Raw genomic sequence first — 131,288 nt, forward strand, 5'->3', positions numbered from 1 at the left:
AGACTAGCTAAAAGTGAAGATGAATCTGAGCAAATTAAAACCTCCTCTTGTCTGGTTTTCTCCACCCACGTTAGTGCTACCGATACTGCCAACATCTCCACTAGCAAAAAACTGGCATTGCCACACCAAACCCAGTCACTCCTGACTCAGGGTTCTGAGCACCATCTGTATAAATCTGTTAAGAATCCCTATCCCTTATCAGATCTATCTTTTTCATCCCTCTTCACCTCAAACATCAACATCAGGCCACACAAGCATCCATGGAGCCACCTCGGAGAGACTACTGATGGATCAATTCTAAGACCAAACACACCAAGTTCCTCAGTGATACTATTGCCCTCCTGACATTTCCCATTCTCCCAGCACTCCTTTGGTAGGAGGAGAATCACTGTGTCCCTGCAAATCTGTAATTAGCCATTAGTCTTAGCTCCAGTGGCGTCTCTCCCATATCCACTTGCAATGCAGGTATGGGTGTGTGGGCAAGGTGGTGGCCCGGAGAGCCCAAGCCCCAGCAGCCACACTGTACACATGTATCTGAACGATATCTAATTTCCTCAGAAGAGACCCACATGCAATACTGCCATAATCCAAAACAGACCTGATCAATGTATTGATTTAATCTTTTCAATTATGCACAATTTGCTCCACAATCCCGAGCACTTCAAAACCAACTTCTTCCTTATTTCCACCCGTTCTACAATTATTTTCCCAGTGGAAGTTTCGGTTTCTTCCACTGAGAATCTACATCATAACCCCATTATTATCCTCTCCATTGTTTTGCATACATTAGATGATAGTGCTATTGGCCTGTAACTAGTGGGATTAGATGGATCCTATTCAGGTTCTCTGACGGGAATCCCACTGACCACTAGTTGGATGTATTATTTTCATCTTACTCCAGCCATGCTATTGATCACTGCTAGTGTGAGGTTCTGTTTTTGAACTGGACCCGAAAGCAGACACAGAGAGGAATGGGTTCGTGAGTGAACAACGAGTCTTTTTAATGAAGCGCAGAGGCAGGCAGGTACCAAGCTGTGCTGGCTGAGACTGAGCCTGTGATCCTGTGAGCTGGAGATGCACCCCTGCTCCATACTCATGTTCAACCCCGCACCAAGTACACCTCTTCTTCTCTTCACAGTTTTTGGCTGTGTGTCCGAACCTTTGGCAGTTAAAGTACCTCAATTGGTTTTGGCACATACATGCTCACTGGAGAACTTACAAAACCCAGAAATATGCTTTAGCCTCTTCCCAAACTCAGTCACGAATGATTCACTTTTTTCCCTCCATCAGTTTTTTCAGGCTTCGTGCATCCACCATCTTTCCTTCCTTGAGAGGCCGTTACTGTCACCTCAGTCCCCTCCTGAAACGCCTCAGATTTCCCCGCTGTGGTTGTCTCGTGGGAGACGACAATGGAGGAGGATATAGGAGGCAGACTCTACACAGATCCTGACCGGGCCAAGAGTCCCTCCAGCAGCTTGCTGCACCTCTCTGCCTGTAACTGGAGGGCCTCCCATTGCTGTCTGCTTGCCACCACCTGCCTCCTTTGCATCGCAGAGAACATCTTCACCATTTTGGCCAATGCAGACATCTATTACTCTATTGGCTGTGTTAAGCCCCACGTTGGGTGCAAAGGGGGGGGGCTCCCAACAGAACCAGACAACAGCCACCATCTGCTCAAAATCCTTTATCATCATAAATTTAAAATAAACAAACATAAATCACCTGGCATATGACCTATTCAGGTGACGTAGCAGCTCAGCTCAGTTCTGTCTCCTCTTCATGTGTCTGTCGGTCCTTTGTGGTAGCTCTCTCTGCTTCCACCAGGGAGAGGTGTTAGCCAACTCCCTCCTTGGTCCAGATGGAGGTCCTCTGCTGAGCCGCCTCCACAGGTCGAAACGGGAAACTGAATTTCTTCTGACATGCACTCTGCTTCCTCCTCCATAATTAAGGCATACAAGTGACCTCTCCCCGATTAGTTATTTGACTGCTTCTCCCTATGTGTCTGTATGATCACATCCCCGTAGAGTATTGTAAGTCTCCACACCATATTTCTCTTCTAACAACACTTTCTGAGATCTCATGGAATGTTTCCATTGACGGCTTCTTGCAAGGATTGAAGGGCAGAGGGTGTTGCACCTTGTTAAGTCCTATGAGACACATTGTAATTTGCGAATATTGGCTACACAAATACAATTTGATTGATCGAATGAAGGATTTCACAAAATGACTTATTTAATGTTTCCTCTGGGACTACACATTTCTAGCACTGTCTTAACCATGTTTGTTGTGCACAAATAACATCAGATTTAACTTTCAGATCAGCTACAAATTCCTAAAATCTTCGTTAATCTTCTTTATACATGGGTTTGTTTCGGTTCCTGTAGCTTGTCTTTGCCATTGTGAATTTTACTCTTCGGTATTTAAAGTTAGAAAGGCGAACTCAGTCCTGAGAAAGATAGAATCTCATTGGCAGAACAAGAGGTGGTGGGGACATGGGTGTGGTTCTGTGTGGATAAATGAAACATTTACCTTGAAATAAAAAAAAGAAAGGTCAGTCATGGCAGATTTCTACAGTAACGTGGAGGCACAATGTATTATAATAAACAATATATACAAATTATATCAGGTCTAAATAAATCATCTATGAGGTTTTTTTTCATCATTTTTTTATTGAAACATATTTAAATTATAAATAGTTTTACATTACATATAATTGCAGCTTTATATATATAGCTGCAACTACACTGATCATTGGGTCTGTAATCCAAAGTGTTACTGATGGCTGAAATCTGTGGGCGCATTAAGAAGTCATGTGAAGGAACTTGGTCATCCTGACCGAAATTACATAATTTTCTTTTAAAAATAGATTCAAATCAATTCAATTACACAAAGTCACAACACACATTATCTCAAGGCACTTAAGGTTGAGACCGTACAAAATTACAGAGTTAACACTACGAGCAAGCACTTTGGCGACTGAGGAGAGAGAGAAAAACTTCCTTTTAAGAAGAAACCTGCAGCAGAACCAGACTTAATGTGGGCGGCCTTCTGCCTCAACAGGTTGGAGTGGTGGGGGAGAGGGGATTGGAAAAGAGTAGTGACAAGCGAGAAAGAGGTGGGAGACCAGGAATAGTTGCGTGACGGTCATATCAGTTTTGATGATCTGTTAAAGGCAAAAAATCTGAAGTTTCAACATTTCCACAGAAAGAAATAATAAAAGGAGGAAGTGAGAAAATCTTGCACAACACTGGATGGAAAATCCCATTTGAGGTTGAGACAGCAGTATATTCTAATGTGGCTGCACCAAGTAAAATCAAATAACAGTTTCTCACAACATCTCATTATTATTATTATTACATCTTGAATTTTTAAACCTAGTTTTAGCTATGTTTATTTTCCATTCCAACCCATCTTTAAATTGCCCCCTCTAACCCGACAAATAGAACTTGTAAACATCTGAATAATTTACAATGTTGTTGATAGGGTTACAGAGGAGAAAAACTCATTTAGTACAGCAGCAGTGCGGTTTTCTTACTTGAAAATTGAAATGTACTGTTACTCTGACCACACACACACACACACACACACACACACACAGTTTGACCCCCAAATTGATGATGTGAGCAGCAAAAAGTAGTTTTCGAGTGGTGGAGGAAGTAAAGTACCAATACTGCACTTTCCTGTGCATATGAAAATGTTACATAACAAAAAGTGTACATAAATGTGTAGTTGTGAAAATGTTCTTTAAGCATTATGCTAAGTGTTAACAGAGTGGACATATTTAAATTAGATTATTATCGTTAGTCTGTTCTGATGTAAAAGCAGGATTTTGTGGTACAGTTGGTTTTGGTGGAGCTAATTTGGAACTATTTAAAAGATTATTGTCATTAAGCTGCAGCAGATTATTTTCTTCATTAATGGAGAGATTGATTTGTTTGTATATGAGAAATGCCTTCCCAACTTTAGCCAGAGCCCCAAGTGGCACCTTAACACTGCACAGGGTCATGAAGGTCAGACCAGAGACTGGTTCTCATTGCATTCTACAGGTTTCCTGTTTTACTCTAATCTTAAAAGGTGCAGTAGCGGCACAGGAACTCAGCTGTCATAGGGGAGGGAGGCTCGATTCCGACATTCGTGTCATGAGTAGATGTAAACAGAGACGACACTGAATGACAGGTCGGGTGTGAACAGGCAGCAGTGGATTACAATACAACATTTAAACATGACTGTGTGTAACTGTGGAATGTGGCCTGTGGCTGTCTTCTTATTGTGGATGTGGACGCTGGATGCTGGCTGTGAAACACAAGATCAAGCAGAGGAAGGTGAGAATGCAGTTGCTTTACATTCAGCATGGAGGAAAAAAAGGGTTTTATTGTAATTGTGTAAAAGTTTAAGATGTTATACAGAAAATAAGATGTCTAGAAAATATGATGGTATTTTAAACTCTGAAGGGGTTGTCACGAAGTGTGCCAGGAAAGCATATGGTGATTTACAGTTGAATAAATTCACTACAAGAGATAGAAGGTATTGTGTATATTTAGGCAATTGTTGTAATTTTCCCCTCAGTTTATCTGGATGAAAAACGAATCTACTGCTCAGGATAACTTAGTGATACAAGTAATGTTTGAAGTCCACAATGGTACAGTCCAAATATGATATTAAATATCAAGAGTGTGATTTCATTCTGTGCAAGTGGCAGTGTTCAAGTGCAGATCCTCTAAGCAAGCAAATGTGTAAGTGGGTAGAAATAACATTTATGGTATGAAAATACAAAGACTTGCATTCAACATTGTTAAAAGTAACTTTAGTATTACCAATAAAAATGTACCCTAAAAACAAGCTGGGTTATTACTATTGATGTATCACCATTGAGCAATTCTTGTTGTAGCTGGGATTTACTGTCTTCAAGTTCTGCTGAGTAGATAAATGTGTAACATTAAGAAATACAATAATGTTTCTGTATGTAGACTTTCAATCATTTTATTGTGGAAGTAAATTTGAACCTGTCAGATAGATTAAAGTAAAGTAAAATATACATTTCCCTCAATTAAAGTATGCTGCCTAAACATTGCACATGACAGTACTTTGTCTTTACTTAGTTTTTTTTTCAACATCTTTTAACTCCTATTATTTATTTTAAAAATTGATCCCTATCAGCTTTTACAAAGCGTGGACATTTTTTGTTTTTGTTAACACTGTCAAAGTGTTGATAATTGTGTTTTAATTTATGTTAATGTTCCTTTTAAGAAAGAGGAAATAACTCTGATGAAGACAAAATGGCACAAAACACTTCTGATTGACACATCTTGGAACCCTCTTCAAATACCAAACCTAGTGCCAGAGACCTGGGATATTTTACAGTGACCTCTCTTTTGACAAATAGTTAAGAAACATCTCATCATGATCAGATCTTCGCCCCCCCAGGACGGATCCTGTGAAGATCATCCATGCTTTAATTATATCCCAACTAGATTTCTGCAACTCATTGTATTTAGGGTTGAGCCTACCTTTCATTGGTTACATGTCAGTTTTGAAATAAATTGAAAAAGATTTGACTAATTAGCTAAAAAGCACTTCATGGTTCAGCCCATGAAAGCCTGTGAAATTCTCTGTTACAAGCGGTCCAACATGATTCAGCAGAATAACAGTGTTGACTTTCTCCCGTTTCTTCTGTTCAGTGGAGATTTTCCACTCTGACAAACTGGCCACACTGAGTTGGACGTCTGAACCACCGTCACACGTAAGATTGATCAAGGGAAATGTTGTGTAACCTTTCACAGAATTATACATTTTAATTTAACTTTTTAGTTTTTTCTCCATTGTTTTAAATTTACAAACTGTATTACAGTGTTTTTGATCTTTGCCTTTGTTCCACATAACTCTCCTATTTTACTGTGTTTACTTTGTTATAAATTACAGTACAAGTTTGTGCTAACTCATTTACCTAATTATTATCATAATCACTAATATAGCATCAAAGCCAGAGATTACAAATATCTTAATAAATAAACAGAACAAACAAATGCAACCTAATTCCTCCATTAGGTAAAGAAACAAACAAACAAGTAAATAAATAAATAACTAGATAAATACGGTAAAGAAAAAACTTCTTCAGAAACAAAACAATGATAATTAAGGGCACAGTTGTGAAATGTAAAAATATATGATATTTCAAACAAGATTATGCCATGGTCTGCTGAAATGGAAATTACCAGCAAGTTGATAAGGGGAAGTCTATAATTTCATTAGGCTGATTTCTATAAATAATAATAATAATAATAACAATTTATGTTATTATTATTATTATTATTATTATTATTATTATTATTATTATTATTATTATTATTATTATTAAATTATTGAAAATGAGGGTACCAGCAGGCTCAGTTTAATTATGGCATGGGTACCCTAGATGATTAAAATCCCTCAATCCTGTGTTAACATTATAATCTATGTATAAAAATTATAGTTATAGTTAAGTTATATTTTGAATATTCCAGTAGTATCTTAGGTTTAATCCAATAAATGTTGCTTTTTATATGCTTCTGTAAGTTTAGTATGTGGCTGTTCACTAATTTTGCTTCTTGTCACCACAGTGGACTGAAATTGCTCTGAAACTTGGCACACAGAGTCCAGTGCCTGTGCTCCAAGCTTGTGGAACAAGAATGACAAGAACTATTTTAAGCCAGCGGATGGAGCGCCAAGAAGCTCACTATCTAATGATGGATATTGCATTTGGTCAAGAAGAGGAGCCACCCGGTCAGCTTGGCCCACTGAGAGTTCATCTCTTTGATACAGACACACCCATCAGAAAGTTTTATAATGGCAACATGGTCCTGGAAATCCAGACCTCTAAGCCTTTCCCTGCAGACACTAAACAAATTTCCAGCTACCTGAAGCGCAGCGTGGCCCTGAGTCTGGGCCCAGTCAGCCGCAAAGGCTTCCAGCTCGCCTTCTCCTACTCGGGGACATGCGTGTTTCTAACGTCAATAAGACTCTACTACAAGATGTGCCCGGACACAGTGGCCAACCTGGCATTGTTCGGTAGAACAGGGGCCGGGTCTGGGCTGCTGGCAGGTTCATGCGTGATGGGAGCAGTGGAGGTTTCTCCACTGGATAGAGAGTGTAATACAGATGGAGTGTGGGGGCCACTGCAGGGGGGGTGTACCTGTGAACCTGGGCATCAAGTCATGGACAGCACCTGTCAAGGTATGGAGACATGGTGATTTGTCAATTTCACATTTCATATTTATGTCACACTTGTATTGAATAAAGCAGCCTTTTTTGAAAGCCAATAAGCATCACATATAGGCTTACATATGAAATAAATCTTAACATCTTACACACATACTTGTAGAGTATGTACATCTTATGTAAAACTAATTTATGATTTATGATATATACATTTTTTTTTAAAAACCATTGGAAAAGTCCGAATTCAGGGTTTAAAGTTGTAACCTTTTAATCTAAATTCTGGCTTTAATTTCAGAGGTGGCTCTAAACATCATCTTTACCAATTTTCATGTTTATTTCTTGTATAGATGAAGAGTAACAAAGCAAATTCAGTTTCTTTTCATGAAAAACAGTGATTATATAATGAATGTCCAGCACACAAACAATGAAGTATATTGTAGAACTGTTTGAGGAGGACTCACTAATGACCAGGAAAAACAGTCCTCTTAGAACAGGAAGGCTCTGTGGAGTGCATATTTCGCAAAGTGTTCATCTCATCCGCTTCACACTTGGCATGTGTATTATATATTGTACAAGAAAGTGCAGTGCTAAGTTTGGTTCAGGTTCAGGAGACCCATATGTCTTATGCAGAAGCATTTTACTCGATGCTCAATGAATCAAGGAGAGCAGCACAAGCAACTCTGTGCAATGCCACAACTCTCATTAATGCTGAAGCAAGAGACTGTGTAATTGAAAGGCAGTTCGGGGGAGACATTATTTCACATCTCTGTCAAACAAGGCCTGACTTCGACTCCTATAAAATGTATATACATGTATTAACCCGTAGAAAACACGTGATAGTTTGAGTTTGGATAGAATTTCCATCACTACTATCATCAAGACCCCTGCACAACTCCAGCATTAAAACTGAGCCCAGTATGGGATCGTGAAGTTAAAAACATTTGGCAACATGATCAATGAATGTCTTATGTTACAACGATCAGTTGTCCCACACACTCATTTCGTCACATTAGGTAATGTACAATTTCTGATGTTAAAGGTTAAAAATAACAAAACAGAACTGAGCAATGAGCATCCCTGGAAAATGTTATTTTTGCCCTGTGTCGAGAGATGAGGTGACAACTACTTGCACAAAAAATTCCCAGCTGACCATCTTGACCAACATAATCTTGACTCTTGTAACCACAACTCAGGACTTTCACTTCCCTTTTCTCATGATCCTCTTCTTTCCCTATTTTTGACATGTTTCCTGTCCATTGCTTTGTTGTAGCTAAAACAATGTGTTAGAGGAACCTGGGCCTAACCTTGTATAGTGGTCCCTGCTTATTGCCATATACCGTATTAGATTATAGGTTTTTGGAGATCTATGAGGAATTAATACTGTATATGTCAGCCAAAATCAGTTTACTAAAATATTAGTCCTACTGGGACCCCAGTTATACAGAGAGCACTAGAGAACCTATAGTAAATAATCATCTTCTTTGGACCATTTGGACAAATGCGTCAGCTTTATCGAACCCTGTCACTATTGCAACACACTCAAAAAAAAAGTTTGTTGAAAGAGATGAATGACTATTCCTATTCCACCAGCATGTAGGATGGGCTCCTACAAACCAGCCAATGACAGTGCAGGATGCCGGCTGTGCCCCGCTAATTCCGGGACACATAGGGAGGGATCGGAGAGATGTGACTGCCTGCAGGGTTTCAGCCGCCTACCAACAGACCCCACAGACCTCAGCTGCACCAGTAAGACACCGAGCAGGTTTACTGGGAATTAACAGGTGTCTTCCTGTAATAACTGTAGTTTATTGGATTACACATTAAAGGCCCTACGTGAATTAAATTGGCCAGCTTCGGCACCCTCAACTGGTCAGAAAAGACTTTTCTCGCTCATCGGATTTTTGTTACATTATTGTTATGTTATCAAGCTCATTTGAAAATGCTACAATCCCTTAAACTTTCAATAAAGGGAAAACATTTTAATGGAAAAGATATTGGAGAATTTGGCTTTGCCACTGTTGTCTATTTCTGATATCACAGATATTGATTGTTTGTGTTTGTATTATAAAAACGGCTCAATACAATTTTTTTGTGTACCTATGTAATTGCACATTTTAATGGATTTTAATCGTAAGCATGTTTTTGCTTGTCTGTTGTGTACGTCACAGAGCCGCCCTCTGCTCCAGTGAACCTAGCAGCCCATCCTCATAATGACTCAGTGCTGACAGTGACATGGGATCCTCCTCTTGACTGGGGAGGCAGACAGGAAGTGACGTATGGCGTTGAGTGTAAGGAGAAAGCAGAGGCTGGTGGTCAGTGGGAGTCATGTGAGGACCGTGTCATTTTCCTGCCAGACTCATCGGGGCTCACCACCACATCGGTCAGCATCACGGGACTAAACCCACAGCGGGACTACAGACTGTCAGTGCAAGCCTGGAATGATATATCCATCCAACAAGGGTCACACCAAGCATCCACGGCCACTGTTAACATTCATAGATGTATGTAAGCCTGACTATGGACACATTCTTTCTTGCTCTGGTATGACCAGTGGGTAACGGTGACTAATATCAGCTGATATCAGCAAATAGATATTGTTGTGTAAGTGCCATGTCTTCATCAGTTCAGTTCTCTACTTGTGCTACTTGTCCTGTAAATGCTGCTCTGTGGCCACAGTGGCCAGGTTCAGCAAATAGGCTTGTTTTAAGTGTTGCCTCACCATACATTTCAGAATTGTTTTTAAAAAACTAAAAAAAAAGGACTTTGTAACAGTTACAAAGAGTAAATGTAACTTATTACTTCCACTTGTGAAAATTAGAATTCAATTGGATTAAGTCCAATTTAAGATACACCGCTTTAATATCTATTTTGGTCTCCACCAACAACCAAGAGGAGTATTAGGCTCATTGTTAAGTTTTACTCAGACCATTAACATCCATCCTGAATGATCTGATCACAATTCGGCTACTCATCTGTCGTCATTTGACCGACACAGTTTCACAATAAAACAAAAATTATTTTTACACTTTTTTGTTATTAACATATATACATTTTTGACCACAATGTGAAAACTGATCACCACTTAATTAAATTCAAATGTGTAAACCCTTACTCACAGCTCCTTCCCGATCTCTTCTCTATCACACACACACACACGCAGATATTGACAACAGACACATCTGTGCAGTCCAACTGGTTAAAAACAACACAATTTGGATTTAGATTGGTGTGAGCTGATGAAGAAAGAGCTGTCCACTTGTGATCTGATCATCAGAGACAAATGCTTTTGCAGGTCTGAGCAGGGCTCGTGATTTAGTGGGCAGTGGGTTCATCAGAGACTGCCGCTGCTTCTGGAAGTGAGACTGATCAGAGTTGCGGTGCTGAACATTGTGGACGATATAAACATAGAAGAAAGATGCTGAAAAGTTCTGCTTAGGGGCCTTGGGCTCTTGCCGAAACATTGTTGATATAAAAATATTGATTAGAGCTGCATTAACATGTTGGGAGCTTCACTGGGTACCATACCAAAACCAATAAGTGCACTATGTTTCTTTCAGGGAAAGTTCCGTCTGTTGTGACCACTGTGAGCCCAGTCTTAAACATCTCAGAAGATGCAATGACAGCAGCTCCTCAGGACCAGAGACCCGTCCCCATATGGCTGACTGTTGGTGCTCTGTTTGGCAGCCTACTGCTCATATCTGTCATCCCCTTAGCTGTTTGCATCCGCCGACAGAACTACACTAAACTCAGGTAAAAGCATCTTCCCTCTTAACTGACTTTTACCTTGGATATTCTGTTGAGATACTATGCTATACTACTAGGGCGGCTGTGGCTGAGGGGTAGAGTGGTCGTTCCTTCAACCAGAAGGTTGGCGGTTTGATCCTCAGTCTTCCCCAGCTGCATGCTGAACTGTCCATGTGTGACAAGGAACAAAACATACTCCTTTAATTTGATGACACTTCTATTTTTAATTATGTGAACATTTTAATTGTCCCACAGATCAGAGCAAGGAATTGAGCTTTTGCCAGTGAGCGTTGGATCTTCCTACCGACATCCACAGGTGGTGGAGGCTGTAGCCCAGCAGGCCGACAGTAAGTATCTGAACGATAATAGATTAAGGCTTCTTCATTTTTTCATTTAATCATTATTGACCCTGAAGAATAGAATGTCTGTTTGATTATTACCACCAAAGAAGTAGTAGCCCCATAGATGCTGTACTAGAGTAACTTTAAGCATTTGGAAATAACTGTGTGAAGAAGAAGCAACAGACTTCAGGTGATGAGTAGATGAATCACAGGTGAGCAGAGGAATTTGGCGGAGGAGGAAGCTGGATTGTATAACTATGACAAATTGAATAAGCCTCAGTTGAAATGTTACAAATAAAGCCTGTGTCAAAAGAGAGAGGATATGCCTTTTTTTTTATTACACCTGAAAAGTTAATGCTTTGATTTTCATTTGAGTTCCAGGGGAGGCAGGGGTGGCCCAGATGTTGGAGGGGTTCAGTGGCAGCCTGCTTGCCAGTCTGAAGGACGTCCTGGTAGAGAGAAACAAGCTGACCATGGGGAAGGAGCTTGGCAAAGGTCAGTAGGATTTCATGTAAAAAAGTGACCAGGCTGATGGAAGGTTGAGGCATTGAGAGTCAAAAACCAGCCAGAGCAGACCAAACCAGAAAACAAATCCGGATGAGAGCAACAGCTGGTTTGCACTATGAAGTTCAACATACCGAGGATATTTCTTCATTATCTGGCTTCGCTGAATCTGACATTCTGGATAACATCCGGCCGTCCTGGATAACCTGTACCAGGAAGCTGCTTATTAACTGTCTCATACCCAGGGTTTATGTGACAGAGGCAGACTTGTTAATTATAGGCAACATTCTCAGAACCAGGATAAGTTCTTAATGAGAAGAAGCAGTGACACATGCCATTGGGGTCAATTTTCAACCAACTGTGACAAAGTGAAATGTGAACTGATGATCATTCAACCACAAGTGTGATTCACACACTTGTGAATCACAAGTGTGTGAATCACAAGTGTGTGATTCACACACTTGTGATTCACACACTTGTGGCTGCAGAGGAGGATGTCAGAGGACATCTAGGCTAAAAATGGTGTGAAAAATGAATGAATGTTGGGGTTAACGGACACTTGGACGATACCACAGGAGCAGTATGGAGGCATTTCTCTGTTTTTTTTTCTGTTGTTTTTTTACGTTTGAAGAATCAGTCACCATTTCCCTCAAAACCCCCTGAAACTCCCAAAGTGTTTTGTGGACTCAAACACTTCACCCTGCCTTCCATCGGCACAGTGGTGAGTAGATAATGAGTGAATTTTCTGGGTGAACTAACCCTTTAACATGGGTCTTCTCAATAGTTCTTACGTTCTGAAACATTAGTGGCGGTGCAAGTTACCTGGGGCCTCTTTTTCAGGTACCGCTCCCATCACTCGATAGTAGAAGGCAGTTGAATCATTACATTGTCTTGTTTGAGATGCAACAGGTGATGTGCACACATGTTTTATTAAAAATCGCTCTAAGAAAGAGGATTAGTGTATGTGACCATCCAGAGACCTCTGTCTCGCTTTCCCTTTGACCCCCCTTTCCTGTGCAGGAATAACTTGTTGCTGATTGGCTGGAACAGTGTTGTGTTGTTCATTGTAGTCCAGCTTTCTTTCTTTTCCCAAACAAAGAGCCAGGGCTGTGTATTTAAACCAGATTTTTTTCCAGCACACACCCCTTGTACAGCTGGCCGCGAGGCGATATTAGCAGAGTATGACAAACAGTGTATTGAATTAATATGGCTTGACCTACCTTTAATAAACTAATGAGACATAGTTGAAACTGACAAGTAACCCCCAAAGGAAGTCAAATGACTACATATAAGACACAGAGGAGCAGTCATTTATAGCACTGCAAAATCTGCAAAATCAAAAATAGAACAGGGCAGATCATAACAATTAGAGTCATAGTGAACAAATCCACGGTGCATGGTGTATGTTCATAGCAACATTAAGTGTGTATTGTTTGACAAAGCAAAAGTTAGAGAGTGAAGTTTGGGATGGTGGGTGTGCATTGAATGCATTCGTCTTTCATACACAACACAAGATTTCCTGTCCTGTCATAGTCAAAGTCCACTCTGAAGTGCAACCACAACGTTAACCTAAACTAAAGCAAGTTTGTGTTGCCTACACCTCCCCATGCTTTGCTTTTGCGGAAACTGTAAATGCCCCTCCTACATTTCAAGCATCTAGGCCAAATTTGAATCAGGCTTTGATTTTGAAACGTGTCAGGAGATGCCATCGAGCAACTTCGCCACACCCATGTTGTCCGTCTTTATACGCGTTCTATGTGCATGTCCACTACAGTGACCCCGATGGTGAACATTTTAAACATCAGAAAGACTGTTTTGTTATAGACTCATCAGCATTGGAACCCTCAAAATAATGAAGGAGTGAACCATTTCTCATGCAGCCTTAGTTTATCTACTAAAATCTACTTTTCCCCGCTGGTGGTGATAAACTGAGCTTTCTTTCCTTTCCTTACAGGGGAGTTTGGTGCAGTTCGTGAAGGGATTTTTACACCAGAGGAAAGCATGGACATCAAGGTGGCTGTGAAGACCATGAGAGGTGTGTACAAAATAAAAGGCCACAGTCTTTATCCAAACTCTACTGTAATTTTCTTGTTTTTTTTGTTACATTTTTCTCTTTCATAAACACAGTTGGAATCCACAGCCAGGAAGACTTGCATGAGTTTTTGAAAGAGGCCGAGATCATGAAGAACTTTGATCATGAAAATGTGGTCAAACTACTCGGTAAGCTAATCACAGCTAATCCTAAAACAGGGTTAAATGTGTGTGCAACTGGACTCTTAAAACATCCAGCCAGCCACACCATGGTTGTCCATATATATATATATGCAGATATACAGAGCACACGCTTGGTTTACTTTGTTGGGTAAATCAATAGCTCATTACATTGGACCATTTTACCGGAAGGTATTTTCTTAAAACTGCTAACCTTGCAACTCAGGTTGATGATTATGCTCAGGTTACATTGTAAATTATTTTAAATCCTAATTCTTAAACACACATTTTCACCATAAATGGATCACTTCACAGCAAACCCAATTTCTGAGCTGGCACTGTGGCCACTTACACTATCATTCAAGTTTTGAAAACTCCAGTAAATCAGATGTTTGTTTGTCACTGATTGTAGAGGCTCAACCCACAGACTCTTGTGAGAGACGTGTGTGTTTTGTCCTGCAGGGGTCACTTTACAGAGGGAGCAGGACACTCCTCTGCCTGTTCCCCTCGTCATACTGCCATACATGAAACATGGAGACCTGCGTCGCTTCCTTATTGCAACACGCTATGGTGATATTGCAATGGTGAGTTTCAGTCAGTACACGCATGTGCAGATGGGGCATATTGTTGCATGTATGTCGGCACATTCACACAAGATACACACAAGAAAACTTTCATATTTTCAATCAATCAATCAATCAAACTTTTATTTGTAAAGCCGATATTCACAAATCACAATTTGTCTCATAGGGCTTAACAAGGTGCGACATCCTCTGACCTTAACAATACCCAACAAAATGCAGAATCACACACAGTGGCATAGCTCCTAAATAAATTCTTTCATTATCTGATCATTCATCAACTATCTAAATCTGTGTAATCCAACGTTTTACAAATGCACCTTAAGTGACACCAAAGTAATTGGTTGTGCTTTAGGGAACTGGAAGATGAGAACCAACCAACCTGTAACCAAGGTTGGGGAAAAAGTGACTTAAGATTTTCATCAAAAACTAGTAAAAAATGTGTCACGTGTCAGAATTAATGCTGATTTCTCAGACAGTAGAGTGTTGAACTCTTTATTTGTGCACACCTCCATTAAAACTACCCACAACATGATGCATATTCACAAATTTAAAATAAACACCCCCTCTTCCAGTTTGTGCCCCATCAGAGTCTCCTGCGCTTCATGATTGATATTGCAGCAGGGATGACCTACCTGAGCTCACAGGGGTTTCTGCACAGGGACTTGGCCGCACGCAACTGCATGTAAGTCCATGAGAGGGAGACACCGAGAGGGGGAAAAAAACATTACAGCAGGAAGGGGTGGCTTGAAATCAAGGCTTCCTTGTTTATCTCTGACTGCGTCTCTGTCTTCAGCTATTGGTATTCAACCATGACTTGTATCCTAAAGGGAAGCTACTCATAGTTTCAGGAACCGTGACTGAGGGCCTCGGGAGATGTGTGTGTGTGTGTGTGTGTGTGTGTGTGTGTGTGTGTGTGTGTGTGTGTGTGTGTGTGTGTGTGTGTGTGTGTGTGTGTGTGTGTGTGTGTGTGTGTGTGTGTGTTGGGAGAAAATTTGATCTCAGTCTAGAGAGTATTGCCTTATCATGCCTTACTTATCATGCAAATGCACTTTTTAATTTGCATGTTTTTTTCACACAAGGCTGGGCGACGATCTCAGGGTGTCTGTGGCTGACTTTGGCATGTCCAAGAAAATCTACAGCAGCAATTATTATCGTCAGAAAGTTGCTCTCCGTGTCCCAATCAAGTGGATGGCCATGGAGAGCCTGTCTGAGTCTGTGTACACCACCAAAAGTGATGTGGTGAGTTCAGCATTCTGTGGAACATAATTGTTTTCAAGTAAATTATAGTAAATTGAAGTAAAGTAATTTAAAAAAACAAGGTCAGACTGTAGCTCACATTCAGCCCCAACAAATAATTAATTCTGCAGACTTAATTTCCCAACATTTTAACACAAGTAAAACGGGGTCCATATTAACATGTCTCCACTTCCTCCCACCGCATCGAAATGATGCCAAAATATATGATCGCTATTGAGCAGCCACTGTCTGCGCAGTAGCGATCAGGGGATGGAGCCGTGGTAGCGAGGCCCCACCAATCGACCAATCCCGAGTCAGTCTCAGCTGTCAATAATGTTTATAATTATCAAAAATTGAATTAAAAACAATCTTACTGGAAAATCAGCACCTGGGTATACATCAATGTGATAAGAACTACCTAAAATGACAGCAACATTTATTTGATATATACTTTGACTTGTTGTTTGGTAATGAATTATATTTTCTTTGTCTGGTTTTAGATTCCCAATTAAACATAGATGATAAGATAACAAATGATCTCATCTTGTTTTGTGCCCTCGTCCCCTCAGTGGTCATTTGGGGTGACCATGTGGGAGATTGTGTCCCGCGGGAGGACTCCTTATCCGGGAGTCCACAACCATGAGCTGCTGGACTTGCTGCTGTCTGGACATAGGCTCAAACCACCTGAGGAGTGTGACCAAAAACTGTGAGTTTCTGTGTCCGAGACAGAATTATTTTGTTTTTGGATTAGCTTCAAAATCTGAACAGAAAGCTGAGGATGCTAGTGGGCAGAGCCACCTAATCAGAGTGTATTCTGAAGATAGGCAACCACTTTAATGTTTTATATAGTGGTACTAAATTTAAATATTCATATATGACATATGTTTACTTTTAGAACATTAAGGACACTCTGAGAAGCAGGACTTGTGAAAAGTCTGTCTTGGATCAGCCTAAAAAAGTGAATCTGTAAACTATTAAAAAAACATGTCTCAGAGCTGATGAGATCTAGCAAGGTAAAACTTGTAAAGAGGCTTTGACATTGCTTGATTTTACAGTAAGCTATTGCTAAAAGGTATTTTACACATACCCCACCCTGACTCCTGCCCCTCCTTGCTCCATCTCACAAACTCAGTTATGACGTCATGTGGAGCTGCTGGGATAAGGAGCCGAATCGGAGGCCTGGCTTCAGGGAACTGGGTGAAACACTGAAAGGTCTTCTGTTGGAGCTGCCCGTCCTGGAGGCCAGCCAGGAGGACAGTTACATCAACCAGGGGCTGGAAGCGGCTGCTGCTGTAGCCGCCTCTCTGGAACCCCAGACAGACTCTGAAGGAAGATGGGAAAATGACTACCAGCCTACACCTATGGGTGCTTCTGCAGCCAGAGATGAGGATGATGAAGAAGAGAGTGGCTACCTCAAGAATATTACTGGTTCAACAGTTATGAGAAGTCACAAAGAGTAATTCTGTGTTAGAATGTTGAGTCGGCATGCCACGTGAGAGAGAGTGTGTGTGTGTGTGTGTGTGTGTGTGTGTGTGTGTGTGTGCGTGAGAGAGAGTGAGTGAAAAAGAGACAGATGTTTTATGTGTGTACTAACCACTCAGGGGCATTTTCAGGCATACAAGGGTGGCAGCCACTGGAATCGAAATTGGCCGCTGTGTGTGCTCTCATACCAAATCTGAAAGTCAAGTGACTCAAAAATATACGTGATTGTCTTTTGCATTTTTTATAATATTTTGTACATCTTCTATCATACAGCTTTACAATGAAATATGTTAAAGTTTCACAGTGAAAAATGATCTGATTAATTGCAATTTTTGAACGATTTTATTATGGATTCTTAAAATCCCAATATTGATCTTTGTATTTTTGCCTTTTCTCAGTAAATATGCACATCTGCACTAAATACGATGTGGCCACTTGTAAGTTGTTAAGTTAGAGCTTCATTGCATGTAAAAGTTCAGCAAAAAATATAAAATCAAGTTTTTCCTGACTCTTGTTGAGGGTTAAGGGCAGAGGATGTCACATCTTGTTGCCCTATGAGACAAATTGTGATTTGTGAATATGGGCTATACAAATAAAATTTGATTCATTGATTGATTGAATTAGCCTTTATCTGAATATTATATATGAAATATTTCCCAGCACTGGCAGCCGCTCTAATTCTTTAAGACACTTTTGTGAACCAGTTTAGTTTGTGGTAACTGTTTCAACTTGACTTTTTTTTTATAATAAACTACAAATCCCAGCACTGCAATAACTGTAGCTTTGTCCATGGGTTTGTTCAATATCATGGTTTGAACATTTAAAATGCTGTGCAAAGGGTGTGGGGAATTTTCATCATGCAACACAAGATGATATGACAAAATACTGGATGTAGTGTAGCCTCAATATGCGACTCAAATAAACGTAAAGTTAGCAGTGACATGTATAAACCCTGGTGTGGTGTTTGAGTCTGTTTCCCTATCAAGATGGATTTCACCTTCACCTGAACACAACCTTACCCCAATGAACAACACATTTATTAGTGCTGTTTTTAAACTCATCATTTATCATGATTATAATTGAGGCCTACAAATTGACTGAGTTGAATCCTTGTCCAGTACGAATCAGGCATTCTCAAAATTAATCAAATGGCCTATTTTCCCAAAGGTCAACGAGAACCACTTTATTCACAAGGTTTACCCAGTGGCAGAATTTCTGAAAAAAGCTGCAATTTTGAGAGGGACCCTTGTATATTTTGTAATGAGACAGACAAAACATCAGAACACATGATTTTCCATGCCCTGTTCCTAAAAAGAATTGGCTAGATATTAAAAAATGGTTATCACTTAAAGCAAATGACAGTCTGACCTTTAACATTTCTCAAATTATTTTTCTATTTTCTATTTTATTATTATTATTTATTATTATTGACATTGTTCTTGTTGTTATTGTATAATAATATATAATTGTCACCACTTTCTAATTTTCTGCAAACTTTGGTAACGATTTGAGCATGTTAAAGCCCTCAAAAAGCCAATTCATTTGCCTGAAAAAAAAAATTCATAATAATAATAATAATCCTTACAATTTCAATAGGGCCTCCCACTGTCTCCTACTGTTCGGTGCTCGGGCCCTAAAATTAATAATTCATCTGTTTCTGACATGGTTAACATGATAATCATTACGGGTAAGTATCATATTCATTGCAGTAAATGGAGAGATCCCAAGCTCTCTTTTGAATGATTTCTAAATGATTTAAAAATGTATAAATATAATTAAGTATATATGCAAATTATTTTTATTTTGATCCACGTCCCCCCTTTTGCATGCCCAGTGTGTCTGTAATTATAATTAAGTATTGAATCATAAATAAGTATTTGCTCCTAGCCACAGAAATGTCCACCTTTCCCATGTTTAACCACATTGTAACAGTCTTTGTCTTTAGATGTTTGCTCTCTGCGACTGATTATGAGTATGAGTATGTTTGTGTGTGTTTTTAAATGAAAGTAAAACCTGACCCCAGCATTAAGCACTGTGGGTGGAATGGGCGGAGGACGGCGCACCGGACACATTGCAAAATCCTAAAACGTCACAAATCCCCGTATTAAAATGAAGTGCGCATGTCCAACACGACCGGGTGTTCGACGCATGTTCTTGAACGCACCACCGTTCCCATTTAGACGGCCGTTCTTACTCGCAGAGACGGACATTGCCCAATGGTTTTCCGACGTTTTTTCCGGGGGCCTGAACGCGCCTCCCGACTTCTCTGTAGTGCCACGTCACCACACGTCACTACCGCACCTGCGCGGCCATCTTGAACCTCTTGTCAGCAGCGGACACAGAAAAGCAGAAAACGGACCTAAATACGCCGAGCTAACGCGACGAAACACGGACATGTCCACTAGAATCGAGGCTGTATGAACGAGCTGAGATCGAATTCAAACTAGGGAGCAGCTGCGGAGACGATACTACAGCCGACTAAGTGCCTCGGAGACCCGGACCTTCAAGTCTTATCTTTTTTTTTTTCGTGCCGGAGTAGGAAGGAAGAGTCGAGTCACCGACTGAAAAACACATCCAGAGTGAAACCATGAATCCCGAATAGTGAGTTTGACATCAGCTGTAAAGCCGCTTCCGCTGTGTTCAGCCCGAACGCATCGTCGCAAGCTCGGCTATCTGCTGTGTAATCGTTCCTTTCACAATTGCTAGGCTAATTGCTATGTGGTTAGACAGTGTTGGCAAACGGGGGAGCTAGCTCGCTCGCGTGAACAGGGCGCGGACAGCTTCTTTAATGTGTCAGTCTCGCGGACGTGTTTTCTCCCCCCCCCCCAGTGAACGTCAGCTGACAGCCTGCTCGTGCTGTGACACGCGACCTTTCACGGGACGAGTGGCCCGGGCGATCCAGTTGTGAAACCGGAGGAACACGCACAGCGACGACATTGTTCCCCGTGTGAAGCCAGGACGGACACGGTTAGCGTTAGCTCGACAGGTCGGGTACACGAAGTAGTGAGGCGACATCTGCGGGACGGCTGACCTGCAGCCTGGATAAACAAGCCTTGTGTTGCTTCATACGACCGTGTCTGTCTGATTTGTCCTCTTTGTACGTACTGTATATACATAATTCAGACCCTAAAATAAATTCACCCCAAATTCTAGCTTCGAGAAATCCATTTACCGTCGAGCAAAGTTGGCTGTATGCCGTTACTTATCCAACAGCGGCGAACATGTCTACCTGTGTGGTTGGTGTCGCATTTTAACATGGTTACCATCCATTTTGGGAAGGGATCCTGTGTAATTTCGCAGACTAAAACGCGACTACAGGCTTCTACTCCGTCGCGGAGCGTGTCGGGGCTAACGTCAGGCGATACGACAGGTGGCAGATGTTTCCCCAGCCCTGAAACGAGAGGACACCCCGCCTGTCACCGAACCCCTCAGTCGGGGCTGAGCAGATCGGGGTTTTCACCGAGCGCCCTGTAGCTCACAGCGGAGGCTTTGCCTTTTTGAATCCACACAGAACCCGGTCAAACTAGCTTAGCTAACATCCCACACCCTTGGCTGACAATCGTTGTTTACCTTTATGTTTACGTACACGGTGTGAACTTCTGCCCGGTTAAAAATGCCTGATTAGTCCCTGTCTTTATCCACTGGATTGTGGTAGACATCCACCAGGTTTTGGTAACACTTTCAAGTAAGGCACACCTTGTCCAAGTTGTAATTCTAATGGTTTTATTATCATTGGCATATCATTTACTTATTCTTTACAAATACAGTTTAGAATTTATCAGGAACACCCTTTGGCTTGTCAAATATAACAGTGTTTGTCCTCCTTCAGCATCACCCTTAAGTCCATCAGGAAGGATCAGTTATCACTTGACCTAAAGAAAATGGCTACCCTTCACCACAGTCTATTTATTAACAACAACTGACATATTTATAAAGCATTTACTAACCATAATTACTTGTACATTTATGATTCAGATGATCATCAAATGTCTGATTAGAAAAAAATCAGCTAGTTCCATATTTTGTACACTATTTTGTTTCTGAAAAGTTTTTGGGAGGCCTCATTTGTTTGTGTTTTAACATTCAAGATCTTCAGCTTTTTTGGTTATAATAGGAAAAGTGTTTGTAGAAAAACCTCACCTGTAAGTTAATTAAGTAATGCTATTACAATGGCCAATGTGAGCCTGTAGGTCTCAATTTAACTGCGTATCTCGTAGTACTCAGTTTAAGAACATATGAGGCAGTGCATTCAGGTGGTCTTTGTGTTGTGTGTTGCAAAAACAATGATAAGCAGTCCTGGTGGCCCCCAGCAATCAAGCCACATCAACACAAGCCGGAGCCATGTTGAAATAAGAACTGGGCTGATTGCAACACTGCTGCTGTTGCTGCATCCAGTGTTGATGACATATTGTCAGTTGATCAAGTGTCAGGCTGTGATACATGGCAGGTCTCAGTTTCCTATGACACAAGAATAGCATGCTCATTGGGTAATTCTCTTTGGCTGTAAGTGCTGCTGTGAATGAAATTCTTGTGAGGTTGTTTTCCTCTCAGTGATTCAGTGTTGTGGCGGCAGGTGCGGGATGTTTTATTTTTGGGAGAGTATTATTAAGTATTATTAACGAGCAACAACCCTCAACATTAAAACCAGTTCATATTCCTGTTGTTTAGGTATCAGTGCTAGTGGTCAGGTATGGGCACTAAAATTAATTGTCTCAAACCCAGCTGTAACCCCAGGCCCTGTTTAACCTGCTTGGCCAGCCTCTATTTGCTCCCACTTGTTTCTAATGCTGCAAAACCTGTTACTTAGTTGTTTTAGAATTGCTGTTTGATAAATAGGGTTGAAACGATGCATCAGCATAATAGATTACATAGATAGATATGCAAATACATTTACAAAAGTGTGTGTTTGTGTGCATCTGTTTTACGTGCAGGAGATGCAGAAGTGAAACTATAGTGGGCAGAGAAAATTAACAAATCGAACTAAAATCTTAACCTTTGTGACGAATAGCAAAGTACACATAAGTTAAATACAATAGTTCCTTCATTCACATATATGCCACAATTTTTTTGATTTTATTTTGTATTTTTGTGTTTCAGGAAGAGGCAAAGCAAAACTTATCAATATTTCAACATATATCAAAAAATCATTAGTTTAATTGGTACGGACTGATGAATGATCATTAGTTGCAACCTTAATGATAATTTAATAAAACACCAAATAAGCATGAAACTCTATTATTGAACTATGAATGGTATTGTCTATTAAGTATATATAGGTCTTGGATAACTAACTTCTCTGGAGCGTTCAACCATAACTGACCACAGCTGTATGCAGCTTATGATGGACACAGGTTGATGCAGTTTAATGCTCCCACCAAAATACCAAAACCAAAAATGATTATATTCTACTTACAAATATTGTGGACCTTTATTTCTCCTCTAAGCCACAGAGCTCCATTGTTCTAAAATCTATGTAAACACCTCAGTGAGCCATACTGCTGCAATGAATGACTTGTTCCTTTATTGTCATGCACACACTGTATTTTATGTTTCTCAAAGATGTTAGTAAAATAGGGTATATTGTGTCAGGAGGGTGGCTTCAAAGTTTGATTCAGTCAGTTTCGGATTGTTTTTTTTAACTGAGACTGAGAGTTTAAAAATGCCCTCCCTGTTCTGACGCGATTTGTTTTTCTTTCAGTGACTATCTGTTCAAGCTCCTGCTGATTGGAGACTCTGGAGTAGGAAAGTCCTGTCTTCTGCTGCGATTTGCAGTAAGTAGTGTTATACTTTAAAAACACGTCCTTCCGTTTCTGTACCAGGTCAAACATTTAGTCTTTCCTCAAACTGCTGTTGAACTGATCCCTTCCTGTTCTCCCTCACCCTTCCTACAGGATGACACCTACACAGAGAGCTACATCAGCACCATTGGAGTGGACTTCAAGATCCGCACCATTGAGCTGGATGGCAAGACCATTAAACTGCAGATTGTGAGCATACACACAACCCACATTATTACCCCAATATGAGCCAGGGTGTAGATCCAAACACATGAGAGACTGAGCGTGCGTGTGTGTGTGCGCGCGTGCGAGTGTGCGCGTGCGAGTGTGCCTGTGCATTCAGACAAAGCTGTAACCGGATCCTGTTTTAGTTAATTGAACAGGCTGTGCTACCTGAAAGAGATATGCAGTAGTTTGTAAGGCAGACGTAGCTTCTCCTTAATACATTCACTAACATAAAAGCACATTGTTCACGGCACACTCATGTTTTTCACTTATTTTATAAGTCAGTCTAAACACCTGGAGATAAATGGAGCATCTGTAGGTGTTTTTTAAATTTAACTACTAGTAACCTGGAGCTCCCTATAGCCTGAAGATCCTTGGTTTGATACAAGGTTCCTCTTGTGTTCCACCTTTATCTACAAATTACAATTTTTTACAGTGTTTGGTGGGCTAGTGATGTAAGGTGACAACAATTGAATGGAGGTTTGATGATATTGTAAATGTACTTTTACATTGGCCCATGGCACAGCTGTGGCCGAACATGGCGTGCAGCATGTAAAACCACTTTGTAGTTTTGTGATCTCTTTGTCATCCTTACAAGTTCCAAATTATTTCTTATTATCCTAGTCTTTTTTTATTGCTTAGAAATATTTGAGTCTATAACCCCTGACCGCAGCTCCCTGGGAACAGCCTCCTCTTCCCACATAGCTGAGACCTGTGGGTTTGTTTATTTCAAAGTATCTGGTGTCATGTTCCTTACACATGCAGGAGTAAAACAGTTACTGTTCCATGTGTTTTACTTTGTCTTGTTGTGATGATGTGGCATCATACCTGCTTGACCAGTCACTAGAGACAACACTGCTGCCAACCACTGAAAGTAACGGGCACTAGGATTCAGTTTGTTCCTGAGCAGTGCTCAAATTTAGGATCTTGTCTTCAAAGAGAGCAGAGACCAGTGTAAACAAAGTGGTGTGTACTGTTATGAAACAACCTACTGAGAATGTCAGCTTTGTGATTGCTGATGTGACTAATTTATTTAGTATAGTAAGTAGCTACATCATTGATTCAGCTTCTGTGTGACACGAACCAGGGCAATTTCATCAGTCCAGTCTGTCCATTTCATGGCTTGTTGTAGCCTCAACTGTTAAACTTCTGAGGACGTCTTTGATGTTGCCTGTCTCTCTCCACTTGGTTTTGCTGGTTTTCTGCAGTGTGCTCGCAAATGCAGTAATGAAACAGGGAATTCCACCACCTTTTTCGTCCATAGCATCTATCATTAACTGTATTTTAACTGTTACGATTCCATTACCACAAAGTAGAATAAAAATGTAGCAATAATGTATGTTAAATGAAGAAAAGCACACGGTAGAGCGGCCGTCCTTTAACCAGAAGGTCAGCGGTTCGATCCCAGTCCTCCCCGTCTGCATGCCCAAGATACTGAATCCCAAATTGCCCTTCATAGAAAAAGTACTGGCCATAGATGCACTATATGAATGTGTGTGTGGATGGGTGAATGGCAATAACCTGTACTAGTCAGCGAGACTAGTAATATACATACAGACCATCTACCATTTTATTTTGATTTACTGAGTCTTAATGCTGCCATTGTAATGGTCGAGGACACCATGGGAGTAAGGACTTGGCAATGGCTCCTGCCTCCTTAAGCATGACTTACTGTGGCTTAGATAGTTTTGACTAAAATAAGCTAATTGAGTTGGGTTGAGCATGCTGTGTAGAGGAATGCTCACGTCACTTCTGAGAAAACTACAAAAGAAGCCACTGTCTGTCACAGGCACAGAAATAGAGTAATAATACAGAATGTGGCATATACCTGCACAGAGATGCAGCCCCACAGTCAACTGCCAAACACTTCAAAGTTTGAGTTTCTTTAATCTTTTTTTTAAATAAATGCTTAAAATAAGAAAATGCAGATCACCCAGTTATGGCCAAATGAACAAAGAAAGGCTGCTAATAAAAACATTGCTAGAGGTGAAGTTAACTGTTCTGTCAGCTTCTGAGTCATCATGGTAAGTTCAGGAGGATGAACAACAGAGACATGTCATGCTCACAATCTGCTGCCCCCAGTTTTCTTAAACACAAGCTTTTGTCATCCACTAATTATTTCTAACCACCTCTATTGTTTCTCTTGTTAAAGTGTTGTCAGTGAAACTCAACCTGTCCACAGATTTTTCACTTTGAAAGCCTAGGAGTGGTTTCGAACGGTTTGAAAGTCTGATCGAGATTGCTGTACACATATTGATCTTAATCCTGAAGAAGGATGCAACAATTTTCACCAGTATAAATGGCAAGAGAAACAAATGTAGAAAAGATGCACAGGTTTTCATGAATTCATATTTTAAATTGAAATTGATTTGAAGTTGTCAGGTTCAGGCTTTTCATACCTGGATCGACTAAGCTACTAATGTTGCTCAAACAACTTAACCATCTGTCTTCATGAATTAAAATGAGATGAACGTAACCTTAAAAATCTTTCTTGAGCTTGCATTGTCAAATATAATCCTTATGTAAATATCCTACTATCCCTGAACTGCTCTTTACTATCAAATTGGCTGACTTTTGATGAACAGACTTCTAACCCCTTCCTCTTTCCCTCTCTTTGTGTCTGTGACAGTGGGACACTGCTGGTCAAGAGAGGTTTCGTACCATCACCTCCAGTTACTACCGTGGAGCCCATGGCATCATAGTCGTGTATGATGTCACAGATCAGGTGAGTCGGTGGTCTGGACTGATTCCTCAGTGAAGGAAAGCAGCCAGATACTTTTTAGCTGGACAGCAGAGGAGCCAGCCCTATAAATGAAATAGTCACTGACTGACTGAAGTTACACCATTGTTTTTCACCATTTTGTTTTGCTCTTTCAAATTGAATTAGGGGGGTGTTTACAGGTATTATTACCAACTTAGTGTCTTTGTGGCTACAGGTACCAGCTTTTCAGGCTCTTTTAGAGAATTTTTTCTTTAAAATGAAAAAAAAAAGCACCTAACAACGCTTGGCGTTTAGCTACTTTGTGTCGAAGAAGTCGCTAGTCCGACCCTGCCAGCTCAAGATCAGGCTTTTCCGCCACAGACATACGTGACTTTTATCAAGGAACTAAAAGTTCCTGCAGACTGTTGTTCGCCTGTGTTTCCACTGTGGTCTAAAGACCAGAGGAGATTAGGCAAATAGCCTGCTGACATATGAACAACTAACAACTCCAACAAACTGTTTCACTCCAGTCTACAAGGTGACAATAATGCAGAAGAATATACAACAATAATGACACTATAGCTGCTGACCAATCAGGCAAAGGTCATGTTTAGCGTCATGTTGATATTGTTGTTCTTATTTGGCAGGAGTCCTATAACAATGTCAAGCAGTGGCTTCAGGAAATCGACCGCTACGCCAGTGAAAATGTCAACAAGCTTCTGGTGGGCAACAAGTGTGACCTGACCACCAAGAAAGTAGTGGACTACACAACAGCCAAGGTACGGCTCCTTTCTCCTAGTTTCATGGGAACAAATTCATTGATGAGGAATTGAAAAAAGCCCTGCCTTATTCAGTTCAATGGTTGTACACATCATTTCCTCTGACGTCTTCTCTCTCTAAAAGTAACTTATTCAACATTATCCGTTCCAACTCAAACAGGATCTCCTCAGTGTCACTCCCCATTGTTTGAAATGCACACACAGGGTCTTAGGAAACCCATGATAATTTCTGCATCTGCCTGCAAGGATTGTTATTATCATTACATATTCATCCGTCCATTTTCTCTTATTTAATGGACTTATCTTTTGGAGTACAAAATGTCAGAGTAGGGGTGTGTAATATGACGATATTAGATCGTGAACGATTAAAATGTCTCTACGATCTACTTTTACAGAGAGATAGTTCGATCGGCTCAGATCTCAATCCGCACGTATGCTTGACTCATCCACCCATCACCAGCCCAAAGGAATTATTTTCTACAATTTAGAGAAACAGACCCACATTCCATTCCCCCCCACCTCTATTGGTGATAATATGGTTACATATTACACTAGCACCCAGGCCACACTGCCTGCGTGCCTGCAGTGGAGCTGCTTCGTGAGATTTCTAGTCTATGATCACTGTATTTCCTCCAATTAAAGCACAGCTTTATACACTAATAAATGCCCAGGACACTGTAATTAATTCACCTTACTTCAAAAATTACACGTTATATTTAAGGGAATGGGTGAATCTGACACGCTGTGTACGGATGCTGCCAGTTTACCTGCTTACATTAATTGAAAAATACAAAATTAGACCAAAAATCCTGCTCTTTATCCCACTAAAATAGGAGCAAAAATGTATATTGATGAGAAAGACACGGATATCTTGCAAATATGGGCTTGTATTGAAGAAAATTTAATAATCTGGACGTCATAATGCAAACAAAAGTCGGGAGGCATGCAACTACCAACACACCAACCCAAACAATACAAATTTGGTCCCCCAAAACCCCAAGTTCTTTTAATGCCCTCAGTACAAAGACTTATATAGTCTGTTTACCTTTGTGTCATAAAGTCTTGTGGCAAAAATCTTGTAATTATTAATTACTAGAGTTTGGCCTTAATGGTTTGTTATTCTTTTTCCTTCTAATGTTTTGTTGTGGTGTTGGTCTGTTTTTTTTTAGTGGGGGGAAATTAGTTTGATTGTAACGTTGAGTAACTTGCAAAATAGTCTTTTAAATCAACATGAAAAATGGAATCATGATAAGATTGTGGATCTTCATCCTGCCTGAAAAAATGTGATATATTTTTGCCATATCTCCCACCTCTATGTCAGAGAAGTGAAAAATACCCATCACAGTTTTCTTCAATGACCTTGTTTTATCTGACCAGTCCGATCACCAAAGATATTTGGTGTTGAGAAGCTGGAACAAGAGCATGTTAGGTGTTTTTATTTATCAATAATTAAAATGGTTATGACTGCATGGTCTGTACACACTTCACTTGTGCACACAGACATCTGATAAAATATGTTTAGAGACGTATGTTGCCGGCACTTCTGTCAGCCAAACAATACAACTCCACAACCAGGTCTGTGATATGAGTGAAAGGTTTGACTGTTAAATGTCTCCTCTTCTTTCCTAACAGGAGTTTGCTGACTCTTTGGCCATCCCCTTCCTGGAGACAAGCGCCAAAAACGCCACCAATGTAGAGCAGGCTTTCATGACCATGGCTGCAGAGATCAAGAAGCGCATGGGCCCCGGAGCCACAGCTGGTAGCGACAAACCCAACTTAAAAATCGAGAGCACTCCCGTCAGGCAGTCTGGAGGGGGCTGCTGCTAAAGGACCCCCACCATCTCCACTTCGACATATCCCTCTCCTCTCCCTCTGTGTTCCCCTGCCATCATCTCAGCCATTCCCACACCCACCATTCCACCCTGTAACCCACACCCAGCCCTCTGACCCCCCTCCTGTCAGCCTGCCTGGAGACACAGGATTGTTGAGGCAAACAACGGACTGGACTGTAAGAGTGTTAAGATCAGAGAACCGATTTAAAGTTTGTGAGGATTAATTCAGACCTGTATGCGCAACAAACAACAGAGAGAAGAAAACAACCAGTGTGTGTGAGGGAGGAACAAAAACAGACACCAGGGAAACTTTTACTTTCTGCCAAGAGGACAGAAAGAAAACAGATATGGGGGAAATTGATATTGATTTATAGTGGAGGCAGTGGAAGATGAAGTTTAGATACCACACACACATACACAAACACACACACACACACAGACACACACTCACATGGCATGGGGTTAAGAAATATAAGCCTTTTTGTCAAATACTTCTCTCCTCAGACTGCGTCTATCTTTGCTGATCTCATCTTATGTGCCCCCCCCCAACCCACAGCCCAAACTTTTGGTTGTTGGAATTATTTACCTGCACGAACACACCACCAGGTGTAGTGTGCTTGCGTCATTCTCTGTAGATGCTCTGTACACAGTAGGAAGTGCTCACTGCTATCAGTGACTCATCATTGTCATTTATTGAGCAGCATTCACCTCATTAGTGTGAATGTGATCAGCGGACGGTCAGTGTAGTCCATGTTGATTGGCCCCAACCATCCAATATACCAGCTGTACAGACATTAGCTGTAGGTAGATGCGCCGGCTTCGTGTACGGGAATGTGCTTGTGTGTGTCTGTGTTCAGCTCCTTCTCTGACTGATTTCGGAGTTCAGCAGGAACTCTGGCTCTTTTTGTTATTTCTTTTCAGCTTCTCAGCCTGTACCTTTTTGTTGTCTCTGTATGTTTATGAAGCAGATACATCTTTTGCTCCAACTCAAGTACTTTCAACTTGCACAGATACGCCTTCTGCTAAGTTTGCGACAGATTTTCATCTATCTGCCATTACTTGTCTTTTCATTGATTTTATATGCAATTACACTTTGTAAAATTTGACTGAGGCCTCTAGTGCCTCTTCACAAAAGAAAGAGGCTCAGTGACATTTTCTGCATTCTCTCAAAAGGAACATAGTGATTTAGTGGCCTGAGTATGAGCCAGAAATGAGATCATACTGCAGGAAGATCTACATGCAAAGACAGCATGACAGAAGCATTAACCAAGGGATTCCTTAACCAAACTCCCTGCTCAACGCTTGTGGTGGAAGAGGAGCTGGAGGCTCAGTTAAATCCTCATGTAAACAGAGCTGGGATGGAGGCAGTTGTTTTGAGAACTTAAATATACTGTTAGTTTTTCTCTTTAGTCTTCACAGTAATAATTTCACTTTAGAATTGAAAGAAATGTAACACTTAGCACAGTGACCTGCTGGAATGACACTAAATATTACAGTCAGAGGGCAGATAGCGTCGGACACAGATGACAAAGTATGATTAAAAAATGGGGGGGGGGTGGGGACTGAGTTCTGACAAACGGAAGCAATTGGCAATATTCTGCATTGATCTTACAATTACTGTTTTATTATTGTTGTCGTTTTATTGTTTTTTATGTTTCCATTGATGCTTCTGAAGGAGACAACTTGTACACTTGGCTTCAAGTCTCATTCAGTACACAACAAAGTATGTTTTAGGATGTGGTCTCATTCATGCTTGTTTGCAGATGAAGCTGGGGTAGAGATGTGGTGTGGGTGTGTCTGTTGGCTAAGAGGGTGGGGGGGTCTTACAGGTCTTACAAAAGCTGCTGTTCCTCCCCTGAGAAGGACCTGTTCGTCAAACATAAATATCCTGACACCCGTCCTTCATGTTTCTGGTTCCTCATCAGTTCAAACCATGCCTGCTCTCACAGCTCCACCTGCCTGAGGAGTTCAACAATGAGCACATTGTTCTGAAGATGACTGATGCCTTTACATTCAGTGCGGTTTAGACGAAATGTCCATAATCTTTATACAGACATGGACACTGCAAATCTTCCCCTCTCCTTCAAATTCTACAAATGTGATTGGGTGTGATCAAGTCAATCTTCTATTTGACTTCTCAAAGTTCATTCTCGATGTCAAGATTATCTGAAGTTTAAGGTCTATTCTCCAGAGAATTCACCTTGGAAAAAGCTAGTAAGTGGACATTGAGTTGGGTGTTTCTGTCCCAGTAAGTGTATTTATTTTTAATGAACATGATGGCAAATCTCTCTGAATAAATGACTAATCAATTTCAAAGCCTCAAATGGAAGATATGATGATTACATGTAAGGCTGGGTATAGACTCTTTTTTGGCACCTATACACAACAAAAAGCCAAACAAGAACTTGACCAAAATAAAATAGTTTAAAAGTGGATAAATTAGTAGAACAACATGATGTCCACTGAATGGCTTCTTAAGTACGAAATGCCATTAAAACAGAGACACCCCCCCTCCCAGTTACAAACCAACAGCTCTACAAAACGTCATGACTTAAAAGTGACCTAAAGCTCTGGAAGAGGATTGTAAGATGACATTGAGTCAAGAGGGTTTTTGTACAACTATCAAAGTTGCAATTTCAATCAAAAATCAGTCAGGATTTTTTTGTCAGAAGTATAAATCAGACTACATTTTGGACGTTTGTCTATTGCTATCAGGCTGTTCACCATGACCGTCAACGGTTGGCATAGTCACGCTGAAATCAGAGACAAGTATGAGGCTGTGTACATGCGTGTGAGCGGCTCCCTGCTTCTCGTAGCCGTGTTAGCTCTGTGGTATTCCCGGGAAACGGGAAGGAATGTGAAAGAGAAAGAGGGGCCTCTGCACTCGAATGAGTCCTTAGCTTTTGTACATGAAACATTATCAGACTGCAACTTTGTGCCCTGTTTTAAAAAAGAACTGTAAAACCGAGGTGGCGATCATGTAGAAAGCTGGTTCCACTTTAGATGATATACATACTGTACTAGAGTAACGTTAAGGCCTTCAAATACCTCACTCTTTTAGTTCTCCTAGCAATCTGTGGTGTGGTTGTACGCAGCAGGGAGATGCACGTTCTGCTCCAGCCCATAGTGTGGTCGTGTGTGTGTGTTGAGGAGAGAAGTTCAGGGACTGACTGGTCTGGTTTTCTGACCGGATATGAACTCCCTCCTCTCCTCCTCCTCCAGCCGACCATGTCACTGCAACCTGACCGATCCCTGAAGATCCCGTCTGATTGGCTTGTCTACTCAAATTAGAGAAACTCACCTGGGCTTTGGTTCCTCTCCTTGTTCTTTTTTTGTAAGTACAACGCCACCTGGGGCTGTGGTGATGCAGCGGAAAAAGTGCAATTCCAGAGGGATCAGTCTTGTCTTGTGAACAATAGCCTTCCATTAGTGATGCCCCGTCACTGACTTGTGTTCCGACGGAAAGCCTCCATACAGGTGTGACCTGTTGAGTGTGTTTTGCCATCTTTTTACACTAATGTCTTTTTAAATTGGAATGCAGTAGTTTGATGTGCAGGAATCTCACATTAAGGGGGAGGGAAGGCAGCATGTGTGTGTCTGTATGTGTGTGTGTGGAACGGGGGCGGGGATGTGTGTAACATTCCCAAGCTGTTTGGACACATGTTGGTATCCCGGCATCATGCCAGTCTCACTTGAGTAGATGCAGAACAAGCAATCCTTTGAAATTTGAAAAAACTCAAGTCACAGACACACACACATACACCAACACACATATACACACACACAAATATATATACATACTGGATAAATTGTGCTTTGATTGACTGATTTCCTTTTTCTTTTTTTAATTTTCTGTCGACATGTCTTGATACTCTACTGATTTTAATGTATTCTATACTGTGTTGTCTAGTCCACGGAAGTATGCAGGGATACTGGGTAGGATGGGATGTCTGCTTTGGGTGGGATTGAACAGATGTAGGGTGTGGCTTTTGCTTATGAATGTGATTCTGATGAAACAATGCTTGACATTATTTTCTTTAGTTCTCTTTTTGTATCCATTTGGGTTTGTTTGTCATTTGCACACTTGTTCGACGCTGTTCAATGGCTTAATAAAGGCACTCTCTAGGTGTTTGTTAATAAAAGGCACTGGGCAGGAGTATGCCCGTCACTCACCTTCTGTCTTTTTTCTGTTCGGCTTGCTCACCTTGGTGCTGTCTCCTGCTGATTTTGATCATGTTTTTTTTCTGTACATATTATAAATATATACACACACATACATATATATAATAAAATGATAAAGACCAACATCAATATGAGAGCTGGTGTGGTATTTTACCTTGACCCTACCTCAAAACAAAGGGAGTTGTGGCGGTTTGAGATGGATTCATCCAACCCTGAATATATCAATGTAGTGATAATTTTCACAAAACCTAATCCCTGTTCTCCCCCTAAATAGAGACCCAACTCCCTTTTGGAGAATTCAAAATCACACATTTCCTAGTTGGGACAGAAACAGAGAACACTTCATGCAAATCAGCATCAAAGTCACTATTACATGTTTCATTGCTTTAACATGTGTGTCTTCATATTTCCTACTAAATAGGAAACAGCTGAACCTGAGAGTAAGAAAGGGGATATTGATAACAACAAAACGAAAAATGTGAATTTTAAAAGATGCTCAGAACACTTAGAGACACTTAATGTCTTCCCACACACAACTTATTTGATACCAATCAATTACACTGACAAAGCTTCTCTTGTCCAGAGCATGAAAAGTACATAACTGCTCGAACACCTAGTAACGGCTCATCGGATCAAAGTAAGAGAAACAAAGTTTTAAAGTTAATGAAAGAAAATCATTTGAAATGAATTACGTTTTCCAGTTGCTAATAATTTGTGCTCGCTGTTAGGATTAAGGCTGTTTTAGTCACTGACAGTCTGAAGTGTGTAAACTACAGCCACCAGTGGACTGAACTGTCAGGACGATACTGCAGCATCCTCTTGCTTGTTTGCTTGCAGGTAGACAACCAACAATATGACTCACAGAGAAATACATACGCACAATGCAACACAAAAAACACACTGATAGAAGATGATGCACCGTTATGGCGGTGGGCGTTATTCTGACACCAGTGAGGCTCAGCACCATCTCTGGCCACAGTGTGGGAGCCAATGAGCTGATACTACTCCGGTGATTAGGAGGGAACGTGTGAAGTTAAAGGAATAGTTCACCCAAATGGCCAAACAACATTCTCCTACTTAAAATGTTGTGTATAATGTTGTCTATGCACAGTTTCAAGTTGGGGTCCTGAGGTTTGATAATACCTGTCGGAGACCTTGTTCACGCGAATAAAATTATTTTTTAACCTAGCACCTCTGTTTGAAAATATCCACACGACCTTTAATTCACAGAAAACAAAAACACAAAAAACACATTCAAGCCTGCCAGGCCAGTAGGTGGCGTTAGAGTCTGTAAGAGCATGTACAGTCATTTTATTTTCCAGGCAGTAAAACCAAAGCAATAGTAGATAATGTTTTATTTGTTTATAGTTATTTAAGTTTCTCCACCTTTATATCTGGATGGATTAGCTCTTTTAGCATATTATATATTGATCTCAGATGCATTGACTGAATGCAATGACATCCCAGTCATTTTCTTAATTGGTGTCAGGGGCATGCACACACAGAGTATGTCCTCTCCATAGGGGTGCACTGTTGTATATTGTCAGGAACGTCCACAGGACACATGTCCCTGCTCAACATACCATCACCGGACACACTATAGATCTGCTCTGCTGCCTGTCAGCCATGTGGCGAACGCCCTTGATTTGTACCCCATCCCTCTCCCTCTGGGCCTTTAAATAACCACACACAGCACTGAGCACATGATCTGTAGCTGCAGGCAGCATTTGCACCTAAAAGACACATCACTGTGTCAAATGGAGATGGTATTAAAGACAAATGAAGACACACTGGATGTTGCATATTGCCAGTTGTCCCAGCTGTGCTTCTGGCACTAGTATGAAAACCTTGTGGCAGCTCACGGTGAGACTACAGCCTCTGTATCCACTATGCATTGAGACCTTTACAGAGCAGAAGAGCACGTTGATCGACATCTGTTGAAAACATGTTTAAAGGTGCAGTTTGTGCAATGTCATGGTGGAGTTCTTGAATCTGGACAAGCCGTCAATCTGTGTTGGTGTTACATTTCCGGAGGTGATGAATAGGTAATGTGTGCAGCCTCTCTGATCACAAAGCTGCCTCTCTCTCTCCCTCTCTCCCGGTGGGGAGGCATGGGGCTGCTGGCGACCTTGAGTTATTTTTAGCACAATGGGGGCACTGCAAACTGGGAGCAAGGCTTAGAGACACTGTGGAGTCTGCAGCGTACTACTGCGTAGCCTGTGTGTAGGCTGCACCTACAGATGGAGGGCTTCTAATAGGCAGAGGCCTCAATGCTCATCCAGCTGAGAGCAAGCCCGCACTTTATGGGGACGGGTAGAGAACAGCCCAGCTGCTGGATTGTTGAGGCCTTGCAGGTAGTGAACCAGGTAGTCGCTCTGGAACATGCTCTCTCCATCTGCATGCAAGCAGCAGCCAAGCAAATGTCTCACAGTTGACCAAGTTGTCTTTTTAGTCACTGTCACAGAGAGGATTGACCGCTGCGGTATTGTTTCAAATAGGAATGACAGTGGACATCTTTGTACAGTATCTCCTTGAAGACATTCATAGTGCTGCGCTTGGTTGGGCACAATAGTTGTGTAAAAAAAGTAAAAAGAGTAAACTGGCCCCTTAATATCAGTGCATCTGTTTCCAATCCACTTCCGGACAGAAACATGTTTGCCTGATTGACACGCACGACTTCAAACTTACATTCTTGGTGAAGATGCGTAGACTAACCTTTGCCTTTTATTCATATTAAATGGTTAAACCGTGATGGGTGTTCACAGTGGACAGTTTGGGTTATCATTTCACCACCATCGTTCATGTTCTCTTCCACATCAGGCCACATTCTCAACCGGGTCTGAATGACCCCCCCTTGATTCCCACTGCGTCAGCGCACTTCCCTCATGATTCACATGAATAAGGAACGAGACCTAAGTTTGACAAACCACTTAAGTTTGTTTCCAAACTCTGTGGCCTTCTTCTTTCTTTCTCCCTGTCTATTTAGTAATGGTGTTGTGCTCCTGATTCTCATTAATTCATTTGGCGAGCTATTTAACAATGTTAGCTGTAGACCTCCTGTAGTCAGCTAGAATTATACTTGACAGCTCATTCAAACCTACTGTAGATCAACACGATGAGCAACCCAGCTGCTTAAACACTGAGGCCCAGCAGCTACTGAAAAGAGAAGAAATGATCACTAAAGACATTTTCATTTCAACACAGTTTATTTACATCTCCTCCATACACCTCTTAGTCCATGTGAAGCCTTGGCATCTACTATTGCAGGTCGCTTTCAGTTCATCATATCAACAGTCCTCTCACTGTACTTGTCATCAGTGCTTTCTCTTTTACCTCATACTTGAAATGTTCAGATTTTTGTTCTAGCACACAGTCTTAACTCTGTCTCACCTCTGTCCAATCCCAACGTCCCTGTCCTCTGAGTGGTTCCCGGGTCGGGGCTTCAGTCGACAGGGCCTTGGAAGATGAGTTTGATGTGGCCCTGCTCCCCTGTCAACCAGGTGCCACAGAAGGGGCAGGCAGCGTGGAAGGCATGGGTGCCATGGGGTAATGGGATCTGGCTCCACCCCACCACTGTCTTTTCTGAGCATACATGGCCACAGGGGCAGAAAGCATGAGTGGGCGGCCCGTTGTCCAGGTACAATCCTCCCTCACAGCCCAGCCACAGTGGCACATAGGGGCCCACTCGCCGGCACATGGGGCACTCCCTCTCCCCAGTGCTGGCCGGCGCCGTGCCCCCGGGGCCGGCTGGGCCCTTCTCCTTGCGGTAGCCCCAGTTGTGGTAGCCATGCACATGGCCACAGTTAACGTAGACCCAGGGCTGCTTTTTGTCAACAATCTCACGCTGGGCCAGGCTGGGAAAGGCCAGGGTGTTGAAGCCCACGGGGCACTGTGGTCGGGCAGCATTTAGCTCCTGGCGAAGGGACTCCAGTTGTTTGAGAGTGGGGGTGTGGCGCAGTCCGGCGGGGGTCCTCCATAGCAGGGTGGCCCCACACAGATCAATCAGTGAACCATCCTGTAAGGTATTGGACTCATTTTCAACCTTAAGAGAAGTACAGAAGAAGTAGATGTGGCAGGGTAGAAACAGAAGGTACATCAATTTTGGTCACTGACATCACTGGTATTATAAAAGAGGGGACACATTGATCCAACGTTTCACTCCAGGTAACAATACAGTAGAGTAGATGCATGCATCCCTTGGTATGATGTGTTGTTAAGGCGCATACTGGTGGGTTTTGTTCAAATAAGAACAAAAGCTACTTTTATTGAACCAGAGATATTGCAGTACAACATTCCCAGATACCTCACACTTTTTATTCCTTATTTTTTGGTCTTTCTGTTGAGGTGAGTGAAGGTATGATATGGTAAATGGACTGCATTCATATGGCACTTCTCTAGCCCTCTAGGCATTTTAGGAGCTCAAACTTTCCTGTGTCTTCTGAGAAACACTAGAGAAGCTGACTTGTTGCAGGGGAAAGACGTTCTTTATTTCTTTTATGATTTACACTTGTGCTGCATGTTTTGCCCCTTATGTACTGTCCTATGTACTCTCTTTATACATATCTCCTACTCCCTGTCTGTTACACTGTTAACATTTTTGGATGCCCATTGCCCACTTACCCCAGGTCATATGTTCATGACAGTCCACTGATGGGAGATCTACCGATTCTTGGACATGACAAATGTAACTACTTTCTGCACGTCTTGTAAAAGCTCTTACACCAACAACAACTTCCTTTCAGTACTCTGTCCTTGTAATGGTATGCGCAAAATGGTACACCGCGTTAAATGTCTAATCTTTTCTGCATACCATCATACCAATGTAATACCGATCTTTGTTCTTCATCCTTATTCTGGTATGTGCAGCTGTGACAAACCAATTTTCACAGAACTCCCTGTGGTCCCAAGCTCTGTGGTCAAGGCAAGGGCAGTGACTTTAACCCTTGTGATCATATTAAAGCAAACATGGGACTCGTTTTCCCATCAAACCTTCTTGCTCTTACCAGTTTTCCTCTCTGCTGGGCAGAGCGCGTCTCTCTCAGGGCAAAGACGTTGCCACACACTGAGATTTCCCTCCAGACGCCTGGAGCCGGCTCAGACACAAACTCCCCTGCTGGGTGCATCACCAGCACCCCATTGGTGGTGAGGCCATCCATCAAGCCATCCGACGTCCTCCATTTGGCTGCCCGCTCCTGAGAGACACCCACACACACACACACACACACACACACAGAGCAGGCAGACGTAAAGGTTAGGGGAGTGATGGGGAGCCAGAGGGATACAGTGGAGGTGGATGCCAGAGGTGGCAGGCGAAAAAAAAACAACAGCCTACGTTGCTTTTGTTCCGCTTCTATATTAAGCTCAGTACAGAGTGACTACTGTACTGACTAACGCAAAGAGGAGCACCCACGCCAAAGAATAATCCCATTCCCCAAGAGAAAGACCAGATGTAATACGAACACAAATTAGCTCATGAGGTAACTACACATTTCTGGCATGCTTAGCCAAAATTTTTATAAAATTGCACCATGCAGCCTAGAGATTTAGATATGAAAACATCTTTTTGAGGTTGTTGCTGCTGAGGAAAGAAAAATCCTTATTTAGACAAGAGCAAATGTTAAGCTGTACTGATCAGCGTATTTGTGTCAGGAATGGTTCAAATGACGATGCGTAATGGGAAAGGGCTCATTACTGTGATGAATCCACCATTATCATAATCTCTACATCTCCTCTAATCTGTACAGAGCTTTTTTAGCACTTTTCGACTTATTGATTTGGTTTTACAAGCTGCGACCCTATTGTTCTAGTCGAGTCTCGCTACTCTTATCGGCTTTGTATCCGGCAGCTGTGGTTTTCAGTGAAAAAGGCTCCGGTAAACCCACTGTGCTCCACCTGACAAGCAGCGAACAGACAGACACAGTCGAACATGGATCATTCATCAGAGTAATGCTAATTTTGCATCTGCTAACATGGAGGGGGCGGGGGTTTATGACCAATACTGCAGCCAACCACCAGGGGGCAATCTCCTCAAGAATTTTTGTCATTTTTGAAAATTGTCAATGACTGTAAATCCTGACAATTTACAGTCATTGTGGTTTAGTGGGACTACAATATAACATTGTCAGCTTTTCATGTGTCATGTTTTACTCTCCACTGTCAACAAATGCAGGCTCGGTTGTGATTTGGAACTGAACTAATTAAATTGACTTGAATGCCTGCTGTGAACAGGCCTATGGAATCAAATACAGAATGGAAATATATCCGGCTACTGTTATTTTAAGGTCTTACTTAATACACACGTGCATAATTTATCTATGGCTCACAACAACTGTCTCATCTGCATCACATCCATCATGGAGTTCAGAGGTGAAGCACAGAGCCTGAATGAGAACTGATCTTTTTGCTCCAATATTTGCTCCAAATCAGTGTAAATGTAGTTTTACTGGCCGGGGCAGTTACACCCCAGTTGCATGTTTGTGTGTTATGTCTGACCTAGTTGTCGGGGGTCCTGATGAATCTTGCATGGGATGAAGTCATGCTGCCAGGAGAATGGAGCTATTCTTGGCCTGCACGTACGTCACATTACCAATGGTGAAATAAGTTTGTTTCATCGTCTCCTTTTGCAGTTAAAGGATTTTGTGCAATGCAACATGTGACTGTGGTCCGATCCAAATCTGAGGTTTCAACTCTAAAATTCTAACCTCACTACTAGAGTCACGCTTTTTTATGGGACTTTCCCCTCCACAGCGGAGCCAGCAGCAATGATGCAATTTATTGCCATGACATATAGACATCATCATGCTACGTTGTTTTTCTGACATGACAAATTTGGTTCAACAAATCAGCTTAAAGGATCATTACACAGTGGTTTAATAAAGATGTCAACATTCAGGTTAGTCAGTATGATATTATCTTAACTGTAACAATGGACAAAACGTATCTTTAAAACACCTGAACTACTGTATTTGGTTTATTACATACAGCAGCATCAATACAGTGTTATAAGCCGTGCTGATATAGAGTGTATGTTATAACATGTATCATGTCTGCTGGTGATGTAACCGCACATGTCTCTGCGGTAACTTTGACGGTAACATGACAACCAGAAGCAGTACCCACATGACACACACATAACACACATGACTACCATCACAACCACATCTCTTCACCACAAACACACTGACACACACACACACTACACACACACACACCACACACAACACACACACACACACACACACACACACACACACACACACACACACACACACACACACACACACACACACACACGGAGCACAAAGCTCCTTCCTCTCCCATGCCAGGTCACATGCACTGACACCCAACATCGCAGCTATGATGTCACCCGTGGGAGGCCCAGTCACGTCCCTGCTGTAGCTCTTACTATGGTTGCTATGGTTACCATGGTAGAGTTAACCAGTAGAAGCCAGTCTCCCAGTGAGGGGGAAAAACACTCACCCCCAGGAAGATGTTCTTGGAGGAGTCGAAGCCGGCAGCATAGATGCGGGCTGTGTAGGGAGCGCTGCGTTCGCACATGATGCGACATGCGTAGCGGGAGATGGTGCTCTGAGCTGACTGTCCTCCACCGCCACCCTCCCCTCCCGCACCACCGCCCTGGCTGCTGCCGCTGCCTGCCGTGTCCGTCACCACGAAGTCGATCATGCTCTCTGTGGACCGGCCAATCTAAGAGGAGAGAGGACCAAGACAAAGAAACACTGATGTCAAACACGAACAGCTCTAAAGAATCCTCACGCAGATACATTAACACTAATGATGAAATAGTCGGTTTCACTTCATTCTAATGACAAACACAGATCCTGTCATTTATCTTTTGTGGTAACAGTCTATGTAGATAGTTTTGGTTGTAATTATTCCAGGTTTTGAGATTTGTGATGGAACCACGTTCCAAAGGGGGTCGGTAAATGATCAACCGCATCTTTAACACTGAATCCTCAAGAGGAACTTAGTGGATTCACCCCTCAGCATAATGAACCATATCCGTAGCTACAGTGAGCCAAATCAGTAAGCTCCTCTCACTGGTGACTCAAAGTGCTATTGACAGTTCAGCTGTGATGTACAGTACTGCAGTCACGGTGTGATTAAAAGCTTACTGAAGGACTGTGACTGCTCTAAAAACATGCCATGATTCGGACAGGAGTGGCTGTTAAAGAGGATTGTACTGGGCTTTTGTAATTTGATCCTAACGTATAAAGTGTTATGCCATTTTCCCCAAAAATATAGAACTTGAGCCTTTGGAAATGTGCCCTGCCAGACAGAGCCTGTGTTTGACGGTGGTCAGAACGACTTGATCTGAAGTCGCTGTTAACCTCCGTAACCTGTTGATGTCAGCATATTACAGACGTTTTTGAAATTCGCCTTACTTCAGGTTCGGCAGAGTTTAGTGAGAGACTGCTGGGCTAGCAGCTGTAATGTGAGGAAAAAGGTTTTCTCTTTTCATTATTTTCAGATCACTGCAGCAGTAAAGCATTATGACTACTTTAACAACTGGGGTTAGCTCCCTGCCAGCTGGATGGCAGAGATTGTCATTTAGGTTATTCACTGACTAACAACATTCAATCATGTTGTGATTCTGTTGTTCTGCTGTGTTCTGCCACCTCAGAAATCATTGTACAACATTATCATTGCCAATAGAATCAAAGGCCAGAATTACAAGAATAAAAGTCAAGAACAAGCAAAAGTCTGAACTTAACTAACATAACTGAACTTAACTATTGAAGCGGTTACACACATTCTTGTGTAAAAGGCTGTTCTCCTCAGAAATAAAGTTTCCCTTCAAATGGAATTGTTATTCCAGTAGTGCTGCTCTCAAAGGAAACTTGTTGGGAATGGGGCAAGGTTGGATAGAAATATGACATGATGTGGTTAGGACTGGAATTTAGCTCGATGATCAATTTCCAATAAAGAAAAAGCCACAACACTTTAATATCACAATCCTGTTGATCACTTCTCATGAACACTGACTATACACAAACATGGACAAAGACTCTGAACTGTAAATGTTAAAGGGCCTCAAAACTGCATTCTGTCAAATGGCCACCAGGGGGCAACTCCACTGGTTTCTACAAGAAGCCGCATTAAAGTCTAATAAATTCATAACCTCAGCAAACCTTTTTCTAATCAGTTTATGGTCTCAAGGTTAATATTGACATTTTGTTGATCTAAAATGTCTTATATTTGCTGAGTTGTACAAAAATACAAGTTTTTCCCTTACATACATCACAATTTGTATCACATAGGTGAATTACAGATGCACGTGGCTAGCTAGTTAGCTATAATTAAGATGAGCTGATAAACAGTCGTTGCTATGCTACGGGTAGCACCGGGTTGTGGGGGGTTTCAGTCAAAGTCCATTAAAAAGGTAAATAAACTAGAATTAATCGAACAGCGTTTGCTTTGTGTTTCACCTTGATTTTTTTTTAACACTGTGAGCAGCACAAATTAAATTTAGCTGGAGGTAGATATATCTCATAACGTGAAAAAGTGAGACCAACACTATCTGCATGGACAGGTACCACCAACGTTAAGAGAGAAAGTATGAGTTTTGTCTGCGGGTGATGACCTGACCCTTTAACACAGTAGTGAGATAACAGACATCGATAGACTGGACTGAAGCCCTGGTGACTCTGTCTCCTGGAGTCTCAGCTTTGTGTGGATCTCCTTGATGATGAGAGAATAAGGTGGTGTGAAAAACAACTGTGCGCTGAGGGCAGGCAAGTCTGACTCATCGTCTCTTGTATATTTTATCTCCTAAGTCTGTTGTCTTCTGTCCTGACAGATATTCTCCTTCCTGGGCTTCCTCTTGTCCCTCACTGCTCTCTGATGACGCTGCATTCTTGAGTAGTCTGACAAATCTGCTTACAGATTACCTCCACAATGAAGATGATATAAATCTCATGCAAGATCTCTGTGTGTACAGAGCTTGTCAGCACTTGGTTATAGCCCATAGCTTAGGCTGTCTAATCTGTGCAGACGTCTCTTTTATAATTGAGGTCTAAGGGGAAAATGCATTAGGGCCACAGGGAATTTCTACCACCTAGGAGAGTGGAGCAGGTGCTGTTTTTACCTTGTGTGTTTGTGTGTTTCTCACACTGCAACATGATCTACCACAAGGAGCAGTTCTCTACTGTGGCGGGTCACGAAGCACAGAGTACTGAGCACTTCAACCAAAAGCCATTTTTAGACATAAACTGGAGAAGTGGGTCTGGACATTCTCTGGAATATGCCACTCACACATGAGCAACGCAGCAGGAGATGCGTTTAGAACAATAGAGATATCTCCAGAGGGTTCAGGTGAGGGATGCAGCAGCCAGAGGCATGGTGGGGTATTAATTCTGCTGCAGAGATCGCATGTTTTTCACATCAACACAGGAATCGGGCCAAATATCAGCAAAAGCTCTCTTGACATCTTCATCTGTGTCTTCTACATGTATGGCACCACCTTTTCCTGGAGAGATATTTGCTTTCTTTTTGTTCTCACATCGGCTCCTAAGGACATTCACCGGAGTTTTTACTAGGGGGCTGGCCGTAGAAACTCCGGTGAATGTCCGAAGAGTCTCACTCGAACATCTTCTCACGTACAGCCCCTCCAGAAGTAAATGAAAGAACGTAAAAGTAAAAGGCAGTTTCAAGGTGTGAGTCTTTCTGCTGTTGTGGTAGTTCATAGGGACCATTTTAAATGATTTCATCCGACAACTTGTCACTTATCTGACTCCGAGTGATATTTATACCATAGGTCACACAGTTAAAATGTTGAGTTGGCATGGCGTGTGTGTGTGTGTGTGTGTGTGTGTGTGTGTGTGTGTGTGTGTGTGTGTGTGCGCGTGCGTACGTGTGTGTGTGTGTGGACACTAACCTGAAACATGTCTGTGTTGGTGTCATGGGTGTACTCCACAATGACAGAGTGGCTCCGTGACAGTGTGTAGGAGATGCTGTGCTGGCTTTTGTTGCTGAGTGCCTGCCAATGGAAAAGACATTATGGCAAGGAGAGCTGAAGGTCTGGCCTCCAGGAAAATGTATCCAGAGGATATTTCCTATTCTGGGGGAACAACCCCCCTCTCACTGACATCATTTATAATTAAAACGTATTATCATGACGGAGTGAAACAAGATATTGTATGACAGCTTTTTACATTACCTAAAAGTAGTCGTACAGAATTATGAATGCAATACTCTCTCTCTTTCTTTATATGACGATGCATGGTTGATCTCAATAAGCTGAACATTGTGTTTCTACTGTTATCAGTTCCAAACGTTAATGGTTCACTACATTATATGACATAATTGTTTGACTTCATAGTGATGTCACAATATCAGAAATGTCAGAAAATAAGATCATGCATAGTTAAAAAATCCACAAGATGTACTTCATAGTAGATCTTCCTTGTGTCCTCGACCAAAGACTAGTAAACAGTTAAGTTTGAATGGCACCCTGCACTAAAGGACCAGTGTTACGACTCCTCACCTTTGACACCAGAGGTGTTGAGACATTGTGGATAACATCCGGTTTGACCCCATTGGCTTTGGGTCTCTTGTAAAGGGCCAGACGACTTCTTCTACGACCCTTGTCTCCATTGGCCAGTGAACCATTGTGCCTGTGAAGCATAGGAATACAATCGACTTAATTTCAACATTCAAAAGTATCATTTTCACTCATCAATAGATTTCACTTACTTGTACTTTGCCATTTGGGTCTCCTAGTTTTTCAAACAACAAATGATACAGCTGTCCTTCTTCAGTGTTTGTTGAGCCACTGGGATCAGTGAGTCATAGCCAAACTGACTTCACCTTATTTCAGTTGCATGTGTAAATTCATTGAATAGCAGCTTCAAAACCTCAACCATAGAAATAAACGTTTGGCACTGATAGCATACAGTATTCTTTACTACAGAAAATCTCCCTAAAATTTGTCTTTGGTAGATGCATGAAGTGCTTTTATTAAACTCTACAACTGTCAATAGTATTTAAAATCTCAATTTACATGTAACACTATGGAATCACTAAGTATTTATTCTGTTGTTGTGGTTTTGGACAGATGAAGTAAAGGTCCGGTACAAATTAAATGAAATGAAGTAAAATGATGTGATGACAGAAAGAAAAGGACATGCAAGTTTTAAATTGGAGCATGACACAGAATAAAAACACCTATTTCCATACTGGTTTCTTTCCTGCCTGAAATAATGGCCCTGTAAAGACCTGGTGTTAACAAGCATCTAGAGTGATCCAATCACAAGTGTACAACTCTCAATTGTCAGTTCACACTTGTAGTGGATCAGAGGACGACTACTAAGCATGCGATCATTCAGTGTGGCCCAGGAAACATTTACTATCGTATTGTGAAAAGAATGTGGCCACATGCGTCCCAGAGCCCCTGTGAATGTGGACTGAGAGATCGGATCTCAAATGTGTCCTCAATGTGTCTAGGGTGAGTCCACCCGTGATTAGAGATACATGTTAATGCCAGGGCTGAACATCCTGTTTGTCAGGCTTGCTAAAATCAACAATACAGTTGGTTTAATACAGTCTTTGGAAACATATTGCTTTGCATATAGTGCATGGAAGTGAGATCCGTTCCCAGATAAAGATGATGTGTGTAGAGACACGTTCTGATGCTAGATGTGAGCCGATGTGCTTAGAGCTGTCCACTTGTGATCACTTCACCTCAGACGCACGATATGCTCATCATCCATTAATGCATGGATCAATAGGTGGAGGAGTGGAAGCATATGTCTGTGTCTCTGCCTGGAATAGAACCACAGCATCCCAGTGGGAGACATATCCTTCTCTGCCACTGTGGCTCAGTGTTCTTTGTGTTGAGTCAAATGAGCCCTTTTCCCTCTGATTAACTGACTTAGATGAATGTAGTCCTTCACCTGACCTGTCCTCACCTTGTCCAAACCAAGGAGGGTTTTTTTGTGATAGTGCAGCTGGTGGAGCCTATGTCACTGAATCCAATCAATTCAATTCAATTCAATTCAATATTATATACACCAAATCACAATGTACATTATCTCAAGGTACTTCAAGTAGTAGAGCGGAGACCTTACAAAATTATGGAGAAACCGAACAGTTTCAACAACACAAGAGAGAGAAAAAACTCCCCGGTTGGGGTGATCTGCTCTGCAAACTAAGTTATTAGGCTGTTGGGCCAAAACCGACCTTGAATATGATCTGTTTGTCTATAGTCACTAGCATTTGCAGACTACTTGGATTTATAATTTTGTAAAGGAATAGATCAGACACTAAAATTAGAATGTGGTTAGCCTAGCTTTCCCTAAAGAGTGAAGCAGGGGTACACACCTGGCTTGCTTCAGTTGCAAGAACAAAAACACCTACCAAACACACTGAGCAGCACATCTGAAGCTCACTGACAAATAGTCAAATCATCTCAATCAGTTCTCTACCAAGGCATGGATGAAAAGATTGATACCAATCTTGGTAGGAATGTGTAGCTGCTGGTATATTACAAATTCAGGTTGTTTTATAATGTGTGCACTTTAAATAAACAGAAAGTAACATTTTAATAAACACTTGAAACTAGCAGGATTGCTACAGCACAGTCATGAGAGTATAGCAGTTGGTAAAGCAGTTGAAAATGCACGCACGCACGCACGCACGCACACACACACACACACTTACACACTCAGGTACTAGAAATGAAGTGGATGTACGAGGACCTATATTTACGGCACCTCAGTAGAATTCAGCGCTACTGAATGCATGCACTCATGAATCACCCCAGAGGTCTTTGGACATGACCTCAAGCAGAACTGTGGAGAACCTACCTGGACCCAAAGTGCATCATTTTACTAAAAAGAAGGAACCCAGGTAGAAACATCTAGACCTGAGGTCCCACAGAAATACAAGGGGACCCTACCCAAACAGATGGAATATAATTTGGACCCAGCTTAATTAGGGTCCTGAGTTGAATCTCTTTAATTATATATTTAACCTTAGATTATAAACTTTATTTAGACAGGCATGTCGTTAAGACCTTTTTCTTATGATGACACTCACTCATTCATATCACAAACACATGGTGAGTTATGAGCAGATATGCAGACGATATACAGCAGCAGACACACAAACAGGAACTCACCCTAAGACGATGAGCTCGCCGTACTTGACGGGCTCCTTGTCCTCAGGGAAGACTCCGTCGTGGGGTTGTGAGCTTGTGCTCAGAGGAGGCGAGGACTGGCTCTTGTTGCAGGATGGGCGCAGCTCCAGAGATGGGGGGGGACACAGCGCCTCTGAGCTGCCCTCCAAAACCATGCCCACCGGCCACAACTGGGGCTCGCTGCTGGGGAGGGGAGGATAGGTGTTAAGCGAAAGAGAGACACATCAAATCTTGTGTTGCAGAGGAAGACGTTTCATTGAAATGTTACAAAATAATATACGATAAGGCAGGATGATAGCTGAAAGAGGTTCTTGGTACGTCATCAGGTATCGTGTGTCTACCGTTATTAAGAGAGTTCCCAGCAAACACTATTCACTAATTATCTGATGAATGGAGCCCACACAATCTAAATTTGCATGTACTTCAGGGCTTAACAACTCCACTTTATAAACACACAGTGGTGAGAGGGAAGGAGGAGAGACTGGAGGCATACTCATAAGGTGAGAATTACCCTTGATTTCTGTCTGAACATATCTTAGGATCACCAAACAGAGCCTTGAAGGTGTTGGCATCAGAGTTTACATTAGCTGATTGCCATCTACTGTTTCGTGCTTTACTTGCTGCCAACGGAGCACTAACGTCCAACCCTAATGTGCTATATTCTTGCTATTGTTGATTTAAATGGAAGCTAATCTGTGCATGTATATCCTGGGGCTTTGTTCTCCAGCAGAATGCTTATCGCTGCCTGGATGGTTTCAGGGTTCCCTCAAAGAGCAGAGCCATGCCGACAAAATGTAACAGCAGAATGATGAATGTGAGGAAAATGGGTTATTAATTGGTGGTGTATATTCACACTTTGCAATTTCATCATTGGATTGTAAACAGGAAAATCTTGCGGAGAAACCCTTACTGCCTGATTAGAGAAGTCCATTTATATCTACTGTGTATTTGTTAATTTTGCACTTTGCAGATTGACTGTTACTTGACCGTTTACTGGCTGACAAAATTCACATAATGCAAATGCCAAAATGAAGCAGTGTAAAAATGTCAGCGTGCAACAGAGATTTCTGTGATGACACTTTCATTTTGTCCCACAGTAAACAAATTGTAAAAAGTATATATAAATATAATAAACCTTCTAGGACCAAAATGTCACATTTCTGAATGATTTACTGAAAAGGCTAACGTCTGGATAGAAAGGTGTCAGGGTTTGAATTAAAATTGTAAACTTATTGGCAAAAATGTATATATTCACTATATTATGATATATTCAGACTGTAAAGTCCTACATTTTTAAGTGAATAGTCAGAAAAAGGTCTGAATAGTCACAAATATACTAAAACAAAAATGGTGTTTGTTTTTGGCATGGACCCAGCATGATCGAATCAGATTAGTATACTTTGTAATTGGATTTAGCAGTAAGTGTTTTTAGTCCAGAATCTTAATTGGTTTTGTTTGAATAGGGGAATGCAGAACACAGCTAAAAGTAACAAAGTGGAGATTTGTTGGCAGGTCAAGGCTGAGAGGAAAGAGGGAAGAGGGAAGAGGGAAGAGGGAAGAGGGAAGAGGGAAGAGGGAAGAGGGAAGAGGGAAGAGGGAGGTCTGGCTGTGAATGGGACTGGATGACTGAGCAGGCAGGAGGCTGAATGAACCTGGAGACCAGTGGACATAGTAATGGAAAGAAGGCCGACAGGCAAATAGGGAAACAAACTTTTCTAGTTTTTACAGAACAGGTTGTTTTTTTTTGCGATTCACCCATTCACACACACATTCATACAGTGCATCTATGGGAAGCACTTTTATTCAATCAGGGGCAATTTGGGGTTCGGTATCTTGCCCAAGGACACTTCAGCGTGCAGACAGGGACGAATGGGGTGGCCCTTCTGGTTAGAGGACGACCGCCCTAACCCCTTGAGGAAATAAAGGTCACTCAAAGAAAACGTCACGTGCCTGTAGAAATAACCAACATCTTTGCATCTCTGGATTGTGTTCCGACAAACTGTCTCATCAATTTGTGACTTCAATCTCAGAGAATTTCTGAGTTTCTCCTTGTAAATAACAGAGTTTTTTCAGGTACATTTGCCCTCTTAACCCCCTGCTGGGCTCAATTCTTCTTTAATGACCCCTAAATTCAGGAGTATTCGGCTGAATGTGTGTTACTACTACAGGGTTGTAGTGATGCTGTCTCTTGTGATAATTGTCATCCTCTTTGTGCAACTGAAGCGCTTCCTGTTTGCTGACCCAGGGCCTTTACTGTACAGCCTTCCCTGTCTTAATCGGATTGGATGAGCAGAGGGGATCACACTTTTTCCACAGATACCTGCATCTAATGAACCTTCTTAATACCTTGTGATGCATGTGCCGTGCCATTTTACTTGTGGTGATGAATTGTACTTCTTGAATGCAGGTGAGTAATATGGAGCCCGGAGAGTATTAGAGACAAAAGAGCGTGTCCTCTTCACAGGCTCTTAGAGTTAACAGCAACCATCATGTGACGACTGCCATATCTGAGATACCAAACAAAGCCCAAGGTGAGTGCCGCCTTTCAAACAATCACCAAACAGAGAGGAGGGAGCAGGTTTACCATCGCTTTCATTTCAACAAGCTCTCTATTGCTATGGTCTTTCAAGGCTTTCAGTTACAACCTCGTCAAATCGCAAATTCACTTAAAATAGAAATTCAGGATACAACAACATGCCCAATGATCAGCATTTAAGAAAGTGGCAGGAGAATATACCGAAATTGAACGCCATGCTGAAAAAAAAAAGATGAGATCATTTCTACCGCTGAGTCACGAGTCATTATATTGGAGTGGATATTTTAACATTCACTTTGCACAAGTCCGACGAAGCTCAATCCCTGTCTCTTCACACAGGTTTCCAAGCCAGTTCTTAACGCTCAAGCCTATTATTAATCAAAAGTGGGCGAGACAACCTACACAGTGGAGAGCTAGAAGTGCGAAAGCATGACAGAGCTCTACAAGCTTTGTTTTCCCTCTGAGCAGATTAGATAATCGCCCTGGGAACGTAAACATAATAATACTGAAAACACTGTCCCAGGTTTAGACGCTCTCCTCCTCCTTCCTGTTTGATTCCTTCTGAAGTCCTTTTAGATCATCATCTACAGAAAAACAACCCATACAGACTTACACTCCCCCTAAAGGGAACCACACGGCCATTAGGAGACCAGATTACATTTTGGCCATCTAAAGAGGCCAGATGAGGAGAATACCTCCTCATAATCAGATGACGGAAGGCGGTAGGCAGATTCAGGCAGCCAGTGGCCATTTCATGACCCCGGCTCGATGTTGCCCTGGCTGGATATTGAGCGGTAGCAGTGATGTAGAGGTGAGGGCCGAATAGACTCGGGGGAGGCTCCATGGACAGAAGCAAATGCGATGAGGGGAGGGTAAGACGAAGGGGAAGGAATGAGAAGTGGAGGCCGGGACTTCCTCTGGACGGCAGACTGCTGTGTTGTTCGTGGGGATCTTTCAGTGCGCTCATATTTTTGTGGGGGGGTATTAGGGCGTATAGCTCACCTGGTAGAGGTGCCGCCCCAACGAGTCAAGGCCTCAACCTGCAGCAACCTGGGTTTGATTCCGACCTGTGGCCATTTTCTGCAGGTCCTTCCCCAGTCTCTCTCTGTCCCCCCTCCACAGCTTGCTCTCCTTCCTATCAATTAAAGGCAATGAAAAGCCCCAAAAAATATACTTAAAAAAAAAAAAAAGATCTAAATATGTCAAATATATCTTCCCAACACAACTGATAGTTAGTCTGTATTGGAAAATTAGGGAACTGACAAACTGAATTTTCTGCTAATACCTATTTGCCATCCAATGCCTGTTCCAATACTTTTTCTTAAATTCAAATTATCGACACTATATCATGCTGAGCTCATTTGGATCATTTTACTTACTGTAACATGAGCCAGGGGTCGCTGTGGATGACATTAATAAAGAAGCTGTAATGAGAATGTTTTAATGAGAATTAGTCACATGCCTGAGGAAATTTGAGCCCAGATTTTGACCTCTGCCTTGAATAAGCACCGCAGGTATGGTGTTGGGTGCATGCCTATTCTGTAGCCTATTGTGCATCTCCCTCGAAATCTACCAAATCATTTGGGCGACGCAGACTGCAACAACTGTAGTTAGTCCACATAGTAGCAGGTCTTCTCCATGACTCTCAGCAGAAGACAACTGACTAAAACTCCTCCTCCTTCTGCCTGAAATCTGTTTCCTTGTGTCAATCCAACAGGAAGGAATAAACCACTCCTAACAAGCTCAGAGTTGGATTGGTGCTACTCTATGGGTTCCTTCCTAGGACCTTAGGAGCTACTCTTTAACATGGGTTCCTTAGTCATGTTTGAGATGTCCTTGCTAGTCCAACTGTAAACAAAGCTACATTCTGGAGTATTAATACGAACTATACTCTTAACTCAAGGTCAGGTTTATATAGCTTTGTACATGGCTTTCATGGCAGATCAATGGCAGACCAACAGCAGCACCAAGTTGATGAAGAAAAGCCAGTGCATTCCAAAGAAATTTACATTCAAACAATTATGTAAGATATCAGTGGATCATCAGGGGTCATCCGAGGTTTGAAAACAGTTGGTCATTTATTGATTGACGGTCCGAATGCTGGGATAGACATATTGTAGCCTACTTTTGTCCAAGTTTTAACATCAGTACCAAATGGGACCACTTTAGTTGGAAATATATCTAGTTCTTGACAAAAAGTAAAAAGGTACAAGAGTGTGTGAAGAGAAGTAAACTACAGCCTCCAAGGTGCATGTCAGTATCAGTACACCCACTCACCTATAGCTTTAGGTTTTGAGATACTACAGGCCTTAGTGTACCTTCAATGTTGAGCTTGTCAAATCGGGTCATTTAGACCATTTGGCCATTTATTAGTAATTTAGATTTTAGATGTGGAAGGGTAAAGGTGCAATTAAGAATTAAATAATAAAAACAGATGGGCTTTTATGTATATAGTGTTGTATATATTGAAATAATGAGACTCTTGTGCATCTAAAATGAAAACCCTTTTGTCAGATTGTAAACTGATTTTGTGTTTTTGAGAACATGTGCATTGGTTGATATAACTCATAGATTATTTGTTTGGTTTAAAATATCACAATAGCACAACAACATAGATGTTAATCTTCCTCGTCTGAACATGTGTTTTTAGAATTTCAAAAATATTTTGTTTGCAATGGATGCACTTTTCCTTTTCTCAGCCTCTCCACTGCAGATGCAAAATTTTCCTGACGAAAATCGATAAAAGCAATAGAGACATGACTGCAAGGGGTGAATGAATGGATGCAGATGGGAAGGGAAGGGAGGAGGTGGAAGTGGGAAGTGGAAGCCAGCGTAGGAGGAGTGAAGGTTTGAAGGGCAAGGAGTGGTGAAGGATGGAAAAAGAAAGGAGAGGCAGGTGTGAGATGCTGCTGGTCTCCTGGAAAAAAAAACCAACAACAACCTGGTCTCTGCTGAGGATGAGGAGAAAAGGGAAATGAAGAAGAGGAGAACGAGGTGGAGGGCGCGTGTGTGTGTGTGTGTGTGTGTGTTTTGGAGACTGTGTCGGCAAAGCGCATGTGCAGAAACGGCGGGCTTTGGCAGAGTGATGGATTGCCTGTTCTGTGCCACGCATTTTCTAATCAAGCCACAGCCACATCCTGGGGGTGGAGAGAGAGAGGGAGAGAGAGAGAGAGAGAAAGTGAGGGGGGGAAACAAAGGAAAGCTGTCTGACAAAGGAAGACAAAGGAAGGAGGGAATAATAGAGAGCACAGATGAGGGGAGTAGTCCTCAGTGGAGTGGTTGGAGGGTCTGTGGTAGAAACGACAGGTGCTGCTGCTGACGGTGCTTCGGCTAAACCCACTCTCACACAAACAGCGTTACACAACACAACACCGCCCTGCAAGCCCTGCAAAGCCCTGCAGAACCAGCCAACCGAAACCACGCAACACACTTTATCACGGTGTTATAATACTGCACTGCTGTTCGCACACACACAGACATGTATCTCCATATAAAACACAAGTAATGTGATGTAACAAAACCTTGCACAACACAATACATGCTGCCTTATCGATACGTCCCAACATAACTACACATAATTCAGGATTATTACCATTTGGCTCTTGTTTGAATTATTTTATTTGTTATTGTTTTGTTGGATACTGTATTGACATTAATTTGTGATCTGGGAATTCAGTGTTATCACCAAAAAGGGGTCAGATATGACAACAAATATGAGCAGACAGGTTGTAACCAAACTTGCAGGTAAGCCAAATGAATTTAAAAGGGGAAAAAAAGCTAAAAAGTAAAACCATCATCATCCAAACTGTCCTTTGTGGACATTGGTCACATAATACACTTTGTGGATCCTAATATTAACATTAGACCTTTTTGAAGCCATAGTTTAGCAATCTAGCAGGCAGGTAGAAACCTGTATACCGAATACTGGTTTATTTTGGGCCCAATGTGTAACATACCATATCCAGATTAAAGGACATGGTGGCACAAACGTTAGATAACAATACACAACGCTACAGAGGAAATATCAGACAACATCGCAAACTTTCTTGAGGTGCTTTCAGACACGCACTGGACTACACAGCTTCTCCATATTTTTTCGCCGGAGGAGGTGCATGTGTGGAGATGTCAACAGAGTGTGTGGTGATATGAGCTGATGATGGTGTCAGGGTGCTGTAACAGAAATCACGTGGTCTCCGCAGCGGAGTTAATACGTCACTTCCTGTCCCTGTCTGCCGCACCCAGCTGCTCCGGATAAACTCCGTCGCCAATTCTCCGGATTTGACCCGGAGATGGTGTCTGAAAACGGCTTTGGATGCCACGTGTGTCTCGTGTTTTCACCGAAGACTAATTCTTGCCATGTCAAACTGTAGAATCTGAACAAGTAACAATCTGGTGTTTTAAAGCATCAGAGAGTTGCTGCAAAGAGACTGTTGCTTAAACAAATGGACACTTTAAAGGATGTCACCTTGGGCTCTGGGACAATGTCATGATTTTGACTTTATTTTGACACTTCATATACTAAACTCCTCGTGATCCTTTCCCCATTAGTAGCATGTATTTCTTAGCCTGCAGACAACATGCAAATGTTACGTCTGTAAAGCTGTATGCATTCTATCAATGGTTTTGATATTGTAGCTCAAAATTCCACCCTCCATCCTGTTCTTATTGGACATTTGTGGTCCCTTTTTCTTTTTCTGGCTTCCCTCTCCCTTCGCTCCCAGCTTTCACGCTCTAACCGCCTACTCAAGAGGAGGGGCAAATGTGTGCGGAGTGTGTGGGGGAGACAGAAAGAGGAAAGAGAGAAGGACAGGAAGAGACAAATATGACAAATATGTCTCTTCCTGAAACAAATGAACAGAGCTAAATATACTACAGCTGACAAATGAACTCTGCAGTGAGTTATGGCCTCATGACAGCACTCACACTATTTCTCCCTTTCAACCTGTTTCCATAAAGATTTCCCACTGTCTTTGCCTGCTTTACTTTTGGTTTCCTGGAACGGACAAAGCTGCTTTTGGTTGGATAATTGTTAGATGGGGTTGATTATCTGATTACCTGTATTATTATTATCAGCATTGATAAGAGCAGGTTTGAAATGATGAAATGGTAAGTCGTAAACAGATTACTCTGAAAGCATCAGCGTGAGCCACAGAGTACGTCTCCTCCACATTATGCAACACCGATATTGTACAAATCCTACAGACATGTTATGAACGCTCGTGTTACCCTCCCCCACTATCAAATCCAGCCTCCACCCTTTCAGCTTCTTTCTCTTTCCCATTTTCTGCTTACAGTTGGTTTCATTAATTTTTGCTTCTTCAAATCACCTATGATGCTTTGCGGTTTTAACTGTGTTTATTTACTGATATTCTAAGGGTAAATCTTCAATACCAGGCCACATTTTGGATGGTTTTTATTTGTTTTGTTCTTTTCGTCAATAATTCAAGGTGTGGGTGTCAACACCACACCTTGAATTAGAGCTTTGCTTGTGGGACTGTGACTGGGGACATTCTCTGTACTGCAACTCACAAGGGTTGTCTAGCAACATCTAGTAAAAACGGAGACTCAAAGATTCAGTGTAGCTGTACCGTTTGTTGTACAATAACATCATGACTTCCTGTTATGGACTTAGTCTCAAGCCTAAACTACCATGCAACTATTACCAGCTCATTTTACCTCACTCTGGCATTGAAAGTTGCCAGAAATTTTATGCTGAAAAAAGCTGAAAAAGTCAATTCTGTCCATCTCTGAATTCTATAACTCTGCTCTCTGATTCTGCTGGATCTCCTTTGGAACATCACTGCATTGAGCTAATTGCTAATCTCAGCATGTTGGCATGCTAACTGATGGGAGTGGTTTAGTATTTGTATTTAGTATTTGGTCAAAATTAACAAAATGCAGAAATTATAATGTAGTACTGTGATTGTAAGCTTCTGTGTCCAGCATGCAAGTTGTGCAAAGCATCATATCATCATCATCCTGTGTTATACCACTTTAGCAGCCTTTCTGTTTGCATCTTTAATCTAACATGCTCAATGCATAAATGAAGTAATCCAGAAGTTTCCCTCCTCGGTGATACACTCTTCAAGCAGGATGTGTGTGTGTGTGTGTGTGTGGCTGCTGTGCTGTGACAGAGTGTGTGTCCTGCACTCCTGTCTGCTCCTAAATAGCCCTGATGTCTGGGATGCAATAAGGCCATACAAAAAGAGGAAAAACTAACTAGGAATGGGAAATGCTCAGATAGAGAGACAGAGACATAGAATGACAAAAAGAAGTCAACAAAGCCGTTTTCAGACATGACCTCAAGAGGATGTCCAGAGAATTTGGTTCTGGAACAGAGATGCACAACAGAGCAGGAGTTTCTCCACTCATTTGCAACAACACAGGACTCTCAGCAGATTTCAGGTGAAGGGGTCCACAGCAGGCAGAGGCAGGAAGTGTTATACGTATTATTTCAGCTGCAAAGATCACATGTTTTTGCATACAGCACATCGACACCAGCGTTGGCCCTTGTCACCGAAAGCTCTCTTGACATCTTTGGCGGTGTCGTCAACGTGTTGTCGCCGCAGAAACATCATTAAAACCCCCACTCACTCGCGGCCCTGCGTAGGATCTCCTACTCCTCCAGACTTTCTGCGGACCAGGGGGCTGGCCGGAGAAACGCCGCAGAAAGTCCACAGGCTCTCACTCTGACATTTGCACTCACACATGTAGAATGTCCACAGGATCTCTGGAGTTCAGTGCATGACTGAAAACGGCTAAAGAGACACAAAAAGCGGACAGAAAAGCCAGCATGACAGCCACACCAACGTACCATCATCATGGATTCCTGGGCATCACTATCTGGGTTTTGATGAGACGTTTTTGTGTTGATATTAAATTCTTTAAAGGGTTGATCAGTAAGATATTTTCTACCCTGTAGCTCAAAGGGATAGGGAAGGGATGTCGAGGGATACCAAGGACTCATCAATCGTTTGTCCGGGGGCTGAGATCAACAACTCAAAGCTCCGCTGTGGGCTTTGTGGCACGCCTTATGGTTACATCATGCGTGTTGCTAAGCAACATATAGTATGACAACAGCTTCTGAGCTTCCTAACAGAGCATCACAGTAGGTCATCCTGATAGCTGGAAATGTGTCTACACTCTTTTTTAACCATGAGATTCAAAAAAAAATATAGAAAATGTGTTTAAAAAACAGCTGATATATAAATTTGACAGGTTTATAGTAGCCAATATAATTTCCATCCAAAAGTCCCCAGATTTCTTGGGGGGTAAAGTAAAATGACAGTGAGCTGGATTGTCAAAACCAAAACCAAATCTATTTTCACCTTATCTGAGTTTCTTTTAACTATCTAGATTAAAGGATATTCACAGTATCTTACAACTTGAGTTTTGTTGCAGATAATTGCACTTGAAGACGTGTGTGTGTACAAATGCATACAAATACAAGTGCGGTAGACTGAAGTTGACCCTGGAAGTCGGTCGGTAAATTATGTTTGCTGTTTATAACAGGCAGTTTTGATAATAGCTGTTTGCCGTAGTTTTCTCTTGATTAAAATAAATTTAAATGGGAGGCAATTGTTTACAACCTGTCTGACTGCTTGTGTTTCTCGAGCCATCATACTAGCAAGTGTCTACACTCGCACTGATCATGAGCACTGACAGCATAAATAATGTTAGTCAGTGTGGTTGTAACTGTAACATCATGTCACATGACCGTTGCTGACAGTGCCCCATTTTGCCTTGCTTGACTAAACAGGAAAAAAATTAGATACTAAAAATGCTGAGTCATTCTAGGTCTAAATGACAACCCCCCCCCCTTCTCGTTCCTTATGCAGATAACAGGTTGCATGTTAACACGGTGCAGGGAAAGGTTTTTACAGTATAACGGTATGTCTTGACAGTTGGTAAACATATGGTATCATCCTACACATGTAAACCCAATGTCTGTGTGGACCATCTTTCCACCAAGTCCACAGGCTCCCAAATGAAACCTGACTGGTGACAAATGCTCCCAGCCTCGAGGTGACTTGACTTCATATTGAGTTGAGTTTCAACCAGAGCTTGAAAGAACCACCTCACAAAATATTACTGACAACTTATTTTTGGAGTTATTTTTAATCTTCCTGTTATTGCAGGCTCGCCACCTCTCAGTTTGACCCCCAGGCTCTGTGAGAGCCTGACAGGTGGGCTGCTGTGTTACCTCATCTCGTTGCCACACAGAAATCACACAACGTCTCTTGGTTAAAGCTGTGGTTTTAGAGATTGTGATGATCATGTATTTGTGTACTGAGAAACCTTAATGCATTGCTTGACAGTGCTCAGTACTAATTAGTTATAGCTCCTACTTCTATTTTATGCAACTTGCAACTATAGCGATATTATTTCTAGAAACAGCTGGATCACAATCATGGCCAGTTTAGCAGTTATATAATGATCCACAATTTTTAGTTCATTTGAAGTAATTGCAACGCTTTTAAATTAGTGGCCGATTGCCACTACTAACAACAATAATACTATGACTGTTCTCTATTATCTATCCAGTTGCTACTGTTGCTAAGGGTAGCTACCTGTTCATTTGATTAGTTGCAATCATTAGTTACTTTTGCATTGTTAAGGACACGGTACTCATGCCTGATCACTTAGATCACTTAGATTAAGTAGAATTAATCCAAGTGATTATTAGATCACTTAGATGAATACTACCGTATTACCGCCCACGTGCTGCGCACACAACATACACACTTTCCCTTAAAAACAGCTGTACTACTTGTATAACATTATTCTATTTCAGAGCTAGCCTCCTGAGGCAAAAACATGCTGCCGCCACAAGTGGGCAGTCATTTCAATATGAATGAAAACTTCTTTATGTAGCATCTTTTCTCTTTGTTTGAGATTCATCCATTTATGTATTTTCAGAATTTCTTGATTACCCCAAGCATATTTTTCTCTGCATTATGTTCTTTAGGGGAAAAAAACTTGTATATTTCATTCATATAGGTTATTTTGTATGTGTACATAGTTCTGGAGGGTCAAGAGAAATTCCCTGCACCCCCCACACCATCTAAACTCCTGGATCAAGTCAGGAAACAGCCGCCTGCACAAGTCCAGATGAGTTAGAATGAAGCTGCTATGAAAAGAAAGAATGCATCAACAACACTATTGAAGTGAGTGGAACAGAACAGGAAGTAATTATTAGAGGAAGGGCTGTTTCATATTCGAAATTATATTTATAAAAATGTTAAGCAGCCTAAAATGATGGTGGGTAACAGACTTCAAAGCACGGCTTCATACTGTGTAGTACTGGTGTTTATGTTCGTACAAGGGACTTCTTTCATACAGGGTAATAATCATATTTGTGGCCATATTCAAATCAAAGCCTATATGTAAAACACACAGTAGCAGCTCCTCTGCAGAACATGTTGTGGAACTGAGAAGCTACATATTTTGCATTGTAAATATAAATTGATATTCATTTGAATATCGTGCGTTGAATAGAAAAAGTTGCACAACTGCCTTTCTTTGTGTGTATTTATTTCTTGTACATTCAGCCTGTAGTGGAAAATTCAACTGACCAGTGTCTAAGGTATTGGAAATCCCCCTGACCAGGTGTCTCACTGCTGTGATACTGTCTACCTGACAGGATGGAACCCTTACTTGGTGGTGTCTCACTGCTATGACCTTGATCAACAGGGTGCATGCCCTTATTTGGTGATGTTTTTCTTCCAACTGCTACAGCGGACGGACAGACACAGATGATCTCATGTCTTTCATGTCTTTTTTCATATTATGTTTTATGAAACGCCTCTTTGTATAAGTTCTGGCTTTTGTGAACTTGCGGCCAGTTCCATTTTGAGCACCCGTGCTTGTTGTGTAACCTCTGCAGAGCTTACTATTATAAAGACTCAAAGGCAACTCCAGTCTGAGAATTTCATTATTTCAAATCTCAAGATGAATTTCCATCACAAGCCTTTCATGAAATGTAATGTAACGGTAGATCTCGGCTTAAGTTTGGAATTAGAAAGTGATCTCGGGCTCGAAAAGGCTGGTGACCACTGCTCTAGAGGAATGAATATGCATCGTTTCAAAAGCAGATCATAATTTAATTAGACTAAAAGGGAACCAAAAACAAAGTCTGTACAAATTTAAATAAGCAACTGAACATTTACTGTTAACTCAGACTGTGCCTAATCAATGAAACCAACCAAAAATGTGTGTTTTATTTACGTGTTTTTGTCAGGAGCCGAAAATAATAAAATTATTACTGATGGGTTTTTTTTGTGGCTCAAATGTAATCACATTATTAGGGACTGTATGATGATAAATTGAATTTAGAGAGACAAAAAAGTGGTGGTAAAATCATACCAATACTGATATGTGATAAAATTGTCCAGCCAATATATGAGTCAGAATCTAATTAGTAATGCTAATATAAATATTATACCAACTACCTTCTGCTACTATCAGTGTTGGTAGTACTGTTACTGTTGCTGGCAATATTACTGCAAAAATCTGTGATATTGCTACTACATTTGGTTTTCTATTATTGATGCTGCACTGCAATGGTAGTATCAATGGCATTCTGCTACAGCAACTACAAATAATAACCCCATTTTCTAAAACAATCACTAATAGCTTCACAGATACAGCATTCAGCTTTTTAAAACAGCACATCAAGATAGACGATAGCTACTAAATGTGCCCTGCGGAGATTTGAAAAGCAGCAACACAGAGAAATGAGAGAAATGCTCACTGACAACAGGTTACCTTTAAAGTTAGCCTTTCATGCCCAAAACACACACTGTAACAGTAGCGCAGGTACAGAGGAGTGAACTCAGCGAACTCAGTGATGTAATACTGTGTTTAAGTCGGCTAACATTGGTCACCCCCCCCCCCTCCGCCCAGTAAAGATGTAGCAACACAAATCCAGTGTGTCGTGAAATAATCATTTCAAATATTTAGTACAAGTAACACAAGACAAGCTCTTTAATCCCAAAGAAATATTTTACGGACTTTACTGAGACTCTGCTTTGACCTGCATCAATTCAAATATGAAATTATTTCTGAGTAAAATTCTAAAATTCTGGGGTTAACAATCTAGAGCACCTCCAAATTGAATATGAAGGCTGCATCATAACACTTAATAGAGAGGTGGGCTACAGGGGATGCATACACTGTTGTCCTACTTACAGGACACATTGTCACCACTGAGGGTCTTTGTGTTTGGGCCCACTGTCATGTCAGTAAGCTCAAAAATATGACTCATTACTCAGCAAACTGTAATACTGTCGGGTGACGAGTAACACCTAAGCACCGCTACTACGCCTGGTGTTTGTGAGCCATTTTGACCGACTCTCCCTCTCAAAGCGCCCCCGAGAACCATCCAGAATCTGGGACCTCACAGGGACATGGATCAGAAGATGCTCACTATCTGCTCCTGGATGATTCCAAACATGGCCTCGTCCTCCTCTTCTCACTCTGCCCCCCGTGTGTGCAGATTGCAGTGGATTGCGTTTTTTTTCCTCCCCAGGGCCATCCCCTCCTCCTCGATTAAAACATGGTGATGGAGTAACCTGATCGGATTTGGCCACATGCGAAGGGATTGGCACGGGAGAGCGGCGATGGTGGAAATTAGTGTCCACACGCAAAATTGACTCTTTCTCCTCCGTCCTGGCAAGTGGACTCGGCGTGTGGTGACATAAACAGCCCATTGGCCATTTGTGGAGCTGCACGCTGCAGGATGGCTTTGTACACAGACACGGGGGGAAACCACCGCACAGACAACGCACACTACATACGGGAGATGTCGGCACGTACACACACACCCTCCTTACGCACACATCCCCCCCCCCCACCACCCCCGACGTACACGCACACAAACAGCAGCAGCAGCAGCAGCAGCAGCAGTGATGTAGAGGTAAATAATAAAAATAAAAAAAGACTCCAAAGCCACTGATGAGAACGCAATCTGCTCACATCACTTTCCAATCAAATTACCTCATAAAGACTCGGGTCAGCTTCAATAAAGGCGAAAACGTGAACGTCCACAGATTCAAAAAGTGACTTTAACCTCCCATCACCTGCCTGGCAGAGCAGTGGATAGGCAGCCCCTTTGTGGATGGAGCTGCTGTCTAAGACATAAGGAACATAAACAGGCCCGTACCCGCTGATGTTTGCCAATGGAGGTCCGGGACCGGCTCGGGTCTGTGCGTAAATCCTCCCCTGGATGGGTTCTGTCCGTCCCCGCAAGGCCTAGGAGGCGTTAGGGCGGAATGTGAGAGTAGAAAAAGATGGAGAAGAGGAGGAGGAGGAGGAGGAGGAAGAAGAAGTGCAGGGCATCTGGAGCAGGAGCATCCTCCGCTCACATTTCATCGGAGACTGAGGCGCGCTCATTCCTCTCGACTATAAGAGCAGACAGGCCTGTGTCACGCCTACCCCGCCCCCTCTCCTTCTCTCTCTCTCTCTCTCTCTCTCTCTCTCTGATGTGAAAAAACAACTCTCGTTAAAAACATCATTTCGCCATCATTCTGTACAAGTGACGTGGTGCAGCAGCGTGCGATCAGAGGCGTTGTCAGCATCTTGAAACACAGCCCAGAAATCTGTGCATTTCACTGGGTAATTGCATCATGTCCAAGTTACAGTGTTTCCCGAATAAAATAAACACAGAGCCACTATGCTCCGAGGTTCTGGACAGCTGTGTGTCGTGTTGCCACATTATTATATTGAAGCTCTGTCAGACTGGTTGTTTTAATACAAATAAGAATGATATCGATGATTGCAATTATTAATGATAGTGGCACAAGTCAATAATAATAGTTTTAACAACAGCCTCAATAATAATAATACAAATACTACTACTACTACTAATAATAATAATAAAGATTTAATCCAAATAAATAAAATGAGGAGAATCTTCACTATTATATTTATTTTCTGCAGCAGGGGTAAAGCCATAGGAAAACATATGATATTGCCCCATGCCCTGTTAATGATTAATCAAACAAGCTCATGTCTGATCTACAGTACTATGATGTCATCCCAATGATATAATACCTACATCATGAAATATCATTCGATCTATAGATTTAGATCATGTCTACAGTCGATAAGACGCAGAGAAGATTTTCGTTTGAACTATGCATGACATCATTCTCTGACTTCTTTGTGACTTCACTTATCATATGGTGTCTTATAGGGAATCCTGTACTCGTTAACTTAAGCTTTAGGTTGTCTCTCTATTATTATTTCTTGAAAATTAAATTTTTCCTGAGCACATTTTGTTTATCTTAACTTTTGACCTTTCAGCTCCTTAAGTTAATCATTTAGAAATAACCTCCCAAGTAATAATCCACCTTTGATGACAATGCAGGCCATGAGTTATTTTGTCTACACACGCACACAAATTGGAGTTAAAACATAATAAAAATAAATTCCAAGTTATGAAATCAATAGCCTGTGGAGACATTGAACTGACATTGAAGTTTGTTTCTATATGCATAAGGATCTGCTTGTATATAGAAACTTGTTTGGATTCTTCAGTCTCAGCACCAGCCCATCACAGGGCTGACATACAAAGATAAGAGCCTCTAAAGTTTTAGATACTATTAGATGGGGTAAATCATTTCTCACTATGTACTACTGTACACAGCTTTTGTTTGTAACCCTAAAAATAAAGCAGCTACATGAAATTCTGTCACAATCCCCTTTATTTACAACGGGATTTTTTTTACTGTGATATTCCCACAGCTGCAAAGACCTAGATCACCATGTTTACCGTGGAGAACTGTGACCAAGACGGTGACATTTACAATGATGACAATTGTTTGGGGGGGCATAGTGAACCTAACAGTTATACTCAGTGAAGTACACAGAGAAGTCCACAAGATGGCAGTGACGGCGCTCACCGCCAGAATATTCGAAGCCGAAGAAGAACAAGGTGGGGGGGGGAAGCAACATCTCATGACGTAGAAATACAGCGCCACAGGAGCTAGTGCTTCAGCTAGCTTCATTAGCTCACGTTTCCTGAGGTTACTGACAGCTCCCCAGCTCATGTTGGCGGGTGTTCTCTGTGGTTAGATGGTTTAAGTCTCCACCGACAGTCGGTATGGCAGCGGAGGAGGGTTTATCACCGACCCTTGTGACAGAGGGAATGAGACACAGCGATGGCGGCTTCGTCGCCCCCGACGGTTTATGCTGGGTGTCGGTGCTGTCCTGTCTGCTGCTCGCCTGCTCGTATGTCGGGAGCTTGTACGTGTGGAGGAGTGACCTGCCGAGGTGAGCCGCAGATAACACAGTGCGCTCTCATCGCACCTTACTGTCCCGACGTGATTCATTGTGATTGTGTCCGCTCCGACTTTTCTTTATTCAAACCAATGTCTGTGTCACTGAATGGGCGAAAGTCTCGCATTTGATTCTGTTAGTTCTGGAAGTGATCACTGGCGGACAGCCCCCTCTGAGCATGTGCTCCTCACAGGTTGTGACAGACGCTGTTAGCGCCGCCCTGTGGCCAGCCAGGGGTTAGCCGCGTCAGACCCTGTGAGCCGGTGCTGCAGCCATGTCCGGACTAACCTGTGCAACCACGTACACGCACGCGCACAGAATCTCTCACACACACACACACACACACACACACACACACAAATCACAATGGTATACATTAGAGGCATGCACTATTATTTTATGTCACCAGTTTTCTTGGATTTGAATTTTCTTAAAGGTACAAACAGAACTGTCGTAGGAGTAACGTAAAATTAGTTTTTCACTAACTATTGTATATTCCATTAGTTTGAAGCAATTATAAATACATATATAAATTAAACATCATAAATATTTTTGACATTATTATATAAATATATGAATGTTCTGCTTTGTGTTGCAAAATAGTTGCCATACATCTTACGCCAGGCATGCACAGAGATGCCTTGCTTAACTTGTCAGGTGTTATTTGTTACAATGCAAGTTATTTTTAAAATCATTAACCTAATGTCGAATTATCAGAAAACAAGCCTGTGCAACATCACTTATTACAGGCACATACGCTTTTGTCCATATCAGGGATAGAGACTCAAAAAATGTTTTCTTTTTTTAGTGACAGTGTAACCAACAGGTGATACAACATTACCAACACTGCAGAGTACTGTCAATGCTGTTAGTCCTGCTCCCAGAGATGATTTATGGACTTCAATCTCCAAACTCGTTTTCAGACATGAACTGCTGGTAAAATCCAGAGAATTTGCTACAGATTTTACCCACAGTTTGCCGTTGACACATGCACAACGCGGCAGGTGGTTCTGCTCACCACAACATCAAATCCTCTGCATTATTTAGCTGAGAGGTGGAGCAGCCGGGGGCAGCAGGCAGAGTCAGGAAGTGACGTATTAATTCCACTGCGGAGATCACATGATCTTCTTACACACCGACAGCTCTTATCCCCACAAACTCTCCAGAGATCTGCGTCAGTGTCTACGTGTATGACACCACTTTTTCACCAGTTTTTAAAAATTATTTGTACTCATTGCCATGGAAATACAGAAAAAAACTAAATTTCAAGAAACTAAAATATCAAACAGCACCACTTTATACCCGGATGATTTCTGGACAAATATCCAAATGTTTTGTTTGTCTAGTCCTGCTCCAGAAATGAAATGATTGCAAACAGATGGATGGACAGGCATGCTTCACATCACTACATCCCCTCACATCACACGCCAGGGGGATGATGCAGAAAGTTTCATGGTTAATCCTTCCTAGATTAACTGTGTGTTTTAGACAGTCACTTGCAGGGTGGAAATCCTCATTTGTTCTGTGATGTTGTGCCACTGTCCATTTCCCCTAAACCTTGTGTGGCTGAATTTTTAACTTAACAAAAAAAATTATAATTCCTCCTGCCCCTAGCAGAAACGAAAACCTGCACCTTTAGAGAGGCTTAAATGTTATTGTTGTTTTTTCAATAACTTAAAATCATAATTTTTTTTATAAATGGGCTTATTTGTTTTTTGTGGAGCAGGAGATTAGTATCACTCTAATGTATGTAGGGTAGATATGAATCTATACCAGCAGCTGGTTAGCATAAACTTAGCATAAAGACTGGAACCAGGGGGGAAAGATTAGCCTTGCTGTGTTACAAAAAACTATTTGTAAAAACGACAACATGTCGCTGTTTTTTAACTTGGAGCAGTTGCCCAGCAACCACCAAAGAATCCAAGAACATGTAGGTCCAGCACGAGAAATAGTTGTTTGGACAGATGGGGAGTAGCTATGCCAAAGTAAGAGTACTCTGATGGAGAATTCTCTGTAGGAGCAAGGAAAACAAGTCCGGGCTGGTTTAAGTCCCTGTCGCTTCTGAGTGGTCGCTGTTCAGCTGTGTCAGCTGCTCTTGTTGTGTCCCCAGTCCACTGTGATCGTGATGAGTGTCTGATGATTGTCTCCACTGCTCCATTCTCAGGGATCACCCTACTGTGATTAAGAGACGCTTCACCAGTGTCCTGATTGTGTCGGGCCTTTCACCTCTCTTTGTGTTGGCATGGAGAGAATTCACAGGCGTCAGGGTGAGTCCACTGGCCATTGTCTTTATATTCAAGTCTAACGCCTGAAGATTAAATCAATATATTCTTAATATCCATATGTACAACAGTACATATGGATATTTGCTCTCCAACACATCAGCTGCTGTATTATCAGACAGAGCCTGGCTTGCTTTATTTATTGGCTGTGTGTGTATTTGTGTTTGTCAGACTGACTCATCGTTATTTGCTCTCATGGGGATCCGGTTTGAAGGCCTCATTCCTGCCATCATACTTCCTCTGCTGCTCACCATGGTAAGAAACACTACTTCCACAATGTTGATGATATATGAAGGTGTTCCAAAAAACGAACCTCCAAACACAAGCAGAGCAGGATCCCCCTATACGCCTACTGCGTGCGTTGTGTAGGGCCTTGCAAATTAAGCAAGGCCCCGCTTCCCCCTCGTATCAAAGCGAAAGTCTCAGTGAGTGTAGGTGTTAGCCACGTGCTCTGCAGTAACTGTGTGCTACTGTGTGCAGATGCTGAGCAGCACCTGCTACTACTTGGTGGTGGATAGCAGGCGATGCATTCAGATCTGTAACTGACTAAACTACAGAAAATATCCTGGATTGCACCATTATTATATTCACTGTACGCAGTGTTTATGTCATCCCGGATTCATTATAGCCCTAAGAACCTAAGCACTATCTTCAAGCATAGCCATTGGATCTCTATTAGGAAGCGCAATTCTTATTTCATCTACTTTCATGTTTTTTATGACAATGGCTAGAGCTAGAGTAATTGCTTGTACTATTAAACTAACAAAAGGCTGTCTGAAGTCTTGTGTCCCTGGCATTGGTATAAGCAAAACAGCTACAACTAATAAAATTGACCATGGATGTGTTAGATTAACAGTATGTGAATGATCGAGCATTGACTGGTCAATAGTATTAGTGGTACCAAGGTGTGGAGGGGCCCCCAAATCAAATTCTACTTAGGGCAAAGAATCTGTCACCATTACCTCAATTGTATTGGATTTACCCCTGAAACTCTGTGTGCTTTGGGCAGGTAGCTTTGAGAGAGGGCCGAAGGGAGGTTTAGCCTACTCTTGCTAGTTTTTCCAGGATCACCAACCCTAGCTTTAATGTCCTCCCTGAGCTGTGCGACACAAACACTGCTGCTGCTCCAACTGTTGCCCTTGTGGATGAATGGACCAAATAAGCGGCCAAACCACTTCCTGTTTTAATTAGATTACCGCAATGTATCCTCTCCATGTCAGCTCATGCACTATCTTTGCCTCACATCTCTCCCTGTGAGTCAGAAATAGATCAGGATAGATGTACAAATACATTTGTTTAGACAAATACATTTGTTTAGACGAATAGATTTGTTTAGACAAATGTATTTGTGTGCATGTATAAAATAATCCTATAAATTAATCCAGAAATCTGTCCATCTCTTGATTCTCTCGATAAGACATTGAGTACTTTGCGCTAATGGTAAAAATGATAAATTCTACATATGATAATAATTATATTATAGTTTGGTTGTTTGATGTCTCAGATGACAAATCCTGTCTAAAGATAGAACCTGTGTGTGTTGCTGCAGGTCCTGTTCTTGGGCCCCCTTATGCAGTTGGCCATGGATTGTCCCTGGAGCTTCATGGATGGGATCAGGGTAGCCTTTGGTGAGATAGCCAGCATGATGTGAATGAATTCAACTAATTTAAGATTTCCACCGCATCTAAAGAACCTATTTCTCAGTCAAAATGTTGCTCCAAGAAACATCTGCTTCAGTGTGAAATATGTCAGTGAACTTTAATTAAGTGCTTTCTTTAGAACAGAGGAAACAACCTGCTGCCGTGTCTCTGTCCTCCTGCAGACCCGTGCTTCTGGACGTTGTGTTTCAATGACATGCGCTGGTTGAGGAATCAGGTGGTTGCCCCGTTGACAGAGGAGCTGGTCTTCAGGGCCTGCATGCTGCCCATGTTGGTGCCGTGTGCTGGCCCCTCTGTGGCTATCTTCACCTGCCCTCTCTTCTTTGGAGTAGGTGAGTGATACAAAACAGCAGAGTTTAATACAGCAGGGCCACATCTTAAAAGACCCTGTATCAACATGGTAAAATATAGATTTGACAAAGCATGAAAAAAATCATTACTTTTATATTAACAATGGATCAAATCACTATGTATACTATATAATGTCACTTTCGTGATGGACCCAACATTTATTTTCTTCTCCTGACTCTGCAGTTCCTCCCAGTTTGAACTCCTTGTTTTGATTTTGACTCTACTGTGGTTCAACTGAGTGAAGAATATTTGAGTCATATTCTTTACGTGAATGCTAATGTCATTCTTCATGAATGCTGATCATGCTCTTTGTCTGCTGGGTGTATACAAGCAACTGTTTGCTAACACATTAGCCATATTAGGTTTGATTTATCGGATGATGTCAAAGTTTTCTACATATTGTGCTGCTAGCAAGTAGCCAAAAAAACAATGCAGCTGTGATCCATACTCGATGTTCACTGTGAACGTCCCAGAATCTGCTGGTTTATTTGCATACAAATGGGAACTAATGAAAACAAGTGGTTCCCTGGAAAATTAGCTTTTTGATTAAAAAATGACTTGTTGTATATTGGTGTATATAATAAACATGGATGATGTGGTCCTTTAAAACAGTACTACCTTTACTTGGGTTACTGTCACATCAGAAAATGGGATGCTAAGAAAGTCATGGAGCTGATTCATCCCGTACCACTACGCGATGAACCAGCTGTGGGTCTAAGTGCTCCTCAGAACACTGTTTACTTGTTCTCAAATTTTAAATCTTTTATTCTGCTCATATGCCAAATCATGTTGCTGCACTTGCTCTCTAATACTGTCGTCCTGCAGCTCACTTCCACCATGTGATCGAGTTGCTGAGGTTCAGACAGGGAACGCTGTCAGGAATCTTCCTCTCTGCAGGTGAGAACTTGTGTTTTAATGGATGCAGCTTGTTCGTTGTGGCTGCGTCACATGGGCTGACTGGGTGATGCAGTAAGTAGGAAGAAGCAGATGAACTGTCCTTTTTGTTTGGTCAACACCAGGGTTCCAGTTTTCCTACACAGCGGTGTTTGGGGCCTACACTGCCTTTATCTTCATCAGAACAGGTGAGGAGCTTTCATTTACATCTGACACAGTAGGTGATTTGTAGGGGAGTGAGGGCGGATGCCATCCAGTTCAAAACAAAAGGCGTTTTCAGACATGTCTTGCAGAGAAACTCGTGAGAATTGGGTCCGGACTTTCTCCGCAGTTTGCCTTTCACACATGCACAATGCAGAGGATGTTCTCTGCTCAGACACGTTCACAACAACAACAAAGTTCAGTGCATGTCTGAAAGCAGCTAAGATGACCAAAAACACAACAACTAAAAATTCTTATGAGGACACATTGTTTTAAGTACAGCATTCATCATGTTAAGTCAGCACTTTGCGGTAAGGCATAAAGTCAAACCCACCTTCCTCCTGTGTGTTTCAGGTCACCTGATTGGCCCGGTCCTCTGCCATTCCTTCTGCAACTACATGGGTTTCCCGGCCGTCAGCACAGCCCTGGAGCACCCCCAACGCATCATCGTCCTCTCCTCCTACCTGCTGGGGGTCCTCCTCTTCCTCTTCTTCCTCTTCCCCTTCACTGACCCCTTCTACTATGGCCTCCCCACACCAGTCTGCACCCTTACCTCCTACCCCAGCTCCCTCTGCCTCTCCTGATCCTTGCCACCCCACCCCCCCACACACACTTGATGAAGCAGTCCAGTGTTTTTTGCCAAGTTAGAGATCAGCTCCGGTCCTGTGGGGGCCGACAGCGCTAGCCATGTGGGCATATTTGTCATGGAGAGGTGAGGAACTCTGTAGCCCTTTGCTGAGGTATATGGACCCTCGATATGTCAACACATTTACATGACATATTTCAGTGAATCAGCTGATCAGCTCACACAGAATGGCTCCGTTTGAGTAGGTGTGATTCATGTTGCTGTGATTGAACCGGAGACTGTTCCGATTCCAAGGACTGTTGTTCTGTGATTGTTGGGCTATGATGCCACCCTGAATTGATTGTAGTGTAGATATATATACGCAGCATTGAAGGACCATTCCTCCTCAGATTCTCTTGCTGGTAAATCTCACCAGTTTGTGATGAAGCATCAGTATGTACCATGATAGTGTACTATTTATCAACTCGATCTGCCTCATCTTTTTTAAAGGATAATTCTGGTTTATTCACATGTTGAATTTATTTCCATGGTTTAAAGTATTGGCTTGTAGAAACAAGAGCTTCAAAGCTGACAAAGTTCTGTGTTTCGGTTCACACTGGGTTATTTTCACATGTATTTTATTTTGTTGCAATTAGCCTGCTGAGCTAATGATCAGTAATGAATTAAGTAAATAAAATGTAGCTTCATGTCTCAGGTTGGGTTTGGGCTTTAAATTTGCCAGTACCAGTCAGGCTTAATTGGATCTAATAGAAGTGGGTGTAGGCTGGGTTTGTTATCAGCTTTGTGCTCCTGTTGAAATAAAGCCAGAATTATCCTTCAGCTCCCTTTTTGAGGAAGACATGGAAATTGTTGCTTTCAGCTGCCGGTTGTTTAAGAAATAGTTGTTCCAGCAAAGACAGTGAGTCACAACAATCACTACACACTCAAAAAACTCTGCACAAAAAGGCTGCACTGCATTCTGGTCTATAGATGCTCATGGGGGATGTTCTGAGTCTTGTTCATCAGCATAATAGTCCCGCTGTAGCTACAGGGGAGCGACAGGGAAGTTGTTGTGGTGCGGAAATAAGAAAAAGACACTATTTGGCAAAATGGTTGGGTTATAAAAAGTAGTTTTTAATGTTCTGTTTTTAACAGTTACATTTCAAATGTTTTTTTTTCTTAATCTGAATTCAAACTCCAAGACGTTGCTGTTGAATTGACCATTGTTTAGTGAAGAGACATATTAACGGTCATTTATATATCTCTGCATGTTTCAGTGCTGGTTGTTGGTGAAGGCAGGTGATGGGATAGTTTATGGTGGGGGGGGTGTAATTGTTGTACTGCGTAAAACATACTCTGTTTAAGTGCACACTTTGAACAACCAAACTTAGGCACCAATCCAAGCAGGCAGTGTTCTCCTGGTGGTCTTTTGTGTGTGTTCTGTTGCTGCCTCATAGTGACGCTAACTAATGCTCACTCTTGGGTTATGTTAGCAGCCCAGTCACACCACCACACAAGTCAGTATTTGCATTCATCCTACTGAGTTCCACTTTGTGAATTCACACTGTTCATCAGCTGAAACCTCTTTGCTGGCACTGAGTAAGGCTGGACTAGCAGTTTATGTCGGATGATATAAATAAATGCATATGTGGATATAATAATGAATGGCACTTATGATGCTTGTTTGGTTGGAACAAACAGTTTAGTGTGGCTCATTTGGGCTGGTACAAAAGCTGCAAGTCAACCATTGGTGCTAATCACTGAAAAGTGTGTATTGTGCTTCTATCCTCCTTGAACTTTGGCCATTCATTAAATCAATGAAGAAGTGTGTGACCAAATGTTTGTCACGGTTGAGACCGAAAGAACCAACAGGTGTGAGAGTGTGTAAAACAACAGTATTAACTGAGGCAGGTCCTGGTTTGTTGATTAAACCTCCTGCTCGTTCATTTTCCATTTTCAAAGGCTGTTTTCGACAGTTGCAGAGCAGACCTACAACCAATCAAAACATAGAAAAGTTTGATGTAGAGCAGCGTGGCAAACATCAACAACAGACATCAAGGTCAGCAGCGCTCCCACTGGTCACTCCCTTGTCAGTTACCAAGTGTTTGGGCCGACCAGCTTCAAAACAGATGGAAATCGGTCCTGAGTGGGAGACCCATCAGCCAGAGTGAGGTTCCTGATTTAACTGGTTTCCAGACTAGGAGAATGCTGCCTTTAATCAAAATTGATTAAAATAATAATTATTTATAAAAAGGACAGGAGTAGTTGTCTCCTCCATTTCCCCGTTTTGAGTATGTCCAACTCATTTAGTTGTGTGCCTGTTTTTGGGGTGACTGGGCACTGACAACTTTAGGTAATATATTTTCAGACATGCTGAGTTTCTGTGTTTGTGTCTTTAAACAGAGTATGTTTTGGTCTTAAAGCTGGATATTCTTTTTGCCTATCAATCTCAAGCGGAGGACCTTTTGAGTTCTCTAAGCCTTGATGACGTATAGCATTTTCTAATTGTTTGTTTTATTACATTCCTTACATCTTTGGAACAGGAGCTTACAGTTTCTAAACCAGTCACTGTTCAAATGTCGTTTTATGATTTCTTAGGCTTTTTTCTTAACCAGTACATCTGTAGATTTACGAGGTGTAATCCTGCCTACTTCTCCAGTTCTCTTTTTGCTTCAGTTATGTATTGCTACCGAGTGAAAAGAATGTAAAACCGTGACTCTGAGGTGTATTTAAATAGAGACAACAATGGTCCAAACACTGCATTGCATGCCGCTGATTTTTTTTTATTTTAAAGAGGCAGGAAAACGCTCATAGCTTTACTAGGAAAAAAAGGACTAGATTGAAATTAAAATCAATACATTTCTGACTAACGGGGAATCCAATGATCTATGACCTGGGTTTTGTTTTAATAGTAATGACCACCATTAGCATCAGTTCAGAAAACATTTGATCACATGTAGCTGCAGCAACACAGCTGATCATACAAACTGTGACTAAATCCACATCGGAGTCCAAATGATCTGACCTTGAAACCTAACCTGGACTTTTGCACTTTGCAACACAAGTTTTGCCATCATTTTCCACTCTAACAGTTTTCATATCTGACTTAGAAGTCAGCTGGCAGAGTCGTCACAGAATTCACATTCATGGTACCACTGTATGTGACACTGTGGCAGCAATCACTCTGTCCAAAAATGCAGTTTGAGTTCCCCTACTGTTACGCTTAGAGCATCCAGGTTCTAAATTAGTGACAAGGAACATTTTTCTAATTAAGAACCATTTAGATTTTTCTAAAACCCAACAAGGACAAGGCTAAATTATTGAACACATTATTTGTCTCTTCTCGAGACAAACAAACACTTTGGGAGAATTATACTTTGTCTGGTTCGAGCAGCTTCACAATGACCTGGAGGCTGAAGGATCCCTATCCCTGGTCCAACATAGGTTCTTGGGAGATATTTGTACCTCCAGTCCACTCCCTGCTCAGGAGGAAGTACTTTCCAACAGATCTTAAGAGCTGGGGCTTGCAGTGCTTAACACCGCTGACCGTTCAGATATGCCAGCATTTTCCACCACATTGTTATGCACTTGGCACTTTTAAAAGCTGTGAAAACCGCAAACACGTTTTGCTTGTACTTTGGGGATTGAGCAGCCCAAGAGATGTGTATATATAGCTTTATATGTTGCCAACATGCTGCATTATCATGCATACATGGTGTGCAAGGCAACCACCATGTTTTTTTATTATCTAAGCTGCTTTGCTGAGAAGCCTTATATTCTTATAGGGCTTTTTAATAGTGCATGCAAATAACAATTTTGCTTTAGGAACTTTTACCCAGAGGAAAGTTTCTGAACATTTCCCACAGTCCTTAATTGTATTCACTTGTTATCTCCCTTTTTTTCCGTTTGTCATTAAATGTCATCAGAACTAACTTTAAAACAAAATGAGACTCCAAAGTAAAAGATGAGCGCTCATTTCACTTTTGTTTTTCTTTGGCAACATTTCAATTTGACCAATTACAGTTGTATGCATTTGGCGCCTGTGCTGTCTTGTGAGGTCTCAGAATGCATCACTGGCTAATTTGATTGAATAGTTTTATTTTTGCTGAGTCGAGTCGGCATTTGTGATCATTTCTCCATCAGAGCAGCCTGATTGACTCATTCCCTTCTCACTCCACTTGTTCACGTTATCTACAGCTTAGCAGCTTGCTCCAAAGTTGGTGGTAGGTGTTGACGGAAAGAAATCTAAACGCAAAAACAACATAAGCTATATTCATACTGTGAAGAAGTTAGCTGCTTGGGTGTTCAGCAATAAATCATCTGTGGGACGTTTTTGCATTCATTTTATGTCTGGAAGCGGTAAAGTAGTAGATTCTCTGGATGAAATGGGGCCATTCATGCATAGTAATTAATCTGGCCAGTTAAATTATTTTTGGCAGGTGATAGTTGAAGTTTACAAACCCGTATGTGAGTTGAGCTGTACCTACCTGAATCAGCCAGCAGAGGCCAGCAGAGTACTTTGTGAAAGGGAGAGAGGCTGTCGACTCCATTCTGTTTATCAGCCAGTCCCTTTACCAGTCATCCGTCACTGGAGAACCACTTCACTTGAACTTATTTTTGAAATATTTTAGGAACCCTGTGGTTCCGACTCACTGAGGCCAGTTTCCTCTTAAACAGATAAATCATTTATTTGAGAGTTTTAGTCCTCCACAATGAACTAAATAACGAAATAGTTCTTGCCCATGTATATTTGAATTCCAACTAATCCAGCAGTTATTGAATGTTAATATGTATGAATTTATTTGTGGTGTGTGTTGGATTTCAAGAGCAGGGGGCGGATTGCTCTAAATTAATCACAGCGAAATTGGAGTGTTCCTTGGATGTAGGTGCTATGGTGGTGTGTATTTTGCGAGTGTGAGGTGTCAGGCTATTTCAGGGTACTCCCCCGAGAACATTCTATTTTTTGAATTAAAACCATGCTTTTTTTTTTGCTTCATTTTGGACCATTTATCATTATAAAAAGAAAATGGACTGTTTGTCACATTACATTGACATTAGCAAGAAGAAAAGCAAAAGAGTCCTGGTCACTGAAGAGCTGTATCCTTAAGTTCTCCTCATAAAGATGTTACTGGGTGATCGCACTGTGCACCATACAAACTAGAAGTGAATGTGAATGAGAAATGTGCCATTCAAACCCATTCTCCCAGTCTGGCTGTACATGGGCTGTTTCTCAGTAGCCACTATCCAGCTAGTGTAGAAATCGGAGTCCTCTCAATGTCAATCCGCTCAAAATCTATTTTTTCTGTCGGTTCACAGTTTCCAGACCTTCTTTCTGAGCTCATCATCTGGGACGGCTGTAATTCTTGACTTTTTCTCCCTGGTGCATTTCTGCAGTAAAGACGTCCGGAGACATTATGGGTTTGGGTTGAAAGATTCCCTGTAGACATGTGAAAGCGTTTGCTAACCTTGCAACATTACGACTACTAACAGCCCATAATTCAACACTATAAAGACTGTAGTTACACTGGTACTCACGTTTTTGTTAAGCCAATTCTAATGAAAATTGACAATTGGACTGGACCTTGGAATTGGCATTAATGTGTTTTTGGGTGATCATATCAAAAATCAGACAGAGCCTGACCACATAACCCCTAACCTGTGATCTGATTGGCCAAACCTTGAACGAGTGTAAAATGCAAGTATGTCATCAATCCACATATTACAACTGCTTGAGTGGAAATGCATATTAAGCGTCGTGGTTCCAAACCATTGAGGTAGCAGCAAGGCAGCTAACTACTGGTGATGGTGTTTAAGATTTCAATTTCCCTGTCATTCTCCTTTTAAGAAGAGGTTTTTATTTTCCCGGTCTCCTTCACTTTCTGAAACGTTCAATGTTCAAGCTTCTCTCCAATCAACTAATCATTTCTTTCTTTAGTGTTTCCTGCCACTATCTTAACCTCAGTCATGTAGAGACCTTTGCAAGATGATCGGGATGGAACACTTACCTTCACTGCTGTGAGAAGAAAACCCTATTTATATTGTTCCCAAACAATATACTCAATAGCCAATAATCACACATCCGTATATTTGCTGTTGTAATAATATGCAGAGAGCAGCATCGACAGAGGCTGCAGAGACTATTTTTGCTAAGCATTTAGCAGCTCCCTTATTTTACTACACAACTCTTGCAGGAATAATCATTTGAAATGTGCATTTTCAGAACTTGTGAATATGAATTGTTGGTCAGCTGGTGAAACTGAACTCCACAGATGTTTGTACTGAACAGTATATTTTGTAACCAGATCTATTTTGGTGACGGAGTGTACAGATATTTGCATGTATTTTACACTCGCTGTGTCACACTTGTACAATCTGAGTTAGAGAACCATGTTTTAGTATGACAATCTTTTACAGAAACTTTGGAATTGCTGCAAAATATCTATTTGTAAATAAATAATGTAATTTTATATGTGTCAGTGCTTTTATTACTGCCTCATTAACGTTATGGTTGTCGTGTTGTATTAACTACTTTTGTATTGTGTTGAATTGACGACTTTTCCTAGCCTTTTCTTTGGCTCTTCATTTGACAATGAACCATTTTTCCTCTACATTTCAATGTAATGTTTATTTTTGTCTGCACTACATTGTAGTGTTATACCATTTCTCTTACAGCAAAAAGTATTTCATAATTTCCTTTTTACTTAGGAGCGACAGAGTAATTCAATTATTGTATCGGAGACTGGACATGGAGTCTTTGGTATTTAAACTCTATCGGGATGTAATCATTTAAAGTGGTTTTCATTTGATGAGCTGCACAGGAAAATCCCCTGAAGGAGTCCAGATACTGGTAGTGAAAGATGGTGGTGAGGGGGGGGATCCCTCTCCCAGGATGGACAGAAGTGCTATAGATGTCACGTGTAGAAGAGCCCATCAAGAAAATACGAATATCTCCAACATTCATGAGAAAAGACAGGGTCTTACATAAATGCAGAGGCGTATCAATGTTTTACATATTTAAAATAAGAGAAAGTCTGACAGAGAGAAAGGAAGCAATAATGGTAGTACATGTGAGCAGGCATATTGTATATCTAAGCAATCTAGTTGTAATCCTAATCCACGATCAGCTGCCACCATGAACCACTATAATGCACAAGGTTTACGAAAAAAAAAGTCATGTCAGTAACATGTAATGATGAGACATTAATGTGATCAAGAGGAAGAGGAGAAATGAGAAGTTCCATTTCTCGTGCGTCCCCCACCAACCTAGGCCTAAAGCAGTATAACTAAGAGTTGCTCCAAGGCAGACCTCAGCCTTGTGAGGAGCTTGATAGCTGAAGGCTCTGGCTCCTGCTCTACTTTTTCGAGACTGTACGGATGAGAAGTAAGCCTGAGCGCAGTGCTCCAGTGGGCTGATATGGTACTATGACCTCTTCATGGTATGATGGTGCCCTATCACCAACGTGAGGAGGAGAATTCTAAATTCTATTCTAAATTGAACAGGAAGCCACACTAACACAGGAGAAATGTGATCTCTTCTCCTGGTTCTTGTCAGCACACGTGCTGCTAGGTAACAAACGGCATGGACTCATTTTTCTGCATCTTTTTGAGACGGGGCCTGCTATATTTTTGCAATGTTACGTATTTTAAATTTGCTTTAAATGTGAATCAAAGGACAAACACGGATCAGAGATAACTCCCCAGTACCGCTGGAGTCAAGGGCGATGCCATCCAGAATAGCTATATTATTATACAACCATAACGCATCCCTGAGGTGTTTAGTATTAGACCTTCTGTTTTGTCAGAGTTTAATAAGAGAAAACTGCAGAATATATATACAAACCCATAGGGGAAACCACTCCAGTGTCAAATCCATGATGAAACTTTTATGGCTGCTGTGGTTATTTGTCAACTAGCACAAGAAACTCCGACCACAAACCGTATATATCAGTACATGCAAAGGTCTTGTGGTTTATAATGTATCTAAAAAAATCTGTTCTTCATTTGATATACAATTTTGCTATTTTAAATGCACTCACTGAGCAGTTGCTTAGAGACACCAGCCAATCGTATTAATTGCAGCCCCATCAATGATGTAACAAGCTTCGAGGTACTTGAGTTTAAAAATTAAAAATGTTCTCTCCCGTACTCTGCGTTCTCATCCACCGAAAACAAATCCTGTGTTTTTAACAGAATTTTCAGAACTCCTGTTTTCCATTGTTCTTAATTATGATAAATAATTATTTTCACTTTCATATTGATAACACCAATCAACAATCCAAAACCCTTTTTAATCTCATAACCTGGTTCAACATGTAAAGAGCCCAACTCTGAATGTAAATACCTTTTCTGTCAAAGACTTCTTGTTATTCAATGCAATTCAGTTGGATTGATACAGTGCCAAATCCCAACAAACATTATCTCAAGGCACCTCACATAGAAAGTTGAAGACCTTTAAAATTATGGAGAAACAGTAAAGCAGTTCCCATATTGAGCAAGCACTTGGGTGACTGTGGAGAGAAAACAACTGCATCATTAACTGGGAGAAACCTGTGGCAGAACCAGACTCAATGTGGGAGGCCAATGGGGAGGAGAGGTGGGTGGGAAAGAGAGAGGGGGAAACAGTTGTAGTTATAATTAAAATAATAACAGTGATATTTGTAGATGCAATGATGTTATGAATGTTGCAGAACCAGTTACAAATAATAATAATAATAATGGTAAATCAGATCATGTGTATAGTGAGGACACAGCGAGACAGTTTGATAAAATTATAAAAGAATATAAATGACCTCACAAATGCCCTTCATGATGTATACCTATCCGCCCCTAAAATCAACAATAACAGTGACCCCCTGGATAAACAATGACATATGGACACTTAAATGAACAACGTGTTTAAAAGATATATATTGTCAACAATTATAACATTATAATAACAATTTGAAGGATGCTCAAAGTCACTCAGTTGATCTCTTCAAACCAGTATAATCCTCACACTTCATCCAGATATTTCAATATATTCAATATTCTGATCAATCCTCCACAAAAACACATCTGCCTTGTCCCCTGGTTAATAGATGCCATCGCACCTCATCTGCTCACTACTCCAAACAGCTTCCTGTCGTCTGGATGTGCGTCTGACCTTTTTAAGATGGCATGTGCTCAGCGCCCAATGAAAAGGCCCACACTGGATCCACATTCACTATCCTTTTACCTGCTTAAAAGGGTCGTTCACCCAAAAATGATAATTGTTTATCTACTCACCACTGTGCCGATGGAGGGGTGGGTGAAGTGTTTGAGTCCACAGAACACTTTTGGAGTTTCAGGGGTAAACAGCATTGCAGCCAAATTTAATACAATTGAGGTAAGTGGTGACTGACTCTTCAAATGTAAAAAGTCAACAGAAAAACAGAGTGTCCGTAAGCCCCGACATTCAAAATCCACTCAATGAGGTCATTTACACCAAGTTTTAAGCCTAAATGTTCTCTGTTGTCTTCCTCCGGAGCCGCATTCACACGTTGATCCCAGCGGACATGGTGCAGAACGTGGTGTCCATCCATAGCCTGACCCCAGAATATAAGAAAGAGTCTGACTCAGTGTGAGATCTGCAGACCCCACTGCAGCTTCTAACCCTGTAAAACCCAAATATTGAAAATAAGGAGAAAAGATATCCACCTGTTGGATATTGTAGGAGGCCACTGATGCAAAAAACTTATTGGGGAAATAAGTTTTTAAACTGTCTGAACAAATATAAAGAACAATTAAGACCTCATTTCCAATGTGATCTGCCTGCAAACCATCACAACAATTCATAATAATCAATATTATTTCAACAATAATTTCACAAAAGTCATATTTCTATGAAATTCAATTAATAAAAACACCAATCAGTGTCATCTATTTCCATTTCAAAATCACTCAAACATCAATAACATCCTGCAAACTGAATAAAGCTCTTAATGCTGGTTGAATTCTGAAATAGCAGGATTAGTGAGCCCTCCCCAGCCTCCATCCCTCCTGAAGACTCCCCTTTGCAGCCTGACTGTGACGATCCCTCCGCACTGAGCTGTGCATTCCTTTCCAGTAAGCTCAGCCCGGCTGGGAGGAATTATCAGTGGCATCATTGGCTGGAAACAGCAGTTTCTGGTTTGGAGCAACCATAACAACTTGGACTATGTGTCACGGCTCGTGTGTCATCCAGGGGGTGGGCGGACTCCGAGGTCGACCCGCTCTATCCCCTGAACCACAGCCTCGCTATCCGAGGAGAAAAACCTGCAGCACACAACTGAATGAAGAGCATACATGCCATGCTCACACCACAGGATATAAGAACACCACTTCTCTGCCATCACTGTACGACCCCATGGTCGTTGTGCTTTGGCCGACCTTTGAACCGCTGTTGCTTGATGTGTCATTTCACCGCTCACCTGGATTTAACCTGTGGCTCACTGTTTGTGGGCCACACTCAGCCACTGGGCCAGTGAGCAATACAATCTGTCAGGTTCATTTGAGCTGGAGAGGCGTTTCTTTGTTGACGAGCACATCTCCTGGTGAGTCCCTGAGTACAGTCAGCTCATGGACACTCTCTGCTGTGGTTACTCACTTTGCTTTGTCAGCACAATCTTTCTTGCGTGACTTTACCAACACCTTCATGTTCTACCTGTTGAGTCTAGCCTTCCAAAACAAACAGAGACATGTCTCAGTGGGTAAATATTACAGTGAGACAGACACTGGGTGGACTGGTTATATTTTACAGTGAGACAGACACTGAGTGGACTGGTTATATTTTACAGTGAGACAAAGACACTGAGTGGACTGGTTATATTTTACAGTGAGACAGACACTGAGTGGACTGGTTGTATTTTACAGTGAGACAGATACTGGGTGGACTGGTTATATTTTACAGTGAGACAAAGACTGAGTGGACTGGTTATATTTTACAGTGAGACAGACACTGGGTGGACTGGTTATATTTTACAGTGAGACAGACACTGGGTGGACTGGTTATATTTTACAGTGAGACAGAGACACTGGGTGGGTGGACTGGTTATATTTTACAGTGAGACAGACACTGGGTGGACTGGTTATATTTTACAGTGAGACAGACACTGGGTGGACTGGTTATATTTTACAGTGAGACAGACACTGGGTGGACTGGTTATATTTTACAGTGAGACACACACTGTTTATATCTAAATACAAAATAACTGAATCACTTTTTACTTTAAAACTCAGCAACATGAGTAACACGTGCAGGATTTCCAAACCTCTGTGTTCACCAGTTTGTTTATCAGTTCAATGTTTTGGTTTGAATGCATGTCTAATAAATGTGCACTGTGTGAGTGTGTGTGTGTGTGTGTGTGTGTGTGTGTGTGTGTGTGTGTGTGTGTGTGTGTGTGTGTGTGTGTGTGTGTGTGTGTGTGTGTGTGTGTGTGTGTGTGTGTGTGTGTTTTGGTTCTCTGCAGTGGCTGCATGATGATGTTGGTGGATGAGTCACCCAGCCTTCACCACGTGACATCATGAATCACTGCACCTCTCCGTGGGCAGAGCTGCAACCATCAACCACTCCACTCCTCCCCCTCCCACAGTCGCCCCCCTGCCTCTGCCCAGCCCTGTGTTACTTTTTCTTCACCCTCTCATCTGCTGTGCTTTCTCTTCTTCCCCATTCTCTTCTCGTTTATTTTTACCCGCAGCCTTTCACTTGATTCTATTTCAGCTCAGCTTGATACTTATTTTAATCCCGTGTCTCTTCCTTACCTCCAGTTCTGCTTGGAAAGCCTCATCAACTAATGCATGTCCCATTTATCATTTCCATCTTTTATCTTTGTGCATCTGTGACACACACACGCGCACGCACACACACGCACAGATAGAGAGAGTTCCCACGTCTGCTCTCAGGTGGAAATGGCGTACTTAATTCGACAGTCCTTCAATCAGCCGGCTCGTTCTCAAACAACCTCAGTGTTTCTCAAACACTGACACAGACCTACATGTGTGGTCACTGGTCTGTGTGGGTGGCTGCACATCCCCGCAGCACTCAGCCCTAACCTCCAATCACCCTGCTGAACACCCCACCTCTGAGCAGCATGGCATTTTCAAAGGCAAGAACAATCCTGCTCTCTGTTCCACCATGCCTTTAGTTACCGTCTGACCAGCCCTCAGCCTACACAGGGATCACAGAGGACTGTCATTCTGAACAATAGATTGGATTTATGTTTCATGATCTATTCACCACGTAGGAGACTGGGTCAGTCGCAATGTACCAGAACATCACTGAGGGAGCTACTCTGATAGTCAATCTAGTGACAGTGAGATTGACAGTGCAGGAACTACTGATGCAAGTTACTAAACAAAAACAGGTCAAATATGGTCACAAGCAGCCGTTTGTGGGTTCATCTAAATTTAAAGCCATGAGCGGCAACTAGCAGTCAAGACTCTCAGCACTCTATATTATTTCATTTTATATTTTGGAACCTTTTTCCTTTAACGTCTGTTGATCTTACATCCTGCACCGCAGTGTTTCCCATCTCCGGGAATTACACCAGCTCTCCCTGGTGTTTACTCCTCCTGCTTCTGCTGCCTTGCCCGGATTTTCACACTTTGAATTTCCATTTCCAATTGGGTTTCCTGCGCTGAGCTTAAAGGGATAGTTCACCGAAAAATGAAAATCCACTCATTATCTCGACTCACCTCTATGCCAATGGAGGGCTGGGTGAAGTGTGTCAAGAGATCAGCCAGAAAGGACGCTAGCTGCGGTTACTGTCGCGAGTTCTCGTGTTCATAAAATCCATTACAGGATGATTGCCTAAAATATGAATGCTCAGTGGTCCCACAGAGTCATTTCACTCACTAGTGTAACATACATATTACAGAGGGGCGACTGTGGCTCAGGAGGTATAAGCTGGTCGTCCACAAACCAAAACGTTGGCGGTTTGATCCCATTCTCCCCGAACATGGGCCATGTGAGTGTCCTTTGGCAAGATACTGAACGGAGTTGCCCCTGACGGTTGTACCGGCAGTGTGTGGGTACTGTGTGATGCAGGAAGTGCTGCACATAGATTCATACATGAATGTGTGAAACAAAACTAGTTATAACACTATATAAATACAGACCATCTACCATTTACTTTGAACCTATACAATAGTAACTTTTAACTAAGGTGAGTTTTCAACAATTTTCCTGTAACACGTCCATGAGCCCCTGAAATAACTGACTCACATACAATCATCTGTATCCACAATGAAGCGTTTTTGGTAATAAAAATAGTTGACTTTATTTCTTTCTTTACGCGCAGCCAAAGTAGTCATTGATATGCGCCTCTAAACATCCAGCAAACGCATGTTTATTACGATGGTTACAACAAGGTACATCTAGAAAGACCATGGACAATACTCGCCGCATACATGACTCAAACATTGATCATACGGTACACCAATGTCATTGTTTCTGTTAGCTTTAAGATTTTTTTAATGCTTTTTTTAATTGATGCTTGTACGAAAAAAGAATTTAAATGCAAGTATAGAGAAACGTGCAGACACTTTACCCCCACATCCCTTTTATCTTCCTTTCTCTTTGTTATTCTGTAAATTCCTCATCAGTCTTATCGAAAAAAACAGCAGGTAAATAAAACCCAAAATGTACAAAAAGCTTTGTTTCTTCAATTCAGTTCACTTTCTTATGTTTGACGAATGACCTTGACTAATTTGTTCACTGCTAGATTGTCGATGCCATGATTCTGTCCAGGCCCTGGCAACACAGATGCTGAGGTTTGCTCGTCACTTAGCAACAGGCGGCCACAAAGGTCAGACAACACCTACAGTCCGAAGAGTAACATTTGCTCCAGCTCCCAGTGACATATTTGAAAAACAGGGAAGAGGGAGAAAAAGAACAGTTTATTGATTACTGATCATCAGTAGCCATTTAAGAAGAGAAAGGAAATCTCAGCAGTACAGTCCTTTTTTTGCACATTTTATAATTGTTAAAACACTGTCGTCCGACCCGAGGCGTGAGATGCATGATTCATGATAATTAACAAACTGCGGCTTGAACAGATTCAGCTGAATATGAGCAAACTGTTCCCATCCTCGGTGGGAATCAGAGATTTGTGTTCATCATCCCATCGGGTTCCCATTTACAGAAGAGGTCGCAGCCTCTCTCCCATGGACGATATCAAGTGGCACAGAAGACAAATAAAGAGCACCATGGGCGGAATGTCACAGTGACATGTAAGGCAGCAGATTTCTGCTCAATTTGGAAACAACTTTCCCACCTACAAGTGTATAAAATGTATCAATGAGGATTATGAAACATTTAGAAAAATGATTAAAAAATAAGATTTAAAAATAGACTCTGGGGGTAATGATGATGATGAATGAAAAACAAATGATGTATAAGTGAGATCACATCAAACTGGTCTTCATTGCGCTGATGGGAGCTTTGGGCTTAAGGGACACTTTGGGCAGGTATCTTTCAACCGTAGAGGGGCGTTGTTTTAAAAAACGAGGTCTCAGGCTTTGGGACTAAGAGCAACAGTCAGGGGTGGAAAGCCACTAACACAATCTTACTTTTTTTCTCATGGGATTTTATTGACAATAGAAAATATAGAATCCGTCTCCCCCTTTAAAATGCATTTGTTTGGTAAAAGAACGGCGTGCCTCCACCTCTGCATTCTCCTCTGTAGGTGTCAACTGTATGGAGTTTGGCCAGGGTTTGGGTGCCATGGCAACAAGGTAATTGAAGTTATGCAAAAGGGTGAGTCATCCGAGCCATTACAGTGGTGTTAGCGTGGCTTCCACTGCCCTTGTATGAAATAAGCTTTTTGGTACATTATATTTCATGATAAAGAGCTTTGGTGGGTATGTGTGACCATGCGTAATGAAAAGGTGCTCCTCTAATGAGGTTTGTTTTGCTGCATTTTTATACAAATAATACAAAATGATATATTTGCATAAAATATATTCATTTTAAAAGACAAGAACAGGGGAGTGACTTTGACATGAGGCCAGTCCCAGTTTATGTGTGATGTTGATTTTATTTCTATACGGTGAATTGGCCAAGGGTTGATATATATAATATGGCCAAAAGTATATGGACACCCACACTAGCATACAATGATATTTTTTAGCTCTCATAGAGATTCCAATGTTGTGTCGACAATTTGTCTGAGCCAAGTTGTGTTTCAACTCAGCGATACCCCCCCCCCCACTCGTAAAATGTCCATGAGGAAATGGTGTCCCAGTTTGGTGAGAAGAACCTGACTGTCCTGCTCGAGATCCCTGACCTCAACCCCATCCAACACCTTTGGGACGGGCCAGACCTCATGACCCCACATCAGTGTTCTCTTCAGCTTTTGTGTCTGAATTGTGGGTCTGGTTTGGGGGCGGAGGCCGTAAGTGTAGCTGATGAATGACCACTGTGTCAGAACCCCTATTTGTTGTGTTTATATATTATATATATAATGTTTGGGGTCCACATACTTTTGGCTCAGTTGTGCATATTCTTTTCTGATGAATTATGGGTTATGAAATCTTTTTAGAATGTTTCCCTGCCTGAGATAATCCCACAAATGTTCTTCTTGTGTGTGTTTACAGTGAAATTCCACCAGCCGTCTTCACAACCTACGATTCATCTGACTCTGAAATAGATATATATATTTTTTTTTTTTAAAGGTACAGATCACAAGATATTTAAGCATCCTCCTTTGTTGGCATATTAAAATGTCCAAATGGAGAAAGTTGTCATGCTGGAAATTTGGATGAGAAGTTCTTGCATGATACAATTCTTTGCCATGTCGTGCTTTCCACCGGACCACGTTCATCCTGGTTCTCCCTCCTTCACACAGGAGGAGAGTAGATGTGTATCTTTCCTTTTCATTTCCCCTCCAAAGTTTCATTTTATCCAGATTACTTCTGGGAAAAAAAAGGTCCTCTGTATTGTCCTTGTCCAAATAACAACCAACCCAAATATTAGAAAGAAAGTTGTTACGTGTGAAAAACAAAACCGAACAATCAGCAACATAAAGAAATACACTCTTTCCTGTTCATCTCTCCTCCTTTCCATTTCCCCTATTCCCGCTCGTGTCCGTGCTTCAGTCCAACATCCGTGGTCTGTTCAGGAGTATCTGCTGTATGTACTTCTCCAGATCGTCACGGCTGCTGCTGTCTGACTGCTTTCCAGCCACATAATAATCGTCTTTCCTCATCACTGCCGGTGCCAGGCCTGAGTAATATGTCTGCTTCTGTTGAGGAGAGATTACTGGCATTCGAGGAGGGGAGCGTGGTTTGGGAATTGGCTGAAATGTGCGTGGGTATAACGGGAGGGGGTAGCTGCTGTAGTAGGGTTGCTGTTGAATTCCTGCGGGTGGGGTTTTCAGCCGAGGTTGGATCCAGCTGTAATAACGACGTCTGGGGGGGAACCTGTTAGCATCATCCGCAGAATTTCCAAGGTAGCTGTTGCGGGTGAGAGCAGGTTTGGGGAGGTAGTAACGGGGCTTGGGTCTGGGGGGAGTTGGATAATAGAAGGGGTAGTAGTCAGGGTAGGGCTTCCTCTGGTAGTAGAATGGGTAAACGAAGGGGTAAGAAGGGTAGCCACTCCAAACAGACTTGGGGGGTTTGTGCCAGAGGTCCTGTTTGACCGACAAAGCCTTCTGAGGTTTGGGCCATGGATTTTGACTGGCTAGCAGAGGGTTTACAGGCTTGCTCCAGCGATCCTGTGATTTTGCGGATGTTTTCTCCTGGAACCAGGTTTTGAGGAGATTAGCAGCGGGGGAGGATAGCTTTGATACAGGCGGGCTATTTTGCTTGGTGGTAATCTGTGACGTTGAGAAGCCGTTGTTGGATGAGAACGAAGACGACAGGGGAGTTAGAGGTTGTTGCCATCGTGACGTGAGCTCAGGTGGCACGTCTTTCTTTTTCTTCTTCTCCACATCACTGATGATGTCCACCACGTCATCGGCAGGAAGGTGTAGCTTGCTGGAAATTTCGATCAGCTTGTCAATAGTCTGAGGATCGATATCGTCCTCCTCGGCCGTTTCCTGTTCTTCGTCAGACCTCTTGTCCTCTGCAGCGTTGGACAGAGATGAACTGTACTTCTTGTTCCCGTTATTCTGTTTGACCATGTAGCGCAGCAGCATGTCTGAGGCGATGTCGGCTAACTTCTCTTCCTCCATCTTGGCTCTCTGTGCCTCTGCTGCCTGCCTCCTCATTTCCTCCTGCTCTGCTTTGGCCCGAACTTCCTCCTCCTCTGGACTCAGCACCTCCTCGTCTTCCTTTTCCTCCTCTGGCTCGTCTTCTTCCATCCCCTCCTGCTCTGCTGGAGGCTGAGACTGTGCGGCATTATTGCCATAGTTACTGTCATCGAAGTCATCCATAAAGTTGCCTCCCTTGAATGTTGGTAGACTTAGGGCTTTCTGCGTCTCCTCCTGCCATTTCAGTTTCTTCTTCGACATGGCAAGGTTGCTACCTTTATTTATTGGTATGATGTAATTTTGGTTACTGTAACCTCGGCTCTCTCTCTGGTTTTGCTCTGAATCCCCATTCCTCTTAGTGGCTGTGTCCAAACTAGGAAACTCCTTCATCATGGTCTCAAGGCTCCTCAGCTCCTCTGGACTGAGCTGCTCCTCCTCCTCATTGTTGCCTTGTTCAGAGCCGGCTGGTCCCTGCTGGGGAGCAGCACCCTTCTCATTCTCCACTTGTCTATCTGGACTTGTGGGCTGCTGTTCCGTTTGGACCTGGACTGTCTGACTTGTGGTACGACTTGTCACCTTTTCAGTCATCCTTTCCTCTTCCTCCTGAGCTTTCTTCCTCTCCTCTTCCTCCTCTCTTTCTTGCTCCCTCCCCTGCGTGGCCATCAGCAGCTCTAACTCCTGTCGTCCATCTCTGTCTCGGTCGGATCCTTCCATCGTTCTCACTTGTCTGTATTCCTCCTCTTTTTTAACCTCCCCTCTCTCGGCTTTGATCTCTTCTTCTATCCCTTCGTGCGCCTCTCCCTCCATCCTTCTCTCTACTTGTGAGTGATTTAGTGCCTCCAGTAAAACCGCTGCAAGTGTTTTGGGATCCACGTCTTTAAAGAGCTCCTCTTCTGCTTCTGCCTCTTCTTTCTTTAATGACCGTCTCTCCTCATCCCGTCTTTCCCCATCTCCTGACACCATCAGCCCAGGAGGAGTATTTCTATATGGGCTATGAATCTCTCCAGGGGTTTTGATAGGATTGGGGCTGGACAGTTGGAGGAAGGAAGCCCCTGTCAGGAGGACCAGGAGGGTAAGGACACTTGAGGCATTACGGTACCCAGTCATGGCCACTCAGAACTGGACCTGCTATGAGTAGCAAGGGCGATCAGAAATGTCTGGAGGAGAGAGAAGACAGAAACAGATCTTCAGTTTCTCAAAAAAGGAATTCCACTCCTCATTAATTAAACAATACAGGAAGTAGTGTGTTTATGTGGAGTGACAGAAAGTAAGGGTGTGGAGGTCAGGGTGGCAGATGAGTGACTAGGATGCCTCACATTCAATTATGAGACTGGAGCTTTAGGTGCCTGTTTTTTCCCCCTTATCTTAACTTTCGGCTGATAAGCACAGATATTGTAGGAAGCAAGGATTCCAAAATGTGGACAGTTCTGGACATAAATGTGATACTTTGATAAGTAAGCAATTTGATTTTGGAATGGGAATGGGATGCCTAAACTAGGCTTTTCCAGACTGACTGTCGTAAATCGTTGCTGTCACTTTGCGGGAAACCGTCCCATCCAAAGAAATTGACAATAGTTTATAGAAAAAGCCAATTTTCTCCCTCATTCTCTCATTGGTTGTTGTAGGTCATAAAGAGGCAGCAATATTAAGATAAGACCAGTTTCATAACCAGTTAAAAAAAAACCTTGCAGGTGCTTTAAATCAAGTGACTGTTCATGCATGCTTCCTCTGTGCATTCATTTTGGATCATAAAAAGGACAAAAATAAATAAACACTACAAAAAACATCATGAATAACACAAAAAAGGTACATTTTGTATTTTGGCAAGGTATTGAGAACGTATTCTGTACTTCTCATAATGGATCACATGGAATCCCAGGTCACTGTTTATGAACTGCAACAATGCTGCATATAGTATTACAAAAACTCCCATGACATGTTTTGTTCCTCTTGTCAAATGTGATATTACACATGTGAAACCACCAATTCCAAATGCTCTATTTGGAATTCCGACGCGCGGTCATTGAGTGCTTGGCCAATGACGATCAAGAAGGCACTAGCATTTGATTGACTGGAAAGCCCTAATGCAGCTGATCAGGTGTGGGCAGAGCAGGGAGAGATGAACACATGCAGGGATGTGTCTCCTCGGGACAAGGAGGCAGCACTGCTGCGACACTGGAATGCCATTTTGCTGATGGAGCTCAGCACCGAGGACAGCTCCTGACGCTGCTGCTTGAATCTTCAATTCATGACGGCAACAAGTGCAGGGATGTTCACTGCTGGGTTAGTTTATATATTTTTTTTAAATATTTGTTTACGGATGAAATGTGTTAAAATTTCCCAGTGGAATTTTGTTTTTTTTTTAATGTAAAAAGAACAGGAAAAGCCAATACCAGGCCAACAGACTGGTTGAGTAGGGCATATTCTGCAGGCGAGGCAAAATGCAGGGGATGTGTGAAGTGCGATGTGCAATACAATGAATTATTAACATACACAGCATCTAATGTGACTGATCGAATGTTCTATGTACAAACTGAATTGGCTGGGTGCATCTGTCACATGTTGCTGCGCATGTGGGCTTCCAGCCTAAGCAGATCACACTACACTTTAAACGAGCAAGGCAGATGAATAATCGGCTCCTGGCGGGGGGGGGCAGGAATCAGCAGAAAGCAGGGGAGTCCCCCTCCCCCTCCTACACAGACAGTGTAATATCCCCCAACCGACAGGGGCGTCAGTATTATGAAGACATTTGGATACGTCAAAGGATCTGTCATCATCTCTGTGGTATCCTAACCTTTTTTTCTGTCAGCATTACTGCACCCTAATGTCACTCATGTACACAGAGCAGTGTCATTTACTTCCTTTTTCACTCAGGTTATTTTTGGCAAAGTGAGTCAACGTAATGAGGGCAGGATGCAACGGTAATTGCGATGATGACGATGATGATGATGATGATGATGATGATGATGATGATGATGATGACAATGACGACGATTTTGGGGGAAGAGGTCTACCTCTGTGGTGACCATAAACCATAAACCATAAACCATAAACAAAGGAATATGACAAGTCAATGAAACAATAGATTCACCCTCCACGTGAGATGCAAATCATGCAACCAAATAATAATTGCGTGACTGTAAACAATTGACTGTAAAAAGCTGTTGAATTGAATTCATGTGATTAATAAAAGATGTCACAAGTCATATCTCATACATCTAAAAGGAATTTGTAATCTCCTGCAGCCCAACAATCAAAGTAAAGGTCCCCTTCTCTGCACGTTTTTTTTTTTATGTGAAAAGAACTCGTGCACGTAAACAAAAAAAATAAATAAACAACACTAGAGATGTTTTAATAATTCTCAGTATTAATAATCAGATTTCCCTCCGAAAAAAGAGAAGTCGCTTCAAGTTGACACTTACTTGCAGTTGCGTGGGAGGATTCCAGGTCCCCCTCCTCGTCACGTCAGCCTCCGATCTGCTACAAGTGCCAGCTCTCACGCTCACAGCCGTTGTTGTTGTCTAATGTTCCGTGTCGTCACTGCTGTTGTTGTTGTTTGTTTGTTGCCGAGTTGCGGTGTCTCTCCTTACGCGTCCCTCCCGAGGATCCCGCGTGTTGCTCGTCTGTCTTCAGGACCACGGGCAGCGGCTGCGGCTCTTTTATACCGCCACCCTCGTGGCTCACGTGATTCATGCGTCAAACGGTCCCCATTGACGTCACCAGGCTGGGTTTCATTCATAAGATTTCTCAGCAAACCCTCACGCACCCACCCTTCTCCCCCCCCCTCTTTGGTGGAGCCAATTAGCTGCAGTGCTGGGGCTGCTGAATGAACACGGGCAACTGAATGAATGTGCATTTCATCTGTTGTCTGTCAGGGGCTGAGAGGAGACCAGGAGCAGCTCCATCAGGGTTCAGCTCTGACAGACCAGTTGTTATCATGAAAACAATACGAGTGTTAATTATGGATGTAAAGATGCAACAATTTATATAATAATAATAATAATAATAATAATAATAATAATAATAATAATAATAATAATAATAATAATAGTTGTTGTTTTCTGAATCCTGCAGCTCTGGAGTCAGATACACCTGCAGAGAGAGAGAGAGAGAGAGAGAGAGAGAGACAGAGAGAGAAAGATAGAGAGAGAAAGATAGAGAGATAGAGATAGAGAAGAGAAAGAAAGAGGAAGAGGAAGAGAAAGAGGAAGATAGCGATAGAGATAGAGATAGAGAAAGAGAAAGAGAAAGAGAAAGATTGAGAAAGAGATAGAGAAAGAGAAAGAGAAAGAGAAAGAGGAAGATAGCGATAGAGATAGAGATAGAGATAGAGAAAGAGAAAGAGAAAGAGAAAGGTTGAGAAAGAGAAAGAGAAAGAGATAGAGATAGAGAAAGATAGAGAAAGAGAACGATGGAGAAAGATAGAGAAAGAGAAAGAGAAAGAGATAGAGAAAGATAGAGAAAGAGAAAGATAGAGAGATAGAGACAGACAGAGAGAGAAAGCTAAGGGGAGAGAGAGAGGCATCCACCCGGGGATTGACGACAGGTCTATGACATAACCTTTCACCTGACACATGTTTTAAATGATATGCAGGTGTACATTCATACCCTTACTTTCAGGAGTGTTGGCACCTCAACAGGATCTTTGCCTGGAAGTGTGTTCTCTACTTTGTCCCTGTTCTGCTTCTGTTCCTGTATAATGTGGTGCTGCTGGCCAACTCTCTTCAAAACCTGCATCTTATTCAGCAATCCCCCCCCACCTGTCACAGTACTTAAGGACCAGCTGGAACAGTACTACTGTCAGATCATCACAGACCATCTGATTCAAGCATTTCGGCCAACTTTGTCCGATCTCTGTTAATTTGGACGGCTCATTTCTCTCACCGCCGGCCTGCCATCTAACCACTGCTCTTCTCTGCCAAGGTTTGTGTGCCACTGGACCCCTGAACTCTTTTTCTGCCTTGGAGTATTGGAATGTTTGACATCAGTTCATGTTTGAATCGGATGTCTGTATGTCCGTTCCACCCATTGAGTCTGAACTGAAATTCAAACTCTTCCTATAAAAAGGGTTATGAAGTACTTTTTCAATTTAAATTATGTTTGCAGGACAAGCAACTGTCCAAATTCAATGATTGATTATGTTTCATCCTGGTTCAGCTCTAATTCTGGCTTTATATTTCAACCCCTGACAACATCATTCTAACATTTTTTCAACATCTTAATGTTTGCTGGGTATAATCTCAGAATGGTTTATATTTGGGCCTGAGAAAAAGTTCTCCGACTCTGTAATCAGGATCAAGTTAAGCACATAACTTGCTCTCTCCCAAACATTTTAGTAGTTTTTCCTGACTCTAGTTGAGTGTTAAGGGCAGAGGGTGTCACACCTTGTTAAAGCCCTATGAGACACATTGTGATTTGTGAATATGGGCTATACAAATAAAATTTGATTGATTGATTGATTGATTTTCATTTGTTCTTTGACAGGATTGAAACTGACTTTATTGTGATATAATTGTAAATGTTACTGCTCAACATACTCACCAATGTGTTTGTGCAAATGAGCCCAAAAAGGTGTTGTGGGTTTTCAAGGTGGCTTTAATTCCAAAGTGAACAATGTTGTGTCTTTGTAATTGAAGACCTTTTTTCACTGAAGGTCTGAGTTGTATCCATTGGAAAGGTTCTGATGGTAACAGTTACCAAACATGGCCGTAAACCCCCTGATGTATAATGTGATGAAAGGATCATACTCTATGTTCTATTCTGAAACGGACAAAGCAAATATTTCAGATCTTATTTTCAAAGCTTTGAATCCAATTTTTGAAATTTCTAAACACATGTATGTTTATAAAAAGCCTAGTTTTAAATTTACAGAGTATTTAACTCAGCGGTGACAATAGAGTCACATGTGTATGTGCACATGTTACACTGCTGCTTGTAAAATATTAGGGATTTGCTTAAACTGGTGATGCAACACTGCATGCTTACTCTGTATTCATTTCTTTTCCGCAGTTATCTCCTGGGACATTGTTGAAATGTGTAGGCGTTGTGTTGTTAGATGCTGCATATTGGGATTTCTTCTCAGCCACTTCTGTAAGTTAAAAGGCATTTTGAAAAAAATAACTGATGCTTGGGGGGACAGTCACAAAAGGCTAAAATGCTGTATCAGACTGACTTGCCAGCCCACTTGATATGAATTATTAAGGAAGGTGTCCAATAGATGTGGGTTAAGTTTGTGTGTCCTTAGCACAAAAATGTGTGTATAAAACATTTGGAATTATGCAACAATTAGGAGACAACTGGTGTTGTGGAACATATTTTAATGTGCAGTACCTGCTGATTTGACAACACATCAGGAACAAAAGGTTTGATTTAGCTTAAAATGTTTTATTTCTTTATAAAATTACATTCACACATTGAGTCCCTTTAGCCTTCCTACACTAGGGCCCCACCACACGCCAGCTCATCTTCCTCAAAAGAACCAAAAAACCTTTAACAGGAGATTCCAATTCAAAATCTTCACTCTGTTTGAATTCATTTCAAAACAAGAAAATTACAACATTCATTGCAAGGCATTGCATAAGAGATTAATGATACAACCTTAGTCAGGTAAAAAATCTTAAAGTGGGCGCGGACTCCAATGAAAAGGAAGCAGGGACGAGGATCAAGGGATCGGCACGCTTCAAGAGAAGAGCTTGTCAGAGTGTGGAACAGCAGGAACTCTGCGCCATTGGTTTTGGAACTTTGGGAAACAAACCACTATCACGTCATACCGCAAGTGGCCACATGAGGCAGAGTCTGAATCTCATTCATTGTGTCATGCGTGAACAACAGAGTGCAGTGACACATGACTTCAGAGAGACTAAAAAGATACAACAGAGAAACTAGACTGTTGGAGGAGATCAGGGAGGCAGGAGGTTATGAGAGCAGAGACATGTTTGCCTTTAGATGGTGTACTGTATAAAACGTATGAAGGCCCTCAAGGTCACACAAAGACAATATCTTCGATCAAAATTCTGATTCGCATTCACTTCTCCTGAACGCTGGTCCACGTATCGTTTTGCAGCCGATCATAACTCAACATATTTTTAGTCTTATATGTCCATGGCCATCTTTTTCACTTGTTCTACTGTGAATCATCCTCTCTAACAGTGGAGAAAAAACAATCAGATCACATGTTAAGGCCTTAAGGAGCTGAATGAGCACACTGGAGGGTTCCAAAGAGACGCTGCTCCTCAACTGTGAACGTGGTGATGTCACGTGTTGTCGAACGTCATTATGGTTCCGCTGCTTGACTTTGATTGCATAGCAATGTGGTAGTTGTTTAGAGAAGCTCAACTCTTCTAGCAGCAGCACAGGCAACCAGCCAATCAAATCATGATATGTCTAAATGAGCCTGGAAGGCTGAAATAGCTGGTGAGCCTGGTATGTATATGGTATCTGCTTGTAAAGTTACTTTCCTGTGTACTTTACTTATTATTGCATGGCCAGCTAGCCTAGCACTTTACCATGAAAGCCAGCTATGTTGTAGGAAACTGATTGGTTGTCGTTATGACGATCTCGATCGCCCAATGGTCATGAATTACACCAATGTGTGCGTATGTCTACTATATGGACGAACAATCAGGGTTGAGCAGAGAAACCCCGCCCTCGGTCTTTTAAGGCGTAAAGATGGGAGGTCATTTGAGGGTGTAGCACTTTCCTGGAGAGGACACTGTTGCAGTGACAAGCCAATACAACAACAGTGTTATATAGTACTTTCATATGCAGCCTTAAATTAGGTTTTCATGATGAGCAATAGGATTATTTTCAGACACCACAATATTTACTGATTTAACCACAGGGTAAACAGGACTGAACATGGCAACAGCTGAGGATTTGACTGCCACAACAGAAAGTTTCCTGACCCACAAACACAAACTCCAACCATCATTATCTGAAGGATTATTCACACATTCAAATCTTTGAACTCCATCCTCTCCGTATTGCATTTAGTCTTAAAACCAACAGCTTTCTAAGGAAGGCAGCAAAGCCCCGGAGAGAAGAATACCAAACTTTGAGCTTCACTAAAATCTTCCACCATCCATCATCTTCCAACAGTCTTTTACAGATTTAGAGACGTTGTAACATTGTAACCAAGGAATCTGATGAGTGAAAATCAAATTTATTTTCTCATAAAAATGAGACGAAGCTCCTGAGAGTGTTGTATAATTGATATCCAGGTGTAATGACAAACATCGAATTACAGAGGGTTGGGAAAATGTGGCAAAACCCTAGAAAATGGCAGCTTACAGTGATATAGCTGACAAGCATTTTTAGCAAAGATTTTTTTGACCATTTCAGTTGCATAAAATGAGCGATGATACATATTTCCTATAGTACCATAACACCGGACCCTATTTTAGAAACATAAATAAATAATGACAGTATTTACAGTACCGGCACTGTCAGAGTAAATAGAGATTTCGGCAGCAGAAAGTCTCACTAAATGGTCACCGAATAAGAAATAATCACTGAAATGATCATTAATTCCAGACATATTGATGTAAGCTCGTGAATATTTGCTGACAAATCACTTCCTGCGACACATTTTCGCTTTTAAAGACCTCATCTTGTCTGAGGAAATAAGATAAGTGAACATGAATATGACAGCTTGCAAAGAAATAGCAACATTTTAATAATTTTTTTTCCTTTACTTCTATTGGTATAGCATTGGGAGCTCATCCTGAATTTCACAAAACACATCAAACTTAGATTACCAACACCAATAAAACTGCACAGTGAGATGAATAATTAAAAACATTGTAAAAAATATTTAGGGGAACATAAGAAACATCCGAGACCATTTTCGCACAATATCGTTGAATTCAATCATCAGGTGATTTGCCAGCGGGACAAAGTCAAGTCCCAACTCCAACACTGAACCTTGCTTCTTTTCATCCACCAGTGTTTGCTGTCAGGAGGAAAACTTGGTGGAATGTGATTCTCAGCTGCACCTTGTAAAATTGCATAAGACAGATTGGACATTTCCATCTCATCTGGTACATCAGTCCACTCGCGGTACATTTGAACGGCTCATGTGTGAACAGGCTCCGTCTTTGGTTCATTATTTATGATTCCACAATGCACTTCCTCACCGAGTGTGTTGGGTGAGATGGGCCAATCACAAATGGAAGAATACAAAACCAAACTCTGTCTGGCGTAGTTATAGCCCTGAGTCCTGTCGGTTATGATCATGTTGCTCTTACATCTCTGCATTGCTGAGTTCTGAGGATACAATGACTTCATATGGCTTTCTGATGTAAGAGAATGAAGGTGAATGTTATCGCCCCAATGTCCACGTCCTCCCTCAGAGCTACTTCCTGCTTCACATCTGAATGGAACAGTGATCATTAGCATTTGCACTTTTACAACATGATGCACTGCACTGTGTTTCTCATCCAAACTGGCAATTCAGAAACACGTTAAATAGTTAAATTTGGGATCTGTTTGGTTGTCCTTTGGAGTAGCTGATAGGAACAATGGATAAAACTATAAAATAAATTTCCCAGACTTAAAACTACAGAGAAAACGTCAGGTGATAAATGATTTGAGCACAAGTTCTGCTGTAATAAATGGAAATGGGCGACAATGACCATCCTGTATGTTCTGCAGATTGCACAGTTTGTCAATTATTTTGTACATTATTACATAACCATAACCAACAAGAATCATGGCAAATCATGGTTACCAAAACAGGACTGCATTGACAGAATTTTACTTTAAACATCTGGGGATATTCTACATTTGTCTCAACGTCAACAGATCTCATGTGCAGGTCAAAACTGATAATGAAGTGATACTAAACAGTTCGTGTTCACTTGTGCGATATAGCTCATTCCTCAGAGACACAGAGCTCCATTGTTCCCAAGAGTAACACACTGCTCCATTAGGTGACATTTTCCATCATTGACAACAGGCACTGTAGTTTACATGTTCCCACACACACACCGTCCTGCTGCCACAAATATGAATTAATCAGTCACTGCAAATACAGTAGTACCCAACAAATTGATTATTTTTTCCTATTTTAGTAATAATTATTAAAACTACAGCATTCCCCTGTAGCATTTTTGGAAATTACTGAACCTTTTGGAAAAATATATCTATGAGCTGTTGTTATTTAAGATTTTCCTCCTACGTAGGAATCAGTGAATTTGTGGCTGAGAGCCACAGACAGAGGAGGGATGTTAAAGTGTTCAGGGCTGCACAAACTCACTGCTGGTTTTGATCTTTCATGAGAATTATTTAAAATAGAAAACATGTAGAGCGACATCAAACTCACCACTTCAGTGATGTCCTCCTTTTTTGTCTGTCTCACAACTCTAATGACCAGTCCACAATCAGAGTAACTCACGATTATTCTCGACAAGATGTGACAGTTCAACCTGCTTCTCTTCAGTCAAACTGCAAACCTGCCTCATAGTGACTCAGACAGCAGTTTCCTCTGTGGCTTCTTATCTTTACTTACTTACAGCAAAGACAAACTCCACTTCCCTCCTTTTAAATAAAAACACCCCACCCCCAAAGCCACATATTAGTTTAAGTGTAACTCATTACCTCCACCCTATGCCTACATCACACACAGACACATCCACACACACACGCACGCACACACAAACACACACACGCACACACACAGAGCTTTAGGGCCTGTCAATGCAATGTAAGGTTCTTCCACTCTTAACTGAGTCTCTTCCCTGGTTCAACATCAGTCCCCAGAGCCACAGATACACAGAGCCAGTCAGTCAGTCCAAGACAGTGCAATCCCAGATGCTGCCCCATCCCCTCACATCCAGCTCTCTACCTTAGTATCTATAATCTCTCACAACAACGCTGTGTATTATGCCAAGCCCATTTCCTCCAACACACTCCTGGGAGACTCGTCCTCCTGCAGAGGGGAACACAGAGACATCAAAATGAATTACTCAGTTACAATATGAAAATGAAAAAAAGAACGTATACACTTTTTACATCATTATATTTAGTCATTAAGTCAACATTATATTCAGCGTGCTAGCTCTCAGAGGTACAGACACGAATCACGACATCAGTCAGGCCAGAGACCGTGGTGCTCTCACGTTCCTCCCACAGCTTCAATAAATGATAACCTGAGGCTGGGTTTCACACCTCGGAACTTACATACCGAGTACACTGTGTCTGGATTGTGAAAGAGAATTAGAATGATTGTGTTCGCACTGCATCTGTTAAAGTAAAAGATTATCTAAAAAGGCAAATTAGATCAATGATGGGTTTTAGAATTCTGGCCTCACAGTTATTTGCCTCCAGCAACCACTCAGTTTACTGCAGTTAATATGGTCACAATCTTCCCTCCTGTGTTGAACCATCGACAGAGAAATGGTTTCGTAGAGTATTATGTCACAATGACATTGACCTTTGACTTTTTGATTGTAAAATGCCCATTTTATCCAGTGAGATATTTATCTGAAAATTTGTCACGTTATCAAACAACTATTGAGTTAAAATGTGTTTGTTTGTTAGTAACCTTGAATTTTTTTTACTTTTAGCACCAAAATCTAACCACTTTATCCTTTCAAGAGAACACTGGTATTAAATTTGAAGAAGTTCCCTGAAGGCGTTCCTGAGACATCTCGAGAAACCCGAAGAGAGAGAGAGAGAAAACAACAAGGCTTCATGACACCTTGCTGTAGCTGGGTGCGCTCCTACAGATCCATGGAATAGTTTTTTACCAGATGTTTTGTGATAATCTGCTCACATAATGTCACACCTCGATAAGCCCTATGAGGCAACTGAGAATTTGTGAATATGGGCTATGCTAATACAGCTGATTGATTGATAACTGACAGAATCAGGAAAGGAAATCAAACCGTTCTTGACGGAGGTGGTGGATAAAACCCCTGAAGCCAAGCTTACCTCCTGCAGTATGTCCGCTTGTTCGATGGCTTTGAGGACGCTCTTCTTAGACGTGTCCTGGATCTCTCCTCCCATTAGGAACTCATCTAGAATGAAGTACGCCTTCTCAAAGTTAAAGATGATGTCCAGCTCACACACCTGTACAAAGCAAAACACAGGTCATTCATGCTTCCTGCTGCAGGAAAAGTCTTCACACACAACGCATCCAGGTTTTCTGTTCTTACTTCCTGCAGATTGAAAAAGGTCACAGTGGAACTAATTTAGAATCAGCTTTGATAAATCAAGGATAATAAAATTCAATTCAATGATATTTGTATAGCGCCAAATCATTACATACATTATCACTTTACATTGCAAGGTCAAGGCCTTAGAAATTATGGAGAGACCCCAAAAACGACTTTTGATAAGCAGTAGGTATTGCTTATCATTATTGTTTGTTAATATACACACACACACACACACACACACACACACACACACACACACACACACACACACACACACACACACACACACAACAGCTCCATCATGATGAGTGCTGTCTGATCACGGATTGGTCCTCTTAGATCCACTTCGGCATTATACATCATGTTAAACAGACCTGGGACCTGAATTAGACATGTTTGACTGTAGGATCCTTGCTCTAAACTAGGACTGGGCAATAGGGTTTGGAAGGAACAGTGAATTCCTCAACTGTGAAATCAACTACAGAGAGCTTGCAAACAGAGCAGGAACAACACAGGGATATTTAGAGATTAATCACTTACACTGCCAAAGTATTTATCAAGCAGCTCTACGAAGCGGTGAATAACTTCCAGTGTGATCAGCTCATTGTCCTGCTCTTCAATTGCACAACAGAAATACAAGCTGGCATACCTGCATGAAGAAACACACACACAAGAACAGTATATCAATACAATAACACAACACATGACTGAAACTCACAGAAACACAAATGTAAACATACAGGGCCCAACGTTACACCCTGCACAAAGCATCTTTGTTTGTTTCAGACTGACACAGTTTTCATCCAGTATCCTCGTTGCACTTGCACCCATTGGAGCGCCCATGATCGTAAAATAAGGTGTGCTCAGGCGCATTGCCATCTTGAGGCAACAGAAAACCATTTCATATAAACCTTGTCTTAAGCCAGTGACACAGTATTTCACTGTTATCTTAATGGGATAGTTCACCCAAAAATGAAAATTCACTCAGCAGTAACTCGCTGATCTTGTCTCGCGATACTCACGATTCTCGCAAGAACTCGCGATAGCTGAAGTTGCTGCAGCAGTAACTAAGAGGACTACAGCGGATATTTAGGCTAAAGACATGGTGTAAATGACGGCGTTTCAAGTCGAATTTGAATGTTGGGGCTTACGGACAGTTGCATGACACCATAGGAGCAGTATGGAGGCATTTACTTCAATTGTATTGGATTTGGCTGCAACGCTGTTCACCCCTGAAACTAGAAAAGTGTTTTGTGGACTCACACACTTCCATCGGCATAGTGGTGAGTAGATAATGAGTGTTTTTCTATCCCTTTGAAGCTTTTCATGAAGACAGTAACATGCGCCTACATAGTTGGGTGCACAATGAGCACACACTGCATTAAACACACACAGATGGTCAAGCACACTTGGTTTTTAAAGGGAATGGGAGATGGTCATCCAATAGGTTTATTGTGTGTTTCAGATAAAACACACCAGTGATAAATTAAGAGACTCAAGGCTACATTCAGACTGCAGGCTCAAGTGCCCCTCATATCTAAGGTCTGTTTTTTTCCTGACTTTGTGGACAGCACAAGTCACATTAAATCTGATCTTTTCCAATTCGGGCCACTAACCCTTACCCAGGGGTCGGCAACCCACGGCTCTTCAGCCCCTCCTCAGTGGCTCCCTGTACAGTGTTATGCATGAACAATTATATTTTTCATGAACAATGAACTGAACGAATCAGTTTTCATATGATGAACGTTAACGTGAATGACGTTCACTCCAGCGAAAGTCACTCACGAGCTTGTCTTTGTTGACACACAAAGCAGTGTGCCGTTCTCAACTTCCCATTTTGATGTTTACATAAAAACTAGCCTCAACTACTTCAACCCTGATTCTCTAAACTATGAGTGGACATTCTGCCCGCCTGTTTCATCTTTATACAAACTAAACACGTTGGACAAGATCCTGTCTGAAGTCTGATATGGAAACCATCAACTCCCAAGTGTACAATCAGCAACCACACGTAACGATTACAAAATACACAAATTTAAAAAATCATTGAAAAAGTAAGAAGATATTGAATTTGATTAGATTTTTTTAAATACGCAGACAGGCTTTTTTACAACAACAAGTGTCTAGATGTTGATAAATCTGAAGCCATATTAGCCTATGACTAAGCCCTCACAGCATCACACAGCATCCTCAAATGAACATTTAGGCTAGTTGTTGTGCAGGAGGTTTTCTCTCAGATTATAAGGGATTCACAGCTCTCACGGTCTGAATGTTTGTATTTGATTTGTGCATCCAAAGTTTGATTGACAGCTTTCACTCTAGCCTAGACAAACGAACTGGCAAACCAGAGTGGCCGAATGGCAACTGAAAATCTGGGCAGCATGACCTGAGACCCCTCTATACAGTGTTAACTTGTTAAAATAAGCTGTTTGGATAAAATATTAAACTCTCACTTAAGGCTGCAACTGGGGACACTTATTTGTTCTCATTCATGTACTGATTACCTTCCCAAATAACTAATTGGTCGACAAAACATTAGAAAACAACAAAATGCCTATCACAATATCCAAAAGCACAAAATTACTTTAATTTATGATAATACACATTTTATATATTTATACAAATTATACTCGAAGACCAAGTGCAACTGTCAAATTTGGCAACAGTATAAATATATAATATAAATATGTAAACTGTGGAATTTAATTTAAAAGCAATCCAAGGCTTGTGAGAAAAGGCAAACAGGAGATTTCTGCTGAACAGCAGATCCTCTACTACAAGTGCAGTGTTCCCTCAGTCTCCACTGCAGGAATTCCCTTAACACATCACCCACCTAGCAACCCACACATACACGCACGCATGCGCACACAGACACAGGCCGATAGCTTCTTTGTTTTGCTGGTCCACCTCTGCATTCTGCTCACAGTACTGAGCCTTGACTCACTTATGTGAGTGTGTGTGTGTGTGTGTGTGTGTGTGTGTGTGTGCGTGTGTGCGGTTAGATCGATGAAAACAGAATGCGGGGTCTAACCTTGTCCACCCACCTAAAATATAACGAAACTCAGCTACTCAACTTTTGTTGGTCTCTGTGAGATGAACTTAAGTACAGTGTAGTGTTTTAAGTAGTTAAACAAGGAAGTATAATATGAAATTATAGCACTCGCCTCTATTTTGTGCGTCAGGACAAGTCTAAGGGCAATTAACTTAGTAAAGGAAAAATAACCAATAAAATGAATTGTGTGACAGTTCCCAGTGAAAATATTACCATTAAATAAATCATAAGACACTTATTTACAGGCTGTTGCCTAAATTGTGTTAACATCTGCACAGACATTTTTCCTCCTTTACCTAGATTAACAGCACTGCCTTGTCAGGTTGTGTTTGGCCTTTAGGTTGGTCTCCACACACACACACACACACACACACACACACACACACACACACACACACACACACACACACACACACACACACACACACACACACACACACACACACACACACACACACACACACACACACACACACACACACACACATCAGACCTGTCTACAGAGCTAAAATGATTTATCAGCAGGTATTTTGCAAAGAAGACATTTTAACTATGTCCCCTTAGGCTTTGAGAAATATATAATATTATTCATATTTTTCAAAAATGTATGGACAAAATTATCATTCGGGAAACCAACTGGAACTTCAGTGAGAGGATGAAAATAATTACAGTGGAAACCGCTTATGGTGATCACGGATATAGTGATCAACCCTTAAGGATATGGATCAAAAAACTCAGGACAGAATTGTTCCTATACAAATGCTTTGTAAATATTTTGGTTATAGTGATCAGGTAGTCTCCTTACAGTGTTCATTTTGGGTCTCTACATACATGTTTGGACAATAAAAGTTATATGTGACAGTTTTCACTGGCTATGTCAGTAATTTACTGCTCCTCTCTGCGTCATACAGAAGCTATGCAATTTGGTTATTGTAATCAACCGCTTATAATGAGCATTTTGGCACAGGACAAATGTGATACTATAAGCGGTTTCCACTGTATTTGCAGCCCTAGTCATGTATATTCAAAATATAAGCCCAGAAATGAACAGTATCTAACATCGTCCTCTCTTCCTGTTGCCAAAGCAGAACAGTGGGGCTGTCACTTTTAATTCAAATTCGTACACAGTTTGCCGTGTGGTCTAGCAGAGGGCGTTGCTTATCAGCTTGATCTATTGCATGCCTTCTGGATCTATTAGTTAAGTAAGCTAGTAATGTGCTAGTAACTTTCCTGTTCCGGCTTACTTTTCAACTAAGCCTCCCATCCAGGCTGACAGATAAGGCACAATAGACAAACAGAAAAATGTCAGTGTTCAACCTAATTCAAGAACATTCAGATGAATTCCGCGTTGTGTCCAATTTGTTATTGATTTTTGGAAAAAGTGACAGCTTTAGTGTGCAGTCACTTGTATGTGTGTGCATGTGTGCATGTATTTTGATAAACATTAGTAAAACACAGTCAAAATTAAGTCATGAATCAAAGTGGAACCTGACATTCATTCAGTATGTACTGGTTGTTATAGGTTTTTAATAATAATAATAATAATAATAGGATCTGAGCAGTCGCTGCTCCAATTGAAGTTTTGTGGCAGTTTATGATTTATGATTGAGTGTTTTTACCTTTTATAGACAATCTTGAGGTCCCTCCATTCTAAGAAGCTACACATCTTTGGTTTGCGGGCCAGCACGATCTGCATCAGATCCCTGACCATCTTCTTCTTGTCACGCTCGGATGTGGCTGTGTACCACTTCTGCAGACGCAGCTTCCCCTGTCGGCTGAAAAGCAGCATGAACCTCATCTAGGAACAGAAAGGGACGGATACAGTTTAAAACAAGGAGAAGAATGAGAAGAGGATTTATACACATTCCATATCGACGTATGTACAAATAAATAAGGATATGTAATCAATATTAATGACTAGGGGTGGGCGATATATCGAATATACTCGATGTATCATGGCTTTTACCACATGCGATGTATAAAATGACTTTATCGTCCATCGAGTGTAAATTGTCACATGAATGTTTTAAGCAGCATGAAATTCTCTTTGAGTTTCGCTTCTCTCGCTCAGGCCCCTCTCACAGGAGACAGTTCACTCCCCCGCCCATCCAGAAAACTCTGGATGGGCGGGGGAGTGAACTAGTAGGGAAGAGACTCAGAGAGCATGGAGAGAAAGAAAGTGAAGAGTCCCAGCGAGTTGACGCGAGTTCAGAGATGGTTATTGAGAGTTTGTTCATATTCTTTGTGAACGCTGAACTGAACTAATCAGTTTACAAATGGTGAAAGTGAACGGCGTTCACTCCAGCGAGAGTGGACGCTTGTGTGTGTGTGTGTTGTGAGGTGCGAGGTGCAAGGTGCGTTCAAGTGAAGCAGCCGGTCAGTGACTTGGTTGAAGAACAGTGAAAACAAACAGTGAAAACACAGAGTTCCCTCTATGATTCACAGCTGCTCAATGATCAGAAAAATATTGCGATATTTGTTTTAGGCCGAATCGCCCAGCCCTATTATTGACTACAAATGATGGTAAAGGTCTTTACTTTTTAATAGTTCTCATGACAGTACTGAATACCATCTGGAATTGGCAGGTGAACTGCGTTTGCACAGAATGTTGGCGTTTTTGCGATGAGTTTAAATGCGTGCCTCATAAATTCTAGAGCTAATCAAACTTACACAAAGTAAACGTCAAGTAATGAACGAGTCCTAATAACTTCTGATTAGTGTTGGTGTTTATTGTTAAAGAGTAAAGTGAGCTCGGGTCAGCTGGGGAATGTGGAGGGAGGACACTCCGACAGGATACTCTGACAAGATAAATGGCGATTCGACTTGAAACTGTAGCTGTAATAATTTTGCAGGAGCAGGCTGCTGTGAATCGAAACTGGGTCACATACTGCAGTGACTTTGATTATGACAGCTCTAATAAAAGAAAATCTAATAAAAGCAACCGTGACACAAATCTACTGTAAAAGAAAAAAACTAAAATAGCCCATTTCATTAGCTTGAAGAGCTCAGAAGCGTAATGTGTCATTCTGGGTAAGGCTACAAAACATTCTGCTGCACTGAAAGTTCCCAAGAGCCAAAGTGCCCATATTTTCTAAATTGAAGACGTGGAACAACCGGGACTGGAAGGGAAAGGAATTCTAATGCTTGGGCCACACTAGGTGTGTGTTCAGAGCATGGTGGCTGCATCACTGACCTGCTGCATCTTGCGGATGTCTGTTGCTCAAACAGATGGGTGCCTGCTGTGGAACTCCTACATGAGGTTTCTGGTATGAGGGCTGTATTACCTTGAATAAAAGCAGGCCTATGTGCTCAACTAAAAGCCAGGACTCTACGGTACAAAGCTGTGCATTATTCAGACCTTACTTGACAACAAAAATCTTGCTCAACAGAAACACCAGAGAGATTTCACTTTGAAACAGTACGAGAAGTGTTGAAAATAATTCTGCACGTAACATATTTGATAGATAGGCAATGAAACTGTGGTGAAAGATCGTTTTCTATTTTGCTGTGAACCACACCGACGTATGTACAAATAAATAAGGACATGTAATCAATATTAATGACTAGGGGTGGGCGATATATAGAATATACTCGATGGCTTTTACCACATGCGATGTATAAAATGACTATATCGCGTACATCGAGTATAAATTGTCACATGAATGTTTTAAGCAGCATGAAATTCTCATGAAAGAGCAGCAGGCACACAGGCAGTGTGGCTGCTCTAACCTGAAAACATGTGCGCCAAAATTAAAAATGGCAAGACGTTCCCTGACACAAGCTCAGGACACACATCTAGTGCGCCCCAGGTGTGAGTGTCATGTGTGGAGAAAGACGTTTCTCCACACAGAAAAGTCTGGGGCTCAACCAGAGATATCAATGACCTTTGTACTACTAATGTATATTAGTTATTTACAACAACTCCACTATTGACCACTTATGTGCAGTAGTGACAAGCTGGTGCTAAGTTTAATGTGTTTATAGCTGACTTATGACAACTCTGCAGCATTGCTCAGACTCTTGGCTTTTTATATGTTATCAGACTAAATGCCAACATTACAAACTGGTATCACAAGTGACTTGAGTGCAGCGGGGAAAAAACTTTCGCCTGCTTAAGCTGTGTGGGTGGTGGCTGAATCATGCTCGTCCCTCTGGGCTTGGTGTAGCCGGGTGCCGTCACTGCTGAGACTGTTCAGTCAAGGGTTAAACTGAGCCCCCGGGAGCTGAGCTCCGCCTCCTCCGAACAGCACTGTGCTGGAGCCCTGCTCCATCTGCCTCAGCATCACAGCACAGAGCCAACTCCTGCAATGCCTGAGACATAAGCTTTTCCCACGCTGACCAAAGGCATCAAGTGGATTAGAGTTTTCAGTTTTGCTGCCCAAATACTTATAATGATGACACTAATAATAACGATAATGATTATTATTATTATGATCTGCCATTGGAAATGTCTTGGGGTATAAGCTAGGGATGCTACAGAAGGACATTTTCCTACCGGCTATTAACACATGCAGTCTTGCAGGTTACACCAGACATTTTAAAAGAAAAGAAGTGTAATGCCTAAGTATCTGTGGAGCACTTACTGAGTAAGATTGCATTTCAACTGTAAACATTTTTTGCAGTAGTGTCCCTCTGCCCTCAGGCATAACAGGCAAGGCTAATGCAAATGCTAGGAGCAAATATAGGGTTCCTCATGGTCATATGTATATATTTCATAGTTAATAATAAAAAATAATCATCCATTCACAAATATAAAATGCACAAACAGAACTTAAATCATGCTTACCAACTCAAATAATCTGAGGACACTACACTTCACCCAGTATGCTGATACTGGGTGATGACATTAACAACCTTTATCTCATTATCAGGGACACCAGTAGAAACAGTAGGTCCGTCTTCATTCCAACTCCCATCCTCATCAATAACCAATCAGCTGGGACGGTCGACAGCAGCAAATAAACAGAAGGCAGCTCTGAATACTTTCTGAACACAATGTACACTGAACATATGGTCACATCCCTCTAACCGTGTACTGCGACGATACTGTTGGAAATTGGGCCGATTGTTAACATTCAACAATTTAACAGTTGAAGTGTACTCTAATCTAACATAGTGATATTAAAATGAACAAACTGTAGTTGCTGGCAGGAAGCTAATAGCAGCCCCCTGCATTGTTGACACAAACTAAAGTCTGACGCTAAACCTGAGGAAGCTCGACAGTTATTCAGACCTGGAATAACAATCATGTCTCTTCGTCCATTTAAACAGTGCTGGGTGCCTTTAGGTGACTGTATGTGATACCTGGGGGATGCAGGGACAGAGACGGGACTGTGTCCCCCCCGCCTGCTGTTAGGCGGCCTGTTAGCTCGTCAGGCTCCGCTGACAGAAGCCAGGTGAAGGTGGCACAGGTGGAGACTTCCTGAAACCATACACCTTGCTAGCGTTAGCTTAGCATCTCGCCCCTGCCTCCCTGAACCGATGAAGTCGCGCCGACTCACCATGTTATTCCGGTTCCCGCGGAGCTCCTGTCGACGTTGCGGGCGAACCCTCCCCGTGTACTGACCGGTCCGACGGAGACACACACACACACACACGCACACGCACGCGCCGCCGCTAGCACCGACGCTCCATGTCTGTCAGATGAACCGAGCAGGACTCCGCTGCCTGCTGCACTCAGCAGTTCCGCCTCTGACGAACATGCGCACACTGCGCCACATGTCTCTCCCTCGGCTGTGCCTCTCAGGTGACACCTCCACCGAGTCCCCGGTCTCACGAGTCCTCGAGAAGGGTTCGAGTCCGGTCTGGAACGCACCCCTGGTACCATCTGTAGCATGTCAGATCAAACTTAAGAACATAAGAGGAGTCCACAAGATTTTGGTCAAATATTAAAAGATTGGATAGCACTTAAAATACGTGACGTTCCATCCTTTAACATTTCTCTGATATTTTTTTTACATGGGTGACTTAAGTTCTTTCTGATGTAATTAATATAGTTATTCTCATCATGGATGAAGATATTCTTTGCTGAAAATTTTTGAAATAATAAGCATTTCTTTATATGTTTTATCAATGTTTCCCCTCCCCCCTAAGAAATGCTCTCTCTCTCTTGCTCAGGAAAGATTTGTGGTTACATTTCTTGTTTTTTGCTATTTGGATCTATCGCTTTCTTCATCTGTGCCAAATGATTAACAAATTAATGTAAATATACATATTTATTGCCCTATGTATTTTCATATAATCATATGTTTTTCATATATTTTGAAAGTGTTTTTAGTATATATGTCCTCAGTGATCGCATGCCAGTTATGTATGGTGATTATAAATGATTCAATAAAAATAATCCAAATTACATATTTTATTTTCACCCATGGAATTCTCAAAGTACAACTTGAACAAGATGTTTTAACAGTAAGCTAAAAATAAGCCTTGTCAAATTTCACCTCTAAATTCAACACGTTTCTCTATTAAATCTAATTGGAAAAATGGGGATTTATCGAATAATTATATATATATATATGTTCATTAAATGGAGATAAGAATACTTAATTCTTAATGATAATCAATATAAGAAAATCTAACTTTAAATCATACTTTACAAGTACACATTTGTTACTGTAAATAATGTTGTAACCAAAGGATCTATCATAATTCGTGTGCTATATCTGTTGTGAATAAGAATTTCACAAATCGCAATAAATGAAGTCCAAATAAAGTTCATGTAACGTTGTTTAGAATAAACTCGTATTAACTCAAATGCAACAGAGGAGTTATTTTCTATGACAGTGTGATGATGATATTCTATAAACACCTCTCACTATGGAGTCTGTTGTTTTTATTTTATTTTGTGATGTATTCATTCTGTGGGATAAACTCTAACTCTGTTCCTTAGAAGTTTTAAAAAAGTTAGACACATGGAAAGTCTGAACTGTAGAACTATTCCATTCATCTATACAATATCTGCTGTTTGTTATTAATCCTCACTGCACTGTAAACCTTTCCTGGGATCTGATTGGTCAATAGTTGGGCTGATGATAGTTTTTGATTTCTCAGCTCAGACTTAACCCGCTTTAAAACAGGTTAGAGTTACCATGATAAAGAAGTGTGCCACTTTGATAACCCTGACAAAACCCAGAGTTCAACCTGAAACTACTTCAAGAACCACAGATCCTGCTTCGAAGTACAAACCTCAAGATGGTAAATACATTCTTGGGACAAACAATACACAGTGGCATTGCCTCATGTCGACTTTATTCACATTAAGGACATAAAGAAGACACTGGCTGAAGTTGCATTTCTAAAGTGAGTGATCAATTCTTCATTTAAAATTGTATCTAAATCATACCATACAATTATACCTTAACACAAATATCTAATTTGAATTTGTTAACTTTGAATACATTTGAAGGAGTTCACTCTTTATATTATTTACTATTATATTGTCATAATACCAACACAGGACACCCATTTATAATCTCTCTATAGTATGGACCCATTTAGACAGTCAAATTGACTGCTACTGTCAATTCCTTTTTCTAATGTTATTCCATAGCACTAGTGCTTACAGGTGATGGTCTGTTTGAAAAAAAGAATTATCTGTAATTGTGATAATGTATTGTACTCAAAGCTAATTGCATTAAATTGCCACATTGAGACTACGTCACATAGTTTGAAATTGGAGAACTTTTTTGTATTTAGACACAAGAGGTCAGTGTTGACCATCCGCAGATCTCCTGAACGCCACAAGGACCACAGACGCAGCAATTTTGTAAAAACATAGAATTTTAATAAATAGGAGTACTGCAAAAATATAAATGAAACGTAACAATACGAGGCAAACAACACAATAAAATCCACATTGCAAAAATAGATACAAAATACATCTGTTTTAGTAATAATACAGCCATCAGTCTGTCTGCAGCAACATCGCCCTATGTGAAGTGCATCAGTGTGTGTTGTGTTAAACAACAGTAAGCTACCTCATTCGTTTACTTTCCTTCATCTGTGAACCACAAACATTCAGAGAAATAAATAAACAGCAAACATATCAAGTCCTTTCAAAGAATATCTCAGTCAGTCCGGTTTCCAACGTCTTTCATGTCAAATCTCTTTGTCCCAGTGTTCTTGAATTTAGCATTTCAAAATCGAAACCTTTCAATGAATTAGTCTACAGAGTCATGAGCAGTCCCATGAATCCTGGTGGTTCGGTGTGGTCAACATGTGGCGGGTAGGCAGACACATAGGCAGGTCCTCAGAGTGTTGCTGTTACTGAGGATGGTTGAACTGGCCCATGAACAGAACAGCACCTGAACACAGGAAGGGAAACAGTGAAAGTTGGACACCGCTCAGCTGGGTTGTACAGCTCAATGAGAGTTAAAGTTTAGACATGGGAGGGAGTGTTACCTGTGGGTTTGTGCTGGATGAGGAAGAGGAAGGGTCGGTCCAGATTGATCTCCTCCACTGCCATACGAGAAAACATGATGGCCGCTAAGAGAGGGAGGAAGGGAGAAGACAGCATTAGCTTTGGGCTCCCGTCATTGTTGCCTGGCCTCATGTTTGCCTTGCATGCCTCATATCTGTTGGTTGTCTTCTCATTAAAAGTTAAGGTATAGGATATATTTAGGAAATGGTAAATGGTCTGTTTTTATATATATCGTTTTTCTAGTCCTGATGACCGCTCAAAACACTTTACAGTACAGTTTTTCATTTACAGTGCATGATACCACCAGATTAAATAATCATTACTGCCTTAGGACAATTTCTGTTTCAAGTATATGGTGAATAATGTAACAATATATTTTTTATAAAAAATAATAAAATAAACACTAAAATAAATGTAATTGACGTTTGTGCCAGTTAGCCATCATTCATTCTTCTGCCAAGAGAAATGAAATCCCCCACTGACTTACATTATTGAGGCAGACAAGCTTGTCAGTGTGCGTCAGTGTTAGAGAGTTTTTGATATTGTGACTTTTCAACTTTCGTTTACATAATAAAAAAAAAAACAGATACATAACAACATGTTTCAGAAGTAAGACTATTAGTTCTAATAAATAAGAGAAAATATCCAATCCATGTGTGTGTGTGTGTGTGTGTGTGTGTTGTCTGTGTGTGTACCCCACCTGTTGCTGCTGCTCCCTTGGTTCCTCGCTCATTCACCTCGATCTTTACTTTCTGGAGGACCTTCGACACACACAGCCTTTCATCTGCTGCAGGACAGAAAAACACACAGAACTCAGTTTTCTACTTATTATAATTTCTAACATGGTCATGCAGTAAGGGAACTTGAAGATATAAAAAGGCAGAACTACAGAGATTAGAACAGGAAGCCCCGGACACAACTGATACAAAATTTGAATTTAATATGCAGTCATTCTCCCTGAATAACACACCAAAATGTTGAATACATCCAAATTAGGCGTCATTAGATCTTTCCAACTCAGAATATGGTCTCCATTGTAAAGTGAGGTCTTGCTTGCTTCTAATTCACTGGTTGTGATTAAGAAACTGGGGAATAAGAGTACCTTGACATGAAGTGTCACAAAATGAACTGACTGAACTTAATTAACTTACTGGTGATGCGTGAGAAGTCAGCACTGGCCAGGTTGAACATGTCTCCCAGACCCATGTTGAGCAGAGTAGTCTTCAAATTCACCTCTGTGTTCAGTGTGAACCTGCGAAAACACACAAGTCATCAGTGTTCATCTCGGTTGCTAAAGACTTTAAACTGCATAAGAATTATAAACCCTTGTGCACCTCAAATTAAATGTGTTTTGGGGCGATTCAATTATAATAGAACTTGACCACATGATAGTACAGGTGTCCTCAATGCACCCTAGATGCATTGAGGACAGATTGTGGTCTGGTCGGCCAAACCACTTCCAGAGGTGGTCAGGGAGACATTGTGATCACATTTAAAACAAGTGTAAATACAATTGTGTTGTCATTCCGTGTACAACAACTACATGGTTGGGTAAACTCACCTGGGCATGGCCAGCTGCCTCTTGACTTTCCTCAGTTCTGCCCTCCACTGCTGAATCCTCTGGCTGCTCAGCTCTGCACTGAGCATGTTCAGTGTGACCTCAGGTTCAGGGTGACACTAGCAGCATGCTCAGAGTGTCCCCCTCATATGGCACTTCAATGACATCATAGTCCACCCCATCAGGAGTTACGAATTCGCCTGTTGGTTAAAGGGAGAAGGAGTGTTCTCTAATTAGCACACCGATCTGTCAAATTTGGAACAATGTGTGCAACTGAGAGGAATGTGTGCAATGTGACTACCATAATTGTAGTAGTTGGTGAGTCTCATCATGTGCACGGGCACAGTGCTGCCATTTGCGCAGTGGAACATCCTCTCCTGTGTCAGTGTGGGGTCAAAGGGGACTTTCCAGAGGCCCTGGAAGTGGAGAGCGTTAAGGAGGACCAGGCGGGTCTCGTCACTCAGAGATCCAGATGCCAAGAACTCAGGGATGGACCCTAGAGAGTGAATGCACAGATACAAAATAAGTCACAGGAGATGGAAGAAAAGACAGAAACCCCCTTGGGACAAAGTGGATGCAGATGTTAGCTGTTGTGCTGGGTGGTGTGGGTTACCTGCTGTGTGGTCTGACACCCATGAGTTGATGATGGCGACTGCCTGGTCTGGCTTAGTAAAGTCCACCTGGTGAGGGTGGGTCTGGAAGGCCTTGGTCAGGGCCCGTCTGAATCCCTTCTCCAAACTCATCTTCCTCTCCACCATCACACCGCTGGCTATCTCCACCCCTTCCTCCCGAGAAAGATCCCGCTGCAGGAGACGCTGCTGCCGGGACGTCCCTCGCTCTGCAGGACAGGGGAGATAAGTGTTTGTTTTATGCTAATACACCAATAATACACCAGTGTAACTGCCAAAATCTATTTGTCCATTTGTTAAGTAGTCCCTCACACATCTGTATACACGTGTAGCATGCGTTGGAGGCTGGAATTCTTAAGTATTCATAAACCTTCTGACTTTTCTTGAGTATAGTATATGAGTAAATCAATTTGTTTTAGTTTCATTCTCTAACCTTGCAAAGAGTAACCCATGGCAGTCGTCAGGGCCTTGCGGGTGTTGCCGGCAGCACCGAGCTGAGCCATGGACATGACGGAGGCCGCACCGTATGGGGAGAAGGCCACATTCTTGTCCACAAAGCCCTGGCTCAGCTGGAAGAAGACCTTCAGGCCAAAGTCAGTCTGCTTGTCCTGCAGAGAGCCCAGCCCTACTCTGCTCAGGGTCAGCAACAGGAAAATGTAAGCACAAAACATCCTGGGAAAGAAAGAAAGAGAAAGGGTAAGAGTTTAAAGGGGGTTGGTTTGAATTCACCTTCCGTTTACAGCAGGTACACTTGATTTTATCACCTAAAAGGGAAAGTAAACATCGGCATCTCAAACAAATTGCGCACGTCACTGGGCCGGTAGGACTCGCTCTGACTCCTCTCCACACATATTTGTAAAAAGCATCAATCATGTGAGTGTAAATAGTGGCCTTTACCCTAGAGGTAGAGCAGACACAAAATGTTGCCCCGTGTATTCACAGGAGATAAACAAACTCCCCATCTCAAGCAGAAGAGAGTCTGTGGGCAAACACTGGATTTATTGTTCCTGTTTCTTATTAGGGAGAGGGAGTGAGTTTATGGGGTTGTGCAACACTGCGAAGAAGTTTGAATCGGCTCTCAGATGTTTTCCATAAAACTTCAGAAGTGTGGGAATGTTTTTAGCTTCCAGAAAACGGCACAGTTTCGGGATTTGCTGGTCACGGATGTAAGGATACAGGAAATGATTACACATCAGTGACTGTATGTCATAACACATTTTGTGTTATGGTCGTCATATTCAAACCCTTCACTCCATTGTCTGAGCTATGTTTTCATTTTTAAGCGTGAACTACAAGAACTACTCCTTTGACAAACTTTAAGGCATGTGAATATTCAGTGAAGTTACATTGTATTACAGTGTGTGTAGTTTGTGGGACAGGAGACGGAAGAATAACATCAATAACAAGAGCTACATTGGTTTTCCACTGCTAACATCAATAGTATCCAGTAAACGAGACGGAGAGCACTAGCATCATGGAACAGGAGTAACACTCTGACCCCAGCCTCTATTTGCATAACTACATTGTCTGATCTTTAAACAAACATAGATTCACAGTCAGCTAGTTTGATTTCCCACTGGTGCATCAGCCACCCGATGGTTTTGCATGACACCAGGGGTCAGATTTGGTAGCACCCCTAAACTCTCCCCCTGCTCACAGCTGATTTTTACAGTTGAAATATTATGACATCCCATGTGTCCAGTCTTTAAGCTAATAAGAGGCATAAGTGTTAATGCACCACTCCAACATTTAAACAGTGTGTTTTGGTCACGCCTCCTCACATTAAATTCTTGCAACACACTGGAACTATTAAAACACTCTTGGCAGGATTCAAAAATTAAAACAGGTGTTCACTCCATCAGTTATTCACAAAAGACTATTTCCCCTGTAATATTTATATAATAAATAATATTTATATAATAAACTATAATATTTAAAAACTGACTTAATGTACTATAATATATACTGTCGACCACTGTTGGCATTAAATCTAGTGTCAAATGAATTTAAATAGATAAAAAGCTGTATAATAAACAGTATTATCATCATATCTGGTAGAAATAACAGATTTACAATAATCACTGAGGAAACTGAGGTCATATCCACGTTTGGGGAATCTGGGGAACATTTTCATTAAACAGGGAGACCTGGTTCCCACCTGGCTACAGCCATCATATTTGTTATATTTGGCACACTGTTTTAATGCTGTTATTTACAATTCAAAAATCGTCTGCTTATGCTGCTTAAGGTTTACAACTGTCTGTAACAGAGAGTAACAGTTTTCGACCTTATTGCTCCAAATGGAAGACTGACATGATTATTTCCTGTGGTTTTGCATGATTCTGTTAATACACCAAATGATTAAAACACTCCGCCAGCTTTTAATCTACAAGTCTCTGGATGTTTAGTCCAGTGATAATTCTTACCTTGTGGTTGGACTGTGTGAGAGGTACTGTGGCACGTCTCTGTTGTTTCAGCTTTAGTCTCCCTCTGTGCTGCTGCTGCTGCTGCTGCTGCTGCTGCTCAAGTGTGAAAGACTGAATGAAGTTAATGTCTTTTTTATAATGTAGAGCTGCAGGGTTGGAAACCCCGCCCCCACCTACGCACACAGTATTACAGACAGTGATGTCATCTGACACTGTCTGGACAAACTTCCTTTTTCACACACACACACACACACAAAACACTCCCTCTCACTCTCCTCCCAGTCGGTCCGTCTCTTTTACCCAAAGCATGACAAAGCATACGGAAAGCCACTTAACTGTTTTCCTGTCTCATTCAGACACACACATCACTCTGGCATGTTTTTTTTCCTTTTTTTGTTATTCACCGGTCCCTCGGGGTCCGGGACTGTGATAAATGTAACGTGTTTTGTCATCGGCTGGCTGTCATTCCAGTCCTGCACCGTCACACTGTGTGTTCCCCCCCCGAGTAAACATCCACAGGGCTGTGGGATAAGCGGGTCTAATATTTTGAAGGTGTGTCATTTAGTCAGGAATGAAAGTGTTTTGTGATCTTTAAATAAACTCCAGCACGAACTGTGACCCTTGGAATAACCGTAGACTGTGGGTTTAACAATGCATGAGCTCATGGGGTTTGCCTAAACAGTTTTACTAGCAGCCAACAACATGTCAAGTGTTGCTGGGAAAAAAAACATTTAATATTGATAGTGAAAATATGGCAAGTTCCCTGCACTAATTTGTGCTGTTGGGCAGGGCAACAAAGCTGTCCATTAAATCAATACAGGGGAAGAGTACTTCCACAGGTAAGTAAGCCAACTAAGCAAACTCCATCTGCTGATGAAGACCATCAACAAAATGACCCTTTAGGGCAGAGGTTACTTGTAGCTTCTCCTCTCAGCCTGTTTAGGTGTAGTTGTTGTGACCCAGTGGATACTAGTAATCCAGTTGTTAAAAGTCACCAGGATACCCAGCATAATCTGATGTTTATGTATTTGAACTGTTTTAATTTCATCTATAGGGAATACGAGTTTGAGTCGTTACATTTTCCATGGGAATTTCCAGATGATGAGTATTTGTGACTGGGATGATCTCTTTGACTTTCCTTTCAATCTCCGAACCAGGCCAAAATCTAATTTGACCTACACTTTGGCCTATGTTAAAATAAACGATATTTACAGTACCAAGTGGATAAAAAGGCGACTCTTTCAGTTAACGTCCATTTTTACACAGATGTAATGTTCGAATTTACTGGGCACTACATGTGGTCATTCCTGGAGCTAATTGCAAGTTTGCACTCGCTTACTTATTGGGGCTTTATTATTGGCCAATTTTTCATACTCTGGACTCTCACTTTGGGCATTGACACATCGAAATACCAAATATGGTTGTAGCTTCGAACATTCCTTATCTCACTACTCACCAAGCATCTGTTAGACGGGCCAGGGAATGGGAATCAACACACTTTTTCCAAGTCTATCTGGATTGAGGCTTCTGACAGTCCCTCCGGAGTCCTAATTAAAACCATTATGTTAGACGTTAAGAAATAAGAGCTTCCTGCATCTGACATCGGACTGCCCCAGCTATGTTTAATGTCTTCAACTTTTGTTTTTACGTCAATGAAAAAATACTATCTAATACATCCAGACAGCAAATATTTAGCTATGAGGAGAGGAAAGAAAGGGGTTTGTGTCTGTCCAGAGTGCCAGAAACGATTAACAAGAAAAAGAAAAAGACAATACCAAAATATTACATTTATATAGAAGAATTAAAAAGAATAAAAGAAAAATCAGTATTAAAAAATACAATTACAACAGTTGCCTCATACGAAAATAATTCGAACCCCTCATCAATTCACACATTATAATAAGAATTTACTAAATAATAGTAATTATATTATTTATAATAATAACAAATATTGAAAATCATTATGTGGTGTTCAGTGTTAATATTGTGGCAGTGACCACAACAAAAATCAATGCCTGTGAAATACTTTGGTTCATTATGAAACTACTGCAGGTCAGAGGACACTAGCCGAGTACATGGTCCTTCAATGTCGCCCAGGACATATTTATTTTCACCCAGCTAAAAGAATGTGTTGCAATGAATACAGTGTTAATTACTTTCACTCCCAGATATTTAATTCTGAAAAAAGGGAGCTCATCTCAAGTGAATAGATTTGTCTTGTATATAATACGAATCCTCCTTTCCCAGTATGCGGAATAATGTGTAAGTGAATTCACATGAAACATTGCTTTATTGCTTTATGCTGTGTTTACTACAACCCAGGTTACAAGTGTTAGGATTGGTCTGCTCTGATGTCTGTAACAGTACTGTAAAGCCCTTTGAGTGGTCATCAACACTAAAAAAGTGCTATATAAATACAGGCCGTTTACCATTTACCATGTCATTGTCTTCAGTGTTTCAATGTTCTGTAGGTCAATTGTGTCTCTGAGAAACATTTATTGGCCCATTTACACTGTCATATACTTTGTGCTTTCTGCCACTCCAATGCGTTTAGTTCTGTTTTACTAGCTGTGTTTTAGTGTTGTTGCACTGAAATCCCCTTGTTAAATTACACAAACAGTTACTGTCACGCTTAAGAAGCTTCAGATGTCGGAAAAATTACTCCGAGATGTGAGAGCATGAAGTAACATATTAAATCAACCTTTTTGTTTTTCGCCAACATGTTTTTCCTGGGCATTACGTAACTGTGTGTTGTGACTGACAACAAGTGTTTGTTGTTAAATTTCCCAAAATATACACATGTATCTCATCCCACAATCCCTGAAGATTTGGTGCGTTCCATATGAATGGAAATTCTGTTTGTACCACCCACTGATTTCTCTGAGTGGGATACAGACACAGGGGACTCATCTGTTGCCAAGACACCGCACACAACATCCCACACAGAGGCTTCCCTAGTTTTGGCTGCATGCTTTATCAAAAACTTTATCATTACAGAATACGTGTGGTCTTTGGTGGCCACTTTGATACTCTGAACTCTGGGGTCAGCTGTTTGGCTGGTTTATTCCGTCCTGATGAGAACTGCGTGGCAATGGCAGTGAACAGAAACTGCTGGTGCTATGGTGAGTTAACATGGGAAGACAACAGCCAGACAGATGAGAGATCATTTATCATGACCAAAATGCAAACCTCATGTCTGCGTGGGAAAAAGGAACAAACTCTTTAATTGCACATGTCCATCCACAGTCCAGGCCTGCGATACACTAGGTTTTGACGTCATCTTAATATACTGATAAATAATTTGTCATGTAAACCCCATGTGTTAAATTACTCCAGTTTATCTCAACACCGCTTTCAAATAAAGGATTGTCTATATAGGCGTTCTACATTTAAACGTGCAACTAGATACAATTTACCAATTTACCAATTTCTCAATCAGTTATAAACCATTAACGAGGATTGTTGGTTAACCAGGTTGTGAAACATTTCTCCGGCTCACCTTGCATCTTGGCCAGGTGCTTATGAATGTGGCTAACAGACACTGAAGGGCTCACCACAGTCCCAATGCCAAACTATACACCATCTTCCTCTGCAAGTGTTTGCTCACTGTCCACAACAGCAAGGAGCCTCACTGCTTCAGTCCTTCAGACCTCAGTGTTTGACATTAAAGGGGACATAGCATGCCCATTTTACCACAAGTTGATATGGTTCCTTGGGGTCTTAATGAAATGTCTGTAACATACTTTGGTCAAAATGGGGGTGCTATGAAGACCATCATTTACCCCCGAACCCTGACATTCAACGGGTACAACAACAAGCGGAGAAAGCAGAATCGCTGGCTGACCTTATATATACAGTTTATGGGGCTGACCAGCGGAGAAATGCACGTCCCATGTGAACAGCCAGGCGGCTGCGCGCTGAGAACGGCGCTCTACGTCCGTAAACCCGGCGTAACGAGTGTGGGGGGGGGGATGAGGTGGGGTGGGCCAAGGCCATGTAGGGAGACTTCCAGTGTATTGTGACGACACAGTACCCAGGAAGCTCAATCGAGTCACTCAAGCATGACCTTTCTGACTTAGAGGAACCATAACAAAACGCGCGAGTGTTTTTTTCCAGAGTTTTTGGGTTGGTAGACATGCCAGATACCCACATTAACCTGTAGAAGCACTAACAAAGTGGAATTTGCATGCTATGTCCCCTTTAAGGTTTATAGTAGAGGTGTGCATGTGTGGTACGAAGCACTTAAACAGTGGTAAGTAGGATTGTTCTTAAGATAGTTCTCATTATATAGTGTGACTTTGTAGGACTTCCCTTTTTGGTTTGCTCCAGTGAGGCAGCATGTTCAGCTGCTGCTCTGTTCACTGGCCTCGGCCCACTTTGGTTCTGTCTTGGTCTGTTGCATTTTTTTGTCTTCATCATATTCTAGAGTAGGTTGTAACTTTTCTTACTTTGGCATTCACTCAGTTCACTTCCAAACATATACTGTTTAGTGATATTGTAAAAAAATAGATATTTGACTTGTAAATAGTGACTAAATCATGTGTAGTGTTTCCCCCATCATCTAACAAATATATTATTGGAGGTTTCTTCTTATTCAAAAGTATTTTATCTCCCCAGTGTGTATTTGATCATTGATTCTCCCGGTTTCCTTCTAGTATATATCTCCACCTTCCTATATTAGGTGCCTTGTGATAATATGTTGTATGTTGTGATCAGTTCAATTAATGATAGCATTTTTTTTTTTTGCAAAAAACATTATTGATTTGATTTCGGTATCTTGCATTTTCATTAAGGATGAAACGTATAACGTAAATTATTTATCGAAATTGTAATGAATAAAACAGTTGGGAAAATCTTTCCACACTCCGGGTTGTGGAAATTTACTCAACAGAATGAATAATGCTACATGGCACGCAGGTCCGTCTGGATCATAGAATTATTCAGTTGCTTATCAAGAACGAGCGTGTTCCTTTGTCAAATTCTTCTTGTGTGAGATAATACATTAACCAGTCAGAGGAGCAACATCCTTTTTTTCTTTGTAGAGCAACATTCTTCATGGTGACGATGCGCCTTTGGAAATATTGGGCCTCGTTTGATGATAGCTGAACTGCCCTAAATATAATATTGGCATCAATCCTTTTCTTCAAGCAGCACATGATTTCTTCACCAGTTTTTTAAAAACTTGGAGATGAGAAATAACCATCATCTACTGTACAGGGTTCAGATGCTACCAGACTTTTTCTTGAAGTAAAAAGTGTTGAATGTAGTTTTAATGATTATGTAGTACATGACTATTTCATTGTTATCAATCCAATGGTTGTTGAGATTTTTTGAATTTACATCTTCAAATACACTAAATGTAGTTTGAACACATTACTGACGCAAATAGTAGCAAACTTCCAGTTCACGCTAAACATTTTTCACTAAGAAGCTTGGAGGGACTACCGCAAATTGGCAAGATACTAGTGAGCTTAGCAGCAACATAACTGGTCTACTTTATCCAGCCACATAAGATAGTCTAGCTCACTTGGCTGCTAACTGTTATGGAAGTTTTCTGGAAGCTGGTGAAAGGAGAACTCAGGCAGCAGCTGATGTCTTATGCAGATGATTTTAATGTAGACTTGGTTTATCAAGGAGACCAGAAGGTGGAACAATATACAAACTATAAAAGAGTAACATGAGCAATTGTCACCCCCAAGTCTGAAGATGTCTCCCACAGCATCCCAGTATATCTCCCTCTACTTGCGTCACCTATTCTAACAGCACATCCATGAAAGGCTAGAATTGCTGTCACTCTCTATGTAACATGTAGGTGTTCACATCCTGTTGGATAGTTAAGCCTAAAACATGCATTCCTAAATCACATTGTGTCCTCACGTCTTGCCCCTGGTGAAATACACAACAGAGTTCAAGTCGGTGAGAGTTGAAGTTGTTGTGCCTCTCTGTCTGGAGCATCTGAGTTAGATATGAAAGTCCCTAAGCATAGACACTACAATGTACTGTTGTTTGGCCCTTTATCTATAACCTGACCTTGGGCACTGCTTCGAGAGAGAAGGGAGTATCTGTGGAATTTAGACAGGCCCTATTCTCCTCTACAGATATGATATACACTATACATAATATATAGTGGCATATACAGTAATGTGTGAGGATGGTCCAAAATTCCTCAACACAAACTTGACTCTGAACAGTTTCTCAGTAGAAGGGATGTGTTTGAATCCTTAACTCCTCCAATGACGGACTGCAGACCACTTTTTGTACTGGATACTGCAGCAGAGAAGGATTATATAAAACTGGATAATGTGATAGCCACCCTTATCAAGACATCAGCGGGAAATGGCCGCCGTGTGGATAAGGTGAATTCCATTGAATCTGACAAATTGTTCCAACACTGTTCAAGACAAATAGGATAACCATTCTGTGTCTCTGCTGGGGAGTCGGAAAGTGTGACTGTTTTTGGCCCTTGATTCACTTCCTGTTTTCGACCCTAAAAGGCATCTGCTGTTATCTGATAGGAAATGATATTGCATGTCCCTGTCTGCAGTTTTCATTTTGAAGAAATGCAATATGTGTCATAATAAGGGGATTCTCCTAATTGTCGCCGGATTAAAACATACAACAACAACAACATCGGCCTGTGGAAAATTCCACAGTTAATTATATATTATTATTTTTTACTTTGTTTTAATACTTTAATATAAAAAAACCATGTTGAATGATAATCTTTAAATGTAGAAATAAACTTGTTGATGGACTGATCTACCCATAGTTACATTTATTTCCATTATCAATCAATCAATCAAATTTTATTTGTATAGCCCATATTCACAAATCACAATTTGTCTCATAGGGCTTTAACATGGTGTGACATCCTCTGCCCTTAACCCTCAACAAGAGTAAGGAAAAACTACTTAAAAACCCTTTTAACAGGGAAAAAAGAACGTAGAAACCTCAGAGAGCCACATGTGAGGGATCCCTCTCCCAGGACGGACAGAAGTGCAATGGATGTCAAGTGTAAAGGAGAACATCAAGATAAAGGTTTTAGCAGCATTGATTAGGGTAAACATTTTGAAGTATAACTGAAGGTCAGTGAATTGGTGGATTAATGTCATTAATGGTCAAGTGTCTGAGGAGAAATACTATGTATCGAGCAGTCCTGCTGCAATCATAGTCCATGGTCAGCAGCCAGCAAGATCATGATCCACCATCAAGATCGGATGCCACTATAGTCCACAGTTATTGTCCACTGCCGCCATTAGGATCCACCATCAGCTGCCACCTCGGTCGTGGTCCACTACCAGTATCTGATGCCAACACGATAAAGGATCTGCCTTTGTTATCACGATCAGCCAGCACGATGCAGAGTCCGCCATACTGGATCCACCATTACGACCTCTGATACGTGATCCACAGATCCTAATCCATGATGTGGCCACAGCCGCGCCCTGGGTCTGCGGACAATAAGGCAAAGGGACTCCGGGGAAGAAGTCAAGTCAGTAACATGTATTGATGGGATATGAATTACTTTGATGTGATAAAGATTGAGAAGAGGAAGGAGAAGCTGGAAAGAGAAGCTCCGTGTGTCATGTGTCCCCCGACCTTCTAAACCTATAGCAGCCTAACTAAGAGCAGGTCTAGGACAAGCCTGGACCGGCTCTAACTATAAGCTTTATCAAAAAGGAAGGTTTTAAGCCTACTCTTAAACGTACAGATGGTGTCTGCCTCCCGAACTGAAAGTGGGAGATGATTCCACAGGAGAGGAGCTTGATAGCTGAAAGCTCTGGCTCCTACTCTACTTTTAGAGACTTTAGGGACGACAAGTAATCCTGAATTCTGGGAGCGCAGTGCTCTAGTGGGTTGGTAAGGTACTAACAGCTCTTTAAGATATAATGGTGCCATATTGTTAAGGGCCTTGAAGGTGAGGAGGAGAATTTTAAATTCTATTCTAGATTTAACCGAAGCCAGTGTAGCGAAGCTAATACTGAGAAATGTGCTCTTTTCTTGGTTCTTGTCAGGACACGTGCTGCGGCATTTTGGACAAGCTGCAGAGTCTTTAACGACTTACTGCTGGAGCCTGATAATAAGGAATTACAATAATCCAGTCTGGATGTAACAAAGGCGTGGATTAGTTTTTCTGCATCCTTTGAGAAAGGACATGTCTGATTTTGGAGATATTACGCAAGTGAAAAAAGGCTGTCCTAGAAATTTGTTTTAAGTGAGAATTAAAGGATAAATCAGGATCGAAGATCACTCCCAAGTTCCTGACTGTTTCATTGGAAGCAAGGGCAATGTCGTCTAGCGCAGCTATATCGTTAGATAATGTATCTCTAAGGTGTTTAGGGCCAAGTATTAGAACCTCTGTTTTATCTGAGTTTAATAAGAGAAAATTGCGGGTCATCCAGGTTTTTATGTCCTTGAGACATGCTTGGAGTTTAGTTATTTGATTACTTTGTTCAGGTTTTATTGACAAGTATAACTGGGTGTCATCCGCATAGCAGTGGAAATTTACCGAGTGTGTCCTGATAATGTTTCCAAGTGGAAGCATATATAATGAGAATAAAATTGGGCCGAGCACAGAGCCTTGTGGAACACCATGGTTAACTTTGGTGCGCACAGATGACTCATCATTAATTTGCACGAATTGGGAGCGGTCTGAAAAATAGGATTTAAACCATTTTAGGGCGGTTCCTTTAATGCTAATTAACTGTTCTAGTCTCTGTAATAAAATATTATGGTCAATTGTGTCAAATGCTGCACTAAGATCTAACAGAACGAGGACAGACACAAACCCTGATCTGAAGCTATTAGAAGATCATTAGTGACTTTTGCCAAGGCTGTCTCTGTGCTGTGATTGGCTCTAAACCCTGACTGAAAGTCTTCATATATATTATTTTCCTGGAGAAACTCACACAGCTGATTGGCTACAACTTTTCTAGGATTTTAGACAGGAAGGGAGATTAGATATCGGACGATAATTGGCTAAAACCTCTGGGTCTAAGGTGGGTTTTTTGAGAAGGGGTTTGATTACAGCTATTTTAAAAGACTGTGGTACATATCCTGATGATAATGACAGATTGATTGTGTTCAGTAATGAACTGTCAATTAGGGGCAGAATTTCTTTAAGTAATTTTGTAGGAATGGGGTCTGAGATACAAGTTGTTGGTTTAGAAGATGAGATTATTTTGGTCAGCTGATCGAGGCTGATCAGAGATAAGCTGTCTAAATAATTGGTAGGATTCTTGGCCGTTTCTGAGTTTTCTATTCTTGATGGGGTATTAGTGCCAATTGAGGGCAGGAGATGGTTGATTTGATTTCTAATGGTTATAATTTTATCATTAAAGAAATTCATAAAGATATTGCTATTTAGGGATCGAGGAATACTGGGTTCGGTGGAGGTGTGACTCTCAGTCAGCCTGGCTACAGTGCTGAAGAGAAACCTGGGGTTGTTTTTATTCTCTTCTATTAGTTTTGAATAGTAGGCAGCTCTTGCCTTGTGGAGGGCCTTCTTATATGCTTTAACACTATTCTTCCAGTCTAGGAGATTTTCAACACGGTTGCTGGAGCGCCACTTCCTTTCTAGTTTTCTTGATACTTGTTTTAACTCATGTGTCTTGGAATTATACCACGGAGCTAATTTACTATGTTTTATATGTTTCTTTTTTAGAGGCGCTATTGAGTCTAATGTTAGTCTTTGTATTTCAATTATGTATTATGGGAAACAATGAGTGCACTTTATAGGGTATAAAGAACTTCACTAAACATTCGGACACCACTACAAAATGGTGAACACACTATATAATGCAATATATAGTGATTAGTCAGTGATTTTGGACACAGCTCTGCCCAGGAGTTATTTGATGGTGTCGCCTTGCATTACAACCGCCTGCCTATCCCCACTACAGTCAGCTTCCAGGAATCTCCACCCTCCCTCTGCTTGTCTGCCTGCCTGACCCCTGCCTCAGCTATGTTTGAAAAATACCCATATTAGTGTTTTCCGATCCCATAATAGCTCAAGCAGTGCTCCCCAAACTTTAATAAAATCATTATTACATGAAGGATAGAGAATACTAATAATTATTATTATTATTATTATTAATGTATTTGTTTTTATCATTATTAGATTTATATTGTTGTGTTCAGACCAACTGTGAAGTTCAGCTGCTGCACTGCTTTGGAGCCACTGCTTTATATTCCATAGCTCTACCTAATGAAATAGCCACATTTCAAGCATGCAATAGAAAACTCTAAATTAACTGTTACATAATCTTTTCAAGCCACTGGGCAAATCCATCCTGGAAAAGTTCAGTGTGTTTGAAGTAGGAGTTAAAGGGAATGGCTTGTGGTGACCTGCGTGTGGTTAGGGTGAGTAAGCAGGTGAGGCCTGGTGAGCCAGACTGAGTATACAGACAGTAATCATGAATACACTTGAATTAACCAAAAGCATTGACTTACACGGTTACATAACCTGACCAGTTCTGCTGAGCCACCATAAATCAAAATACACAAACATAGAGTCTGAAGTGCAGCAAACACATGCCTTCTCTTTAAACAAATGAAATACAGTTAAGCCCTGAAGTGATTTCACAGATAACATCAGGGCACCAGTCTCGACTTGGCCAAAGTCTAGCCTGGCTCCACCCAGTGTTTCCTTGGAAGTCCTGGTGTGTTCACTAAACAGCAACACATGAGAGAAGTGTAAAGCCCCTGAGAACTGGAATGACCTTAACATAAGTTGCATATATTTCATTGATATTATTGTTCCTTTTTCTCTCTATTTTTGAAAAGCACAATGATTTCCAGGGAGTGTTTCAGCTGCTCTGTTCTCATATTCTTTAGATGATCTGCAATACAAATGCGTTGAAGGAAGTTTTACTTCTGAGTTTGTAAGTTTTAATTCGATCAAGTATTCAAGGGACATGAAAACATCAAGGTCCAGGTTCCACCTCATTGTTGTACATTTAATTTGAAATTAAGCTGAGAATTTTCTTTTCAAACAGACGTTTTCACGGTTAAGAACAAACCCTGAAGCTCAACCTGCAGAGCCCACAGCATTCCCATCAGCCTGAGCTGTACCTTTGTAAGCTGATCATTTGTAAAAAACTAACATAACAGGCTAATACGACCATCAAGCATGATATATTGTTAGCAAGTAAGCATTTTTCATTTTAGCATTTATCTCAAAATGGGTTAGGGTTAGGGTCCAGTAGCATTGCTGTAGACTCTTAAGCTTTGATCATACTTCATACTTCATATCTATACAATTTATTTTTATAGATATATCCCAATTGGGGGTCTGCATTTTCCAGATACAGTTCACCCATGTGCATCAGAAAACACAATGGGGCAAGTATGAAGTACTAGTGATATAGTTCATATTTGTTATGAGATCTGCACTAACTCACTAGTCATGAAACAAGTCAAAATCCGTGAAGTGTGTATGTCAGTGGAATCAGCAGTGTATGTGTGTGTGTGTGTGTGTGTGTGTGTGTGTGTGTGTGTGTGTGTGTGTGTGTGTGTGTGTGTGTGTGTGTGTGTAAATGATGTGAGTGCATGATTACGAATTACAACAAATTACAAAGAAATAATTTGCACTTCCCCCCCCCCCTTATCCTTACGCCACCCCTTCTTCCTGTACCTGCAGCTGAGCGTGACTCACTGTCTCTTTTGACCACTTCAGCACCACCCATGAGGGCCTGAGTCAGTGTTTGTAAGTGTATACAGGTTTCAACCCTCATCTCTAAGAACCTTGATAACAATTAGCTGATGTCCATCTGTTTCTTGTTTAGAGACACAAATCTGTGTTTGAACACGACAAAACAAATGGATTCAAGATGGCAGTGTGGGGACTGGTGCCCTTTGACCCAGTGGGTTGAAACCATACCAACCACACACAGTTTTAACCAGAGGGTGTCACTATGGTAACCAGAGAGTAGTATATGAAATAAACATGTTTAAAGAGAGTAAGACTCTTCCAGTCACGTCTGTGCAGCTTTACTCGGAAAATGACAGCAATATAATAATATGAAATTCTCCTGTTGTGTAATGTCATCATATCTACCTCTTTTGGTGTGATTTAGAAACTGGGTCAATGATAATATAAAGGGGACATATTATGAAAATTCCACTTTGTTAGTGCTTCTACACGTTAATGTGGGTATCTGGCTCATGTCTACCAACCCAAAAACTCTGGGGAAAAACCACTCGCGTGTTTTGTTATGGTTCCTCTAAGTCAGAAACGTCATGCTTGAGTGACTCGAATAAGCTTCCTATGAACTGTGTCGTCACAATACACTGGAAGTCTCCCTACATGGCCTTGGGAATACAAAGTATGGGATGCATATTTGATAATTTATATCATATAAAATATGTAATTTATATCGTTTAAAATCATGGGGGGAGAGGGGGGAGCTGGCTCACTAGCATTTAAAGGAACAGGCACTCAAAACAGGTCACTCTGTGGAGGGCTGTTTTATACAGGGTAAAAAGGGTGCTGTTTTATATGATCCTTGTGGTATTTTGACCAAAGTATGTTACAGACATTTCATTAAGACCCCAAGGAACCATATCAACTTGTGGTAAAATGGACATACGATGTCCCCTTTAAGCTATTTGTCTTCAAAGTAGCTGCATTGCTCAATGCTTATAATAATCAAATTTAAAGTTGCGAACTTCGGTCTGAAGATTGTGTCGGTTGCTTTACAGACTTCTAAATAGCTGAAAAAATTACATCGGTTCAGTGAATCATTCAAACTTATGTACAAGTCACACAGTAGTACAGTACAGTAATAAAGCAAATTCTGTTCATTTTGTGAAAAACATCCGACTCACTAATGAGAAGGAATAATTCTGAAGTAAAGGCTCCACAGCATTACCGCAGGTCAAGCAAACAAGCAAGATTGGAACAGGCACTACACGCTTGTTATTTGTTGAATGTTGCTTTCTGCTGGTCCAGTGCTGCATGCAGTCAACTTGTAATCACAAAATATGGAAAACTCGATTTAATAGAGCCAGATGGTGATAGCACTTATACAACGGATCACCAATGTCTGTTTTACTGAAATCTAATAACCTACACTAAATTTAACTTACTTGATTATACTCACAGAATAGGCCTGAACTTTAACACTCATTGATATAATGCATCCCCTAGCCCCTTACCCTAACCACCTAACCTCGACCATCTAAACTAAATGCCTAACCCCAACCCCTAGCCTAATCCCAACCTTAACCTACCTACCTCTGTCGTGTTCTTTTATCCCGAGGTATGAGAAGAGTCAGTCTTATTCTGGTTCAAAAAGTATTTATTCAGAAGCAATGAAAAGGTACAGCATAGCTATGTGCACATAGCTATGGGCACTCAATACACAGCCTCGGCTAAGTCAGTAGCACGGGGTAGTCAAGAGTCGCCATGAACGGACGACGGGTACAGTACTTATAATAGTAGGTATAACTTCATTGGTCAATAACGAGGGGGAGTCACCATGGTTCAGACCTTGGCTCTCCCTTGCTGGTGCGCAGGCGTGGTCCCATCCTCTTGGCCCTGGAGTCTGCGAATGATGAGCAGCCGCTCCCAGGTTCGCCCCTCCTGTGACAGTAGCTGGGAAAATCTTCACATTCTGACAATGTTTGGTTTCATGTTTTACAGACAGGCCTTCAGCTGAAGCCTTGTGGGTCTTCAGTATTTTTGCAGATATGGTGTTGTTGTTCATTGGATCGGCTGTATGTTCTGTGTGCGTAAGCGTGCGCATTTTCTAGACAAAACAACGCCTTTCCTATCTGTCCTTCAGAACCTAGTGGCAGCTGCTTGAATTCTTTCTAAGGGTAGGTCACAGTTTCTTATGAAAACAGTGCATTCATGTATGTGTGATGTTTGAATAAAGCTAATGGAGTTTAGGCTGTAATATAGTAAGTTAGGTATGAGAACAAGTTAAAGTACAGTGTATTGTATGCCACAGATGTACAGTCTCCACAACAGGCATTATCAGACAGGTGCGAGACTGAACTGCGATGTGACACACACACACACACTAACCAACTTCAAGATTAAAACCAGCCAGCAACGGCTACTATCAGTCACTATGTGAAGGCCACACATTCTCCCACATATTCAGCCCAAACTGCCCCTGCCCCCACCCCTGTCTAACATACTGCATTGGTTTAGAGTTCAGTTTCATTGCCATCTTCACAGACACACACACATTAATTCTTTCTGTGAAGGTACAAACATGGTGCGCGTAAAATCGATCCTTTTCGGGGCTATAGTGTCTAATTATATTATTAAAATCCTAACACCTCTAACCGGAATCCTACAACAAAGTCTTAACCCTTAAACTGACCTTTGAAGGTGTATCAGAAAGTGAGGGCCTCAGTTCCCTAAAATGTCCTAACTCTGTAAGGTCCAATAGTCAAACTGGTACTCACAAAGATAGAAGTACAAGGCTTTGCATTAACAGATTAGCCGTTCAGGGACAACATTTGTCTCCTTTCACTTAGTAAAATGTAGGATTGAACTAACACTACGGTATCTATTTTTCACGAGTTTGATTGTTTTATGTATGGGTCATTGTAAAATACATACAGTCATTCAGGGTAGAGGAGTTAGAGGTTGTTCATTTGATTGTGTCTGGTTTTAAATTTATGAGCTGATTACAAAATAAAATAACGTGGAATTATTTGAGATGTATTAAAGTAAAAAGTCAAGTTTGTGTTGAGCATTTCTCTGGCTCTGTCATGAGGTATCAGCATACAAGAACAACCATAGGCTGAACGAAGAAGAGAGTTACAGAATTCAAGCTGAGGTCTTGCACATGACTGCAGACAGATGTTTGGGTTCAAGCTGTCTAATACACCATGGTTCTAAGTTCTAACAGGATCCAGGCTATGTTACAATTGAACCTGAACTAAAAAAGGAGTCAAGTTCCTGACAGTTCCTGTCTTTATATGTGAGGCCACAACGCACAATGATTAATTCCTCACAGTACTATGACAAACATGCCCCTTCAACCTCAATCAGCTTTCCCCTGCTGCATTTCCCATCATCCCCTGTAAACTGGAGAAGCTTCTGTTCTCCAGGGCTCTCAGTGCAAGTCAAGGCTTGACCCTGAGCACATTCTTCCATCCGCTTCACAGTTGGACTTCATGAAAACTGCACGCTTCTTGTAAAGTGAGAGTTACAACATTTACAGAAAGAGAAACAGGGGATTATTTGTAATAAATAGAGCAGAGATCCTGTTTAGCCGTCCTTCTAGTTATAGAGTATGTGTTAACACAGCCCAGCCCATACCACCCTTGCTCAACTGCAGGGTGTTGTGGAAAAAGTGAGTGGACTGAATGTTAGAAGGGTCCTTTTATTTTAAAAGTATTAGTCATTTTTCCCATGCAGCACTTTTGTTGAGGAGCACCCCTCTGTGACACGCACGCTTCTGACTTACTTACCACTCACTCCTCCTATGAGCAGCACACTGAAAAGAAGTAGTGTCCATTGTTACTACTCCAGCCTGCCGAACCGACTTCCCTGTTTCTCTCCTCCTGGTTGCAGTGGCTGTGACCCTGTGCCATTGTATTGATCATGGCATTGTGTGCTAACCCGCTTGGTAGGAGATGTACAGTGTCTGCTATCATCGCCGAGGGTTTTCCTCTCCTGCCTGCCGAATTGGCTTCTGTTTCCCTAACTCCTCGTTATGATTGCTGTGATTCTCTACAGGGGCGTATAGCTTGCGGTGTCGCTAATGCGCACAGTGGGACCTGAACTAAATGCAGTTAGTGTGTCTGCCATCAGTGGCAGTGACAACCTCTCCAGCCAGCCGAGCCCGCTTATCTGTCCTCATACCAGCGCATCGTCCATGGCGTCCTTAGCTAACGCGCTCTGTGGTAGCCGCGGTGAAAGCAGGCGTGATGCTAGGTGTAGCTAATGTGCTCGACAGGACTCGCGCTGAGTCTAATATTGTCTACCAACAGTGAAGCTAGGAAGTCTGTGTAGCCTAATCTTCAGCTCCAGAGGTCAAGTTCCTGTTAAGCCATTGCAGAAGTCCATCACTGACAGCTTTTCATTTATAGGCCAATCAGATGCCATAAACCTGAGCCTTTTTTGTGTTTATTTGAAGAAAGCAAGTGTGGCAATGAGTGGCTTACAATATTTATATA

At 41.5% G+C, this 131,288-nt stretch overlaps 7 protein-coding genes across 13 annotated transcripts; 3 read left to right on the top strand and 4 right to left on the bottom strand.

Moving 5' to 3' along the window:
* Positions 1 to 4,085: 4,085 nt before the first annotated feature.
* si:ch73-40a2.1 (tyrosine-protein kinase receptor TYRO3) lies at positions 4,086 to 18,246 on the top strand. The gene is made up of 15 exons (XM_035149100.2): positions 4,086 to 4,322; positions 5,679 to 5,740; positions 6,597 to 7,209; positions 8,785 to 8,940; positions 9,363 to 9,695; positions 10,752 to 10,944; positions 11,194 to 11,285; positions 11,655 to 11,774; positions 13,738 to 13,818; positions 13,911 to 14,003; positions 14,457 to 14,578; positions 15,151 to 15,260; positions 15,658 to 15,817; positions 16,384 to 16,520; positions 16,947 to 18,246. The coding sequence occupies exons 1-15, from the start codon at positions 4,223 to 4,225 to the stop codon at positions 17,272 to 17,274; spliced, it is 2,700 nt and encodes an 899-aa protein (XP_035004991.2). The 5' UTR covers positions 4,086 to 4,222; the 3' UTR covers positions 17,275 to 18,246.
* A 1,293-nt stretch (positions 18,247 to 19,539) lies between these two features.
* Positions 19,540 to 32,783, top strand: rab1ba (zRAB1B, member RAS oncogene family a). Its single transcript, XM_035149110.2, has 6 exons — positions 19,540 to 19,897; positions 22,995 to 23,067; positions 23,188 to 23,283; positions 25,928 to 26,023; positions 26,647 to 26,778; positions 28,411 to 32,783. The coding sequence occupies exons 1-6, from the start codon at positions 19,884 to 19,886 to the stop codon at positions 28,603 to 28,605; spliced, it is 606 nt and encodes a 201-aa protein (XP_035005001.1). The 5' UTR covers positions 19,540 to 19,883; the 3' UTR covers positions 28,606 to 32,783.
* Positions 32,784 to 35,979: 3,196 nt separating this feature from the next.
* peli3 (pellino E3 ubiquitin protein ligase family member 3) lies at positions 35,980 to 61,944 on the bottom strand. 7 transcript variants are annotated; one of them, XM_035149103.2, is made up of 9 exons: positions 61,647 to 61,944; positions 50,863 to 50,907; positions 50,486 to 50,618; positions 46,930 to 47,127; positions 44,296 to 44,425; positions 43,687 to 43,788; positions 40,272 to 40,496; positions 37,796 to 37,984; positions 35,980 to 36,834 (listed from the first exon to the last, which is right to left on the bottom strand). In XM_035149103.2, the coding sequence occupies exons 2-9, from the start codon at positions 50,894 to 50,896 to the stop codon at positions 36,235 to 36,237; spliced, it is 1,611 nt and encodes a 536-aa protein (XP_035004994.2). In that variant the 5' UTR covers positions 50,897 to 50,907; positions 61,647 to 61,944; the 3' UTR covers positions 35,980 to 36,234. The 7 variants fall into 7 exon arrangements, with proteins under 7 accessions (XP_035004994.2, XP_035004992.2, XP_035004995.1 ...); XM_035149101.2 differs by having other exon boundaries at positions 46,930 to 47,130; XM_035149104.2 differs by lacking the exon at positions 50,486 to 50,618 and having other exon boundaries at positions 46,930 to 47,130; positions 61,647 to 61,942.
* Positions 61,945 to 63,420: 1,476 nt separating this feature from the next.
* On the top strand, positions 63,421 to 76,181 carry rce1a (Ras converting CAAX endopeptidase 1a). The gene is made up of 8 exons (XM_035149109.2): positions 63,421 to 63,757; positions 65,928 to 66,030; positions 66,217 to 66,300; positions 67,595 to 67,673; positions 67,868 to 68,035; positions 68,880 to 68,951; positions 69,074 to 69,136; positions 69,504 to 76,181. Exons 1-8 carry the CDS (start codon positions 63,588 to 63,590, stop codon positions 69,731 to 69,733), a joined length of 969 nt encoding a protein of 322 aa, XP_035005000.1. The 5' UTR covers positions 63,421 to 63,587; the 3' UTR covers positions 69,734 to 76,181.
* Positions 76,182 to 82,962: 6,781 nt separating this feature from the next.
* Positions 82,963 to 90,570, bottom strand: vgf (VGF nerve growth factor inducible). Its single transcript, XM_035148337.2, has 2 exons — positions 90,323 to 90,570; positions 82,963 to 88,057 (listed from the first exon to the last, which is right to left on the bottom strand). The coding sequence occupies exon 2, from the start codon at positions 88,005 to 88,007 to the stop codon at positions 85,803 to 85,805; it is 2,205 nt and encodes a 734-aa protein (XP_035004228.2). The 5' UTR covers positions 88,008 to 88,057; positions 90,323 to 90,570; the 3' UTR covers positions 82,963 to 85,802.
* A 2,627-nt stretch (positions 90,571 to 93,197) lies between these two features.
* On the bottom strand, positions 93,198 to 107,824 carry ap1s1 (adaptor related protein complex 1 subunit sigma 1). Its single transcript, XM_035148838.2, has 5 exons — positions 107,612 to 107,824; positions 103,730 to 103,908; positions 99,599 to 99,707; positions 98,832 to 98,969; positions 93,198 to 97,827 (listed from the first exon to the last, which is right to left on the bottom strand). The coding sequence occupies exons 1-5, from the start codon at positions 107,612 to 107,614 to the stop codon at positions 97,780 to 97,782; spliced, it is 477 nt and encodes a 158-aa protein (XP_035004729.1). The 5' UTR covers positions 107,615 to 107,824; the 3' UTR covers positions 93,198 to 97,779.
* Positions 107,825 to 109,874: 2,050 nt separating this feature from the next.
* On the bottom strand, positions 109,875 to 115,268 carry serpine1 (serpin peptidase inhibitor, clade E (nexin, plasminogen activator inhibitor type 1), member 1). Its single transcript, XM_035148315.2, is given in 10 exon segments — positions 109,875 to 110,416; positions 110,514 to 110,597; positions 111,233 to 111,319; positions 111,684 to 111,784; positions 112,094 to 112,201; positions 112,203 to 112,290; positions 112,392 to 112,586; positions 112,704 to 112,928; positions 113,153 to 113,391; positions 115,146 to 115,268. Coding segments are annotated over 9 exon segments (1,167 nt in total). The 5' UTR covers position 113,391; positions 115,146 to 115,268; the 3' UTR covers positions 109,875 to 110,375.
* Between the last annotated feature and the right edge of the window lie 16,020 nt (positions 115,269 to 131,288).

The sequence above is a fragment of the Hippoglossus stenolepis genome, chromosome 23, assembly GCF_022539355.2.
Source record: "Hippoglossus stenolepis isolate QCI-W04-F060 chromosome 23, HSTE1.2, whole genome shotgun sequence".
Classification (NCBI taxonomy): Eukaryota; Metazoa; Chordata; class Actinopteri; order Pleuronectiformes; family Pleuronectidae; genus Hippoglossus; species Hippoglossus stenolepis.

What these genes read in the sequence shown, in the direction of transcription:
- si:ch73-40a2.1 (XM_035149100.2), top strand. Translation starts at nt 4,223, where the DNA reads ATGACTGTGTGTAACTGTGGAATGTGGCCTGTGGCTGTCTTCTTATTG. An exon ending in CATGGACAGCACCTGTCAAG is followed by an intron (nt 7,210 to 8,784) that starts GTATGGAGACAT and finishes CTATTCCACCAG; the next exon opens with CATGTAGGATGGGCTCCTAC. An exon ending in GCTATGGTGATATTGCAATG is followed by an intron (nt 14,579 to 15,150) that starts GTGAGTTTCAGT and finishes CCCCTCTTCCAG; the next exon opens with TTTGTGCCCCATCAGAGTCT.
- rab1ba (XM_035149110.2), top strand. An exon ending in GTCTTCTGCTGCGATTTGCA is followed by an intron (nt 23,068 to 23,187) that starts GTAAGTAGTGTT and finishes CCCTTCCTACAG; the next exon opens with GATGACACCTACACAGAGAG. An exon ending in TGGACTACACAACAGCCAAG is followed by an intron (nt 26,779 to 28,410) that starts GTACGGCTCCTT and finishes CTTTCCTAACAG; the next exon opens with GAGTTTGCTGACTCTTTGGC.
- peli3 (XM_035149101.2), bottom strand. Translation starts at nt 50,896, where the DNA reads ATGTCATCCACAGCGACCCCTGGCTCATGTTACA. An exon ending in TGGGGCGGCACCTCTACCAG is followed by an intron (nt 47,131 to 50,485) that starts GTGAGCTATACG and finishes TCCCCTCCCCAG; the next exon opens with CAGCGAGCCCCAGTTGTGGC. An exon ending in CCCAGCAGAGAGGAAAACTG is followed by an intron (nt 36,835 to 37,795) that starts GTAAGAGCAAGA and finishes ACTTCTCTTAAG; the next exon opens with GTTGAAAATGAGTCCAATAC.
- rce1a (XM_035149109.2), top strand. Translation starts at nt 63,588, where the DNA reads ATGGCAGCGGAGGAGGGTTTATCACCGACCCTTGTGACAGAGGGAATG. An exon ending in TGGAGGAGTGACCTGCCGAG is followed by an intron (nt 63,758 to 65,927) that starts GTGAGCCGCAGA and finishes CTCCATTCTCAG; the next exon opens with GGATCACCCTACTGTGATTA. An exon ending in CTTTATCTTCATCAGAACAG is followed by an intron (nt 69,137 to 69,503) that starts GTGAGGAGCTTT and finishes TGTGTGTTTCAG; the next exon opens with GTCACCTGATTGGCCCGGTC.
- vgf (XM_035148337.2), bottom strand. Translation starts at nt 88,007, where the DNA reads ATGACTGGGTACCGTAATGCCTCAAGTGTCCTTACCCTCCTGGTCCTC.
- ap1s1 (XM_035148838.2), bottom strand. An exon ending in CTCAAGATTGTCTATAAAAG is followed by an intron (nt 99,708 to 103,729) that starts GTAAAAACACTC and finishes TTCTTCATGCAG; the next exon opens with GTATGCCAGCTTGTATTTCT. An exon ending in TTGATAAATACTTTGGCAGT is followed by an intron (nt 98,970 to 99,598) that starts GTAAGTGATTAA and finishes TGCTTTGTACAG; the next exon opens with GTGTGTGAGCTGGACATCAT.